The sequence below is a fragment of the Camelus bactrianus genome, unplaced genomic scaffold, assembly GCF_048773025.1.
Source record: "Camelus bactrianus isolate YW-2024 breed Bactrian camel unplaced genomic scaffold, ASM4877302v1 HiC_scaffold_45, whole genome shotgun sequence".
Classification (NCBI taxonomy): domain Eukaryota; kingdom Metazoa; phylum Chordata; class Mammalia; order Artiodactyla; family Camelidae; genus Camelus; species Camelus bactrianus.
The window spans coordinates 42,190-186,368 of NW_027413961.1; positions in this window are offsets into that span (position 1 = coordinate 42,190).

Below are 144,179 nucleotides of genomic sequence, written 5' to 3' on the forward strand. Positions count from 1 at the left end.
ATTTTAGTAATATTGATATTATGTAAAATACAATTCTGTTAAATTATTCTTGACATTATTCATTGTTACCGTGTACAAGAAAGAAATTCTGATACATTGACATTTTGTATTGTCTACTTTCTGAAGTATTTGAGTTGCTTACAGCTTAAAAATTGAGCTACTCAATGAATTGTTCATGCTTTCAAGAATTATATATATATGATGATGTCATCTGATTGGTGAATAGATTTGGTTTTAGTGTAACAATTTTATTTGTTGATACTTTTACTATCTCTCATCCTGGCTTTTTGTGGAAGTTCCAGGAAAATACTGAATAAAAGTGTTGAAAGGGAACCTCTGGGCTTTATTCCAGACTTTTATTTACTGTTTCTTATAATGCTGTGTATCATACTATGATAACTTATTTCTACCCCTATTTTCACTAGTGTTTATTCCATGAAGTAGGAGTGGAGTTTTTTAACGTCTCTCGTGATCAACTGAATAAGATGATGCAATTTCTTCTGCTGTAATATTGTTGTTTATTATATTGCTTAGTTTTATGTAAAAATTTATGACATTGTTTGGTTTAAAATGTTAAAAAATTATAAAATCTTCTGTGGAGACATTTGCTTGAGGTGCATAATCTTTTAATTGCGTGATTAAATTAAGGTAAGTAGTAGTATTTTAGGTAAATGGAGGAATCAAATTTAATAGGCTTGTTGATTGTTTTTGTGATGTTTTTGTGGGATTTGATTCCATCAGGATAGTCTTAGGTTATTCCAAGAAAATAGGATTAAGGGATGAGGGGTAGGCACAGAGTGCAATTAAAATAGTGGTAAGGGTTAGGCAAAGGGTGTTAGGGGTCAGGGCTAGGGAACAGGGGCCTGGGGAAGTATTGGATGTTTATGTCATGAGTATAGGCTGCGGTTGGGTCTATGGGCATGAGCTATGTTAGGCGTTATGGCTAGGGCTAGGATCAGAGCAAAGGTCAGGGTCTGGGTCATAGTCTAGGTCAGGGTCTATGGTTTAGGGTCTAGGGCCAGGATCACGGTCTTGGTCTAAGTAAGGGAAATGCTCAGGGTGTTAGGGTTCGGGTTAGGGTGTCAGGGTTAGGGTTCAGGTTCAGGGTTTGCGTTTGGGTTCATGCTCATATTGGGGTTTGATTTGGGGTCAGGGCTGGGGCTGGGGTTGGAAGCATGTTAGGGTTACTGTTAGGATCAGGTTAGGGTTGGGGTCAGGGTTCGGATCGGGTCATGTCCAGTTTCAGGGTCAGCTCCGGTGTTGGGTCAGGGTCAGGGTTCAGGGTTCAGGCTTAGGGTCAGGGTTCAGGATCGGGATTCAGGTTTAGGGTCAGGGTTAGGGCTAGGGCTCTGGCTCTGGCTAGGATTACAGTAAGGGTTTGGTTTCAGGTTAGGGTTTAGGGCTAGTGTTAGGGTTAGGGTAGGTTTAAGGTAGGGTTAGGGTTTATGTTAAGGGTAGGGTTAGGGTAAGGTCCTGTTCAGCATCTAGGTCTGGGTCAGGGTTGGGTCAGGGTCAGGTTCATGGGTCAGCATTAGGGTCTGGATAAAGTCAGGGGTCAGTGTTAAGGTCAGTGTTCACGGTATGGGGAGAAGATTCAGAGTCAATGTTGGTCAGGGTCATGTTCAGGTACAGGGTTTATGATCAGGATCAGGGGATAGGGGTCAGGGTTTTTGGGTCTGGGTTAGGTATACGGCCAGTGTTATGGCCAGGGCTAGGACTAAAGCCAGGGCCAGAGTCAGGGCTAGGGTCAGGGTCAGGGTTAGGGTCAGGGTCAAGTTCAGGGCTAGTGCTAGTGATAGGACTAGGGCATAGGGTACAGGTTTAGGGCTAGTGTTTAGGGTACAGGGTTTGGATTTAGGGCACAGGTACATGTTTAGGATGCGGGCTCAGGTGATGGTTAGGGTACGGGTTCGTGTTTAGTGTGAGGGAGAGGGTGAGTTTGAGGGAGAGGATGAGGGTGAGTGTCAGGATGAGAGTGACCTTCGGCATCAGGTTAGGGGTCAGGAATGAGTTTGTGGTTGGGGTTGGCTTTGTGTTTGTGGTTGGGGTTAGAGTTAGGATTGAGTTTAGGGTTAGGGTTGGGGTTAGGGTTGAGATTGGGGATGGGGTTAGGGCAAGTTTAAAGTTGGTGCTGGGACTGGGGCAGGTTCAGGGTTAGGGGGAGTGTTTTGGTTTAGGGTCAGGGTTCAAGGTTAGGATCTGGATCCCAGAATGGAACATGTGAAGAAGCGTACATTCAGCTAGCCTAATGGGCAAGGGTAAATGTAGAATCACTTGCCCTGAGTTCTCATCATGCTTCCTAGAGCCTGTTTCAAGGTAAAGGAAGTTTGTGATGGAAAATCGAGTTGGAGTGAGTGCCTCCCCGTATATATATATAGGTATGACTGTCTCCTAAACAATGAAACTCAGTGTTCGCAACAAGATGGACGGCTTCCTCACACATTGAGTTCCAAGATTTCTTTTTTAACATTTTTATTGATTTATAATCATTTTACAATGCTGTGTCAAATTCCACTGTAGAGAAAAATTTTTCAGTTATACATGAACATATATATATTCATTGTCACATTATTTTCTCTGGGAGCTACCATAAGATCTTGTATATATTTCCCTGTGCTATACAGTATAATCTTGTTTATCTATTCTACAATTTTGAATCCCAATCTATCTCGTCCCATGCCCCGCCCCCTTGGCAGCCACAAGTTTGTATTCTGTGTCTCTGAGTCTATTTCTATTTTGTATTTATGCTTTTTTTTAATTATTATTCCACATATGAGCAATCTCATATGGTATTTTTCTTCCTCTGTCTGGCTTACTTCACTTAGAATGACATTCTCCAGGAGCATCCATGTTGCTGCAAATGGTGTTATGTTGTCTGTTTTTATGGCTGAATAGTATTCCATTGTATAAATATACCAGTTTTTCTTTATCCAGTCATCTGTTGATGGACGTTTAGGCTGTTACCATGTCGTGGCTATTGTAAAGCTGCTAAGAACATTGGGGTGCATGTGTCATCCTGAAGTAGGGGTTCTTCTGGATTTAGGCCCAGGAGCAGGATTCCTGGGTCATAAGGTAAGTCTATTCCTAGTATTTTGAGGAATCTCCATAATGTTTTCCACAGTGGCTTCACCAAACTACATTCCCACCAACAGTGAAAGAGGGTTCCCTTTTCTCCACAGCCTCTCCAGCATTTGTCATTTGTGGAATTTTGAATGATGGCCATTCTGACTGGTGTGAGGTGATACCTCACTGTAGTTTTGATTTGCATTTCTCTGATAATTAGTGATATTGAGCATTTTTTCATGTGCTTTTTGATCATTTGTATGTCTTCCTTGGAGAATTGCTTGTTTATGTCTTCTGCCCATTTTTGAATTGGGTTGTTTATTTTTTTCTTATTGAGTCGTATGAGCTGCTTATATATTCTGGAGAGCAAGCCTTTGTCAGTGTCATTTGCAAAAATTTTTCCCATTCCGTAGGTTTTCTTCTTGTTTTACTTCTGGTTTCCTTTGCTGTGCAGAAGCTTGTAAGTTTCATTAGGTCCCATTTGTTTATTCTTGCTTTTATTTCTTCTAGGAGAAAATTTTTATATGTATGTCAGATAATGTTTTGCCTATGTTTTCCTCTTATTGTATCTTGGCTTATATTTAAGTCTTTAATCCATTTTGAGTTTATTTTTGTGTATGGTGTAAGGGAATGTTCTAGCTTCATTGTTTTACATGCTGCTGTCCAGTTTTCCCAACACCATTTGCTGAAGAGACTGTCTTTATTCCATTGTATATTCTTGCCTCCTTCATCAAAGTTTAGTCGACCAAAAGTTTGTGGGTTCATTTCTGTACTCTCTATTCTGGTCCATTGGTCTATATTTCTGTTTCTGTACCAATACCATGCTTTCTTAATGACTGTACCTCTATAGTATTGTCTAAAGTCTGGATGAGTGATTACTCCATCCCCTTTCTTTCTCTTCAGTAATGCTTTGATAATTCTAGGTCTTTGATGATTCCATATAATTTTTATTATGATTTTTTCTAATTCTGTGAAATATGTCCTGGGTAATTTCATAGGGATTGCATTAAATCTGTAGATTGTCTTGGGCACTGTGACCATTTTAACAATATTGATTCTTCCAATCCAAGATTATGGGATATCTTTCCAATTTTTAAAGTCTTCTTTAATATCCTTCATCAATGTTTATTTTTAGAGTTTTTTGTTGATTTATAATAATTTTACCATGTTGTGTCAATTTCCAGTGTAGAGCACAATTTTTAAGTTATACATGAACATGTATATATTCATTTTCACATTTTTCCTTTGTGAGCTACCATAAGATCTTGTATATATTTCACTGTGCTGTACAGTGGTAATCTTTGCTTATCTATTTTAGAACTTTTGAAATCCCAGTCTATCTCTTCCCTCCCCCTGCCCCCTTGGCAACCACAAGTTCCTATTTTATGTCTGTGAGTCTATTTCTGTTTTGTATCTATAATTTGTTTTCTTTTTTGTTTTGTTTTGTTTTTGTTGTTGTTGTTGTTGTTGTTGTTGTTGTTTTAGATTCCACATATGAGTGATCTCATACGGTATTTGTCTTTCTCTTTCTGGCTTACTTCACTTAGAATGACATTCTTCAGGAGCATCCATGTTGCTGCAAATGACATTATGTTGTCTGTTTTTATGGCTGAGTATTATTCCATTTTATAAATATACCACATCTTCTTTAACCAGTCATTTGTTAATGGACATTTATGCTGTAGGGTGACACCTGCACCCCAATGTTCATAGCAGCATTAGTTACAATAGTCAAGATATGGAAACATCCTTCATCTTTGATTCATAGTTTTCTGTATGTAATTCTTTCACCTCCTTGGTTAGATTTATTTCTTGGTATTTTATTACATTGAATGCTATTTTAAAGGGTATTGTTTCTTAACTTTCTTTTTCTGTTGATTAATTGTTGGTGTGAAGAAATGTAACTGATTTTTGAAAGTTAATTTTGTAACCTGCTACCTTGCTGAATTCTTCGATTAGCTCTAGTAGTATTTTTGTGGACCTTTTAGGGTTTTCTTTATATAGTAACATGTCGTTGGCATATAGCGACACTTTTACCACTTCTTTTCCAATTTGGATCCCTTTTATTTCTCTCTCTTATCTGATTCCTGTGGCTAGGACTTCCAAGAATCTGTTGAATAAGAGTGGTGATAGTGGGCATCCTTGTCTTGTCCTAGATTTTAGTGGGAAGCTTTCGAATTTTTCACCATTGAGTACTATGCTGGCTGTAGGTTTGTCATATATAGCTTTTATTATATTGAGATATGTTTTCTCTATACACACTTTGGTGACAGGTTTTATCATAAATGGGTGTTGAATTTTATAAAATGCTTTTTCTGTGTCTATTGAGATGATCATGTGTTTTTTGTCCTTTCTCTTGTTGATGTGATGTATCACATTCATTGATTTGCGTATGTTGAAACACCCTTGTGTCTGTTGGATGAACGCCACTTGGTCATGATGTATAATCTTCTCTATTTGTTGTTGGATTCTATTTGCTAATATTTTAGCGAGGATTTTGGCATCTATGTTCATCAGTGATATTGGCCTATAATTTTCTTTTTTGGTAGTGTCTTTGCCTGGTTGTGGTATCAGGGTGATGGTGGCTTTATAGAATGAATTTGGGAGTATTCCCTACTTTTCAATCTTCTGGAGGAGTTTGAGAAGGACTGGTATCAGTTCTTCTTTGTAAGTTTGGTAGAATTCCCCAGTAAAGCTGTCCAGTGTTGGACTTTTATTTATAGGGATGTTTCTTATTGCAAATTAGATTTCATTTATAGTGATCGGTTTGTTCAAGTAGTCAGTTTCTTCTTGATTCAGTCTTGGTGGACAGTATGTTTCCAGAAACTTGTGCATCTCCTCTAGGTTATCCAGTTTGGTTACATTTAGTTCTTCATAATATTCTTATATGATATTCTGTATGTCTATTTTATTTGTTGTGATTTCTCCATTTTCCTTTCTTATTTTGTTAATTTGTGCTCTCTCTTTTTTCTTCTTTGTGAGTTTGGCCAGAGGTTTGTCAATTTTATTTACTTTTTCAAAAAACGAGCTTTTGATTTGGTTGATTTTTTTCTATGGTCTTGTTAATCTCTTTTATTTATTTCCTCCGTAATCTTTATAATTTCCTTCCTTCTGCTGCCTTTTGGGGTTTTTTGGTCTTCTTTTTCTACTTCATTCGGCTGGTGGTTTAAATTGTTTACTTGAGATGTTTCTTCTTTTTTGAGGTAGGGCTGTATCAATATAAACTTCCCTCATAGCACTGCCTTTGCTGTGTCCCATAAATTTTGTGTGGCTGTGCCTTCATTGTCATTTGTCCGAAGTTATTTTTTAATTACAGCTTTCATTTCCTCATTGACCCATTGGTTTTTTTTTATAATATTTTGTTTAATCTCCAAGCTTTCCTTTTTTTCTCCTTTGTTTCTCTGTTGTTGATTTCTAGTTTCATGCCATTGTTGTCAGTAAAGATGCTTCAGATAATTTCTATCTTCTTAAAAATCTTCAGGTTTCTTTTGTGCCCAAGTACATGATCAATCCTGGAAAATGTTCCATGTGCACTTGAAAAGAATGTATATTCTATTTTGGGGGAGTGTAATGTTCTGAAAATATTCACCAAATGTAATTTTTCTATTGTATTATTTAATTTCTCTTTTGCATTATTTATTTTCTGTCTGGAAGATTGTTCTAGTGATGTTAATGCAGTGTTAAAGTCTCCAACTATGATTGTATTCCTATCAATATCCCCCTTTATCTTTAATTGTTTTATGTACTTAGGTGCTCCTACATTGGGTTCATAGATATTAATGAGTGTAATATCCTCATCTTGTATCACTCCTTTAATCATTATAAAATGTCCTTCTTTATCTTTCTTTATGGCCTTTGTTTTAAAGTCTATTTTGTCTGAAATCAGTACTGCAACACCTGCGTTTTTGGCTTTTCCATTTGCATGGAATATCCTTTTCCATCCTTTCACTCTCAATCTATATGTGTCCTTCTCCCTGAAGTGGGTCTGTTGTATGCAACATATTGAAGGTTCTTGCTTTATTATCCAGTCGGCCACTCTACGTCTGTTGACTGGAGAATTAGTCCATTAACATTTACAGTAATTAAAGATAGATGTGTGTTTATTGACATTTTGAACTTATCTTTGCAGTTGATTTGGTATTTCCTCTTTGTTCCATTCTTCTTCCTTTTGTGGTTTGGTAGTTTTCCTTTTTATTATCATAAATTTTATTTAGTTTTAGTGACTCTCTTGTAAGTTTTTGGCTTGTGGTTACCCTTCTTTGTAAGTCTATTTACCCATTACTATAACTATTTTTATTAAACTGATAGTAACATGATCTCCAATCCATCCTACAGAGAACAAAAAATTTAAAAAAGAAAAAAAAATTCTATATTTTCCTGCCTCCCTCTCCCACTCTCAATGATTTATATGTCTTCTTTTATAATTTTGTGTTTATTTTACTTGTAATTCTTGAGTTATCACCTTTCTAGTTGTGAGTTTCTCATTTCTGTAGCATCCTGCTGCATTTCTATTTAGAGTAGACCTTTCAATATTTCTTTTAGCATGGGTTTAGTGTTGCCAAACTCTTGTAGGTTTTTCTTGTCTGTGAAAATCTTTATCTCTCTTTCTATCCTAAAGGATAGCCTTGCTGGATAAAGTATCCTAGGCTGCATCTTTTTTTTTCATTCAGGACTTTGAATATATATTGCCACTTCCTTCTGGCCTTTAGTGTATAAGCAGAGAAATCAGCTTAGAGCCTTATGGAGGTTCCCTTGTATGTCACTCTTTGCTTTCCTCTTGCAGCCTTTAGGATCATTTCTTTATCCTAGACTCTGGCCATCTTGATTATGATATGTCTTGGTGTGTGTCTTTTTGGGTTCTTCCTGTTTGGGACCCTCTGAGCTTCCTGTACTTGGATATCTGATTCCTTAAGTTTGGGAAGTTTTCAGTCATGATTTCTTCAAAAACCTTTTCAATCCCCTTTGATATTTCTCCCCCTTCTGGGACCCCTATTATGCAAAGATTGGCACACTTTATTTTATCCTATAGGTCCCTTATGCTATTTTCAATTGTTTTAATTTGTTTCCCTTGTAGCTCTTCTGATTGAGTGCTTTCTATTGTCCTTCCTTCTAGGTCACTAATTCATTCCTCTGCATTATCTAGTCTGGTTTGCACAGCTATTAGATCATTCCTCATCTCAGTCAGTGAGTTTACCAATTCTACTTGGCACTTCTTTATAGCTTCAATTTCATTTTTGGCATATTTTATTTCTCTACACACTATGTCTTTTAGTTCCCTCAATACTTTGATCACTCTTTTTTTGAAATCTTGATCTAGTAGGCTAAAGATACCTATTTCATTGATCATTTTTTTTCAGGGGATTTCTCTTGATCTTTCAATTAGGGATGATTTCTCTGCTTCTTCATCATGTTCATACCTCTCTGGCACTGTGGTTTATGGAGTATCAGTTATCTATTTTGGTCCTTAAGGAGTTTATCTATCTAATGCCTATGTAAGAATAAGACTTAGAAAAAAGAAGAAAAAGAATTTTAAAAGAATTGAGAAAAAAGTTTGAAAACAGTGTATAATGAATGATAGAAGAGCAAGTTGAAGCAGAATAACAATTGGGTTGAGATGTCCTTTAAAAGCCTTTAAAAAAGGAGAAAAGTGGAAAAGATGTATATGAAACCTGTGTTTAATCAATAACAGGACATCAAAGCCAAGAGAAATAAAAATGAATTAAGAAGTAAAAATTAAAAGGGTGATAGAAAATGGAACAGGTAAAAAAGATTAAAAAAAAAAAAGGAGGTGCTCCGTGTTCTCCTGTAGACTGTGAGCTTTTGATGTGAGGTATTTCTATCTTTGTCCTGTTTTGGAAGCTCAGCTTGCTGTTTCCAGAGGCCCTCCATTGGCGCCCTCTTCTGTGCTGCTCCCAGTGCCTGTCAGCAAGCAGATCACACCTCCTCCCAACACTGAGTCAGGTGCAGCTCTCCTTTGCTGTGGGTGGGCGGGTCACTGCCTCTCCTGATGCCGCAGTCAGATTTTGCAGACTGGCCACGTAGGAGGGCAGGTCGCACTCCCTCCCAGCACTGTGATCAGGTGCTGTGTTCCTGCCCAAAAGGTGGGGGACCACCATCCCTCTCCTGGTGCCAGTTGCTCTGCTGCTCTGTGCTGCTGTGCACTCCGCCTTGGGTCAGTGCTCTGCAGGCGGGCTCAGGGAAGACCAAGGAACATCCTTGTCCCTGCCATGGGCCAGAACCCAGCTCCTTGTTTGTCTTGGCAGAGCAAGTTCTCTGAGGCACGAGGACGGAAGGATCCTATCTTTCTTAGGCTGTAGACAAGTCTCCGCCTGGCCCTTGAGGCTTCTAAGTCCTTTGGTGCTGATGCAGGTTTTGCCCCCAATCCCACTTAGGTGCTAAGCACCAGAGTATATGGCAGCTGTGCCTGAGCCCAGCCTCTCTTCCCCTGAAAACTTTCCGTGGGTTTTCAGAGATGGAAGTATGCATCCTTCCCCCCAGAGCACATCAACAGTGTTGTTTTATGGAGGACCCAGGTTGTTCTGACCCATGCACACACAGCCATGGCATGCAGCCCCCTGCAGTCCCCTGGGGCTGCCTCAGTGCAGCCAACCCCGTCCTCCACCTGCCTCGGGCAGCCTGGTCCTGGCCTTGGCTGCCAGCCCGTGTTTCAGGCTGGGTGCCATGGGGACCCTCTGTGCCCATTTAACTTAGTTCTGTCAGTCAAGGGCTGCTCTGTACAGACCCGAGCCTCAGAGATTCCCCCTCCATCCGGCTGGCCTCTCATTTGGAGAGGGGAGATCCAGCTTGCGAGCAACAGTCCTCCTTGCTGCTCCCTCCCCGTGGGGCCCGTCCTGCTCTGCTTTGCCTTTTCTTCTTTCTTTTTTCCTTTCCTCCTACCAGATTTTTGGCTTCTCTATCTTTTGAAGAGGGCAATGTTCTATCAGAGTTCCACAGGTGCTCTGGTTGGCTGAGTGGGTCTGTGGATATGAGTCTTGGTGCATTTGTGGTACAGGGTGAGATTTGAGTATCCTACTACTCCATCATCTTGGCTTCTTCAGTTCCAAGATTTTAATATGTGGAGAGGTATACATTCAACTAGCCTAAAGGGCAAAGGTACATCTACAAACAGTTACTCTCATTTCTAACCATGTTTCTTGGGGCCTGTTTCTAGGTAAAGGCAGTTTGCAATAGAAAACGGAGTTGGAGCAAGTGCCACCCCTTATATATATAGGTAGGCCTGTCTCCATAAAACAGAATCTCTCTGCACACAACAAGGTAGGTGAAGGAAGGTTTCCACACACATTCGGATCCCAGAATAGAACATGTTGAGAAACGTTCCTTGAGCTAGCCTAAATTGCAAGGGTACATCTAGAAACACTGACCCAGATTTTTCAGCATGTTTCTAGGTCTGGTTTCAAGTAAAGTTAGCTTGCATTGGAAAACTGAGTTGGAGCTAGTTCTTCCCCTTATATATATGGGTAGGCCTGTCTCCCTAACACAGAATATGTGTTCCCTACAAATTAGTGAAGGATGGAATTCACACACATCGGATCCCAGAATGGATATGTGGAGAATTTATTCTGGTAACCTAAAGGGCAAGGGCACATCTAGAAACACTTACCCATAATTCTCAGCTTTTTTCCTAGAGCCGGTTTCAAGGTAAAGGCTGTTTAAGCTGGAAGACTGAGTGAGAATGAGTGCCTCTTCTTATATAGATAGGTAGGACTGTCTTCATAACACAGAAACTGTGTGATCCCAGCAAGGTTGGTGAAGGATGGTTTCCAAGCACATATGGATCCCAGAATGAATCATGTGGAGAAGCATTCATTCAGCTAGCCTAAAGGGCATGAGTTCACCTAGAAACACCACCCAGAATTCTCAGCATGTTAACTACAGCTGGTTTCAAGGTAAAGTCATTTTTCACCAGAAAACTAGTTTGGAGTGAGTCCCTCCCCTTATATATATATAAGTATGTCTGACCCTGTAACACAGAAATTCTGTGTTCCCAACAAGGTGGGTGAAGGACGGCTTCCAACACATTTGGAACCCAGAATTTAACATGTGGAGAACTGTTCATTCAGCTAGGCTAAATGGACAGGAAACTTCTAAAAACCCTTACCCTGGTTTCTCAGGATGTTTTCTAGAGCCAATTTGAAGTTCAAGGCAGTTTATTCTGGAAAACTGAGTTTGAGTGTGTGCTTCCCCTTATATATACATGTAGGCTTCTCTCTTTAACACAGACACTATATATTACCAACATTGTAGGTGAAGTATTGCAACATTTGGAAACCTGAAGGGAACATGTGGAGAAAAGTTCTTTCAGCTAGCCTAAAGGGTAAGGGTCCATATAGAAACACTTACCATGATTACTCAGCATTTTTCCAGAGCTGGTTTCAAGGGAAAGGCAGTTTGTGCTGGAAAACCGAGTTGGAGCGACTGCCACCCCTTATGTATATAGGTAGGCCTGTCTCCCTCACCCAGAAACTCTGTGTTCAAACAGGGTAGGTAAAGGACAGTTTCCACAAACATTTGGATCCCAGAATGGAACATGTGGAGAAGCATTCAATTAGCTAGCCTAAAGGACAAGGATATATTTAAAAACAATTACTCTGAATTCTCAACATGTTTCTTAGACCTGATTTCAAGGTATAGGCACTTTGCACTGGAAAACTGTGTAAGGAAGAGTCCATCCACTTATATATATAGGTGGGCGTGGCACCTTAACACAGAAACTCTGTGTTCCCAATAAGGTAGGTGAAGGACGGCTTCCACACACATTCAAATCTCAAAATGGAACATGTGGAGAAGTGTTCATTCATCTAGCAGAAAGGGCAAGGTTACATCTAGAAACACTTACCCTGAGTTCTCACCATGTTTCCTAGAGCCGATTTCAAGTGAAAAGCAGTTTGAGCTGGAAAATCGGGTTGGAGCGAGTGCTGCCACATAGGTATGGAAGTAGCGTAGTTCCCCTAGCACAGAAACTCTGTTCCCAACAAGCTAGCCAAAGGACGGCTTCCACATACATTCAGATCCCAGAATGGAACGTGTGGTTGGGCGTTCATTCATCCAGCAGAAAGGGTAAGGATTCATCTAGAAACACTTACTCTGATTTCTCAGCATGTTTCCCAGAGCCAGTTTCAAGGGAAAGGCAGTTTGTGCTGGAAAACTGAGTTGGAGCGAGTGCATTCCCATGTGTATGGCAGTACCATAGTTAGCCAAACACAGAAAGTCTGTGTTCCCAAAAATCTAGATGACAGATGGCTTTCACACATTTGGATCCCAGAAGGAAACATGTGGAGAGGCATTCATTCACCTAGCAGAAAGTCATGGGTACATGTAGAAACAATTAATCTGATTTCTCAGCATTTTTCCTAGAGCTGGTTTCAGGGGTAAGGCAGTTTACACTGGAAAACAGAGTTGGAGTGAGCCCCTACCTATACGTATGTAAGTAGCGTACTTCTCTATACACAGAAACTCTGTGTTCTCAACAAGCTAGCTGAAGGACAGTTTACATGCACATTCTGATTCCAAAATAGAACATGTGAGAGGCGTTCACTCATCTGGCAGAAAGGAAATGGTTACATCTAGAAACACTCTCATTTCTAAGCATATTTCCCAGAGCCTCTTTCAAAGGAAAGGCAGTTTGCCCTGGAAAACCAAGTTGGAATGTGTGACTCCCCATACATTTGTAAGTTGTGAAGCTCCACTAACACAGAAAATATGTGTTCCCAACAAGCTAGGTGAAGGACGGCTTCCACACATATTCATATCCCAGAATGGAGATGTGGAGAAGCATTCTTTCATCTAGCATAAAGGGCATGGGTATATCTACGAACACTTACTCTGATTTCTCAGCATGTTTCTCACAGCCGGTCTCAAGGGAAAGGCAGTTTGCAATTCAAAACCGAGTTGGAGTGAGTGTCTCCCAATAGATATTTAAGTAGCTTAGTTCCCCTAACACAGAACACCTGTGTTTCCAACAAGCTAGTTGAAGGGCGGCTTCCACACACATTCAGATCCCAGTATGGAGCCAATGGAGAGGTGTTCTTTCATCTAGCATAAAGGGCATGGTTACATCTAGAAATACTTACACTTATTTCTCAGGATGTTTCCTACAGTCGGTTCAAAGGGAAAGGCAGTTTGCCTGGAAAACTGTCTTGGAGCAAGTGCCTCCTCATAGATAGGTAAGTAGCATAGTTCCCATAAAACAAAACATCTGTGTTCCAAAAAAGCTAATTTAGCAGGACGTCACCACAGATTCAGATCCCAGAATGGAGCATGTGGTGAGGTGTTCTTTCATCTAGTATAAAGAGCTTGGGTACATCAAGAAACAAATTCTCTGAAATTTCAGCATTTTTCCTAGAGTCAGTTTCAATGGAAAGGCAGTTTGCAATGGAAAACAGTGTTGGAGCGAGTGCCTCCCCATAGATAATTATGTAGAATACTTCCCCTAACATAGAAACCCGGAATTCCCAAAGAGCTAGATGAAGGATGACTACAACACACATTAGGATTCCAGAATGGAGCATGGGGATAGCCGTTCTCTCATCTTGCATAAGGGGCATGGGTATATCTAGAAACACTTACTCTTATTTCTCAGCATGTTTCCTAGGGCCGGTTTCAAGGGAAAGGAAGTTTGTGCAGGAAAAACTAGTTGGAGAGTGTCCCCACCCACATAAATAGGTAAGTAGCATATTTCCTTTAACACAGAACACCTGTGTGGCCAACAAACTATTGAGAGCACCTTCCACACACATTCAGATCCCAAATGGGGCATGTGGAGAGACGTTCTTTCATCTAGCATAAAGGGCATGTTGCATCTAGAAAAACTAACTGTGATTTCTCAGCATGTTTACTAGAGACAGTTTCAAGAGAAAGGCTGTTTGTGTTTTACTAGAGACAGTTTCAAGAAAAACCTAGTTGGAGCGAGTGCCTCCACATAGATATGTAAGTAGTGTTGTTCCCATAATACAGAAACCCTGTGTTCCCAACAAGTGAGGTGAAGGCCGGCTTCCACACACATTCAGTTCTGATAATGGAACAAGGAGAGAGGCATTGCTACATCTATAATCAAGGGCTGGGCATCATCTAGAAACACTGACTGTGATTTCTCAGCATGTTTCCTAGATCCAGTTTGCAAGGAAAGGCAGAGTATGCTGGAAAACTGAGTTGGAGTGACTGCTACCAGTAGAAATGTAAGTTGCATTGTTTGCCTCAAGCAGAAACTCTGTGTTTCTTATATGGTAAGTGAATGATGGCTTCTACACACATTCAACTCTAAAAATGTTACAAGGAGAGAGGCATTGCTGCATCTAGCATCAAGAGCTGGGGGATATCTAGAAACACTGACTGTGATTTCCCAGAATGTTTCCTAGAGCTGGTTTGCAAGGAAAGGCAGTTTGCTGGAAAACCATTTTGGAGAGAGTGCCTCCCCATAGATATGTAAGTAGCATAGTTCCCCTCAAGCAGAAAGTCTGGTTTCCCAACAAGGTAGGTGAAGGATGGCTTCCACACACATACAGATCTAAGAATGGAACAAGGAGAGAAGCGTTGCTGCATCTAGTATCAATGCCTGGGGGACAGTTAGAAACACTGACTGTGATTTCTATTCATGTTTTATGGAGCCAGTTTGCAAGGAAAGGCAGTCTGCACTGGAAAACCAAGTTGGAGTGAATGCCTCCCCATGGATATGTAAGTAGCATAGTACCCCTCATGCAGAAACTCTGTGTTCCAAACAAGGTAGGTGAAGGACTGCTTCCACACACATTCAGATCTGAGAATAGAACAAGGAGAGAGGCTTTGCTGCATCTATATGCATCTGTAAGCTAGATGAAAGAATGCCTTGCCACATGCTTCATTTTAGGATAATGTTTATGGAAGCCATCCTTCTGTTAGCTTGTTGGCAACATGGAGATTCTGGTTATGGGAACTATGCTACTTACATATCTATGGGCATGCACTGACCCAGCTCAGTTTTACAGCCTAAGTACCTTTCCCTTTTAACCTGTTCTAGAAAACATACTGAAAAGTCATAGTAAGTGTTTCTGCATGTACCCATGCCCTTTATGTTAAATGATTCAATGGCTCTCCCCATGCTCCATTCTGAAATCCATATGGATGTGGAAGAGCTCCTTCACCTAGCTTGTTGGGGTCTCAGAGTTTCTGTGTTAGGAGGACTAAGCTACATTCATATCAATGGTGAGGCACTGACGCCAACTGTTTTCCAGTGTAAAATTCCTTTCCTGGAAATCAGGTCTAGGAAACATGCTGAGAAATCAGAGTAATTGTTTCTACAAATACCCGTGCCCTGTATGCTAGATGTAAGAACGCACCTCCACATGCTCTGTAATGGGATCCGAATGTGTGTGGAAGCCTTAATTCACCTAGCTTTTTGAGAACAAAGATTTTCTGTGTTATGGGAAAATGCCACATAAATATCTATGGGGAAGCACTTGCTCGAACTTGGTTTTCCAGGGCAAACTTACTGTTCCTTGAGAAAGGCACTAGGAGACATGCAGAGAAATCAGTGTATATGTTTCTAGATATACCCAAGAACTGTATGCTTAATGAGTGAATGCCTCTCCGTATGTTCCTTTCTGTGATCCGAATGTGTGTAGAAGCCATCTTTCACCTGTCTTGTAGGGAACAGAGAGTTTCTGTGTTATGGGACTGCACTACTTGCATACATACGGGGAGGAACTTGCTCCAACTCAGTTTTCCTGCATAAACTGCCTTAAACTTGAAAACGGCTCTAGGAAACATGCTGAGAAATCAGAGTATGTGTTTTAGACATCACCATTACCTGTATGATAGATTAATGAACACCTCTCCACATGCTCCATTCTGGGATCTGAAAGTGTGTGGACGCCATCTTTCACTTAGCTTGTTGGGAAAACATAATTCTGGGCTACGGGATCTATGCTACTTACACACCTATGGGCATGCACTCACTTCAGCTCGGTTTTCCAGTGGAAATTGTCTTTCCCTTGAAGCCGGCTTTAGCAAACATTTTGAGAAATCAGATTAAGCGTTTCTGGATGTGCCCATGCCTTGTATGCTAGATGTAAGAACACATCTCCACATGCTCCACTTGGGATCTGAATGTGTGTGGATGCCATCCTTCACCTACATTGTTGGTAGCACAGAGTTTCTGGGCTAGGGGATCTATGCTACTTGCATACCTATGGGAATTCACTCGCTCCAACTTGGTGTTCCAGCACAAAATGCCTTTCCCTTAAAACCAACACTAGGGAACATGCTGAGAAATCATAGTAAGCATTTCTAGATGTACACATTCTCTATATGCTGGATGAATGAACACCTCTCCACATGCTCCATTCTCATATCCAAATATTTTAAGACACCTTCCTTCATTTAGCTTGTTGGGAACACAGAGATTCTGGGTTAGGGGAACTACGCTACTTACATATCATTGTGTAGGCACCCCCCAACTCTTTTTCCCAGCACAAACTGCCATTCTCTTAACCCGGCACAAGGAAACATGCTGAGACTTCAAGGTAATTGTTTCTACTTGTACTCATGCCCTGTATCCTAGATGAATGAAGGTCTCTCCACATGCTTTATTCTGGGTTCCAAGTGTGTGTGGGAGCCATCCTTCACCTAGCTTGTTGGGAACACAGAGTTTCTGTGTTAGGGGTAGTATGCTACTTACATACCTATGAAGAGGCAGTCACTGCAAGTCGGTTTTCCAGCACAAAGTGCCTTTCCCTTGAAACCAGCTCTAGGACAGATGCATAGAAATCAGGGTAAGTGTTTCTATATATGACCATGCCATGTATGCTATTTGAATGAATGCCTCCCCACATACTCCATTCTTAGATCACAATATGTTTGGGAGCAATCCTTCAACTCACTTGTTGGGAACAGAGTTTCTGTGTTAGGGTAACATCACCACTTACATATCTGTGGGCAGGCACTCGTTCAAACTCCGTTTTCCAGGGCAAACGGCCTTTTCTTTGAAATCGGCTCTAGGAAACATCTTGAGTAATCAGAGTATGTGTTTCTAGAAATAAAAATTAAATGTATGATAGATGAATGAACGCCTCTCCACATGCTCCATTCTGGGATCTGAATGTGTGTGGCAGCTGTCCTTCATCTGAATTATTGAGAACTCCAAGTTCCTGTGTTAAGGGATCTACTCTGCTTACATATCTATGGGGAGTTACTCACTCCAACTCACTGTTCCAGGGCAAACTTCCTTTCCCTTGAAACTGGCTCTTGGAAACATGCTGAGAAATCAGAGTAAGTGTTTCTAGATGTACCCATGCCCTGTATGATAGGTGAATGGATGGCTCTCACCATGCTCCATTCTGGGATCTGTATGGCTGTGGAAGACTTCCTTCACTGAGCTTGTTGGGAAAACAGAGCTTCTGTGTTAGAACTCAGCTATATTCATACCTATGGGGAGGCATTGGCTCCAACTCAGTTTTGCTGTGCAAAATGCCTTTCCTTTGAAATCGGTTTAGGAATCATGCTGATAAATCAGAGTAAGTATTTCTAGATATATTCATACTCTGAATGCTACATAAATGAACGCCTTTCCACATGCTCCATTCTGGGATCTGAATGTGTGTGGAAGCCATCCTTCATCTAGCTTGTTTGCAATACAGAGTTTCTGGCTTAGGGGAACTATGCTACTTACATACCTATGTGGAGGCACCTGCTCCAACTTGGTTTTCCAGCCCAAACTGCCTTTACTTTGAAACTGGCTCTAGGAAACATGCTGAGCAATTAGAGAAAGTGTTCCTAGATGTACCCAGGCCCTTTATGCTGGATGAATGAACGCCTCTCCACATGCTCACTTCTGAGATCTGAATGTGTGTGAAAAGCTAGCTTGTTGGGAACAGAGTTTCTGGCTTAGGGGAACTAGGCTACTTACATATCTATGGGTAAGCACTCGCTCCAACTCGGTTTTCCAGTGCAAACTACTTTTCCCTTGAAACTGGCTCTAAGAAACATGATGAGAAATCAGAGTAATTGTTTCTAGATGTACTCATGCCCTGTATGCTAGATGAATGAATGCCTTTCCACATGTTCCATTCTGGGATTCAACAGTGTGTGGTAGTAGTTCTTTACCTAGAATGTTGGAAACACATATTTTCTTGGTTAGGGGATATACACTACTTATATTCCTATGGAGAGGCACTCGCTCCACTCAGTTTTCCATCACAAACCACCTTTCCCTTGAAAACGGCTCTATGAAAGACACTGAGAAATGAGAGTAAATGTTTCTAGATATGCCCATGAGATGTATGCTAGTTGATGAACGCCTCCCCACATATTCCATTCTTAGATCCCTATGTACTTGGAAGCCATCCTCCACCTAGCTTGTTGGGAACACAGAGATTCTGTGTTAGGGGAACTACACTACTTAGATACCTATGTGGAGGCACCCACTCCAACTCGGTTTTCCAGCACAAACTGCGTTTCCCCTGAACCCAGCTCTAGGGAACAAGCTGAAAAATCAGAGTAAGTGTTTCTAGATGTACCCATGCCCTGTATGCTAGATGAATGACCGTCTCTCCATATACTCCACTCCGGGATCTGAATGTGTGTGGAAGCCATCCTTCACCTACCTTGTTGGGAATTCAGTGTTTCTGTGTTAGGAGTAATTGCCTACATATATACATACATATAAGTGAAGGCGTTTGCTCCAATCGATTTCCAGTGCAAACGGCCTTTACCATGAAACCGACCATAGGAAATATGTTGAGAAGTCAGGGTAAGTGTGTCTAGATTTACACTTGTCCTTTGTGCTACATGAATGAATGCTTCTCCACATGTTCCATTCTGGTTTTCGAATATGTGTGTAAGCCAATCTTCACCTGCCTTGTGGGGAACAGAGTTCCTGGCTTAGGGGCACGGTCCTTCCTATATATATAAGGGGTGGCACTCACTCCAAATTGGTTTTCCTGCGCAAACTTCCTTTACCTTGAAAGCGGCTCCACAATAAATCCTGAGAAATCAGCGTAAGTGTTTCTATTTGTACCATCATCCTTTGTGCTAGATGAATGAATGCTTTTCCAGATGTTTCATTCTGGGATCCAAATTTGTGTGGAAGCCTTCCTTCACATACATTGTTGGAAACACAGAGTTTTTGGGTTAGTGGCACTGGCCTAACTTTACATATAAGGGGAGGCACTTGCTCAAACTCAGTTTTACAGAGCAATCTGGCTTTATTTTGAAAAAGGCTCTAGGAAACTTTCTGAGAAATCAGGGTAAGTGTTTCTATATGTAACCTTACCCTTTGTTCTAGATGAATGAACGCTCCTCCATGTGTTTTTTTGTGGGAACAGAATGTGTCTGGAAGCCATCCTTCACCTACCTTGTTGGGAACAAGGAGATTCTGGGTTAGGGACACTGGCCTTACTATATATATAAGGGAAGTTACTCGCTCCATCACTGTTTTCCAGGGCAAACTGCCTTTACCTTGAAATCGACTCTAGGAAACCTGCTGAGAAAACAGAGCATGAGTTTCCAGATTTACCTTTGCCCTTTATGCTACATCAATGAATGCTTACCCACATGTTTGATTCTGGGATCCAAATGTTTGTGGAAGCCGTCCTTAATCTACCTTGTTGGGAACAGAGTCTGTGTTAGGGGAACTGCACTACTTATATATATATATGGGGAGGCAATCGTTCCAACTAGGTTTTACAGCACAAACTGCATTTACCATGAAATTGGCTCTAGGAAACATGCTGAGAAATCAGAATAATTGTTTGTAGATATACCCATATCCTTCATGTTAAGTGAAAGAACGCCTCTCCACATGTTCCATTCTCGGATCCAAAAGTGAGTGGAAGCCGACCTTCACTTTCCTTGTTAGGAACACTGATTATCAGGAATAGGGGCACTGGCCTACATATATATGTATGGCTTGCAGTCTCTCTGACTCAGTTTTCCAGTGCAAAATGCCTTTACTTTGAATGCGGGTCTAGGAAACTTGCTGAGAAATCAAGGTAATTGTTTCTAGATGAACCCACGTGCTTTGGGCTAGATGAATGAACGCTTCTCCACATGTTATTTTCTGGGTTCCGAATGTGTGTAGAAACAGTCCTTCATCTACTTGGTTGGGAGAACAGAGCTTCTGGGTTAGGGTCATTGGCCTACCTGTATACATAAAGGGAAGCAATTGCTCCACTCAGATTTCCAGCGTAAAATGCCTTTACTGTGAAACCTGCTCCAGGAAACATGCTGAGCAATCAGGATAAGGGTTTCTAGATGTACACTTGCCCCTTGTGCTAGCTGAATGAATGCTTCTACACATTATCCATTCTGGGATGTGAATGTGATTGGAAGCAGTCCTTCACCTAAATTTTTGTTAACACAGAGTTTCTGAGATAGGGGAACTGGCCAACTTTTATATATAAGGGAAGGCTCTCGATCCATCTCAGTTTTCCAGTGCAAACTGCTTCTACATTGAAACTGGCTCTAGGAAACTTGCTGAGAAATCAGGGAAAGTCTTGCTAGATGTACATTGCCCTTCATGTAGAATGAATGAAAGCTTCTCCATATTTTCCATTCTGGGATATGAATGTGTGTGCAAGCCCTCCTTTACTTAACTTGTTGGGAACACAAAGTTTCTGGGTTAGGGGCACTGACCTACCTATATATATAAGTGAAGGCACTCACTCCAACTCAGTTTTCCAGTGCAAACAGCCTTTATCTTGAAACCGGCTCGATGAAACATGTTGAGAAATCAGGGAAAGTATTTCCACATGCACCCTTGCCCACTCTGCTAGATGAAAGAATGCTTCTGCAGATATTCCATTCTGTGATCCTAATGTGTGCGGAAACCATGATTCACCTACCTTGATCTGAAAACCGAGATTCTGAGTTAGGGGCACTGGCTTACCTGTATACATAAGGGGAGTCACTCATTAAATTCGGTTTTCCAGCACAAACTGTGATTACTTGGAAACCATCTCCAGGAAAACGCTGAGAAATCTTGGTATGTGTGCCCAGTTATATCCTTGCCCGTTGTGTTAGATGAATGAACGTTTCTCCACATGTTCCATTCTGGGATCCGATTGTCTGTGGAAGCCGTCCTTCACCTACCTTGTTGGTAACAGAGTTTCTGAGTTAGGGGCACTGGCCTACCTGTATACATAAGAGGAGTCACTCGCTAAAACTCAGTTTTCCAGAACAAACTGTGATTACTTTGAAACCATCTCCAGGAAAACACTGAGAAATCATGGTACGTGTTTCCTTGTATATCCTTGCCCGTTGTGCTAGATGAATGAACGCTTCTCCACATGTTCCATTCTGTTATCCAAATGTGTGTGGAAGCCATCCTTCAACTACCTTGTTGGGAACATTTTCTGGGTTAGGGGCACTGGCATACCTATATATGTAAGTGGATACCCTCTCTCCAACTTGGTTTTCTTGTTCAAACTGCCTTTACCTTGTAACTGTCTTTAGGAAACATGCTGAGAAATCAGGGTAAGTGTTTTTAGATGTACACTGTCGTTTGTGCTAGATGAATGATCGTTTCTACACATGTTCCATTCTGGGATCCAATTGTTTGTGGAAGCCATCCTTCAACGACCTTGTTGCTAACACCTGATTTCTTGGTTAGTGACACTGGCCTACCTATATATATAAGGGGAGACACTCGCTCCAACTCGGTTTTTCAGCACAAACTTCCTTTCCCTTGAAACCAGCTCTTGGAAACTTGCTGAGAATTCAAATTGTTTATACTTGTACACTTCACTTTCAGTCTAGCTGTATGAAGGCTTCCCCTCATGTTCCATTTTTTGATCTGAATGTGTGTGCAAACTGTTATTCACCTACCATGTTCAGAACAAAAATTTTTTGTGTTATGTTGATAGGCCTTCCTAAATACATAATGAGAGGCACTCTCTCCAACTCGGTTTTCCAGCTCAAATCTCCTTTACCTTCAAACCATCTCTACAGAACTTGATTTTTTTTCAGGGTAGTTGTTTCTAGATGTACCATGGCTATTCTGACTAGCTGAATGAATGCTTCTCCACATGTTCCAATCTGGGATCCAAATGTGTTGGAAGTTGTCCTTCAACTACCTTGTTGGGAACACAGTGTTTCTGTGTTAGGTTGACAGGCTTACCTATATACATAAGGGAAGCAATCACTCCAACTCAATTTTCTGGCACACACTGCCTTAATTTGAAACTTTCTCTAGGAACCATGCTGAGAAATCAGAGTATGTGTTTCTAGATATAACCTTGCCATTCATGGTAGCTAAATGAATGCTTCCTGACATGTTCCATTTTGGGATCTGAATGTGTGTTGAAGCTGTCCTCCTCCTACTTTGTTGGGAACACAGTTTCTGTGTGAGGTTCACAGGCCTAACTATATATATAAGGGGAGGCACTTGCTCCAACTTGGTTTTCCAGCACAAACTGCCTTTACCTTGAAACCAGCTCAATTTTCTGGCACACACTGCCTTAATTTGAAACTTTCTCTAGGAAGCCTGCTGAGAAATCAGGGTTTATCCTTCTAGATGTATCCTTGCCCTTCAGGCTATCTGAATGAACGTTTCTCCACATGTTCCATTCTGGGGATCTAAATGTGTATGGAAGCCTCCCTTCACGTAACTTATTGGGAATACAGTTTCCGGGTTAGGTTGAGATGCCTACCTATATACATAAGGGAAGGCACACGCTCGAACTCGGTTTTCCAGCACAGACTTTCTTTACCTTGAAACTTTCTCTAGGAAACATGCTAGGAAATCAGGGTAAGTGTTTCTAGATGCACCCTTACCTTTCAGGCTAGCTGAAAGAAATCTCCACATGTTCCATTCCGGGATCAGAATGTGTGTGGAAGCCATCCTTCACCTAGCTTGTTGGGAACACATAGTTTCTGTATTAGGTTGACCAGCCTACCCATATACATAAAGGGAGGCACTTGTTCCTACTAGGTTTTCCAGAGCAAACTGCCTTTAACTTGAAACTGGCTCTAGGAAACATGCTGAGAAAACAGGGTAAGTGATGCTAGGCAGTATCTTTATCCAGCCTAATTCACATAAATATTTCCTTTCTGAAATCCATAATACCAGCAATATTTACTGTAGAGGAATTCAATAACATTATCTCGTGTATCAACTTTCTGTGAAACTATAAATACATAATTCCATGATATACCTCCCATGTAATACTTTGTTCTTTTAAAGATTTAAAAAGATTACTTCTTATAAACTTGTCAAGTTTTCTCTTGATATTTATGGCAAGAGTGACTGTGTTTCTTAATTCCTAAGACCTAACAGATTGCATGCAATGGCTATTTATAAATGTCACTGGACTATCACCTTATTCTTTGAACACCCTAGGTAACTTAGCTTGTGAATACCCTAAGGTTCTTACAAGAAAAATCACCTGTGGGCAATATGTTTACCTAGAAGCTAGTTTGTGACTGTCTGCTTTACCTTCCACTTATAGATTCACTCTCAATTAGCTGGCATAAAATTAGAGTAATTAGGCAACTTAGGACCATAAAGAAGTGGAATAAAAATATTGGTCAGGAAAAAGTTTATAAATAAATAAATCAAGAAACACGCTGTATCTGCAGCTAGTATTCCATGGGACAAAACCTTTCCAGTGTTATTATGCCCCTACTCTTCTTACTTACTTACAGAATGATGAGAATTCAAATTCTGGAAATTGGAATTCGGATTATTTTCCATTGTATCTTTAGTGCAGAGAATCCAGCATATACAGGCACTCAGAGAAGTAGAAAAATAAATTCAAAGTGATTTTTTAGACACCCAAACATATAACACAAGTGAGCTATGGTCACTTTTGTGAAGGACACATCAAGTTTATTGAAGTAAACTTAGAGGTAATGAAAGAAAGAAAGAAAGTAAGGAAGGAAGGAAGGAAGGAAGGAAGGTAGGAAGAAAGAAAGAAAGAAAGAAAGAAAGAAAGAAAGAAAGAAAGAAAGAAAGCAAGCTCTGAATTTAACGATTGTGTAAATTGGCTTGATTTATGTCCAAAATCCTTACACTCCCAAAATGCATATTTCTCGACTCTTATCTGTGGACCTATGATTTTATTGAAAACCATGGCATCTCTCCTTCTTGTTCCACTCTTCACTTCCAAACTTAGAACATTGCTCTGCATTCAGTAGTATCTTTTATCTCAATATTTATTGACAGGCAAACTATTCTCAGCCAATTCGAATCATTCTATCAACAAAATATTTCTGTGCAGGGCCGCTGATCTGCTTGGCTCCTGCATAAAACTACCAGGCCAAAAGAGCTGGAAATGTAGTGTCTTGGTGGTTGCAGGGAGCCTCACCATCCCTCTAACCGATCACCCTTCTCTCCTCCTTTTGTGACTTTTCTCCCACACTAACCAGCACAGCCGCCTCAGCTGAATTCTGTACCTTATTTGCTCAATTTCCTCCCACAGACTTGGACTTTTTTCCATATTTCTTTGTTCAAAAGCTTAAGAAAGATTTCCAGTTTCTAGTTCCACATGCAAGGAGACTGAAAGTCATTACTTCATTCTAACAATAAGTGAAAAGTTTAATCAATTGAAAAATCAGCAACTCTTCTAGGATCCATAAGAAAAGAGAGGACACATGGCAAGCTGCTACCTCCAAGTTTGGAGAGACACACAGGCAAATATAGGGAGACATGGCTTACTAGAGCAGAGACTCACCAGCAGAAACTGCCACAGGAACCAGTACTGGAGCAAGAAAACTTGAGCTGTAATGGATAGATATTAACCCAGCTATATCAGTGATCACTTTGAACATCAATATTCTAAGTGTATCTGTTCAGGGTGGGGGACATAGCTCAGTGATTCAGCACATGCTTAGCATGCATAAGGTCCCGGGTTCAATTCTCAGTCCCTGCATTTGAAAAAAAAATTTCAAATAATGACAAAATATAAATCCATCACTAGGGGGCAGTATTGTCTTGTTTTTTAATTTACAAACAACATTCTTCTCAGTCATCTCAGGAGTAAATAAAAGAAGTGTCTTAATGGGGACCCATCCCTATCTTTCACAAATTTCCCCGGCATTTTGTTTTAGATAAGACCAGAGACTGTCCCAAAGACAGTTTCTTGTCTATTTAGCACCAAGTTAGAATGAGTTTTGTGATCTTTTTATTTTCTAAAAATGCATTATTAATTTCACATTTTAAAGAAGACACTGAGCCCTAGTGGTTATTAATACAATTAAGTGTATTTTCAAAGACTCCAATTTCAAGAACTGAGCCCAAGTTAAGTTCATTCTTCTGGATCATTGTTGAATATTTCCACTCTGTAATTTTCCCAACTCTGTTGTTATGCCTTAAAGAAATGTATATCTTGTGGATGAGCCAGTGCATTTGGATTATTTTATTTTCTTTTAAAAATAATCATAATATCTGGATCACATTATGGACAAGAAGTTCGAGTTTAACTACATCAATACATTTTATGTGCTTATCTTTCTGTACATTTCTAGCAATATTTGAGCCTTCTTAAAGTTTTACAAAGTTAAACATTTTCTATAATGTATAATCCACTGATTAAAGGGATTAATTATAAAAAACATTCATGAATTTCACGGTAATTGCTTCTAATTTAAAAATACGTTCATTGTGCAAATCTCAACATCTGTAAAGTTAAAATAGAAATTTCCCTTTCCTTCTCTCCAATTTTACATGCCAGAGATAACCATGGTTAACATTTTGACATGTATATTTTCAGATTTTATTTTCCTATTCACATAGAAACATGCATGTACATATATTTTAATTTAGTTTAATCTTTACTGTGAAAAATTTCAAAGTTGTGGAAATTAGAATATTATAATGAGCCAATATACACCTTTCACCCAACTTGAACTCTTTCAGTTTTTCCTCAGTCTTGCTTCATCCACACTCCCATCCACTTTCTTCCATCCCTTACTGGGTTATTTGTTAAAAAAAAAAAACATATTTTATTAGTCAATACTTTAGTATTTATTTATCTCTAAAACATTAGACATTTAAAAACCATTACCAAACCTAAAATTTTCTAAATAAATAACTTCAATAAAATGAAGTAGTGTTCAAGTATTCCTAAGTATCTGAAAAAATATATAAACTATATACATTTATATAACAGAACTATACTAGACATAATGCTAGTTTACTGCAGAAAAATTTGAACTTTAAAAGTAAATGGTAGATGAAAGAACATTATTGGGATCCATTGGGATCTTTGAGCTTATGTTTTACACTCCTATTAACTTACAAAATTCTGAGGTCTGGCTTAAAGCTCACTTCCTCCATAAATGACTACTAATATCACCTATATTTTCATGTGTGTATTTTCCAATCCTGTATCATTAGTGAAATGCCTTTTAATGCCTTTCACCCATTTTTTGAATTGAATTGTCTTTGTTTCTTTATTTTACTGTGGAGTTTTGATATGGACTTAAGAGATGAATCCTTGGTCAGATGTGTGGTTAGCAAATATTTTCTCCCTTGCTCTAGCTTGTGTTTTTATCCTCTCAATGGGCTCTTTCATATAGCAAAAAATTTTCATTTTGATGAAGTCCAATATGCTAATAATTTTTTCCTTTATAGGTCATGCTTTTGGTCTCAAGTCTAAGAAGTTACCACTCAGCATCAGCTCCCCATGGTTTCTCCTATGCTATCATCTAAACGTTTTATAGTTTAAGTGTTATGTGAAGGTCTATGATTCATTTAGAGTTAATTTTTGCATAAGGTGTAAGACTTAGGTCAAGGTTCATTTTTGCCTATGCAAATCCAATTGTCCCAGTACCATTGGTTGAGAAGACTTTTCAAAAATTCCTTTTTGCATCTTCATCAAAAATCAGTTGCCTGTCCCTGGGTGGGGGCTATTTCTGGGTTTTCTATTCTGTTCCATTGACTTATGTGTCTATTGACTAATATAAATTTTATGTAATGGTTCTAAATATTTCCTACTATACAAACTAGTCTCCTGTCTACTGTAGTCTCCTGTTCATTGTTGTCCTCAACCAGGGACTCTTATCATTATGCTCCTGGTGTAAGTTTTTTGTTTTGGGGGTGGTGTGTTTTTTTGGTCTATAAAGAAGATATAGAGAATCTTGAATATTATTCTATTTAACGGTATTTTGTGAATTTACTTGTGAAGAATTTAGGCTCTTTATTAAGCTTTTTTTACAGGGAAAGCTCTCAGCCTCACCATTGAGTATGTTCGCTGTGGGCTTTTCATATGTAGCATTTATTATGTTGAGGTCGTTATCTTTTATTCCTAGTTTGTTAACGGTTTACATCATTAAAAGGTGTTAAATTATGTCAAATGCACTTTCTGCATAAATTGGCATGATCATGGGTTCCCTTCACCTTTATTCTGCTACTGTGGTATATTAAATTATTAATATTTGTATGTTGAACCATTCTTGCATTCTAGGAATAAGTTCCACTTGGTCACAGTGTATAATACTTAAAAATGTGCTGTTAAATTCTGTGTGCTGATATTTTCTTGAGAATTTTCATCAGGGATATTGGTCTACAATTTTTATAGTGTCCTTGTCAGGATTTGGTATCGGTGTAATGCTGACACCATAAAATGAGTCTGGAAATGTTCCCTCCACTTCAATTTTTTGGAAGAGTTTGGGGGAAAATTAGTGTTAATTCTTCTGTAAGTGTTTGGTAGACTTCACAAGTGAAGTCTTCTGGTCCTGAGCTTTTATTTGCTGGAAGTTGTTTGATGACTGATTCAATGTCCTAACTAGTTTTGGATGTTTAGATTTTCTGTTTCTTTATGGCTCAGTCTTGATAGGTTTTGTGATTCTAGGAATTTGTCCATTTCATCTGAGATATCCAATTTGTTGGTGTACAATTTTTCATAATGCTCTTATAAGACTTTTTATTTCTGTTAAATTTATTGTAATACCCCTTCTTTCATTTATGATTTTAGTTATTTGAGTCTGTCTCTTTTTTCCATAGTCAATCTAGCAAAAAGTTTGTCAATTTTGTTTATGTATTCAATAAATCAACTATTGGTTTTCTTGATTTTTCTCTGTAGATTTTCTGTTCTCATTTTGAATATCTCTGCTTGAATCTTTATTATTAACTTCCTGCCACTAGTTTTGCATTTAGTTTTTTCTTTTTTAGTTCTTTAAGTTGTAAATTATTGATTTGGGAATCTTTCTTTTTTAATATAAGCATTTGCTGGTATAAATTTCCTTCTTAGTTCTACTTTTACAGAATCCCTAAGTTTTAGATGCTAGGTTTTCATTTCCATTTGACTCAGTTTTCCTAAATTTTCTTATGATTCCTTCTCTGATCTATGGGTTGTTTAAGGGTGTTAAATCCTCACATTAGTGTATCTTCCCAGTTTTTTTTTTCTGCTATTGATATCTAGTTTCATTCCATTTTGATTTAAAAGATTATTTGTATGATTTCAATATTTATAAATTTATTGAGACACTTTTGTGGCATAACATATAGTGTAACCTGGAGAATTTTCCATATGTATTAGAGAAAAATGTGTTTTGCTGTTGTGAAGTGGAGTTTTATATATACATATCTTAGTTTCAAATGATCTATAATGTTGTTCAAGCCCCCTATTTCCTTATTGATCTGTCTTGTTGTTCTACCTGTTATTGAAAGTGTGTTATTGATGTCTCCTACTATTATTGTAGAGCTGTCTACTTCTCCCTTCAATTGTGTCAATGTTTGCTTCATATATTTAGGAGCTTTGATGTTTGTTACATATATAATTATAAACTATATTTGTATAACAACTCAATTGAAAAATAGGCAGGAGACCTGAATAGACATTTTGCCAAATAAGACATACAGATGGCCAACAAGCACATGAAAAGATGTTCAACATCACTAATAATCAGAGAAATGCAAATCAAACCCAAAATGAGGCATCACCTCACACCTGTCAAAATAGTCATCTAAAAGAACTCAAATAACAAATGTTGGCAGGAATATGGAGAAAAGGAATCCCTCATATGCTGTTGGTGAGAATGTAAATTGGTGTAGCCACTGTAGAAAACAGTTTGGATGTTCCTCAAAAAGCTAAAAATGGAACTACCATATGATCCTTGATGTATATACATATATATATATATATATATACACACACATATATACACACACACATACATGCAATGGAATACAAATCAGCCATAAAAAATGAAAATTTGCCATTTACAACAACATGCATGGACTTGCAGGGTATTACGCTTGGTGAAATAAATCAGACAGAGAAAGACAAATACTGTATGATATCACTTATATATGGAATCTAAAAAATACAACAAATTATAAACTGGTGAATATAACAAAAAAGAAACAGACTTATAGAGAACAAACTAGTGGTTACCAGGTTACATTGTTTGTCTTTGTGTTGCTTTGTTATGTGACTGCCCTAGTTTGTCATAATTCAGGATCATCAGGGTGTGCTTAAATAACACATTACTCATAACAATTGAATTATGCCACTTTTTGGAACTCTTAAGAGGTTCTTCACTTCTAACATATGAGTTTTCTCCTGCACAGTGAAAAAAAAGTGACAATAAATATACATATGTTCGTGTATAACTGAAAAATTGTGTTCTACACTGGAATTTGACACAACACTCTAAAATGACTATTACTCAATAAAAAAAATTTAAAAAGAGAAAAAGAAGAAAAAAAGAAACATTTTTAACACAAAATAAAGCACTCTAATGTAAAACAGAAAAAAAAAAAAAAAAGAGTTTTCTCCTGGATCCATCTCCCTGTAATCACTTGAAACTCTCATTTTAAAATGTTGCTTTATGGCTTGGTTTGAAATTTCTAACCCTAGTCTGTATTAACTTTTATACCTTTTCCTTTTTATAAAGTTTAATTGAAAAGAAAACTAGAAGAAAAAAAAACTCTGGCAGCTGTGATACCAAACAGAATTATATTACAATAAAATTCCTACAAAAGATGAAATGCATTTTTAAACACCTGTAAACAGAACTTACCTGTGAGGTACGGTTGCTAAGCTAATGTATGGATTTTCCTTGCTTCTGCTTTTGAAGTCAATGATGCTGAACTAGCAGAGGGTGTTGTTGATGTGTCCCTTCATGGTGTCATGCAGGTGGTTCCCCTAGGATGGGATGGAGAAGGACCAGTAATACACCAGGCAGGAGATCGTGTCTGGTGTGAAAGTGATGATCATGGCCTATGCTGGGAGGAAAACAGTAAAGGGAGCATTAATTTGCAGCCTTTATAGTTATGGTCAACAGACATTCCAGAATTTCATTTTCAGCAATTGATTTTTTTTTTTAAGATTCAGAAAACTTAAATATTTCCTGTAAACTGGATATAGATAGTGAATGTCTTAAAATATTTGAGGAACTGCTTTAAAGTAGAATAGTTACTTTGCTTTTGGTCTATAACCTAAGGGAATATCCAGAAGTCCAGTGGCAGTTCAAAAGCAAGGGCCTGATCCTTGCCTACTACATTTTTTAAATACAGAAAGAATAACTGTAGACTAGGGTGCTGTGGATAACTGAAGAGCTGCTTGGATATGTTATATATAAGTTATATTTTCAAAAATTAGAAATATCATGAAAATCAATCAACCTTGGAGATCAGTTTGGTATAATTTAATCTTTAATAATATAGATTTAGATAGTCCTTTTGTATATGTAACACTTATGAAAATAAGTCGACTTTATATAACTTCTTCATAGATAAATAATTAAAATTTTTTTAATCATTTGCTTCTTAAAAATAGAATATTAATTGCATAAAATATATTTTCATTCAAATTCATAAATTTTTCCTATACTATCTTGACTTGTTTAGATAAGTCAACCCATAGTCTGATTTATTTGAAACACTCAGTATTGCTTTTGTCTGCTGCTTTATTACAGAGCAAGAATTCTTTATTATTTTTAATAAAATATACTAGCAGGAAGCTATACTGGGATTCTTCCATTCACAGAGTCAAGCAATGATACCTGTTTTGTTAGATCAAGTGTCTAAGCCTCTCAACTTCCTAAAGATTACATGGACAAAGTTAAAAACACCATAAATGATTGACTAACAAAGTTTAGTGTGTTCCTTGATTAAAAGTATAAATATAGGTCAGTCTTAAATTCGGATGTGAAGCTCTTATGAATTACATGAATTTTCTCCAAAATCCTTTAATTTGGGTTTTAAACCCTCCAGTAAAAAAACTAGTTTGAAAGAAGAAGAAAGTCGGGAATAGATTCAATTCAAATTCTATGGGAATAAACAAAGCTAAATGTTTCAGTCATTTTTTGAAGCAGAAGTGATATGTTTTCTGCACCATATGATTTTAACATTATTCATCTGAGCATACAGTTTAGACACTGTGAGATCACAAGCCAACAAACAAGATCTCAAGCAAAGTAAGAAAAACAACTGAGGGGATTTTCTATTGCAAAATTTCCCCCAACTAGAACTGTAATAGAGGAGAGCAAGTGTGACGCCATATTGGATCTGTTCCTTCAGTTTGAAGCACTGTGCCCTGTTTTCCAGGCTTAATCTTGATGGCTCTGCACCATTTGTAAAACAACTTTGCCTTTAGCCTGAAATCTACAGGAGAGCCTATACTCGGGGCTCTGACCTTTAAGGATATTAGCACTTCTGCACTTCTGCAGAGATGGCAAGTTGCAAAATAGGGAATAACCTTTGTTTTCTTGGAGGTTTACAGGGACACCATAGCCTGACCCACATGGATGGCTGCAAGAACAAAGAATGCCTGCAGCAAGAAGTTTGCACAACCAACCACATCCCCTCCCCTTTTTAGTTTGAAAGGAGCCTGATTTCTGACTTGGGCAAGATGGTTCTCCAGGACATTAGTCCTGCATCTTCTTGGTCTGCCAGCTTTCTCAATAAAGTAACTATTCCTTGCCCCAAAACCTCATCTCCAGATTTATTTATCACTTTTGTGCAGTGAGCAGAACAAGTTTGGCCTCGGTAAGAGAACAAGCTTTGTCATTTCCTCTAATGTGAAATCTCTCTGGGTGTACATGTGCTTGCTTGGTGGTGGTGGTGGTGCTGGTAGGCAAAAATATTTCCCTTCTACTTGATTTCAATAAACGAAAATTTCCTGTTATTTAATTCAACTCTAGACTTTTACAGAATCACCTACAGATGTGCTTCTTGAAGCTACAAAAATTCCAACAAGGAAAACAATTCTATTGTTTCCTGACAAGATAGTTTTCCTCAAAACTGAGCAGCTCTGAGACACACTGCAGGAGTACAGATACATGCAGTGTGCTTCATTTCCCATGCTGTTCTGACACAATTTTCCACCTATATCAAAGTAAATTAAAATCGGCCTTCAATAGCAGATGCTCTGGCATGATACAACAATGTCAATTCCACTTATTTATTGAGCCAGAGCAGCTTTAGGATAAATGATTTTATACCAAACTCCTGCTTGATGCCCTGTCTTCTCCCTGGTGGCTAATTCCTTCTTCTTCCTTCCTAAAAGTTCTCCTGTTAGGGGAAGTTAGCCTTTACTGTGCACATTTGATTGGGAAGGCACAAATTAATTATGTGAGGGGATGACATGCATATTTAATTTTTACTTGTACATATATACAAACACACAGGACCTGTGTCTTGGAAGATGTCATTTCCTAATGTTGGCAAGAGGATGATCTATAGTTTAATCAGTGATCTAAAAGCAGTTTTCTAGGGTATAATAAAGCAATGCCTGAGTTATAAGACAGAACAACTACTGGATATGAATCAGTGGCACCAATCAGTGGGTGCATGTGTGTGCACACACACGCCTGTGCACAAGGAGCAGCCTTGGAGACACTCCATCTGTGTTGATAGAGCAAAGCCATGATGGGGAGATGAGGAAAAATTGCCTAATACAATCAAACCAGGACACCTGAGTAATAGGGAATATGAGTCAATTGAAGTTTCTGGTTAGCTGAAGGTCAAATAAAAACAATTTTAGTTTCAAATGTCGTTTGCTAAAAATTTTGTTAAAGCACAGGAGCCTGTTTTCCTGCCTTGCTTAGTGTCATATGGCATATTAAACATGACAGATTCATACTTCTCGGACTGTGGAACGGGAAAGACCTTGCTGTCATATTCTGAACATTAGTCTATGTTTTGCAGCACAGTGGATACTGAAAATGGGGCAATTTGAGTGAATGGAAATGGACATAACCTAGCAGTCATTGACTGTGTGTGATTTGCCAACTTTCTCCAAAAAGGAGGGGTAGCAAGCAAATCAGAGGAATTGGGGGTTCTTGGGGCGGGGAATGGAGTGGGCTGACAGCTGGGTGGTCCCAGGTAGCTTGTTTTACTGTGTAAAATTGTGACTATGATCCAGATAGTGACAAATTTTCAAATTCTTGTGCCTGTAGCTTTGATAACTGGCCAAGTCTGTGCTGCCAATTTTATCGATGGTGCATAATGAAGATAACTAATTTTCCCTGAGGACCTGGCTGTGTGACTTCCATTCATTAACTCATTGAATTCCATAAGCACACTTTGTGGTGCATAACAGTTTTAAAATATGCAGCAGGGAATTATTCTGTTTGCAGATGATAAAATGAAGCTCTGAACTGTTGAAGCCTGACTCAAAATCATACAGAAGTGAAGCTGCCATGATGGGAGCTGAGCTTGGGCCAAACTGCAGAACCTGAAGTGCCCAGCAAGTCCCCTCACCCAGGAACCTGGCCCACAGCTACTGCCAGGCCCTGTTCTGTTTCTATTAATGCTTATGGGAAAATGCCAGGGACTCAGGGCCAGTGTGAATTGATTAAGAAATTCAAACTGGGATAGCCTTTTGTTGGGTACTGTAATCTGGGAGTGAAACTGGCAGTGAAGTAAGGGAGGAAACAGCCCTGGTTGTAAGAATATTTCTAGGGAAGAAGGTGCCCTGATGGGCTGGCATGGGAATTGCTGTGGTTGTGAGCCCCCTGTTGCCCTGTGGGATTGTGGGTGGGGAAGGAGAGAGACTGTTCAGACTGGTCATAGTCAATACAGTTTGTAAACAGCTGAGTTCTATTCCCTCACAGCTCAGACACATGCAGGACATGAGGATGCTTAGCTAATGACCAACAGTGGGTAGCAAAGGCCAAGAGTGGGGTGGGGAGGAGAGATGGGACCACCTCCTGGAAGAACCTCTGCCACAGGGGACCAGGAAGTTAATGAATGTTTGGGGATGCACAAAGTGTTTATATGGCCTCATCAGGTATTTCCTAATTTAAACTGATAGTCTGGAATATATGGTAGAATACGGTGGAATGACTGCTCTTATTTTAGGTTCTACAAACTCTTAAATGGATAGATTTCTATCTCCATTATAGAAGCACTGCTGGGTGACCTTTATAGTCATGTGAGGATCAAAAGAGTGAGTACTTATTAATGCTATTACCATGCTTCTACTGAATTAACACTTCAGCAACAGTATAACGGCCACACTTCTTAACAACTGCCTCTGTAAGAGCTCTTGTAAGTCACAAATAATAATTATAAAGAAAATATTTTAAAAATAATAACAATTACAGTTGCAACAACCATGTTGTTTATAACGATGATAGTGTTATCATCTCCCTTTCATATTAAACAACACCCAACACTGGATTCCTTAGGAAGCAAAACTAATGCATTTTTGGACTTTTCAAGATGTTCACCCCGTGAAGCCTTTTTACTCACATTGGTCCACCACAGCCAGAATTGCTGTTCCTTGCATGGTGGGCTGCCATGCTCTGATGTCCTGGGCTTTTTCTGGCACCATGCTTCTATAATGGGCAGTCAAGTTTCCACGTATCCACTCTGATTTCCAATAAATTGTTCCCCAGAGCCAACAGAGGGGCCAGTGGAAAAGAGGCCACAAATAAGGTGGTGAATCCAAGCTTAATAACTGTTGAAGGAATGGACACACATCATGGAGTGGTGGATGGATGGAAGGACAACGTATATTCCTTTACTCCTGTAAGGAGATTGGGGCAAGTGGTGAACTAAATCCCAAAGAGAAAAGACATTCATGGTAATAATAATGTTCAACAGTGAAAGAATCCAAACAAAAGACAAATATAAAATCTCTGGGAAGAAGACTAATTACAACCTGTTTCTTTCACATATATACCCTTAGTAGGAATAACATACTTAAAAATCTTTAACCAACCATTATTATTTGCTGGTAATAAACTTGGGATTCCTGAAGTATATTATTCATTCTCAGTGTTGAAATAATACAATCTTGGAAGAGCATTTGTAATTGAGGATTGAAAGAAAAAAGAATATTGTGGAAGTATCTAACAATTTAAATTGAAATAAGAAATGTACCTTTGGGAAAGCTATGCATAGAGAACATTGGAGGAAATACACTGAAAATAGGCAAGTGAGCAAGCTCCCTTGAGTCTGGGAAGGTGAGTGCAGCACATTCAGTGTGTCTATGAAGTTATTACAAGTCACAGAAAGGTATGCAATTAAAGTGTCTTAATAAGCAAAATATCCTTCTTCAGGAATTTTTATATTGATATTTCTATGGTCTGTGTGGTCACAGGAAGTCAGAGTTATGGTGGTGGCTTAGAAGTTCTTTTCTCTCTGTATGTAATTTACATGGCTTTGCTACCGATGGGGCAGCAGAGATCTGTGGTAAGCTGTTCCATGGGGTGGGGGAGCGGTTAGAAATGGTAAGGCCAGAGATCTAAAAGACTTTTAGGCCCTCCCCTCCTACCTGGCAGATCTTTATTGTAAACTAGCACAAGTATGTAACTAAGCAGATGAGATGCAAGTTTATAGTCCCTTTAGGGTTACTGCTCAGTCAAGGGATAGGGACCACTCTGGCAAGGAAGGGCAAGACCGTGGATGGGGTGGTTGGGTAGGAGGAGCTGACATTTTCTTCTGACCTGAGAGGCAGGTGTGTGTTGCAGAAAAGTAGACAGTGCTGGAAAGATGCAACAGGTCAACAGCCCAAAAGGAGCTGTCATATTCAGGGAGATCAGAGAGGCAAGAACCAAAGTTCGTGATGTCACAGAGTCAGCAGCGTGGCAGCAGTGATGTCAGTATCTGTGTCCATAACCCACCTAACCCTACATGAACTCATTGCCTACAGAGGGCAGGTAATTAACAGAAATGTGTGGAGTGGGTGCAGCCACTGGCAAATTGGCAAGTGAATATCTTAATGAAATGCACTGCTCACAGTCACCATATTGGAAAGGGGTACCCACACTGTGAGATCCCCTTCTCATTCAAGAGAAGCCAAAAGTTAAGACATCATTAGCAATCAACCCAGTTCAAATCCCAGAAAAGATACCATTTATAATGACTACAAAGGTACAGACTATTTAGAAATAAATTAGTGAAAAATGTTAAAATGTTCTGATAAATGACTTAAAAAAAGAAAAAAACATGATGATTGGATGAACAGTAGAATGGACCACACTCTTCACTGGGCAGACTCAAGTTTGGGGGACGCAGCACATTTTTTTTTCCAAAATAAATTTAGAATCTGAAAGCAAATTTAGTTAATAATCCCAAATGGAATTAAGAAAAAAAATCTGAAAGGTGATCCTAAAGTTCTTCCAGAAATATACACAAATATGCAAGCAAAATAATGAGGAGGGATGTTTGAATTGGTAGTATTAGGGACATTCTTGAAAAGGATAAAATAGGACCAACTCTAGGAGGTATAAATCTATAGTCATTGAAACAGTATAGAAAGAGTGCAATGAGAGTATGAATGAAATAGAATACATTTCAAGAATAGACACGGATATTTATGAGAATTTACTAATATTATAAAACTGACACTTCAAAACAGTGGATTCAAGTACTGGAGTAATTAGCTAAATCATTGGAAGTCCTGGTACAGTGTCCTCACTTTTGACATTAAAAAAAAATTCCAGAGACGGAGAAGATGGCGGAGTAGAAGGACACTCGCAGGTCACCCTCTCCCACAAATACAATAAGACCCACATCTACAGACCCACTCAGCCAACCAGAGCACCTGTGGAACTCCGACAGAATATCACACTCTTCAAAAGATAAAGACGCCAAAAATCTGGTAGGAGAAAAGGAAAAAAGAAAGAACAATAGGCAAAGCAGCGCGGGATGGGTCTCGTGGGGAGGGAGAGGCAAAGGAGGACAGGCGCTCGCTCGCCGAGTCTCCCCTCTCCAACTGAGAGGCCAGCGGGACGGAGGGGGAGCCTACAAGGCTTGGATCTATACGGAGCAGCCCTTGACTGACAGAACTAAGTTAAACGGGCACAGAGGGTCACCCTGACACCCAGCCTAAGACACGGGCCAGCAGCTGCAGGCAGGGCCAGGATGCACAAGCTGGGCGGAGGACGGAAGTAGCTGCACGGAGGCAGCCCCGGGGGAACACAAGGGTCTGCGCGCCGTAGCTGTGGGTGCACAGGGCAGAACAACCTGGGCCCTCCATAAAACAGCAAGGTTGATGTGCTCTCGGGGGAAGGGTGCACACCCCTATCTCTGAAAACCCGGGGAAAGTTTTCGGGGGAAGAGAGGCGGGGCTCAGGCACAGCCGCCATATCCTCCGCTCTGAGCACCCAGGCGGGGGCGGGGGCGAAACCTGCATCCGCACCGAGGGGCTTAGCAGCCTCAAAGGACAGACTGAGACTGGCCTGCCGCCCGGGGCAGATAGGATCCTTCCATCCTGGTCCCTCAAGGAACTTGCTCCACAAAGACAAACAAGGAGCTGGGTTTTTGATCAGAGCAGGGACAAGGCTGTCCCTCGGTCTTCCCCGAGCCCACCTGCTGAGTGCCGACCAGGGCGGAGAACGCAGCTGCACAGAGAGCGGAGCTACCGGTGGCACAGGTAGAGGGAGAGCGCCCCCCACGCCTTTCGGGCAGGAACACAGCCCCTTACAGAGGTGCTGGGAGGGGGAACGAAACGCCCTCCTACCTGGCCAGTCTGCAACATCTGACTACGGCATCCAGAGGGGCAGCGACCCGCCCACCCAAAGCAGAGAGCTGCACCTGACCCAGTGTTAGGAGGAGGTGCGATCTGCTTGCCGACAGGTGCTGGGAGCAGCACAGAAGAAGGCGCCAATGGAGGGCCTCTGAAAACAGCAAGCTGAGCTTCCAAAACAGGACGAAGACAGAAAGACTTCACAGTAAAATCACACAGACTCCAGAAGAACACCGACAAACTCCCCTCTTTTTTAAAAAAAAAATCTGTTTTTACTTGTTCTATTTTCTATTACTCTCTACATTTTTACTTCTTAATTCATTTCTATTTCTCTTGGGTTTTGTTGTCCTGCTATTGATTAGACACAGGTTTCAAATACATTTATTCATCTCCTCCCCCTTTTTTTGTAAAGGTTTTAAAAGGACGTCTCAAACCGATTAATACTCTGCTTCAACTCACTCTTCTATTATTCATTATACACTGTTTTCAAACCTTCTTTCTCACTTTTTTAAAAATTCTTTCTCTCTCTCTCTTATTATTTTTTCTTTTTTCCCTAAGTTCTATTCCTAAATAGGAATTAGATAGATAAAACACTTAAGGAATAAAATAAACAACTGATACTCCATAAACCACAGTGCCAAAGAGGTATGAGCAAGATGAAGAAGCAGAGAAACCTTTCCCAATTAAAAGAACAAGAGAAATCCCCTGAAAGAAAGATCAATGAAATAGACATCGATAGCCTACTAGATCAAGATTTCAAAAAAGGAGTGATCGAATAGCTGAAGGAATTAAAAGAGATAGTGTTTAGAGATATAAAATATGTCAAAAATGAAATTGAAGCTATAAAGAAGAGCCAAGTACAATGGGTAAACTCATTGACAGTTTTGAGGAATGATCTAATAGCTGTGCAAAGCAGACTAGATAATGCAGAGGAACGAAATAGTGATCAAGAAGACAGGGCAATAGAAAGCACCCATTCAGAAGAACTACAAGATAAGCAAATAAAAAATAATGAAAATAGCATAAGGGACCTATGGGATAATATAAGGCGTCCAAATCTTCGCATAATAGGGGTCCCAGAAGGAGAAGAAAGATCAAAGGGGATTGAAAAGGTTTTTGAAGAGATCATGACTAAAAACTTCCCAAACTTAAAGAAGGAATCAGATATCCAAGCAAAGGAATTTCAGAAGGTCCCAAACAGGTAGAACCCAAATAGACCCACACCAAGACATATAATCAAGATAGCCAGAGTCAAGGATAAAGAAATGATTCTAAAGGCAGTAAGAGAAAAGCAAAGAGTAAGTTACAAGGGAACCCCCGTAAGGCTCTCAGCTGATTTCTCTACAAAAACACTACACGCAGAAGGGAGTGGCAATATATATTCAAAGCACTGAATGAAAAAAAGATGCAGCCAAGGATCCTTTATCCAGCAAGACTAACCTTGAGGATAGAAGGAGAAATAAAGGGTTTCACAGACAAAAAAAAAAAAAAAAAAAAAAAATGCAAGAGTTTAGCAACACTAAACTTATGCTAAAATAAATATTGAAAAGGCTATTCTAAATAGAAAAGAAGCAGAATGCTACAGAAATGAGAAACACACAACTGGAAAGTTGATAACTCATGAATTACAAATAAAGTAAACATGAAATTACAAAAGAAGACATACAAATCACTGAGAGTGGGAGACGGAGGCAGGGAAATATAGAAAAATTTTTTTCTTTCTTTTTAAAATTTTTTTAACAGTAGTATAGTTTTGAGTTCATGTTACTATCAGTTTAATAAAAACAGTTATATTTTTGGGTTGATAGATTTACAAAAAAGGGTAACCACAAGCCAAAAATTTACAAAGGATTCACAAAAATTAAATAAAATCCATGATAAAACAAAGGAAAATTACCTAACCACAAAAGGAAGAAGAAAGGAACATAGAAGATATACAAATTCAACTGCAAAGTTAAGTTCAAAATGGCAATAAACACACATCTATCATTAATTACTGTAAATGTTAATGGACTAAATGCTCCAGTCAAAAGACACACTGTGGCCGACTGGATAATAAAGCAAGAACCTTCAATATGCTGCATACAAGAGACCCACTTTAGGGAGAAGGACACATATAGATTGAGAGTGAAAGGATGGAAAAGGATATTCCATGCAAATGGAAAAGCCAAAAAAGCAGGTTTTGCTGTACTGATTTCAGACAAAATAGACTTTAAAACAAAGGCCATAAAGAAAGATAAAGAAGGACATTTTATAATGATTAAAGGAGTGATACAAGTTGAGGATATTACAGTCATTAATATATATGCAACCTATATAGGAGCACCTAAGTACATAGAAGAATTACTAACAGAGATAAAGGGGGATATTGATGGGAATACAATCATAGATGGAAATTTAATCACTGCATTAATATCACTAGACAGAACTTCCAGACAGAATATAAACAAGGCAACAGAGAAATTAAACACTACAATAGAAAAACTAGATTTGGTGGATATTTTCACAGCATTAAACCCCCCAAAAATAGGATATATATTTTTTTCAAGTGCACATGGAACATTTTCCAGGATCGATCATGTACTTGGGCACAAAAGAACCCTCAACAATTTTAAGAAGTTAGAAATTACCTCAAGCATCTTTACTGACCACAATGCCATGAAACTGGAAATCAACAACAGAGAAAAAAAGGAGAAAATAAGGAAAGCATGGAGATTAAACAATATGTTATTGAAAAAACAATGGATCAATGAGGAAATCAAAGCTGAAATTAAAAAATACCTTGAGACAAATGATAATGAAAGCACAACCACTCAAAACCTATGGGACACAGCACAGGCAGTGCTAAGAGGGAAGTTTATAGCGATACAGGCCTTCCTCAAAAAAGAAGAACAATCTCATATAAACAATTTAACCCACCACCTGAATGAATTAGAAAAAGAAGAACAAAAAGCCCCAAAAAGCAGCAGAAGGAAGGAAATAATAAAAATCAGAGAGGAATTAAATACAATAGAGATTAACAAGACCATAGAAAAAATCAACCAAACCAAAAGCTGGTTTTTTGAAAAAGTAAATAAAATCGACAAACCTCTGGCCAAACGTGCAAAGAAGAAAAAAGAGAGAGCACAAATTAGCAAAATAAGAAAGGAAAATGGAGAAATTACAACAAACAAAATAGAAATACAGAATATCACACGAAAATATTATGAAAAACTATATGGAAACAAACTGGATAACCTAGAGGAGACGGACAAGTTTCTGGAAACATACTGTCCACCAAAACTGAATCAAAAAGCATATGAACACTTGAACAATCCGATCACTAGAAAGGAAATAGAAATAGCAATTAAAAACCTCCCTACAAATAAAAGTCCAGGACCGGACGGCTTCACAGGGGAATTCTACCAAACATACAAAGAAGAACTCATACCAGTGCTTCTCAAACTCTTCCAGACAATTGAAAAAGAGGGAATACTCCTAAACTCATTCTATGAAGCCACCATCACCCTGATACCAAAACCAGGTAAAGACACTACAAAAAAAAAAGAAAATTATAGGCCAATATCACTGATGAACATAGACGCCAAAATCCTCACCAAAATTTTAGCAAACAGAATCCAATAACACATAAAAAGATTATACATCATGACCAAGTGGGGTTCATCCCAGGGACACAAGGCTGGTTCAACATACACAAATCAATCAATGTAATAAATCACATCAACAAGAGAAAGAACAAAAACCACATGATCATCTCAATCGATGCAGAAAAAGCATTTGATAAAATTCAACACCCATTTATGACAAAAACTCTCGCCAAAGTGGGTATAGAGGGAACATATCTCAACATAATAAAAGCTATATATGACAAACCTACAGACAGCATAGTACTCAATGGTGAAAAACTCAAAAACTTCCCACTAATATCTGGGACAAGACAAGGATGCCCACTATCACCACTCCTATTCAACATAGTCCTGGAAGTCCTAGCCAAAACAGTCAGGCAAGAGAAAAAATAAAAGGGATCCAAATTGGAAAAGAAGAGGTAAAAGTGTCATTATATGCTGATGACATGTTACTATATATAGAAAACCCTAAAAGGTCCACACAAAATCTACTAGACCTGATTGAAGAATTCAGCAAGGTAGCAGGTTACAAAATTAACGTTCAAAAATCAGTTGCATTTCTTTACACTAACAATAAATCAACAGAAGAAGAAAGTAAAGAAACAATCCCCTTTAAAATAGCACCCAAAGTAATAAAATATCTGGGAATAAATCTAACCAAGGAGGTGAAAGAATTATGCACACTAAACTGTAAACCATTGATGAAGGAAATTAAAGAAGACTTTAAAAAATGGAAAGATATCCCATGCTCTTGGATTGGAAGAATCAATATTGTTAAAATGGTCACACTGCCCAAGGCAATCTACAGATTTAATGCAATCCCTATCCAATTACCCAGGACATATTTCACAGAACTAGAAAAAATCATAATAAAATTTATATGGAACCATCAAAGACCTAGAATTGCCAAAGCATTACTTAAGAGAAAGAAAGAGGCTGGAGGAATAATTCTCCCAGACTTCAGACAATACTATAGAGCTACAGTCATCAAGACAGCATGGTATTGGTTTCAAAACAGACATATAGACCAATGGAACAGAATAGAGAGCCCAGAAATGAACCCACAAACTTTTGGTCAACTAATCTTCGACAAAGGAGGCAAGAATATACAATGGAATAAAGACAGTCTCTTCAGCAAATGGTGTTGGGAAAACTGGACAGCAGCATGTAAAGCAATGAAGCTAGAACACTCCCTTAAACCATATACAAAAATCAACTCAAAATGGATTAAAGACTTAAACATAAGACAAGATACAATAAACCTCCTAGAGGAAAACATAGGCAAAACATTATCTGACATACATCTCAGAAATTTTCTCCTAGAAGAAATAAAAGCAAGAATAAACAAATGGGACCTAATGAAACTTACAAGCTTCTGCACAGCAAAGGAAACCAGAAGTAAAACAAGAAGAAAACCGACGGAATGGGAGAAAATTTTTGCAAGTGGAACCGACAAAGGCTTGATCTCCAGAATATATAAGCAGCTCATAAGACTCAATAAGAAAACATAAACAACCCAATCCAAAAATGGGCAGAAGACCTAAACAAGCAATTCTCCAAGGAAGACATACAAATGATCAAAAAGCACATGAAAAAATGCTCAATATCACTAATTATCAGAGAATTGCAAATCAAAACTCCAATGAGGCATCACCTCACACCAGTCAGAATGGCCGTCATTCTAAAATCCACAAATGACAAATGCTGGAGAGGCTGTGGAGAAAGGGGAACTCTCCTACACTGCTGGTGGGAATGCAGTTTGGTGCAGCCACTATGGAAAACAATGTGGAGATTCCTCAAATGACTAGGAATAGACTTAACGTATGACCCAGGAATCCTACTCCTGGGCTTGTATCCAGAAGGAAATCTACTTCAGGATGACACCTGCACCCCAATGTTCATAGCAGCACTATTTACAATAGCCAAAACATGGAAACAGCCTATATGTCCATGAACAGGTGACTGGATAAAGAAGAGGTGGTATATTTATACAATGGAATACTACTCAGCCATAAAATCCGACAACAGAATGCCATTTGCAGCAACATGGATGCTCCTGGAGAATGTCATTCTAAGTGAAGTAAGCCAGAAAGAGAAAGAAAAATACCATATGAGATCGCTCATATGTGGAATCTAAAAAACAAAAACTAAAACAAACAACAAACAAAAACAAAGCGTAAATACAGGACAGAAATAGACTCACAGACAGAGAATACAGACTTGTGTTTGCCAGGGGGGTGGAGGGTGGGAAGGGATAGACTGGAATTTCAAATTTGTAGAATAGACTACACTGTATAGCACAGGGAAATATACACAAATTATTATGATAACTCACAGAGAAAAAAACTGAAATGAGTGTGTGTATGTCCAAGTATAACTGAAAAATTTTACTGAACACTTGAATTTGACACAACAATGTAAAATGATTATAAATCAATAAAAAATTAAAAAAAGAATTCCAGTTAATTTTTTTAATTAAAAATTAAAACACCAGAAAAAACCCAACATTATTTAATCTGTTCCGATATTCAAGTGAGAAGAACTTTCTAAAAAGCTTTTGGAACAAAGACCAACAACAGCAAAGGCCTAGCAACTCAGCAAGGCTGGAAACGCCCACTGTAAACAAAACTAACCCTCACCTGACCCTCTCTCACGGCCCTGTATTACTCTTTGATACTTCCTACAGTTCCTTCTTCCCTTTAAATTCCAGTTTCTTGGAGAAATACCTGCTCTGATGACTCCTCTAGTGCTCAGAACCCTGCATCCCCCACGGACCTCAGCATGACACTGAGACAGGAGCTGCACTGTTGTTGGCTGTGTGTTACAAAGCCAGTGGGCAATATCAGTCCCTGTTTATTTGATTACCAGGTAGCTTTTTCTGTGAACATTTTCCTCTATGTGGAATGTTTTTTCCCCCTTGATTTTTGTTTTACTTAAATAAATTTAAAAAGCCCAGGCAGAAAATTGTGTGTGTACATATGAACACACACAGATACACACAGATCTGTTTTTTAAAGGCTACCTAAGTATAGCCCTCCTCCTCCTTTTCCCCAGTCTTGGCAATTAAAGGTGGGCTTTAGCCCTTGCTTTTTTGCTCCGCACACCCCCTTTCTCATTATGCTCCTTTTAGTCAGTGTTCAAATCCCTCTTAAGCCAGGTTACAGCCTTCTCTGTGTTGCCTCAACTAGTTTTCTCCCAACTGCTCTGCTATTTTTCTTTCCTTTGGTGGATTTCTCTCCTCCCATTTGCCATGTACGTGGCCTGTTCCCCGGGGCTGCCTCCGTGCAGCCACTCCCGTCCTCTGCCCAGCTTGTGCAGCCTGGCCCTGCCCGCTGCTGCCGGCCCGCATCTCAGGCTGGGTTTCAGGGGGACCCTCTGTGCCCGTTTAAGTTAGTTCTATCAGTCAAGGGCTGCTCCGTATAGATCCAAGCCTTGTAGGCTCCCCCTCCATCCCGCTGACCTCTCAGTTGGAGAGGGGAGACCCAGCGAATGAGCGCCAGTCCTCCTTTGCCACACCCTCCCCTCAGGACCCGTCCCGCACTGCTTTGCCTTTTGTTCTTTCTTTTTTCCTTTCCTCCTACCAGATTTTTGTTGTCTTTATCTTTTGAAGAGTGCGATGTTCTGTCGGAGTTCCACAGGTGCTCTGATTGGGTGAGTGGGTCTGTAGATATGGGTCTTAGTGTATTTGTTGGAGAGGGTGAGCTGCAAACGCCCTTCTACTCTGCCATCTTCTCCGGTCCCTATGGATTTTTGAATGCATGTATAAAAGGAGTAGAAAGTTGCAGGAAGTTGTGGGAAAACTTAGTTCACGGCCCCAACAAGGGCCATCTCTCAAAGGGCTCTGATCAGTCAGCCCACAGTGATGGGCTAATAAGCAGAAACTATAGCACTTGGGAATTTAAGTTAAACATAAAAAGGAAGGTATTTAAGCATAATTATTAAACAGCAGGTACGTTTACACTGTTGGCTGGATCATCTTATATGGAGAGCTTTAATAAGCAGAGAGTCTCCCCTGTTTTAGAGATGGGCATGCAGGAAAATGACTTGGGTGGGTGGGCCATTCTCACCCCAAGATCACATGAATTAATACTCATGGAAGTAACACCTCTTGTATGTTATTCCAAATTGGCTGTCCTTCCATGATTATTGTCAGCTGTGTCATCAGTTCAAGGAGACAGCCACCTGGGTCACACTGGAATATTAGAAAGAAAATCTCACTTAAATTTTAGATAGGTCTAACATGAGATAATGTCATTATTTTATGGCTAAAAAAACCTAAGGTACAGAGAGTAAAGACACTCTTCATTGGGCAACTAAGAGAAAACATGAAACAGGTTAGACTGTCAGAACACAAAGATGTATTCACCACGTCTTCATTTCTATATTTTCACAGCCAATACACTGGATCTCCGGGATGAGTCAGAAATCTGCCCTTAAAGAACGTGAGGTAGAAACATGAAGAGTAGTAGTTGACAAGCTGGAAGGATACCTTCATGGTTAGGCTGTTCTCATAGTCAGTCTGGTCCTTGCAAGCTTTGCAGATAGAATAAAGAAAAGTTAAGTCTGTAAAACTGTGAATGGCTTTGAGACCCTAATCAAAGCCACGGATGCATGAATTACCATGGTAAATATGTATATATATATATACACAATTCTCACTGTTTTCATTTAAGCTGTTTTGAATTCCTTAATATAGCTACTATGTTAATTCCAAGCATACACACTGTTGTAGGAGTTTCTCCCAATATGAACACAATATCCTATAAGGCAAAAAACTAGTCAGCTGTTCCTTAAAATTTACAAGCACAACAGTATCCAGTGGACAAGAACTGTCCTCCGTCAGGTGTAAGTTGACAGAAAACTACTTTTGAACATCCTGCTAAATAATATTCTCTTGTCTCCCTGAACGGCAGGAAGGTAGGACTATTGAAGAAAACAAACAAAACATGGGTAACTTGCTAGAAGAATTTGGGGAAGATAAAAAGGGTCATCCTCTTAGTTTTGAATTTGAATTGGTCTTAGTGTTTTCAGAAGATGACTACTGAGCAGACCACTGGGAGAACGACCCAGCCACATGCAGCGTGTGGGAAGCACTTAACTTTGGCCACTAAGCCACTGGCTGGGATACAAGCCAGAGAGAAGTAACATTTATTATAGAAGCCACAGCTGATGAGAATGGGGCCACACTAACAGGAACAGCATGGGGGGAAGACACATAACACTGTGATTACTTGTCCTCTCCGTAATGCATGAGCAAATCTGCCACTGGAACAACGACCCTCTTCCACTTATTTGCAATAGACAGACTATTTACTTTCAACAACCGGGTATGTGAACTAATGTAACTGAAAATATTATTAAGCACTGACCTGTTTACACAGAGCTTGGACATTCTAATGCTTGCTTTGTCCCTTTTAATATTGCAAAGCTGGTGCCAATTCACTTCTCATATAGGCTAGAGAAAATACGTTATACTTGAAGTTTTCTAAAGACTGTAATGTACTGGAATTGAAGTGCCTAAAAGATACAGTCTCTGTTTTGACCTGGTTCTTAAACTGGCATAGAAATGACCTCAACTGCAGGAGGAGCTTACCAGAGTCAGTCATCACGATTGCCACTTTCTCATATATGGAGTTCAGGGTCACGATGATGATAAAACTGATGAAGGAAGCAGTGATGGGCATGGCCCACCTGCACAGTCAGGTACTTCTGGATTGGTTCTCTTCCATTCAGGTTCTTGGGAAGTTTTGCAGAAAATACAACGAACCCTGAGAGTCTGTAGACAATGATCCCAATAACTGAAGCAATGGTCAACAGGACCTGAGAACCCAAAAGCCCAGCAGCATGAGACTCACTAATGATCATATATTTACACAGAAAAATTGCCCCCAACCCACGCTTCAACAGACAACATGCATGTGCTGTAAACCTCACATAAACGTGAGAAGTGATGTAAATTGCACATAAATGCCATAAGAGACGTGAATACCAGGAATGTTAAGCTTTAGGGGAGGAAGAATGAAAGATGTCAAAAAGAATTAGTGCATCCACTAATGTAACATGCTGACAGCAGGAGCAGCTGTGTGCAGGGCACAGGGAGTATATGGGAACTCCACTTTCTGTGAATTTTTCTGTAAACCTAAAACTGCACTAAAGAAGGAAGCCTGTTAAAGTATATATTTAATTGGATGAAAATGGAGTAATTGGTGGCATGTTCTTTTGGAGACAAGTCTGTGATAGCAGAACTAATGAAAATATCTTCTATATCTATAGAATTACTTAGGTTATGAACTAGTTGTAACCCATGAAGGGGATATGCTTCCTTTCAAGGGAGAACCTATCACTGATTCAGGGGTCAGCAGGTGCTAGCTGTCGTCTTCATTCTGAATAGGACCAGTGAAGCTGTCGACATGCCCTGAGGGAAACACTGGAAATGACAGCAGGTCTCTGCTGATGGAAGCTTCACATGCTTTTCATACTCCTTGAGATCTTAAAATGGCAGGTATTCGTACTCTTTGCATTTTCACAAGATTCATGTCCCTGATCCATTGTAGTTCTGACTGTGTGGAACCAAGGGCAATGGGGTTGTCTGAAGCATAATTTGCAAGTGGCTGATAGGGTTTTAGTTCCTCACTAGGCAGGTTTTTTTTTCTGGCCACTGAAGAATGCACATTAAAGATCCCATTTTTAAACTGTTTTCCTTCCATCTACTTTCTTGGTCATAGTCCAGAAGCATGAACTCAGTGTCCCTGGCCGCTCCTGATGGCTGCCAAAGAGAGAAAGCTATAAAGAATGTGAATTTCAAGACTAAGTGAACCACTTCATGTTATTTACAGTAACAGTGGGAGGCTGGCTTGCACCTGCAGGGGAGAGAAGACTGACTGTTTACAAGCCCCTATTGGAGCCACACTCCTGCATCTGTATCCCAGCTCCGATGCTAGCTGTGGGGCCTTTTGCAAATTACTTAACTTCTAGGGGCTTCAATGTCCTCATCCATATAATGGGGGCTAATAATAGCAATTTATAGGATTATTGTGATGAGTCAATGATTTACTACAGGTGAAAACAATTAGAACATTAACCACATACATGTGAAATTCTCTACCTAAGTATTAGCTATGAATATGGTGACCAAAGTGTTAAAAAGGTGTTTTTCTTAGTTTTTACGCCACCAATTTATAGAGAAAGCAGTTTGTTTCCTCCTCTACTGTCTTTTCATTATCCTTTTCTTCACAGTTAAGGCTTCATGCTCGTGAAAGGAATAACTTTTTGGTGTGTGTGTGATTAAATGTGAAAATTAGTTAAGGCTGAGAAAAATGTATTATAGAAGGTATATTGAGCCTTCCTCTCTTGTACAGCACATATAGGCCATTTAAATACTATGCATTTTTAAAAAGTCTGCATAATAATTTTTAATTATTTATTAAGTAATCAAAATAGTTAAGATTCTTTAAATGCTTACTATTGCTTCAGCACACATCTATTTTTCTAAATCCTCACAATCACTGTGGGGAAGGTAGTATTATATCTCTGTTACAGATGAGGAAATAGAGCCACGTGGAGATGATGCAATTTGCCCCAAATGAAGCAACTATTAAGTGAAAGAACTGAAATACTCAAAGAGCCCAAAGACACACTAACTGTAGAGCACTGTCTCCTACATGGTCTGTGAAATCAATTGTAATTCATTTCAGAACTTTTACAAACTTGACACATTTCCATTTTTCTTCCAAGCACTTAATGGGTTCAATATTTCCTATGAAACAGGAAAGCTTTCCATTCTCCTTCCTCAAGTTTCTTCTTATTTATCATCTTTTCTGATCATAACTTTAACGTTTGCTCATTAAAGAAAATTTGAAAGTACCCAGTAGTGGACAGGACTGTTGTCCTGGATCTGTCCCCAGTCTTAGAAGAGTACCCAGAATTTGCTTTAGGATAAATAACCTCCCTTTTGTTTTTAGTCCTGTGATTTAAGCTCATTGACCCACTCTTTCTGAAGCACCAGAGGTAGATCTTAGTTGGTTTAAGACAAATAATACCCCTCATTCTATTGACCTCACACATGATTTAAGTATTGGCAAGTAACCCAGTATGAACCACTGTTATGTGAAGAGATACATGCTGGTGCCCATGTGAATGATGAGCTTCCTCTATCAAGAGAGGAAGCTGCCAAAAGAGACCTCTCTTGATTTGGATGGATGTGTGATCTGGGATGCTGAGTGCCTAGAAGCAGCATGCTGAGACACCCTTGGACACAGAATGAAGACAGGACAAAACCAGCCCTTGACATCATCTGGGCTACAGTATCTCTTTTTGACTGAAGCCAGACCTCAAACCTGAGGTTTTCATTTACAGGAACCAATAAATCCCATCCATCCCCATTTTTTGGTTGTTGTTGAAACCCATTGGAGATTGATTTTGTCACCTACAATCAAAAGATTCCAACTCTGAAAATGAATAAAAAATAAAATAAGAAAAATTCTTCTACCTGTAGACATAATGCCTTCAAAACTGTGCATTGTTTGCAAATTAAAAATCATTTTATATATTAATTTTATTCTCAAGCTTATCATAAGCATTACACTTTGACATTTCATAAAATATTTCCATGGACATACTTTTTCATGGCTGCATAATATTCTACTATGTGAAGGGTTGGAAGAATATTTTGGCTGACATTTTATATATATATAATATAAAAGTATGTCTGTGACTTACATCCATACTGACTTTTCCATGCCATTTTGAAATACTTCCTGATTAAAAGTTTTTCAAAGCTGAATTAGTGGATTAAAGCATATGAATATTTTTGACTCTTCATATGAACTGCCAGACTGCTTTCTAAGAAGGCTGGAGGAGTACACCAGAAACCAATACAGCACTGTAAATCAACCATACTTCACAAAATATATCCAACAGACTAGGCATGGGATTGGTGATCACTGGCACTTCATCCTCAAACAGATCTGTGTCACTTGAGAGGTGGAAAACTATTTCATTTTGATGTGCACTGACTGAATTACCATTGGAGTGCGACATCTATTTTTTCCTTTGTGAATGTGTGTTCATCTTCTCTGCCTTCTCCACTCCAGAGAATTTTTGGTGTTACATTTGAAATGATCTGAACTCTCTATGTATTGAAGTAATTAGCCCCTTGTCAGATTTGCAAACAAATAACATCCTCTGATGTTTTGTTTAAACTTAGGATGCTTCTGAAGCATGGAAATCTTTATATATTTTCCTCTGAAATTTATTGCACATCTAGAGGTTGTATATTCATCCATATTTATTTCTAGTGTTTTTCTAATCGTGTTACCTTTTTAAATGTTTCTGGAATTTATCACAATATATGATTCACTGTATGATTTCAATATTTACTTTTCCCCCCAAATAGCAAACAAATGTTCCATTTATTGAATAACTTTATTTACCTCCCTGATTTGTAATGCCTTCCATCTTGTATATTAAATTATTATTGACATCAGAGCCCATATCTTGATTTCCTGTCCTATTCTCTAATCTGGCTATTCTTGAGCTAGTGAAAGTCTCATTATCTTATTAATTATTATATTACTAATATGATTTTATTCACAATAAACCCCAAGTCAATTTTATAAGTTCTGATATTTTGGAGGTATGGTCTTTTAATCTAGAATCATGTGTTTAAAGCATCTTTTATGTCTTTTAGTAGTTTGTATGTATATATGTATTTATTTTGATACTTCCTGCTATCCTTTTGTTAAGCTATTCTTAGACATTTTACCTTGGTTGTTACTCTTAGAAAATTTTAGAATTCTTAATGCCTCCATCTGGCCTCTTAATCAGACACTGGAGAATCCTAAACAACTGATCTGATTTGAACAAATGAGGTGAAAAGACCTGGGGGAAGCACTGTGAGCAGAAGAGACTGTGAAACCTCCAGAGTGGCACCCTGCGTTGGCTCAGAAGTTCTCTGGAAACAGTTTTCTCTATGAGACTACATAGTTCACAGCTTAACTTACAGTTTTCTCAGCATTTAACACTAGATACTAAAAAGTCTGTGGCAGGTTCTTACCCAGAAAAAGAGCACTTGCATAAAGGGCTATATGTATACACTTTCCCCAGGTGGTAAAGGGAACATGTTCTTCTTCCTAATTAAAAAAAAAAAAATTAGTCAATCAAGGGATTACAACAATGAAATGATTTTTCTCCTAACTCTTCACTAATCCTAAGCATAATTTAAAAAAAATAATAATTTTCACACATAGCCTCCTTATTTGTAACTGCATGGGTTTATTTCCTTTTTTTTTTTCTTGTTAATTATGTCAAACACAAAACTAAATATGTACAGTGTTCATTTTAATACTATTTTTTGAAAATGCAAATGTGAACAGTAAACTATTTCCCTGCCATGGTCTGAGCTTAGGGGTCTGGGTATCTGACGAGGCCAAGCTGTAAAGCTCTATTCCTGAGCTTGCCGTAGATTTCAGAAGTGAGTGTATTGACAGCTTAGAGTCCGTGCAGGACAGAAAGATTCACAGGTGTCTGCAGCTAACTGGTCTCCACTGTGTGTTTCTTGGTTGAGCTTTATGTATTAATTAGCTACAACTATGAAGTTTTAGAATTTCCATTTGAGAGTTTATATTTAGATTTTTTTTGAGATGAAATCAGTCAGACTCAAGATTTACCTGGATTATAAAAGCAGATATATTATAATAATAGCTGTAAATAAGTACATGACCCTTCTTCTGTGCCAGGCAGTCTCCCAAGAAGATTCTGTACATTAATTCAGCCCGTACTTATCAGTCATGAGGAAGCAACTCTCTTATTCTTATTTTATAGGAAACTATGGCACAGAGAAGTTAAGTTGTCCAAGATCACTCAAGAAGCAAGCTGCTGTGTTCAACTATGAATTTAGGCAGCTTCATTCCCAAGATCTCACTACCACAATGTTGGTCTCTCTAAACAATGGAGCATGCATTCACAATTAAAGTGAAATTCTTCAATTAAAAACTAAAAAAAAAAAAATTAAACAATTTTTTAAATAAGGAAGAATGATAAAGAGAAATGAGTCTTCATCTTCAATTTTTCAACAAGCATGTTCCAATGGAAATTTAAACTTATTAGTTGGCAATTTTAAATTTAAAATTGGCAGTTTAAATGACCAAAATGACTTCTTCAGTATTTTTTGTATGCTGCCAATATGATACGTTTTTGTTTTTCAGGACTCAAAAACATTATGAACATCTAATTTTGTCTAAGTTTTAGCTTTCATCTCTGAATGTACAGTCTTTCACCAACATATGCTTTGACCCCCGTCTTCAGTTGTAAACAATGGGAACTATTCATAATGGGGATTTTTAGAAGCTTATTACATTGTAAAAACAAATGTCACCTTCTATTGGTAGTTGAATCTCATTTTTTTTCCATTTATAAAAAGAGGAGGTGGAGCTTCTCCCTCTAGACCTATTCAGTGCCAACATTGTATAAATCTGTGATTTAATTTATAAAATCAATAGTTGGAGACATTTTCAGATGCTTCTGGTAAAAGCATTTTCTTTCCAAGAGTTATTCATGCTCACAACCTACTGTCCTGCTGCTGCTGACTGCAAGTACCATAAGCTCTAAATTATCTCAGCTGATGGAAAGAAACAATAATAGAGATGACTCAAAAATCATCTTTTCATAGCTCTGGAATGTTTATACAAAGATACATAGTTGTTTATTTTTGTTTTAATTTTGCAGCAGGAGTGGCAGCAATAAATTTACATTTCAAAATATATAAAATGCCTAACCCGGTGCCCAAACATTGTTGGCACTTCAAAAAAGGTTTCCCTGCTTCCTCTACCCTTTCTCTGACTTTAGGATGAGAGCCACACTGCTTTGTGCACATCCCAACAGGAAGAGAGAACAGTGACTGGGACTTAGTTCAAGACAAAGAGGCAGCTAGTCTACAATAAAAAGGAGGCCCCAGTAATGAAGGCACATGTGAAAAAATGGGAATCAAGTATAAAAACCAATGTGTCTTTCCTTCTACATCTATGTCATAGCGGCTGATTTTTTTTTTTTGCATTTTTTAATGGTCTTATAAAAGGACACAAATCAATGCCTCTTTTCTTATACATTTATACCAGTTTTTTTTCATTTTTACTGTTATTATGAAGGAAGGACCACATTTCTCTTCTGTGTCCACCATTCCAGGCAGTGCTCCTTCACCTTGGCTGCACATTAGAATAACCAGAGGAGCTTTAAAAACTTCCCTATGCCAGAATGCACCCCAGACCACTAAGTACCATCAGAGTTTGCAGTGATGGAATCCAGGCAGCAACATTTTTTAAGGTACCCTGGTGAATCCAACATGCAGCCAAGGCTGACAAGTCCAGAAGTAAACAGACTAAAGCGCATCTAAACATCACCCGCTTTTCCTGGGTAATCTCATCTATCTCCTCATGGGGACACCGCTCATCCTATTCTGGCTGGACTTGTTCTTCCTGCTCAACCGTGTCCCACTCGTACTCAAGTTCTGCCTGGTGCCACTTCCAGAACTCCAGAAGTAAGGTGACTAACAGAGAGAGAGAACAGCAGAATGTGGACCTTCACTGATGACTGATGCTTCAGAAATCTGTACTTAATATTTATTACACTTAATACTTTGGCAAATGGTTCATAAAATCACATTTTATTTATAGGCGATACTAAAGAGAAACATGAGTTAATGTCTTTTTTTAAGAAAAAAGAAAATGTAGATAATTTATTGAACTTGGGAAAACAGACTAGCTCTCTAGCTCAGAGGAAAGGGAGTAAAGTGATGGTCAGAGGCAGGCGACTGTGTCTGATGCTAAAGTACCTGCTACCAGCATATTATGCCCACTAAAAACACAAGTATCAGGGGGAAGGGTCGGTATAGCTCAGTGGTAGAGCACGTGCTTAGCATGTACAAGGTCCTGGGCTCAAGCCCCAGTACCTCCATTAAAAAAGAATGCTAAAAAAAGTACAAGTAACTGTCATAATTTAAAACCAGTTCATGGTCCACCCTCCAAGTCTTCTCCTCACATCCCTCCGTCTCTTCTGTCCAAAGGACCTGAGGGTGGGGCGAGGGGATAAGGATGTTTTAGTAGCCCCTGCATTTCTATTTTCCACCACCCCAGTCACCCGAAATTAAAATAATATTCTTAAATATGTAAAACTGCTATTTTTCTCAATCTTCAGTAAAGTAATTTTTAGAAATCGTTATTCTGTCTTAAGTCTCATAACTTCAAATAGTAGACAAAAACAACATGAAATGTTAATTGAAAATGTGGTTTCAGGGTAAATCCCCTAAGCCCTTCTTCCAACCAGACTGTTACCACTAAACCCCACCTATAGAGAAATTCCAGAATAACCACTTTTCCCTCCACCATTATACCTGGGTCTCTACCATGCTCTGATAATAAAGAGAAAAAAGACACAGTCCCTGCTTCCAGGAGCTCCTAGGTGCACAGGAATCATTGTGAAGTGATGGCTGAGGAGGCGTGTTAAGAGGGCTTGGATAAAAGTTAGCACAAGGTGCTCGGGGCAGAGAGCCAGAACTGTAGCCAAGGCTGTCCGAGAGGAGGGGACCACTGTGGTGAGTTCTGAGATGCCCTAGGGGTGATCAGGTGAAGGTATAATGTTAAGGCCATTTCTCCCTGGGGAGCTGCACATGCAAAGGAGAGAGGCCGAAGAGAGCAAGGTCCCTTCCAGGAACCGTATATAGTCTAGAAGTGAGCACAGGGTGTGGGAGGCAGGTAAGGCAACCAGGTGGAGAGATCACAGGTGCACATCACAAAGGGCTCTTTGTGCCTCCAAGGTGTAGGAGATATGTAAGGTGGTCTAGAAAGAGACTAGATTGAGGCAGGGAGACCTACTGGTAGGTACATGGCAAGGCCTACCGAGGCACGTCCAGGAGGAGAGAGAAGAAAACATTTCAGCAGGTGGACAGATTGGCCACAGGTATGATGGAAGGGCAGGAAGAGATCAAAGATGCTGGCCAGCTTTCTGGCTTTGGTGCCATTCCCTTAAGTAAGACGGGCAGGAAGAGGGGCAAGTCATGAGAGGAGACAACTGATTCGGTTCTGACTGGGTGCCTGTGGGTTCCAGGAAAGATGTCCTGTAGGCAATTAAAAGTGTAGAAATCGGAGAAAGTTCTAGGCTGAGCCAAGTAGTTTTCCTGTTTCAAGAGGATAACGGGCGTGAGTGGACAAGCTCGCGAGAAGAGGTATGGAGGGGTAGCTCTCAACCTCTTGCTAATGGGAAGCATCTGGGAGCTTTTAAAAAACAGTGTGCCCCAGCACCGCCCCCATTGTTCTGATTTTACTGCCCTGGAGTGGGGACTTTGTGCTGTTTTTTGCCTTTTTAAATACTTCTTTCTTTTTTGTTGTTGGATGGGTAATTAGCTTTATATATTTTAATGAAGGTACTGGGAATTGAACCCAGGACCTCATGTATGCTAAGCACGTGCTCTATCATTGAGCTGTACCCTCCCCACCTTTTTTTTATTTTTAGACATTAGCTGTACTGAACAGTCAGGGTTGAGAATCAACCTGTAAAGAGCAGAAAGCCTTTGGGTAGACAGAAAGGAGAAGTTGCCTGGAGTCCTGTAGACCCCACCAGGGGCAGCCGGAGATGCAGGGAGCCTCGGACGGGCTGTGAGGAACGTGAACTCAACACTCCCCAGTGGCAAAGATGACAAACATGTTTCAAGCACCCATTTCCCAGCAGTGTTTGTTCTGACTTTGCTAGTTTTCCAGTAACATTGAGAGAGAAAATAAATAATCTGGACACAGGAATCAAATTCAAATGCTGGTTCTGACCATTCTTAGCTACGTGATTACTGACTAAGAGGTTACCCGTCTGCCACATGTAAAATGGGGGACCTAGAACCGTGCTTGTGGGCTGCTATGAGCGTAATGAAATGACATCTATAAAGGCCCTCCTGACTCTCAGAGGTAATTGCTACCATTGTCCCCATTTGGGACACCAAGAAACAGAGGCACAGAAAGCTTCAAACATTTGCCCAAGATGAGGGTTGGGGTCAGGAATCAAGCCAATGACTTCTTGGATCCAGAGCCCAGGATCTTCTTACGAACAACATGGCACCGCCCAGGCTCCCTGCTCCAAAACCCGCCTCCATTTGGCTGGGTTCCATGGCGTCTGCTCTGCACAGATGTCGTCACTGCCTGCCTGACCGCCTGGTGTCTGACCCCGGCACTCCTCCCTCCGTCCCACATACCTCCTCCTTGGGCACACCAAACCTCACGAGGTCATTGCTGTGGTTACTCGGATGTTTACACGGAAATGCAGGTGGCAACCCAGCTTTTTGCTACAGATGCTGCAGTCAGTGGAGGCAAAGAGCTCACAATTGGTGGCGGATGCCACTTCTGGTCTCCTCCTTGGCTGGAGAGCTGGATGGAATCTAGTTTCCCTCTGCAACTTTGACATCCAGCATGAGAGTTATGTAAGGCCATCTGGCCTCTCAAGATAGAAATGATGCCCTGGCTGTCGTACTTAACATTGTAATCTCCTGGCTCCACCAGGGAGCAGAGGCCATGGCCTGTTGTCCACCGAGTTCCATCTCCTTGAATGACAGCTACAATGGGATGAGTTAACACAGGATCAGGAAATCTACAATTGTGTATTATTTCCTGACACTTGCAGGTCAGCCAAATAGCCCAGATCCTCCAAGTAAACAACTTATAAGAGAAACTGAGCTGGCTCACCTGTCAGACCCCTGACAGCAGGACTGATTTTCTTCTCCTGCTCTCGGGATGATCCTCTTTCTCCTTCTGTGTGCCCTTCCCCAACTGAAGGAGACTGTTCTTGGTTTATGAGTAAGGGAGTATTTGTGGCTTTCTGACCAGAACCTTCAAAAGTAGAGCTCGTGGTGAGAATGGAAGCATGGCACCCACGTCTCATGAGCTCAGCTACCCAACAGCCTCATCTAGCAAAGACAGTGGCCAACGCCAGAGGTCCATGCTGTTGAGTGTTGGGTCTGGAGAGCAATGCCTCCACCACTGAGCAGTTGCCCCACCACTTGTGCCCTTGTCCCCATCCAGGGGGAGGTGATGCATCCATGGGATGAAAGCCTTGAGGGAACTAGATGACTGTGGACCAAGCTGTGACTGGTCAGTCCTGCTCCCCAGGTGACCCATGTTAGCCTCACGTGCAGAAAATCCCCAGAGACCCCTGCTTGAGGGAATGGGTCACCTATAAGCCAACTGTCCTCGGGCCGCCTAAGAAGCAACACAGTATACACAGTGAGCCACCCACTCACTGAAGTCCCCTAGGCTCACAGCTCCCTGATGTGACACCAGGTACCCCCAGCAAACAGAAGACCCTTACTTTATAATTGGCTTGAGAATTCTACTGCCAACACTGCCTTCCACTTTCCACTCATTTTCTTTCCACACTGTCCCCTGCTTTGCAACTGTGTAATCAGTCCTGCACTCCTTCACGAGACAGGAGGGAAGGGGGATGGGCACAGCCATTAAAAGAATGACACAGCAATTAGCACCAAGATGGTGGAAGGGTCAACTCCCAGTAGACATTGAGATTCAACACACACACACTGAAATACAGCAGGATGCTAAGTGGCGCTCCCATAGGTGCGAGGACAGGTTCAAGGCTGACCATCAAAGTCAAAGGGTGAGTAGTAGCCCAAATCCTGGGAATCCCAGCACCTTCTGCAAAGCGGTTGGAATATTCCTCCCACTTGTTAGCATATGAAGATACTGAGTGCATAAAAACTAACAACCCCACACTTCGTGGCTGCTCTCTCTGCTGAGGGAGACAGCCCACACTCTGTCTGTGGAGTGTGTATCTACTTTTACTTTAAACTGGAGCACCCAACCCCCATGCCCCATGGCCTTTCTCTTGCCTTCTGAAACAGCCCACTCTGTCTATGGAGTATGTATCTCTCTGAATAAATCTACCTTTACTGAAATGTGGCTTGCTCTTGAATTCTTTCCTGTGCAAAGCCAAGGACCCACACTTGGTGAGGTGCATCCCATGGGCCCAACCAAAACCTGGGATATGGCCATCCTCTCCCCCACATTTTCCTGTATCATACATTCCTTCCCAAATGATCTCACCTTGTACACTCCAAAATAGACAGCACTCATGTGTCCTGACCTGGATTTGCTTCTGTGTGTGTCATTTCTCATGTCCACTAGAACCTCACCTTCATGAGGGCAGGGATTTGGTTCTGTTCACAGTGGAAGCACCAGCACATCGCAGGTGCTGGAGAAGTACTAGTTGAATGAATGATCTGTGGGAAGTCCTGGGAATTTCACCTGGGACTCCTGGCCACTCAGGGGGCCCAGCTAATTCCAGCTGCTCCCTGCTATTCATGACTGATCTCCAGCTCTGCCATCACCTGAGTCGGGATGAGCTGAGATGAGCACACACCCCAGAAAGCACGGCAGCTGGCTTGTGAGGTTGCAAAACCCTCACCCCTTGACTGCAGGGATTTACTCAGGACAGACAGACTGAAGGCAGCACCACGTGCACCACCCTACCCCACAACTCACTCGAAGCACCAGGACTGCACACAAGGGAAACACTGGCCCTTTCCAACTTAAGGAGAAGGACTATGGGTGAGAAGAGGGTCTCTGTCATTTAACAGTCTCTTCAGGATCCCAGCCTGGGAAAAGCACTTTAAAGCCACTTTGGGTATCTCCTTTGTATTTCTGTAATCCCTCTAGATTTTGTCATTTTAATCTAGGCATTAGAAATACAGATGTTCTTGAAATCTGTATTGATTTTCAATGAAGAAAATCCTCTATTTCCTTCTCTGCTAAGAAAATTACTGCACTTTATGTTAAAAAGCAACTTCCTTTCATGAGTTTCTATCTTCAAACACCTAATTTCACAAGAATCTGTGATGCAGAACATGAAAGTCGTGCTGTGCTTTAGCACCTACAGGTGGGCAGGGATGAAACAAATGAGGACTGATCTCATGAGGCGGGAATGTTGGGGCTGTCTTATTCCTGATACAAACGGAAGGGTCCATATCTGTGAGGGGGAGGAAGGACCAAGGATGAGAAACCAATGTTTTCTAACCTATTTCTATTTTTCAGAGTGCCAGACAAAACAGTGTCATTGTATCAACAAAAACAAGTACGTCTGCACCCTTCTAAAAGCATGCCACAACTTTACACGTGGCACTCTGTCACTGACCTAAAGGCTGATGACAGCCAAGAAATTTGCAAGGTTCTTATTCTGTGCTCATCCCTTTTTGCCTTTGGAACCTCAGGCAACTTGCTTCCTCTCCCTGAGTGTCATTTCCCTCATCCTTCAAATAGGAGTGTAACAGCCATTCATTTGCTCAGTGTCTATCCAGCAACAGGAGACGGCTTATGAAAACAAACAAATAAAAAAAGCAAAGCAGCAATTCTGATCTGTGCTCTCTTCCTCCTCCTCCCTGAAAATGAACTTACAGGATAAAATGGCATCTTTCACTAAATCCCTAACTTAAGGAGCAGTTCTGATAAGGAAGTCACAGGACTGCAGTGTCATAGAGAAATGACCTGGTGAAACAGAATGAGTTGCCAGCAAATCCTCAAAACCCATAAGGGTGCAAACCCTGGGAGCTAAAGGCATGGGTGGGAGTTCCTTTGTTCCCCATTTCACAAAGCTGAGAACTTTGCAGGGTCCATGAAAGACACAGATAGCCCAGTAAAACCACACCATGTTTTGCAGTACACCGGGGCCACGTCGCTGCTGACCTGTACTTATTTGTGTCCCAGAGCAAGAGCCCTGGGCGGGGGTGACTGTGCTTGAGTCTGGACAAGAAATTCCTGTTCTGTCTCTTTTGCTCTCTCTCTCTTCCTGCAATAAAACAACTGGTAGGACTCCAGTGGGGAGCACTGCCCCCACATTTTCTGGCAAACCACAAACCAGGCAGCTCTAGCTGATCTGAGAGAGGACTCTTCTATGAACATATATACACCAAAGGCAGGCAGAAGGCTGCCTGCGACCTTGGGAATCCAAACCAGCTTGTCCTCTTAATCAGGATATTAGACATCTAAAGAAAGTATGCACCAGATGAAGACAATGCCCTAGACAGTGTTGGTGGTTATGTCCAGCAGTGTCTAAGGACAAGGCATGCTCTGGTAGATGGGAGCATTTTGGTTGCTTTAAGAGTTTGCTGCTGAAGGGCTGGGACATTTCATTGGGCCTTGAAACTCCAGACCTCTTTACTCACAAAGGCAGACAAGGTAGGTGAGCCAGCTCAGCCTTTATTCCAACTTCCTAACCAAAAGGCTATGAGGTTGAAAATATATTTCTCAGACTGTCCTGCAGCAAGTGTTCCAGATGTGGCTTTAAAAATGCCCATCCAAGTTTGAGACTTGCAAATATTAACTACTATATATAAAAATAGCTAAAAAAACTAAATTTCTTCTGTATAGCACAGGGAACTATATTTAATATCTTGTAATAAACTTTAATGAAAAAGAATATGAAAAGGAATTCATACATATATACGTGCATATGAATGACTGGAACATTGTGCTGTACATCAGAAATTGACACATTGTAACTGAGTATGCTTCAATTAAAAAAATATATATAATGCCCATCAGCAGCATCTGAGTGTCACTGAAAGCAGAAACCCAGATGAATTGAGACAGAGGTGGTTGGAGGAGCTACGTTATTTTGCTGGGGTGGATGCTGCCGACACGGCAGAAATCTAGAAGGAATGCTCACAACAGCAACTCACTTATCTGCAAGTTAATTAGTGTAACAGCTTCCTGAAATCCTCCCCATCCCACCTGATGAGCCAGGTGTCTGACGTTTCTCTGGAAATCACTAGGCGCAGCCTAGAACTCAGGTAAAAATTAAAAACTGCAGTCAGGCAGCGAAGAAACTGGAGGGAAGATTTGGACAGAAGTAGGTCAGAAACAACAAAGAATGGGGAGAGGAGAGAACGTGTGCCGAGGACCCTGACTTCAGCGGTGAGTTGTTGATGTTGAGGATGCTGAGTCAGTATGAGTAGATGGATTGGTGTGGGCTAAAAGGGTGACCATTGTTCAGATAAGTGTGTGACTTGGACTATATTCATTAGAAGAGGTGTTTTTGTAGTTGTTGTTGTTGTTTTTTCTCTTCAGCACTCATCATTTCTAGGGGGCAGAAAAATAATCTACCACATGAAATCTAAGTGCAAAAGAGATGCTAAAGAATGATGGTGGTATGAAAATTTTCAGTTCTGCAGTTCCAAGGTTTCTTTAATGAAGTTCACAGCAGTAGGTACTTAAAATAAAATAAGGTACTTAAAATAAAGGCATCATCATATGTACATATCCTTAAAGAAACACATATGGTGCTGTAAGTGGGCCTGAAATGTGTTCTGCATTCTACAATCCGATGAAATAAAATCAGTAGCTCAATATGCCTGTCGGCTCTATAAACATGATGTAGCTAATGATCACAGAAAGCAAGATCAGCTAGGAAATTTGAGATTTGTCTTTTCCAGTGTCAACGTTAATATTGTTTGCTTTACTTAAAAAGCATTTTCTTAATTAGGGCTGTCAGCATCCATTGGTATACAGGGTTCAGTAGATGTGTTCAGATGTTCTAGACAGTGAATCAGAGCAGACTGAGGTTTAGACAGTATTTAATGTCTCGCCCGTGTGATCTGCACCCGCATATTGATGTACTGAAAATCCTTAAAAGTGAGAACTTCATTAAAGCAATGAAAAGAGAGGGAAGTAAATAGCCACAGACTAGTGGAAGTTTTGTAACATGTAAAAATGACAAAGGGTTATTCATGAGCGTATTTTTAAAAACTCCTACACTTTAATAAGAAAAACAAACTGACAACAGGTTGCACACTGCTCCCTGTAGGAGAAGCCTTGCAGATGGACTCTTATGTGAATGGGGCTGGAGCTGTAGAAATAGTCTTGCAAGTAACTCAGTTAAAAGCAAACGTAAATGGGATATACTTCTAGAATATCTGAGTAAAAATCTTGGAAAAGTTACTCCTCTGTGAAGCAATAACAATGGCAAAAATTGTCAAAATTAACATCTGCAGAACTCTGGAAATTAAACAAAGGCTTCCAGCAATCCGGGGAGTGTTTATTTGAGAAAATAACAGCTAAATCTCCATAAAGATAGTGAGTTTTGTGGCATTATAACTTGATCTACCCCATCCCCTTATCCTCACCTAAACGGTGGCCTTTAAAAGCAACAGTCTCAAAATCAAGGGAGGGGCAGAAGTGGTTTTAAGTTACCCAAAAAACCCATCCCCAGAGTGCTGTCACTATTTGACCTATCTCAAACTCATGCTGTGCAAACAGCCTATCCCCAGAGTGTTTGTGGAAAACAATCAGCAGTGAGTATTTAACATTACAACTGCCTGAGGCAGTGGTACCAGTAGAGGCTAACTAGATGCTGACTAGGAAACTTAGAAGGCAAAATTGAGTAATGAGACTTTCTGGAGGTGGAGGTGGGGTTAAAAACTCCAAAAAATTCTGAGAATTGTAGAAGGTCATACACATGTGTGACACATGGCAAGGAAAGGTCTGAGAAAAACTTAAGCCTTCAACTCTGGCTGAACTTGAGGTTCTGCATAAGGAAGAACTAAAGGCTACAGAAGAGCTGCAGACTGCCTGCCTGTGCTGAGGGCATCCCTCAGCAAGCAGACACACTGCAACCTGGTAACAGCTCAAATGATTGGCTCCAGGCATTGAAAGAAATCACTGTCCAATCATTATTACAGTGATGACAACTAGGCTTTCTGCACACATACAGATCTATTGTCCATGCATGATAAAGAATACAGACTTAACAGAATTTTTTCAGGAAAGTGACTAAATAAATAGCTGCAGCAACAATGACAATGGAAGCAACAATAAACCCTGGAGATGAGGAAAATCTGGCTTTCAGATCTGCCACATTGTAATATTTTAAATGTCCAGTTTTCAACAGAAAATTACAAGATATACAAAGAAACAGAAAAGTTTGGCCATAACACAGGGGAAAAAGTAGTCAATAGAAACTCCCTAGGAATCCCAGCCACTGCACTTACTAGAGAAAGACATAAATAAGCATTACACATATGTTCAAAGAGCTAACAGAAACCATACCTAAAGAATTAAAGCATGTGAACATCTCATTGTATAGAGAATATCAATAGATAAAATTTATAGTAAAAACCAAGTAGAAATTCTACAGATACAAATATAATGACTAAAATGAAAAATTCACTAAAGAAGTTTCTATGTAGATATGAACTGGCTGAAGAAAAAGTCAGTTAACTTAAAACTATTGAGATTATCCAGTCTGTGGAACAGAAAGGAAAAGGAATTAAAAAAAAAAAATGAACACCGTGTCAGAGATGGGTGGGACACCATCAACAATACCAATACACACACAATTGGAGTGCCAGAAGGAAGGAGAGAAAAAAAATGGGGGGCAGAAAGAATATATAAAGAAATAATTGCTGAAAACTTCCCAAATTGGATGAAAACATTAATTTGTACATCCCAGTAGCTCAACAAACTCCACGTGGTATAAACGTAGAGACATCTAAACAAAGGCACATCAGACTCAGTGTGTCAAAAGACAAGAACAAAGAACTCTGAGAGCAGGAAGAGAAAAGTGGCTTAACATATACAAAGGCTCCTCAGTAAGGCAAACAGCTGATTTCTCATCAAAAACCATGGAGACCAGAAGGCAGTGGGATGGTATCATCAAAATGACAAAAGGAAAAGACTGTCACCATGTATTTTATATCCAGCAAAATGATTCTTCCAAAAAACTAATGGAGAAATTAAGACACTCCTATACAAACAAAATCTGAAAGTATCCATTGCTAGCAGGCCTGCCCTACAAGAAATACTAAGGATAGTCCAGCAGGTGTAAATGAAAGGACACTCACCTGAAAAATAAAGAGCACTTGTAGTGGTAACTACATGAGTAAAAAAATAAAACAGTATAAAGTATTACATGTAAGTGTTTTCTTCTATTTGATGTAAAAGACAACTGCATAAAACAATACTTATGAAACTGTGCTGATGGGCTTATAAGTGAATAAAGGTGTAATTTGTATGACAGTGACAGCATGAGGAGGGAGAGGGAAAAGATTGATATTAAAGCAAGGTTTTTGTGTATTATTGAAATTAAGTTGGCATTAATGTGAACTAGATTGCTTTAAAACATGATGTTAATTATAATCTCCAGGGCAACCACTTAAGAAAATACAAAAAAAAAAAAAAAAAAGAAGAAGAAAAAGATAAAATAAACAACAAATTAAAATGGCACACTAGAAAATACGTACTTTGCACAAAAATGTAGTAATAGAGGAATGGGGAAAAAAGACATATAGAAAACAGACAGTAGATGTAACTTCAACCTGATAAGAAATTACATTAATGTAAACGAATTAAACATTCCAATCAAAATAAAAAAGGCAGAAATAAATGGAATAGAGAATAGATGAACAACAGAGAATAATCAACAAAAAAAAAAGTTAGTTCTTTGGATAAACAAAATTGACAAATTTTTAGCTGGTATTGAAGAAGAAATGAGACAAGATTCAAATTACTAAAATGAGAAATGAAAGGAAGGATGTCACTACTGCCCTTACAAAAATAACAAGGAATATAAGGGAATACCATGAATAATTGTATGGCCAACAAATGAGATAATCTAGATGAAATGGATAAATTCCTAGAAGGACATAAATGACTGAAGCTAATTAAGGAGAATTAGAAAACTCGAATAGTCCTACAATAAGTAGTGATTGAAAAAGTAATTCACAACATTCCCACAGGGAAATGCTAGGCCCATATGGCTTTGCCAGTGAATTCTATCAACTACTTAAAGAAAAAACAAACAAACAAACAAAAAAACACAATGCTTCACAAACTCGTCTAAAAATTAAGAGTTGGGAACACTTCCCAATTCATTCAATGAGACTAGTATTACACTGATACCAAAATCAGACAAAGGCATCACAAGAAAACTACAGACTATCTCTTATGAATATAAATGCAAAAATCCTCAACAGATTACAAGCAAATCCAATCCAGTAACATATAAAACAGACCACAATCAAGTGGGATGTATCCAGGCACACAAAGCTAGTTCAATGTACAAAAGTCAATTCATGTAATGTGCCATATTAATAGAATAATGGATAAAAACTGGAATAGAAGACAATTTCCTCAACTTGACAAAGAGCATCTATGAAAAACCTAGAGCAAACATCATACTTAATGGTGAAAGACTGAATTCTTTCCTCCCAAGATAAACATTGTACTAGAGGTTTTAGTTAAAGCAACCAGACAAAGAAAATAAAGCCTCTAGGTTAGAAAGAAATAAAACTATTTATATTCCAAATGACATGATATTATATATTAAAATCATAAGGAATCCACCAAAAACCGATTAAAATAAGCCAGTCCAACCAAAGTTGTAAGAGAAAAATCAATATATAAAAATGTAATTATATTTCGTACAACAGCAGTGAATAATCTAAAAATAAAATGAAGGAAACACTTTAATTTATAATATCATCCAAAAGAATAAAATACTTAGGAATATTAAGAAAAATGTGTGGAATATTGAGAAAAATGTGAGAAACTTATATACTGAAAACTACAAAATACTATTGATAGAAGTTAAAGATGTTCTAAAATAAATGGAAAGCTCTTTTGTGTTCATGGATCAGAAGACATTACTGTCAGGATGGCAATCATCCTCAAAATGACCTATAGATTCAAAGCAACTCTGGCTTTTTTGCAGAAATGAACAAGCTGATCCTAAATTTAATATGGAAATGCAAGAAGCCCAGAATTATTTTGACTAAAACAATTTTGAAAAAGAACAAAGTTTTGAAGTTTCCAAATGCAAAACTCACTAACAAAACTGTAATCCATACAGTGTGGTACTTGCATAAAGGACAGAAAATAAATTGATAGAAAAGAACTGAGAGTCCATATACAAACTCTTACACGTAGCCAGTTAATTTTTGACAAAGGTGCCAAGACAATCCAATGGGGAAAAAATAATCTTTACACAAATGATGCTGGGAAACCTAAACATACACTTGGAAAGAAAGAAAATTGAACCTTTATCTTACACCATTTATGAAAATTAACTCAAAATAAATCACAGACCTGAAATTATAAAACTTTTAGAAAAAGAACACTGAGAAAATCTTCAAGACTTTGGATTACAAATGCTTCTAAGGTACGACACCAAAAGCACAAACAACAAAAGAAAAAAAATTCAAGTTAACTGGACTTCAGTAAAATTAAAAGCTTCTGTGCTTCAAAGACATCATCAAGAAAGTAAGAAGACAATCCACAGAATGGGCGAAAATATTTCCAATGTTTTCCCTGATAAGGGACTTTTATCCAGAATAGACAAAGAAGACTTAAAACATTACAATACAAAGACAGATACAATTAAAATGGGCAAAGAATTTGAATAGCTGTTTCTCCAAGAAGACATATGAATGGCAAATAAGCACATGAAAATATGCTCAACATCAGTAGGCATTAGGGAAACAGAAATCAAAGCACAATGAAATGCCACTTCATACCAACTAGGATGACAAATATATATATGATATATGAATATATAACTATATATCTATAAACCTGGTAATAACAAGTGTGATGAGGATGTGGAGAAACTGGACTCCTCATACATTACTACTGGAAATGTAAAATGGTACAGTCACTTTAAAAAATACTTTAGCAATTTCTAAAAGGGTTAAAAGTATAATAAATCCCAGCAATTCCATTTTTTGATATATTCTCAAGGAAACTGAAAATATGTGTTCACATAAAAACTTGTCCATGAGCATCTGTAGCAGAATTATTCCTCATCAGCTGATGGATGGATAAGCAATGTGGTGTATTTATTACAATGGCATATTATTTGAACACAAAAAGTAATGGGGTACTGATATATGCTACACCATGGATGAGACTCGAGAATGTCACACTAAATGAAAGATGACAATCAAAAAAGGCCACATACTGTACAGTTCTACTCTTATGAAATGCCCAGAAAAGGCAAATCTGTAGAGGCAGAAAGCAGAGTGGGGGCTGCCAGGGGCTAAGGGAAAGGAAGGTTAGGGATTGACTTACTAAAGGGTACTAGTCCGTTTTAGGGGTGATGAAAATGATTTAAAATTAGATGGTAGTGATGGCTGCACAACCCTGGAATATATTTAAAATTCCTAATGTACACTTTCAAAGGCTGCATTTTATGTTATGTGAATTATATCTCCAAAAATCTGTTATTTTTGAAGGACACATAAGCTTTAAACAGGCCTTTTATAAAAGAGGAAATATTTCTGGTATCCTCCACTTATGCAAATATATTTTCAAAAGCACACAAAGTTAGTCATGTTTCATAATGATACAAGTATATGTGAAAAAGAATATACAGTGTATGTTAAGGAATGATAAAAATCAGTATTTAACGAGCATTTATCCAAGATGGCAGAGTAGAAGGATGCTCGTATCTCACCCTCTCCCACAAATACACAAAAGCTCACATCTATGGACCCACCCAGCAAATCAGAGCACCTGTGGAACTCCGACAGAACATCACCCTCTTCAAAAGACAAGGCTGTCAAAAATCTGGTAGGAGAAAAGGAAAAAAGAAAGAAGAAAAAGCAAAACACTGCAGGACAGGTCCCGTGGGGATGGAGCGGCAAAGGAGGAACAGTGCTCGTTCACTGGGTCTCCCAATCTCCAACAGAGAGGCCAGTGGGATGGAGGGGGAGCCTCTGAGGCTCAGATCTGCCCCAAGTACCCCTTGACTGACAGAACCAAGTTAAACAGGCACAGAGGGTCCCTGCAAAACCCAGTCCAAGACGTGAGCCAGCAGCTGGGGGACAGGACTGTCTGCCTGAGCTGGGCGGAGGACGAGGGCGGCTGCACTGAGGAAGCCCTGGGGGATGGCAGGGTGCTGTGCACCATGGCTGGGAGGGGGTACAGAGAAGAACAACACAGGCCCCCAGAAATTATGAAACAAAAGCAAAGCAACAGGGCTGGTGTGCCCTGGGGGGAGGGGCGCCATAGCCTTTGTCTCTTCAGACCTGTGCCGCCATTACTGGTGCTTCCCATGAGAAGAAAGTTGGGGCGCAGCCGCAGCTGCCATGTCCTCCTGTGTGTAGTGACTGGACGGGGGTGGGGCTGAGAACTGAATCCACACCTGGTGGCTCCGCAAACTCCTAGGCAGGACTGAGACTTGTTTACAGCCTGAGGCAGATAGGATCTTTCTGCCCTTGCACCTCAGAGAACTCACGCCAAGAAGACAAACAATAAGATGAGATTTGGCATGAAGCAAGGGTGGGGCTGTTTCGTGGTCTTTGGAGCCCACCTTCAGAGTGCTGACCCGAGGCAGAGCAGGCAGCTGCACAGAGCAGTGGGGCGGCCAGCACTGGGAGAGGGTGGGCAGTCACCCACCATCCTGGCAGGAACACAGTACCTCACCACAGTGCTGGGAGGAGGTGTGATCCACCCACCTGCCTCCCCAAGCCCAGCATCTGACTGTGACATCGGGAGGGGGAGTGACCCACCCACCCACCTGTTAAGAGTTCAGCTCCTGACCCAGTGTTAGGAGGGGTCACGATCTGCTAGCCGACAGCCACTGGGAGCAGCCCAGATGAGGGTGCCAACAGAGGGCCTCTGGAAACAGCAAGCTGAGTTCACGCAACAGGGCAAAGACACAAAAACCTCTTGATAAAATCATTAAGAGCACTCCGTCTCCAGGAGAACTAGATAACTGATACTCCTAAAGCCACTGTGCCAGAGAGATATGAGCAAATATGAAGAAGCAGAGGAACCACTACCAATTAAAAGACCAAGAGAAATCCTCTGAAAGCACGATCAAGGAAATAGACACTGATGGCCTACTAGATCAAGGTTTCAGAAAAGGAGTGATCAAAGTACTGAAGGAACTAAAAGAAAGTGTTTAGAGATATAAAATATGTCAAAAATGAAATAGAAGCTATACTAAGTAGAACTGGTAAGCTCATTTGCTGAGATGAGAGCTGACCTAAAGTGTGTACAAGGCAAGCTAGGTAATGCAGAGGAACTAATAAATTACCTAGAAGACAGGAAAACTGAAAGCACCCAATCAGAACAGCTGAGAGGAAAGCAAATAAAAAACAATGAAAACAATATAAGGGACCTATGGGTTAATATAAAACATGCCAATCTACTCATAATAGGGGTTCCAAAAGGGGAAGAAAGAACAAAGGGGATTGAAAACGTATTTGAAGAAATCATGACTGAAAACTTCCCAAACCTAAAGGAATCAGATAGCCAAGTACAGGAGGCTCATTGGGTCCCAAACAGGAAGAACTCAAACAGACCAACACCAAGACATATCATAAGCAAGATGGCCAGAGTCAAGGATAAAGAAATGATCCTAAAGGTAGCAAGAGAAAAACAAAGAGTGAGTTATAAGGGAACCCCCATAAGGCTCTCAGCTGATTTCTCTACACAAACATTACAGGACAGAAGGGAGTAGCAAGATACATTCAAAGTCCTGAATGAAAAAAAGATGCAGCCTAGGATATTCTATCCACCAATGTTATCCTTTAGAATAGAAGGAGAGATTAAGAACGTCACAAACAAGCAAAAACTAAAATAGTTTAGCAACACTAAACCCATGCTAAAAGAAATATTGACAGGACTACTCTAAATAGAAAAGAAGCAGGATGCTACAAAAATGAGAAACTCATAACTGGAAAGGAGATAACTGCCATGAATAACAAAAAGAATAAACACAAAATTGTAAGAGAAGATATCTATATCATTAAGAGTGGGAGAGGGAAGTAAGGAAAACCACTATGGAAAACAGTATAGAGATTCTTCAAAAGACTAGGAATAGACTTACCATATGACCCAGGAATTCCACTCCTGGGTATATATCCAGAAGGAACCCTACATCAAAATGACACTTGCACCCCAATGTTCATAGCAGCAGTCTTTACAATAGCCAAGACATGGAAAAAGCCTAAATGTCCATCAACAGATGACTAAATAAAGAAGATGTGATATATTTATAGAATGGAATACTATTCAGCCATAAAACCCGACAACATAACGCCATTTGCAGCAACATGGATGTACCTGGAAAATGTCATTCTAAATTAAGTAAGCCAGAAAGAGAAAGAAAAACACCATATGAGATCGCTCATATGCAGAAACAAAACAAAACAAAACAAAAAACAAAACACACACACACAACAACAACATAAATACAAAACAGAAACAGGCTCGTAAACAGAATACAAACTTGTGGTTGCCGGGGGACAGGGGGTGGGAAGGGACAGACTGGGATTTTAAAATGCAAAATATATAAACAAGATTGTACTGTATAGCACAGGGAAAAATATACAAGATCTTGTGTTAGCTCATAGTGGAAAAAAAATGTAACAATGAATATACATAAGTGCATGTATGACTGAAAAATTGTGCTCTACACTGGAATTTGACACAACATTGTAAAATGACTATAACTCAATAAAAAAAGAAAAAGTTTAAAAAAATCAGTATTTAATGTAGTTGCTACTTCCAGAGTGGAAAGTGAGGGGATGAAACTGAACAAAGCACTTCGTGGGTAACAGTTATGTTGTTTTTTCTTAAACTAGGAGACAGATCATTATTCCTTACAGCTTAAATACAATTTCCACTCTTGTGAATCTACTCAGTATGGAGTAAAATTAACTGAAAATATTTAGGGGGTAGAGCTCAGCAGGAGAGTGCATGCTTAGTATGCACAGGGTCCTGGGTTCAATACCCAGCACTCTATTAAAAAAAAAGTTTAAATTATATACATTTTAAATACATTAATACTATTTAAAAATTAAATACACAGAGCCCAAATAGTTTTGAGCACAGGGATATTATCCCCAAGATACCCCTACCTCTGCCCTCTACATTTTGTGTAAATTAATCTGTGTCAAAGAGTAGGACATTTGTGGTGTGACTGTCATTTCCTAAAATGAACTATAATGAGAACAACTACCATGCAAGGACCTTATAAAAATACTACCTTTTCACTTTGCTACTATATTTCTGAGATGCCTTTTTCTGGTTGGAAAAATATACAAAACAATGGAGAAGCCAAAGACAAATTTAGGCAAAAGATATCAATATTCAGCCTTTGGCCCTATACTATTTTTTGATGAAGAGAGAAGAGTATTTCAAAGAGCACTTGCGGATTTCTATCTAAGAAGCCATGCTGGGCACACACCCTCAGAATCTGTTAAACAGAATAGATAATTATGCCTAAACATTAGAGCTGCTATGTAAGCTTCTGTCTGTGGAACCAGGCTGATAGGCTCAGGGCTAGAGAAATCTGCTCAGCAGCTCATCGCTGGTGCCCAGAAATGTGGATCTGGCTGTCACATCTGTACAGAGGCCAGATGAACAAGAGAAAATGCCTGGTTCGATGTTGCACCCGTCTGGATGTTGACACCACCAAAAGAAAAGGACTAATCCCACAATTCAGAGCAGTGGTGTTGAAATTCAGTGTTCTGGCACCCACGTATTTCCCTTCAGACAGTGCAGCTCGTGTTTTAATTTTGACATAAAGCACAAACTGATTCTTTATCACTTTTTTACCTTCCTAACACTGTAAGGGCTTTTTTTTTTAATAAAACAATAATAAAATATTGCTCATTTGAGTTTTTGAACATGTATTTCTCCATATATATTAAGAAGTCATTTCTAAACATAGAAAAGTACCAGTTTTACCAGTTTTCCCACTGAAACACTGCGGAAATCAGGGCTGCTCTTGGCCCACATCTGTAGGGCTGAGTGAAGCATTCCTCTAGGGGCCAGAAGTTCAAGGAAGATTCTCCCTCGAGACCTCCTTTCTTTTTCAAACAAAGTCTTCTCTTAAGATATAGGAGTGTTTCCTAAGGGTAATATTCCTGTCAGAGGCTGGGCTGTATTGTCTAAGAAATTTTTTTTTCCTATTTCACTTAGCTATTATCCTCAGAACAAAAGGGATGTATCATCCAAAGCAGAAAGTGCTCTTCAATTAGTCTTCTTTTACTAAACCAGTCAGAGATTCTGAAAATCATTTTATGTCTGGTCAACTTTTCAGCATGTTAACAAGGAATAAAGGGAAGTTACCTCCAGGTACAGTTATTTTGATTAAAATATACATACAGAAAGCAAGTCACCCCCACGACTGCTGCCAGGAGGAGCATCTGAGTGTAATAGCCCAGCCAAGCAAAGTAGATTCTGACCTTCTCTCCGTAGGATTTTCTGCAGAAAGACAGAAGGTAGTTTCAGAAGACACATAATCACTCTGTAGCTTCATCCTCATATTAACTTCTTTTTTATTTTTCTTTGGTTCCTTTGGAGGGACATAATTAGATTTATTTGCTTTTTAAATGGAGGCACTGGGGATTGAACCCTGGACTTCATGCATGCAAGGCTTGCACTCTACCACTTAGCTGTACCTTCCCTCCATCATATTAACTTCTGATTCTAAATCAAGAGGGATTTAAGTTTAAACCTCTGACTCAATTCACACTTAAAACATATGCGTTTTCATAGCAGACCCCAAATTGTACCGTGAAATAAGTATTTTATGTATCATTGAAGTACTGATCACTGGTTCACCAGCTGAAGAGAGATAAATGAGAACAGAGCAAAGGAGGGGACAAGGCCAACTCTGGAGCAGATGCAGGGGATCATCATCACTTGCTGGAAATACTGGCACATTCAACAAATCCCCCCAAAGATTGGTCTTAACAGGTGTGACAAAAGTGAACATCAGCAACTGGTTCAGTCATCTGCTTCTGCTTTATCTCGGGAACTTCCCTGGAGCAAATGCATCATAAACCACAGATAATAAGAAAATGGCTGATAATGATAACAAATAGGAGTGCAATGTCTCTCTGACAAAATGTTTATAAAACTCATTGTGGGAATGGGAGAGTGCAGGAGGGATGTGACTGAGGAAGGTACTGCCCTGTATTCTTTGTATCTAGCACGTCTTTTGTTACTAGGTTTTAAAAACGCTTCAATGTTTCTCAGTTAATCTGGAGTAGATGGAAGAGGCCGGGTAGGCAAGATTAGAAGAAAGGAGGCAGGGCATGAAGCAGTGCCAGGCTGGTCCTGAAAGGGAGACAGACACAGACAGGCAGACACAGAGGGCTTAGGGATGAGGCGGAACAATGAGGCAGGGGCTTAGGTGTGTCTTGCTGTTGCTGATACTTCCCTCAGCTGGCTCACTCCTGACTTGGCAGTGTTCAGTAAAACCTGTGGATTTCCTTAGCTCTGAGATCTCTCTGAGGCTTCCGGCTCAGTCTGGAGCTGGGCTGAGCTCCGTGGGCTTAGCCTAGGGGGTACTCAGCTCTGAGAATAGCCTGGAGTCCTGGGAAAATTCATGCAGGAACCCCCTTGGGCTGGACCAGCGCTCACAGGGCTGCTGTGAGACCAGCTCCATCGTCAGAGACCTGGGTGTGGACCATTCAAAGGGGAAAAGGCCTGACCCTGATGCCGAATCAGATAGGAGGGACAAAACATGTTCATTCTCATGTGACCGGTCTTTGTGGCCTGACTTATGGATGGCAGGCTCAGGATGGTGTCTGGCAGAGAAAACCCTGGCAATGGGTTTGAGATGACTTGGGCTCTTTCTTGTTAAGCTTTCTGTAATACATTCTTATCAACTATCCGCCATGGAAATGTCACATTCAAAACTGAAAGAATGTTAGAAGTTGCCTGCTCCAACTGGCCAGTGGTAAACACACCCTGCTTCAGATAGAGAGCTGGTCAGGCAGCCTCAGCCTGGATATTTAGAGTGGCGGGGAGTTCATTACTTCCGAAGGTTACATGTAGGCAAGGTCAGAAATAATTTTTGAACCTTAAACAGATGTCTGCCTCCTAGTCCTTGCTGAAAGGCTAGAAATAATGAGGATCCCTTCAAATGTAGTTTTGTCTACTTGTTATCTCTCTCTGTCTAAAACACCCCAATACTTAACATCAATTTTTCAAAATTCAGCTTTGATTTCTTTTTATCAAAGTTATACCATATATTCGTTAAAGAGTAAAACAGTTCTAGAACACTGATTGTATAAAGGAGCAGTTCCCAACAACTGCCCCCATTTCCTGCCCAGAAGCAACAACGTTCAGCTCCTACTGCAGACTCTTGGAATATTTATCCCCCCTATCTCTGACTAATATCCTTGTAACACAGCCTACTGACTTTTTCAGCTTTATGTATCACCTATTTGACTTTCTATTTTGGAAAATGAGGATTAAGCTCTCTTTCAAACCCTATCTCATCTACACCCCCAAACCTTCATTCTTCCAACCTTTTGACACGATTACATTATAATTTTAATCAGCTCAATATCCTTGCTATACATTATTAGGACTCCGTACAGACTGTTCACAGCTGTAGCAAGTTATCTGCTAGGCTTACTTTTTTCTTCCCTACATTGTTTTTCCTGGAGTTAATAATTGTCTTGGTGGTTCATAGCTTCGATTTATGTGCACTTAACAATTCAACCACAGACCTTCTCCTAATGAATAACTTTCTCAATACTTTCCAATACATTGTCTACAAATTTCATCTCCTTGAATAAATCTCTTCAGACCTCCTTCAACCAGGATTAACGACATGCTAGTCTTGTCACAGAGCTCAAGGAGCCACTAGTGGGAAGCAACAATGGGTACACGTGGACCAGGAGCAGGGAAAAGATCAGCATATTTTCCTTAGCAAAACCTACTTAAAATATTGAGAAAATTGTTTTCTTTACAAACACAAATACACACACAAACCCCAAAAGCCCATAAAGAATGATAAAAGAGCCATCAAACCCATTGCCCTGCCATTAAATACTGTATAACATAAAACAAAAATAACAGAAGGAAAACATCATATAAATATGAATCTCAAGGGGGATGGGGTACACTCAGTGTCAGAGTGTGTGCTCAGCATGCATGAGGTCCTGGATTCAATCTCCAGTACCTCCATTAGAAAAAAAAAATATTTAAAAAGAAAAGAAAAAATATCAACTTCAAATATTTACATATGTACAAACATACTCTTTTAAAACTGTGTTCTACAGGATAACCCGTGTTAATGACAAAGTGCCTCTTCATGACTCTGATGATGCTGATAAAAGAGGGAGGAAATTAGAGTATGACCACATGAAATAAAATCCCTTATGAAATAATGAACCTTGGTGACAATCATTACTGGCTGCTGTCATCACAAAAGAGAGACAACCTGACATTATGTACCTTATGACAGGAGTACAAAACTCAACGTAATGAGTATTCTTGCACAAAGTTCAACCTAAATCATATCAAGCTTTTAGGGGAGGATCAAATCACTTAGCTAAAGCAAATACATAGGATGGAGAAACAAGTCTAACACCACAGGGGAGAATGAAATCAGCCAAACAGAAAATAGAGAAACCCCTCAGCAATTTCAAGGAAAACGAGAAACAAGAAAATTATAGATTAGAATCCACTTGAGAGATATGTTAGCTGCAATGTCTGAACCTAGTCTGGATCCTGATTTCAACCCCAAAACTACTTGAAAGTGTATTTTTGTGACAATCAGGGAATTATTTTGTAACCCTAAAAAAAAAGGAATATTCCAATCGTATTTAAAAGAGATCTTGTCATTTCACTAATGAGTGGTTAAGCTATGTAGGATTGTCTTCAAAATGATCCCGTAGTGGTGGAGGGGAGGAGGCGGAGATAAAAGATTCAACAACAGTGACTCTGAAATTATAATTCTGGAGCTGGATGACCGATGCAGGCAGGCTGGCTGTGCTGTTCTCTCTACTTCTGTACATGTTTGAAACTTTCCATAAAATGTGAAACAAACAAAAAAACTTCAGTGTTTTAAAACCCTCATTTTGAAGGTTAAGAGGTTTGCCCAAGTAGGTGGGCACCTGCATGGGGCACTGAGATTAGAAAGAACAGGGACCTGGCTCCAGGCCTAACTGGGGCTACCCTGACCCTCCTCTTCTCATCATCCACAGCCAGCCCATAACTGCATCCTGTCAGGTCCACTCCCCAAACGCATTCTCCCTGGCTCCCACCATCTCTCATCTGGCCCAGTCCAAGAGCCTCCTGCCTGGTATCCCTGCTTCCTGGGCCCCTGCATCCCATTCTCCACATTATCTTTGCAAAATGTGACTGAGAGAAAATTACTTTAGTGCTTAAACTATCATGACTGCTTCTCACTGCACTTAGAGTCTACACTCCTTTCTGTTCTCCTGCTGCCCTTCTAAACCTCGAGTCTCATCACTCTCTCCAGTGCTGGCTACAGTATCTCCTCAAACCTGCTGAGCACATTTGTGTCTTGGGGCAAGTGGACAAGCTGCCTGTATTCCTGGGGTGACTTATCCCAGATCCTCAAAGTCCAGCCTCCTTATCACCATCTCAGCTCACATGTAACCTACTCAAAGATAGCTTTCTTGACTCAGTTTCCCCCAAGTCTCCCATCTCAACACTGTGTTATTTACTTCATTTCAATCTGACATTGTTTCCTTATTCGCCCGATTATTTTTGTTTGCTCGGTTGTCCTTGGCTTCCTTCCCCCCAGTAGCCTCACCCAAACAGCAAAAGCTTCTGAGGAGCAACCAGCACTAGTGCTCTGAGAAGACACATGCTGAGCGCGACATTACAGTCACGTGGTGTAGTGAAACAGTGTCGAACAGCAGATACAGCAAAGCAGTGAGAATTTCTCTCTTATTTTATAATTTAAGTGAAATCTAACATTTACTCCTGTTTAATGAAGAATTTGGTAGGTCTTTGGTCCCAGTTCCTGGAAGGCACCTCTAAAGCCTTGACATATCCCAAGATAGTAGTGTCTTTGTTATTCATGGTGGACACCTAGATGGCTTGTGCTAATGAGATGACTCAGGATGGGGACTGGCCAGCCAGAGACACCAACCATGTGATTAGAGGAGTAGGGCTATGAGCTGTGTGACAGGTGAGTGATCACCAGGAGAGGAATTGGCTCAAGGTTTAGGGCTAAGGAAAGGTTTGAGTTACAGTTAGGGTTTGGGTTAGCCATGTCAGTAGTGACTCAATCATGCCTTTGTAATAAAGCCTCCAGTAAAAACTTGGGGCAACAAAGCTTAGAGCTCCTGTGAGCTTCCTGGTTGGTAACATTCTTGGAGGACTGTCACACTCAGATGCCATGAGGGCAACCCTGAGCCCTTCCCACTGAAGTGCTCTCCACAGCAGCTCACCTGACGAGATCCAAGGACTGCTTCTTGTCTATGCTTCGAGGAGGAGCCCATTCCCTATACAGAAGGCCCTGTTCACTGGAGCAGCTGAGGTCTTCTGACGGAGGCTGAAGTTGTACTGGGAAGCAGAAGCAAACAGGTGAGTGTCACAATCACCATGTGTTCACATGTTCTGTTGATAAAATATGGTGCTAACACTTCATGGTTATTTGTAAATAAGTGGCCCTCACTTGCCAGAAGGGATGGAAGTACCATATAATTTTTCATAATTCTCACCCAGGGCTAATACTAACCCCTTGAGGGTCACTTTCAAATGTGGGTGGAAAGGAACGCTTGGATGTTACAATCCTGGGACAAACACGGGTACCTGGTGAGAGCCTTGCAGATGCTTAATGTCCTACAAGCAGGCCAGTCTTACACAGCAAAAATAAACTAGGCCACCCAAGTGCCCAAACTGCTGCAGTGGAGGGACACCTGATGGTCCAGCCCCCTCCTTGGACACCCAGAGGAACCTGGACTCTGGCTGGTTAGGGGCAGGGTCAATTCTAAAGCCCAGGCTTTTTTGTCCCCACAATGCAGTAGTTATTCGGTGACAGCACATGGAATATAAACAACAAAGAAACGACATGTTGTTATATATTTAGCTTACTCAAGAAACAAAGTTTAAATCCAGCATTCTCCTTCCCACCTGACCTAATTTCCTTCCTCCTGTACTAGAACCAGATTATTACCTGCCCAGACTTAACATGGTCCTGACTCCAATTACCTCCCTCCCAAACACCACATGAGATGATTCCTCAGCCTGGATGTGGGACCAGCAATTACAAGAGGCATTAGTGGAAAAGAACTGGTTGTGCACAGATGCCAACTAAACACTGTATAATCCTGGTGTCTCACATTAGTAATCATGACAGCTGTTTGCAAGTGCCCCCAAAGTTCATTTCAGGCTCTCACTGCTAATTTTGCTGAGGCATAAATGTAAAACATGTGGACTGCTGGGCTTGACTGCTGGGCTGGACTGCTATGCTGAGTCTATAAGCCAGGAAGCTCAGTGTCTGCTCCCTGCACCCAGCTCCCTATTCTGTTGATGCATGTGCATCAAGCAGCTGTTTAGTGTCTGTTTTAATATCTTAGACAGTGCATTTCAGTATTGTCTTCATCCACAAATACGTGTACCACACAGTAGTAATTATCAATCTAAGTCTTTGCTTTCTTTGGTCTCAGAGAGTCAGATAACTGGATAGTGAATATAACAAAATCATAGAGCACTATAATATAGTATTTCCTTTATTCAATGACAGGATTTATTTAAAAAGCTTAGATATAACATCCTTGAATTTATGTCATCATTAAGTGTCTGAAGCAGTCACATTTTAAAAACTTCATTTCATGAGAGATGTTATCAGCTAGAGAAGTGCTCCTGAATTTGAGGGGATGCTGTCATCTCAGACGAAGTCACTAAAAATTGTCAACACTCTGCAGTATTGCCAGCATGACAAGAACCCAGACAGATTAACTTTGGAAAGCCCTGTGGCATTCTAGTGCACAGCCAGAAAATCGCATGTCAGAGTGAAAAAGCCTGAATTACAGAAAATGATAAATGAAATGGTCTAACATGTATTTCTCTTACAAAGAACTAATACTTCTTTGGTTGATAATAACATCTGTCGGTAATTATGAAAATAGCTGACAGATGCACTGTACTTACTATTAGCCAGGGCTGTTCTAACTTTGACACAGATTCACTAATCCCCATAGCAACTCTACGAGGTGGGTAGTATTATTATCCCCATTTTATTGATGAGGAACTTGATAAACACAGAGGCTAAATGACTTTTACAAAGTCGACAGCGAGAAACCAGCAGAGGTGTTCTAGCTTGAGTCTACACTCATGGCCACTTCTCTTTGTTTTTTGTTTTTTTTTTTTTTGGTGGCGGGGAGATAATAAGGTAATTCTGGTGGGGGGTGGGGAGGTAATTAGGGTTATTTGTCTATTTTAGAGGAGGTGCTTGGGGCTGAACCCAGGACCTTGTGCGTGCTAACCATGCACCCAATCACTTGAGCTGTACCCTCCCCTCTCGAGTCTGTGCTCTTAGCTGCTAATCCGCATGGCCCCACACGGTAACTCTGGGGGAACTACAATTCATTCATTCACTCACTCATTTAAACTCGGCCTTCCCGGTGCCTGGGATTGAGCAGTGAAGAAGACAACATGGGTCCTGCCCTAAATGAGCATGTAGCCTCCTGACATATTATCTTCATTTTACCCAGGAAGAAACAAGGTCAAGAAGATTAGCCCTTTCCTGTTAACACCAGAGGAGACATGAGGTGCTTTATTTCATTTTTGCCATTTGACTTACACCATGAGGAGGGAAAGCTGCCTTGAAGATCCTGGAGCTCACAAGCCTGTTAATCCCGAATTTTTTAATGTTGTCCCTTACTTGATACTTGGTCTGAGAAAGGATGAAGTAAACCTAAAAAAATTCTGAGAGTGTGTTGTTTATACAGGGTAACTAACCAGCCACTGTTTACTATCCTACCAGGAATCTGTAGGCATATTTATTTTCTTTCTCTTTTTTCCTTTTTATGGGCAGCTTTTAAAAACCAAACCAAACCAACCAAACCAAATCACTGATAATTCAACAGCAGGTTCTAAATCACACCCAAGACAGCAGCTAAACTCGGTTTAGACTTACAATGTGGCTTCTGGTGTCTGGATTGAAGAATGCATCTCTATCCTGAATATAAAAGTAATTCACGCAGCTCTTCTCAAACAGGGCAGTAAAAATTGTTGCTCCGGCTTGATGATACCTTCATCCACTTGGAGGACTTTCATAAAACAGCTGAAATTATTGAAGGCTGAGGACCGGGTTTTCAGATCATTGGACATCAGAGGAAATTTGATGTGCATTATCTCAGCGTATATACACAGCACTTCCCACGGGGTGTGTACTTTTACAAATACAAGCTTGTCATCCAAAACTTATATTGGGAGAATGAAAACAGAAACCAGGAAACTATTTTCACATTTTTAGTACACAGGTTTTTCTTACGTTGCTGGTAGTTAAAGCACATGTGAAAACACACACACATATGACATTGGTAAAAGCGAAGATATAATAAAAATAGACTTGCAAACCATCATACATTTTTGCCTTAAAGATAATTTCTTTGTTGAAATTACTGAAAAAAGTAATTAAAATCCTTACATTTCATTCATAAAATTACCAATGTTTTAGTTGAAGAAAAGTAAACTTGTTAATTTTTAGTCCAAATTAGTAACTAAAAATAAAAACAACTAAATATTCATTGCAGTGGTATTGTAATGAAAAGTTTTTTAATTTCTCAAACCTAGAAGAGGACTATTTACATATCTGTTCAATATAGTGTTAAACAGCCATTAAAAAGGATTTAATAGAATTATATTTATTGATATGGAATATATAATAAAAGGGAAAAGCAAAAAATTGTGAAATAATAATTTTTCTTTTTGGAAGGGAAAAATAACTATATTTGAGCAAAAAAAATGTTTAGAAGGATTTCAAGATTATTTATGGATATTTATGGATTAAGGTATAGACGATTTTTAATTCCACTATTCTTATATTTTCAATTCTTTTGGGTAAGTTTTTATAATAAAAAATCTTTAAAAAGTTCTTGCATAAACACATTAATAGATATATTTATGACTACATTCTTTGGCTATTAAAAAAGATTTCCTAGCTTTGGATCTGAAACATACATTCCGCAATGCAGATTCTGCCTGACTCCCCTCACAGCCCAGAGAACGTGTGGCTGGGGTGACATATTTCAGATGCCATTCTAGCATTCTGGGTAACATGCAGGCTCCCAGCCAATGGCTGCAAAGGGACTGACACTGATCTGGTTGCTTCCAGCTGCAGACCATCACAGATGTGGTTAGATTCATAGGCTCATGTTTTTCTCTGTCAAAAGAAATCAGAAAATGTAAGGCTTTTACTTTCACCAAGGGAACAAGAATTTGATTGTTTTTATGCAAAAAAATAACAACAAACTAATTTGAACCTGATGAAAACACATTTGCTCAAAACAGCACTGCAGCAATGAAGGGGCTCTGGCTGGCAGAGGCTTGTTGGATTCCTGTGAGTGCTGGACTCCTCACATGAAATTCCCTTGGCACTCCAGAAGGCCTGTGGTTGTCCCCATGGGTATGTGGCCATTTGTGGTGCACAAAAGTCTCTGGCTTTGCCACAATTTCAAAGCCTTTTTTGGCTTATGAAAGGCTTTGCACTCAAATGGAGTTTTTTTGAGTCCCACTCACTGATGTCATTTACCAGAGTTATAGTCAAGATCTGACATTCTAGACTTTTAAAATCTTGCAGACATTCAAATGGTTCAGGTTTGGATGTGTATCCACCTCTGTAGGCCTGGGACAAATTCGATAAAACCACCCAGACAAGTTCAGCAAAACGCAAAGAAATTTTTCTCTCTGCAAGACTGAAATGTCTGTGAAGCTATAAAAACTTCTACATCTACAAAAATAGAGAACAAACTCATCAATAACTTATCTATCAATAATGCATGGCCATTTAAAAAAGTACTGTATTTACTGCTATTAAATTCTATCTGGCTTTTGCCAAATTGTGTCCTAAACTGTAAGGAAAGTATATAAAGGAAGAGACTTTTTGACATTTTACGAGAAAAAGGAACCCTCCTACACAGTTGGTGGGAATGTAAATTGGTGCAGACACTATGGGGGACAGTAGAGTTTCCTTAAAAAACTAAAAATAGACTTCCTTGTGATCCAGCAAACCCACTTATGGGCATATGTCTTGAGAAAAATATAATTCAAGAAGACACATGCATCCCAATGTTCACAGCAACAGTATTTACAATAGCCAAGACACTGAAACAACCCAAATGCTCACTGACAGATGACAGGATAAAGAAGGTGTGGTATATTATATACATATATGTATACACACACATATATACCCACTCACACACACACACAATGGAATACTGCTCAGCCATTAAAAAATAAAATAATGCCATTTGTAATAGCATGGATGGACCTACATGGTATTATGCTAAGTGAAATAAGTCAGAGAAAGAAAAACAAATATTCTATCTATTAACTTATATGTATATCTAAAAAATAAATCAAATTAATGACTATAACAAAACAGAAATAGACTCACAGGTACACAGAACAGACTGGTGGTTACCAATGGGGAGAAGGAGGAGAGGGGAGGCAGGATGGGGGTAGAGGATTGAGAGGTCAAAAGTACTACATATAAAATGGATAGGTTACAGGGATATATCATACAGCACAGGGAAATATACCTATTATTTTATGGTGACTTTAAACAGAATATAACCTATAAAAATGTTGAGCCTCTGTGTTTTACACCTGAAACTAATATGATGTAAATCTACTCAATTACAAAATATTTAATCAAAGTTTTATTTTCATATTATTTGCAATAAGTTAGAAGCCATCACTGTCCAATAGAAACATAATGCAAGTCACAATTTTCCAGTAATCCCATTTAGAAAATGAAAAATAAGTGAAATTAATTCCTGTGATAATTATATTTATCCCAAAATATCCAATATGCTATCATTTCAAAAGTGTGATTAACACTTTTAAAACTTATTAATAAATATTTTACATTATTTTTGTTGTACTAAGTATTGAAAATCTATTATGTATTTTCCACTTATAGAACATCTCAATTCACAATAGCCACATGTGGCTGGTGGCTACCATACTAGACAGAGCAGCTTACACCATTCACACTTCTGATAAATTACCTGCCCTCTTGCAGAAAAGGCTTTAAATATTCCCTATATCAAACAAAACAACCTTGATGTGTGGGGAGTATCTTCATTATAGAGTGAAAAAGGTAAGAGAGCCATGGTTACATGTAAGTTAATGTAGCAATACCTTCTTAATTCATTCAGGACTTTACAATCTTTCTTCATATGATAAGGATTCACTGTCACTGGGCAATGTTTTTCAGTATTACCGTCTTTGGAATTGAGAGGCTTCTGATAACCCTGCTTTGTGCATCTGTACATGAAAGAAAATAACAAAACAAAGAAAAAGACCTTATTAAAAATAATTTAGGGGGGAGGGTATAGCTCAAGTGAAAGAGCATATTCTTAGCATGCACAAGGGCCTGGGTTCAATCCCAGTACTCCTTCTAAAAATAAAATAAATAAATAAAAACCTAATTACCACCCCCTGCTAAAAATTAATTAATTACTTTAATTAAAATTTAAAAAAAGATAATTTAGTGCAGGCTTATCAGGCTACAAGAGCTACAATGAATACCACCCCCATTAATTTAGAAGAAGTCTCACAGTATTTCCCCACATAAAGGCTAAAATATAATTCAGAACACTTTCTGATGGTCAGCATGATTTTAACAAAAAAGTAGATAATTACCTCCCTGGTGTCAAAGCTCTGTCAGGGATGTGCACAGAAAATTTAGTAAAAATGGTTTTGCAACTACGTTTGAAAGAAATGCTGAGAAATGATCTTTTCTGTTGGAAATTAGCCTGCTTTTACATTCTGCAGTAGGCATACGTGTTTACAAACCAGGCAGGAACTGGACCATATTTTACACATACTTTAGAAACTGATTTAAATTTTGCTCTCTACCTGCAAGGCTATTTTTTAGGTAAAAACATAAGCTGGCCACTATACTAAATTTTGTTTCCCTGTTTGCTTAATCCTCACAACAACTCTGTAAGCTGCTATTATTACCCCCATATAACAGACAAAGAGCTTGAGGAAGAAAATAATTTGGGTAAATTGGTAAATGGTGGAGCTGGGTAAGACTGCAGCCAGTCTGGCACTCAAGTCCATTCTCACCGATGTCTGATACTGCTACCTACATTCAGCAATGACCATTGATTTCATATTTAAGTGTGTCATTTCTAAAACTGCAAAGCTTTATTAGTACTGCTGTGTAAATTATTCTTTTGAGATGTGATTGCCAAAAATAAATAAACAAATAAAATCAGGGTGCCACTGGGGGGAGGGCGAACTGCATATGGATGGACACAAGGGAACTTTTTGAGGACACAGTTGCACAACTCTAGAAATAACTAAAATGGCTGACTTGTACAATTATAATGTGTGAATATTATGGCCTGTAAATTATATCTTAATACAGCCTTTAAATTAAGAAACTGGGATACCAAATTAAGCCTAAAACACATATACATATCACACAAAGAACAACAGGCAAATATCATTATTTACTGCACCATTTTCTTTCATGCAGCTTCCTTTCCTCACCCGTTCCTGAAAGGATGATTCATTTCTAAAATAGTCTTTATTTATTCAGCAAAAAAATTTTGACTGACAACTGTGTACCCAGGACTAGTCTAGGCAGTAGGAATAGATCAATAAACAAAAGTCCTGTCCTCACGGAGCTTGGAGTCTAGCTTGGGTGGGAGTGGAGATGACAATTCACACAACAGAGCAGCAGAGGAGGTGGCATGTTAGGAAAGAGGGACCATGGAAAATAGAAAAAAGGGCAAGGTAAAGAGGGTTGAGAGTATGGGATGAGGGTGATGTTGTATTAAATACCAGAGCAGGCCACACTGAGGACTGAGGTTAGAACTAGGACTAGGAGTTAAGAAGGCCCAGGTGGATGGAATAACCATCACCAAGGCCAGCATGCACCTCGCATGTTCCAGGATGGGGGCAGGGCTGGTGCTGTGTGAAGGGTCAGTGCAGATCCTGTAGGGACTTGCAGGACGTTGTAGGACTGTGGCTTTTACCCAGAGTGAAATGGGGAGGCACTGCAGAAGGACGACACAATCTAACTTAGGTTTTCAAAGGCTCACTTGACTGCCAGGTGAGAATAGTCGATACAGGTCAGAGATGAAAGGAGGGAAGCCACTGAGTAGGGCTGTGTAGGAGGAGAGGACAGTGGCTTAGGGCAGGGAAGCAGCAGTGGAGGCAGGAGCCATGGTGAGAAGTGACTGGGTTCTGGATATGTTTTAAAGGCAGGGTTAAACCAGTTTTGTTGACAGAATGCATGTGGTATGTCAGTGAGAGTCAGAATAACTCCAAGTTTTTTGACCCAAGCAGCTGGAAAGATTAAGGTTCCACTAACTGAATGGGGGAGAATGCAGAAAGAACCAGTTTGGGGGATAGAAGGACCAAGAGCTGTTTTTACACATGTTGGTTTTAAGATATCAGAGATCCAACTGAAGATGTCAAATCAGCAGAAGATATAAGAGTACAGATTTGGAGAGAAAAAGTCTAGCCGGAGACAGAAATGTGGGAATCATGTGTTACACAGGTGGTACAGGAAGTCATGAAACCCAGGTACTCAAACATTAAGGTAATCTGGCACTAACCATAGAAGTTATCCTTGCTTGTGTCCCCAGGCCCAGAATCAACACTAATTGAGAGACACCTGATCCCTTGAGGGCCTACCTACTAGGTGTGTATATCAGTCCTGTTTCCCAACCACTCGAGTTTTTAAAGGGAACTTACAAATGAATGAGTGCAAGACACTGCCTCCAGTGGGTGGGTCTTGAGCTGAAGTGGGAGAATTGGGTTGTGCACGCTACTCCCTATGGCCGTGTGCGTCTGTGTGCGTGCGTGTGCATGTGTGTGTGGGCAGGGGGATGATTTACACCTGGATGAAGAAAAAGAGCTGGTAAGTCTAGAAGCTGAAAGATGAAAGAATATCCAGATCTGGTCGAGGGAACAGGGGAAACATTGTGTACAGTAAGACACATCCCCATAATGCCATTTCCCACCATCCTTTCATCAGGAACACATTTGGAAAGGGGGGGATTATGTAAATACGTGTGATGTACACAGACTTTCTGACCATTTAACACTGAATATCTACATATGTAACAAGTTAATGATATTTATATCTGTTTCAAGTTTAATAACTTAAGTTCACATCAGAGGGAAAATAAAATATTGAGGTCTGGTAGAACTATCATAGACGGCTCAGAATGGAAGCAAAAGCAGCTCTGCCCACAAAGAATGTCATTAATGTCAAGAATGTTTATATTTGCTTAAGAAATTGAGAGTTACATCTTCCTGCTTTAAAGAATTAACTTAAGACAGATAAAATACAACAAGCAAAATCTGTACTGGTGCTTTCTTAAAGCTATTTTTAGTTTCTGCTTTTTCTGATATGCTCCAGAAACTCTGCAAAGAAAAGCTTCTACTCAAAGGCTTAAAGGAATAAAGAAGAAATAAAACTGCATTCTTTTAAGCGTTCTCTGTACTGAGAGTCACTTGCAAATGCAGCACCCTGCCACAGGTCTACATTTTTAACAATAAAGACCTTTGTACAATTTTTCAATTGCTATGTGACTTTGTGTCAGTCTCTCACTCAGAAGCAGAATGGAGTACCAGAAAATGACACGTCATGTCTAAAACTGCAGATGTGGAAGATGAACCTACACCAGGAAACAGCCAACTGGGAGCATAATGTTTACCTTTTAAGTTACCGTAAGTGCAGTTACACCTGCTCCCTGCTTCCCCTGTGAAGAGTTAGTCTTATGCAGAAAAGCTCTCATTCTGAGAACTGTCTTCTTTAAAATATTTGGAGATTCTTTTTTAATATTTTATTTATTTATTATGGTATTATTTAATTATTTTTATTTTGGCAGTGCATAGGTAATTAAGTTTATTTATTTTTGGAGGAGGTACTGGGGATTAAACCCATGACCTTGTGCATGCTAAGCATGAGCTCTACCACTTGAACTACACCCTCCCCAGGAGATTCTTTTTTAAGGTTCTTTTACTTTTAAACCTTTCCCAACTCTACATCCCATAACCAGTATTAAAATTATCCAATAGACTATTGTTACAGAACATACTCTACAAGAGCTGAGGTTTCCCAGGGTTTGGATCCCAGAACTCTGCTACCAGATAATCCTAAAGCCTTCCCTCCAATTCCCAGCTGTGGGCAAGGTCGGCTTCTCAGATCAGGTAACTTTCTAACTCTGCCTAAGAACACTCTACTGCTAGTAATGGAACTCTCAGACAGAAAGCAAATAAAGCTCCTGATGAGGGCTGCCTCCTTCAATCAAGATGCCATCACCAAGCAAATATTTAAACCTACTGCAAAACTTCGGAAGACATCTTAGAAATAACAAAGTTTCTTTAGATGCATACTATTTGCTCTGGAATAGTGATTTCCAATGGAGGGAACAAAGGACCACACGACCCAAGCAAATTTTTTTTTTTAAACTGCACATAACCATCCCTCTTCATGTGAGGATTCAGGCAAGCCTTTCTTACAGGTCTAGGTGTAACAGAATGACAGCACCTCTAGGGGTGGGGTGAAAGGCAGCTAGGAAGACTTTTAGTGAAAGGGGGTGATGTAATAGGCCCCATCTACCACTTACCTCCCACCACAGGACAATAATCTCAGATCCAGAGCAAACACTTTAGGAAACAGAGGTTTGTTTTGTTTTGTTTTGTTTTTTTGTTTGTTTGTTTTATGGTTTTCTGGTGGAAATAATGCCCTGAGTCATGTGAAGTTGTGGCTGCAAAATTGAACAGGGGACCAAATATTTTCACATTCAGAACACAAATACTCAGCCTCCAGGTGGCCACCATCTCTGCTTTCCACTTTGCCTGTTCACCCCAAAACCTGCATGTCTCCCCTACTTGCAATGACACCCACCACTTCTCACAAATTCCTACCAAGTTCACACAGCTGGTGGTGTCAAAGTCACCATTTGTACTGCTCTGAAGTCCCTCCATTACTTTATAACCCTTCTAGTTTCTCTGTTGTCTTCCTAGCTACACTTGCATTCAGAAGCTGGTTACCACACTAACATTGCCTCTGTAATGAGTCCGGGATATAGGAAGTAGAGATTCAACTGTAACCAGTCTCAGAATACTTGTCATGCCTCTCTAGTTTCCCAACAAAATACCCTAGCATCCTTCATCTCACACAAAGAACCACCGCATTACTTAGAGGTTGTAAAAGTAGAGGGCTTTCCCCACTGAAAACACTGTGGTTTGTAGCAGAGTTGTGCTTTCAGTTTTCGCAACTAGTTACAGGCAAAAAGACATGGTCTGCAAATTTTCTTCAAGTGTTTGGAATTTAAACTTTTATTAGATACAAGGCTGATGGACTAACGGTAATCTATAAACATATGATCATATTACCAAATAATGTTCATGTCTGCCTTACAGACATGTAAGGAGTTGAATTATACCTGCAGTCTGTAGGCCTTTAGAATTGGATGTGAAGCATCCTGTGAGATAAAAATAAAACCTCCTATCCAGTCACAGAACACCTTACAGACAACATCACATTAATGCCACTGAATACATTAGTATTGTCCATGGATGGTTAAGTTACATCTCCAATTTCTCAGAGCTGGAAAGGAGATGTCTAGAAAAGCTGGAAAAGCCCAATTACCAAAACAGCTCAAAAGTTAAAGCAGACTCCTGCACATCCCAGAGCGTAGGGCGGAGGGGGCATAGCCCACCACCCTGTCCTCCCCCAGGACGTGGAAAGTGGGGAAGCAGGCAGGAGTGGGTGGCTGGGACTCGGAGGTGGAGAGGTGATGAAAACAAGAGTGGAACTGCTCTGGTCCTAGAGCAACAGAGCTGTAAAAAGATCGGCTTCAGTTCAACCCGCTCCCTCTCCCACTTTCCCTCCCACCTACGTGACAAACAGCACAGTCAGGCACTTTCTGTCCCTGACGGTGATTACTAGCAGGAAAGGGAACAGAGTAAACACATGTCCTATAAAAGATCAGTCTCATTTTAAAGACTATTTTATAAACAATGAATAGCACTGTCAGAGTGGGGCAATTTTGAGGTTCTCAAATAGGGAGGAGGAGGTTGAGGATCCATTTTCAACACTTTCATATCTTTTACCACTCATAATTCTGAACTTTCTTTTGCCACTTTTCGTAGCATTGCCATCACAGGCAGGTAAGTGGGCAGCAATATGACTTGGCCATTTGGCTGATGGGGCTAAATTTCCCAGCACTGGAATGAAAAGGCACTGGAAGAGGATCAGCTGGAAGATGTGAACGGTGGTCCTGGCCTGTGCCCAACACTAACCAGGTGACCCTGGGTTAGGCTCTTACACTCTCTGGGCTTCCGGCTGTGTACTTATATAATAAGGTTTTGTCATTCCACAAATATATCCAATATGAAATGTAATGTGAAAGTCAAACATAATGACATCTCACCTGCTTGCCTTAGGGAACTGTACAAGCACTGAACACTATGTGTATGTAAACACAAAGTTAAGAAAACTGTTGAGGTAGAGCGGTAAACTGAACATGGAGATAAATTTTTATGGATTTTCTTGGCTTTCTTTTTTAATTGCAACACTGAATTAATAGTTATTAGTTATACTCCACACCACCACCCCTGTGAATAAATAAAGTAGGTAAGCACTGCCTGGATGCCTGCTATTGCCCAATGCAAAGCAGGGTGAGGGGTATAAAGGAGGCTGAACAAGGGAGTCTTCTCCAGTTACCAGCTAAGCGAGGAGGCACATTGGCAACCACCCGGGAATGGTACCAAGTCAGTACTCAAAGCCAAGATTACACTTTAATGATCATAAACAGTGCAGAAATACAAAGAGGAGCTAGAAGTATTTGGAGTAAATAGGGAAGACTCTATGAAGGGGATTGGGCTCCAAGTAGTTCTCAGGGCAATTCTAAGCTGTTGTAACTGAGGACTGTAAAGGAAAAGGCTGGAGACTCCTGGCTTTTGATAAGGCACAGGTTACCCTATGAGGCTAAGGAAAATAATGATTGGAACACATAATATAAGGCCAAAATGATGGAGGACCGAGACCACTTGGCTGAGAGATCTGGTTGCAGTAAGTCTTTTACTTGACTCTAGATGTTGGAGGGTCAAAACTGTAGGTGGACTGAAAGGTGGAGAGAGAATATCCAAGAGTTCAACAGAAGGAAACATTCTAGTATCAGGGATGAAAGCTCTTCATCAGAGTATCAGCAATCAGAATAGACACTTGAAACCAAAAACATACAGTTCCAGAAGCTGACAAAATGTGGAGGGTGGTGAGAGAAAGATTAAATCAAAGACCATTCCAAACCTTTGTGTATTCAGGACTGGAAGAATGATTATCCCACTGAATAAGTGGAGACGCTGCAAGAAAGATTATGAAACCAGCTTTAGACATATTGAATCTGACATATGAGCTAAGAGTAGGTGTTCTCTAAGAAGCTCAAATTTCAAAACTGAAGCACAGATCTAGAGTACAGGTTTAAGATTTAGATGGACAAGACACGATAAATCTAAAAGAAAGCATAGGCAAAACATTCTCTGACATAAATCTTAGCAACATCCTCTTAGGGCAATCTACCCAGGCAATGAAAATAAGAGCAAAAGTAAACAAATGGGACATAATTAAACTCATAAGTTTCTGCACAGCAAAGGCAACCATAAGTAAAACAAAACAACAACCTACGAATGGGAGAAAATATTTGCAAATTATACGACTAACAAAGGCTTAATTTCCAGACTATATAAACAGCTCATAAAACTTAATAACAAAAAAATGATCAACTCAATCCAAAAATGGGTAGAAGACCTAAACAAGCATTTCTCCAATATAGACACACAAATGGCTAATAGGCACATGAAAAATTGCTCAGTATCACTAATTAACAGAGAAATGCAAATCAAAACTACAATGATGTATCAGCTCACACTGGTTAGAATGGCCATCACTCAGAAGTTCATGAATCATAAATGCTAGAGGCTGTGGAGAAAAGGAAGCCCTATTACACTGATGGTGGGAATGCAGTTTGGTGTAGTCATTATGGAATTCATGGAAATCCCTCAAAAAACTAAAAGTAAACATACCCTATGATCCAGCAATTCCACTTCTGGGTATATAACTGGAGGGAACTCCAAAGTGAAAAGATACCTGCACCTCAGTATTCGTAGCACCACTGTATACAGTAGCCAAGACACGGAGGCAACCTAAATGTAGCAACTGATGACTGTATAAAGAAGATGTGGCATATTTATGCAATGGAATACTACTCTACCATGAATAGGACAAAATAACACCTTTTGCAGCAATATGGACGGACCTAGAGATCGTCAATCTAAGTGAAGGGAGACAGAAACAGAAAAATATCAAATGATGTATCACTCATAAGCGCAACCTAAAAAAAGAAAAAAAAAAGACTCTGTGAACTCATCTGAAAAACAGAAACAGACTTGCAGACTTAGTAAACAATCTTAAGGTTACCAAGGAAAGGGGATGGGAAGGGATAAATTTGGGCATTTGAGATTTACAAATGTTAGCCACTATATATAAAAATAGATTTTAAATAAATTTTCTTCTGTATAGCACAGAAACCAATGTTCATTATCCAGCAATAACCTATAATGAAAAAGCCGATACAGCCACCAACTGAGGAAGCAAGAGAAGAAAGGAGAGTTAGTTATGCTGAGCTAGAGCCCACTTCTAAAATCCTTGTAGCCACTGAGGCTGCCCCGAGTACACTGAGCCCTCCTCCCAGAAACAGGCTGACATGACATGCATCCTGCGAACCTGGGGCAGCAAAGGCCATTCCCAGGACTGGCCCTGGGGGAGATGGGAGCAAGTCCACCTGCTCCCCCTGGGGCAGCACCCCTCCCCGCAGCCCCCGCCTCCTGACTGCACCACGCCTGCCTCTCAGAAACCCACTGACTTGAAAACAAGTGATCTGAGAACCTGGGGCAGCGGCCGGGAGACGGGCAGCTACCTGGCAAGCTTGTCGGTTTTCCCTCATCTCCCCTGCGGCCTGTCCCGGGCTCGGCCTCTGCTGCCCCATGCATGGTCCCCAGGTCAGCCTGCTCCCTGGTGGAGGGTGCGGTGTGGTCGAAGACAGCGGCGGGTTATGGGATCTGCCCATGGGAGCCAGTGGATTTGCTTCAAATTCCCCAGCGCATGGCCTGGGCTTGGCCTCTGCTGCCCTAGTTTCATGGAAGTCAGATTACAGCTCAGCCTGCTCCAGGAAGGCAGGCACTGTGCTGTCAGGGGATGGCGGCGGCTGCGATTGCGGGATTGGGGCTGCCTTGTGAGAGCGCGGGTGTTTGCTACCATTTCCTGCTGTTGCTGCAGCCACCCTGGCACACTGACCACACCGTGCCCGCCTCCCAGCAGACTGACCTGTAAACTGAGTCCCATGAACTGGGGCTTTAGAGGCCGCCCCCAAGGTCAGACAGCGGGGGGATAGAAGCAAATCCATGGGCTCTCATGGGACAGCCCCCATCCCATCCGAGGCCCCGCGGCCACACCGCACCCGCCTCCCAGGAGCAGGCCATGGTCTGAGGCCAGTTGGAGATGCTCCGGGGCCGTCCGGCACCCTCCCACCTCCTGGGGCTGTACCTGCTCTCCTAAACCGGGGTATAAGTGGCGGCAAAAACGCGGGGTTCAGGAACTACTAATGGAGGGGGCACCACGAACCCTGGCGGCGGCCGGGACCCTCCTCAGGGTCCTAACGGGATGCGCGGCCTGGACCTCACCTCCTAACCCCTCCCTGTGCGCCTCCCCAGCTGCACATCCCAGGTGTCACCCGCCAATTCCCCGAGCAGCGCATCCCCACCAGCGCCCCCTTACCTGCCTGGCAGCGGCAGCAGAGCCAAGGGAAAGCAGCGGCCCAGACCCCAGTCTGTGTTCCTCTTCCAGTAGCTGGTCCAGGAGCAACCGGCTCCCACCAGCTTCCAGGCGCTCTGGGCAGGTTATGGTGTCCGCGCCTCTGTGCGTCTTCGCGTGCGCGCCCCTCCTTCTCCCGCCCGCAGCGCAAACTGTTCGGGTGGGGCTCCTGCTGTACCGGACCTGGCCACTGGGGCCGGGAAAAGCCAGGTGGGGGCCCTCCTGCTCGTCCCGCCAGGTCTCTATCCCCAAAGCCCCCATCTAGCCACCACCTGGGTCCTGGCACTGAACCAGAACAACGACCGCCCTGGGCCAGGCCACACCCCACCAGCCCCACTTCCCCTGCTCACCTTCCCCTCCATATTACTACCCTCCCACCACTGGCCAGGCCCAGTCTCCACCAGACCTTGAAGACAGAGCTCCTCCTCACACCGAGGTCCCTGCCTCGACACTCCATCCTGTTAGGTCCTAACCTATGACCCCTACACCCACAAGATTACCCCTCATGCCTCACCGCAGGACCCCCAACATCCTGAGATTCTCCCCCTCAGCTCTCAGCCAGGTCAGTTCCACTCTGAGTGAGCCCCTCACCCCTCAACCTGTACCCCTCACCACAGAATCTCCTTCACTCTGAGTGCACACCTACCCTGAGCTGATTCCCTCACCCCTCACCCTGTGGTTGGGGTGGGGATATCTGGGCTCCAGTAATGATGACTACTGTCACCAGTGGGGGATCCAGCCTAGTGTGCACCTTCATATTTAATGTCTGAATCTGCAGGGCAAGGCAGGCTGGGCTGAAGATGCTTCCAATTCCCACGCTGGCTCCCTGATCCCCATGCCCTGTGCCTCAACTGACCCGACGGGTCAGGGTGATCCCAGGCTGCCCGCCACTGGTCTGTGGGCCTTGGGTGGTTGATGGTCCTTATGGTGATCTGGACCCCTAGGGCGGAGGCACAGGCATGCAGACCTTTGAGGTGGGGGAGTTCAGAGGGTGCACTTGAGCCCAGGGGTAGACAGCAGATGGTGGGCTGTGTGCATGGGGCTGTGTGCATGGCCTGGGCTTAGCCCAGGTGGGTGCAGGGACCTTGTTCATTCACACCAGGCCAGAGGGAAGAGGGACGGGAGCTTTGAAAATGTCAACTTTAGGAAGCCAAGGCTGGAGAGCAATGTAGGCAGGTGCATTGGCCAGGCCACCTTGGAGCCCGCCTCGATGCTGGTCCCTTGCATCAGGGGAGACTGGCAGTTGACTGGCCAATGAGACATCCCCTGCTGTGTTATAGTTTACAGGCAATTGAAGGGACTTTGACAGGTAATTTTAATCCAATAATCATTAATTTCTCTGTGGGAGATCAGGTCCAAAGTCATGGTGAATCTGGTAGGGCTTCTGCCTGAACTCCAGCCTGGGACAGTGGAGGACCCACCCAGGAATCATCCTCTTAGCCTCTCACCAAAAGGCACTGTAATAGAAAAGAACAAATCTGACTCCATATTAGATTTGTTCCTTTTCCTTTAACCCTGTGCCCTGTTTCTAGGCTTAGTCTTGCTAGCTCTGCACCTTTTGTAAAACAATGTTGCCTTTAGCCTGAAATAAATAGGAGAGCCTATTCTCAAAACTCTGACCTTTAAGGATATTAACACTTTTGCACTCCTATAAAGGTAACAAGTTGCAGAATAGAAAAAGTTTGTTTTGTTGCAGGTTTTACAGGAACACCATGATCTGACCCACGTGGACAGCTGCAAAGGATTCCAAGAACAAAGAAATTCTACACCAAGAAGTTTGCAACAACCAACCACAGCCCCTCCCCTTTTTAGTAGAAAAGGAGCCTGAAGTCTGATTTGGGGATGATGGTTCTCCAAGATATTAGTCTGCCATTATCTTGGTCTGCAGCTGTCTACGTGAATCAGGTCATAGTGCCTCTGTAAAACCACTAACAAAACAAAAGTTATTTTCTATTCTGCAACTTGTTGTCTTTATATAAGTGCAAAAGTGTTAATATCCTTAAAGATCAGAGCCTTGAAAATAGGCTTTCCTGTATATTTCAGGCTAAAGGCAACATTCTTTTACAAAAGATGCAGAGCTAGTAAGACTAAGCCTAGAAAAGAGGGCACAGGGTTAAAGCCAAAAGAACAGATATTATATGGAGTCAGATTTTTTTCTTTTCTATTATAGTATATTCTATATTTATGTTTTAAGTTTATAAGAATACAGTTTAGCCTTTTCCCATTTTAAACTGTGCAATTTTAAGGAGCATTAAGTGCTTTCACAATGCTGTGAGACCAACACCACTTGTTTCAGACTATTTCCTTCCTCAAAGTAAAAGCTTGTATCCAAAGCGCACCCCTCATCTTCCCTCACCCAGCCCATGACAAGCCCTCATCCCCTTTCTCTCTGTGTCTTTACCTATCCTGGAGGTTCCCTATCAATGAAATCATATAAAAGGTGGCTTTTTTTTTGTCTGCCCACATATCTTAAGCAGGGACGGGTGAATTATTTTGTTTGTTTGTTTTTATGTGAATTAGCATTTTGTATTTTGAGAGGAAAATCCAGATGAATTAAAGATGAGACATACCAAATGAAGCCCTTTTAGTAACTCTGTGCATAATCTCGGGGTAGGCACTGCTGTTCTAAGTGTGAAACCAAAGCCAGAAGGAAGATGCTTAGCTCTTCCTGTGGGAAAATAAGACCAAACAAAACCAGAAAACAAAGGCCAATAAAGACAGCTAGAAAGACAAACCACAACCTGGAAAAAGCGTTCCTCATGACCCAAGGTCAGAGAAAAGCTTCACATCCCTGTGGTCCAAAAACCTCTTGAAGCCCAGAGTTCTGAAAAGGAATAAAACACACACAGGCAGTTCCAATGAGAGGCCGTGCAGGTGGTCAGTGTGTGCTAGCATGCTCGACCTCTCAGGTGAGGACACAGGCAGACGGACAGACTGCAGAGACAGCATTGGCCCCCTTCACACTGGCAGGTCTTTAGCCTGGTGACAACCAGCCCTGGTGACAATGTGAGCAGGCAGAGGCCCCAGCGGGTCCCCTGGAGGGAAGAGCAAATGGATGCTCCTCTCTGGGGGAACAGGTTGCAGGACACATCAAAGTGCCACAGGTGCATCCCTTCCCCAGTAGTGCTGATCCTTAGAGAAGATCCCACCAAATTTCTTGCACAATTTTCAAAGATAATTTTTCTTCAGTAACATGAATTCAAAATAATCAATATGTCATAAAGGCATTTTCATAAGTGACCTTCCCTGGGCCCTAACAATACACACACATAAATACACACATATACACATAAATATATACACACATATACACATAAATATATACACACATACATCCAGGAAAAGAGACAGACAGGCTGAAACACAGAGAAGCAGAGGGAGATAGAGAAACAGAGAGAGAGACAAGACAGAGAGGCACTGAGTGATAGACAGAGAAAATAAACACTGGAGCTGGGAATGAATGGAACTCACGCACATTCATTTTCACAAGTCAGTCTACATGTCAGAACCCGGTCCCAGTGTCCATCCACCCTCCAGAGGAGGGTGTGCAGATCACACAAGGACGTGTCACCAGAAGGCAAAAAAAAAATAGAGCCATTGTGGGGCAGCCCACCCCAGAGGTCGAGATGCGACACTGGGCCTGTAGGTCAACATCACAGAATGACCTAGGAATTTGTAGGCCAGAGAGGATGATGTCAGAGTTGTATTTAATTTCAATCCCCCGACTGGGACCTGGGAAGCAGCAGCAAGGAGGGTGACTTTCTCCAGAACCCAGGGAAGACCCTGGTCTGTGTGGCATGTGCTCTGTGCTCAGCCAGCCCTCTGTGGGGTCCTTCCCTTGCTGAGTCTGTACACGAGCTCCCTGTGATGCCAGCACGTGGGGGTGAAAGATGTAGTAGGTGTTTCTTGGTCCAGATACAGGATGGCTTCTCTAAAGCAGGGGCCAGAATGATCCCCACTATGCTGATGGAGGATTGGGGAGACCCTGAGAGGCATGTGGCTTGTCCAGGGTGACAGCACTGCTGAGTTGGGGGAGCTGATTGTGAACCCAGCTCTGTCCTTAGAGCTGTGGCCCTGGCTGCATCCAGGCCTCCCCAGGGTTTTGGGGGGGCTGAGATGATGTCACTGTCTGTGAACATGGCATGGGGTGGGAAATGAGAGATCAGCAGCCCAGAAAGGCCCTTGGGGAGCATTGTGTAAGGAGGAAGCTTGGATAAGAGGACCCCAGGAAGTGACCTCACTTCCCTGGTAATAGAGCCCAATAGAACTTGGAATCAAGGTCACCAGGCACACACTCAGTAGAAAAGCCCCTACTCAGCTCACTTGGTTGGAGACAGAGGCATGTTCTGCTGTATCCCAACATCATGAGGCCGCGGCCTCAGGAAAGCCCTCAGTGAGGGACTGTACCAACAGTGTCGACACTGGGTCAGCTCTCACCCCAGGCGCCTCTGGCCTTTTGGCCAGAGAGACCCAAAGGTAACACAGGGAGGCCCAGGGCAGGCCCGCCCAGGCCGGGCCACCACTCACGTCCCACCCAGGTAGCCCCACGGCCCCATCCCGGCTGTGGAGGTGGAGCAGTCATGTTGGGGATGGGTTTCTGCGTCAAGCAAGAGCAGGTCAGAGGCCTGGGGGACCGGTCACAACCACAGCCCAGATCAAAGCTGGCTGGCTGGGATGTGGAGAGCCGGGGAAGGGTCCTGCTGCCCGAGGTGGAGCCCATGCTCTCTGGGTATGTCTTTTCCCTCCCGGGTGACTGTCTGAACTGAAGAAGGTCCCAGTCTGGTCTGGTAGCAGAGGGTCGAAAGGACAGAAGCAGGAGTGTTCCTGGCTGGGCAGGGCTCTGAGACTTCCAGGCCGGGTCAGCTGCTGGTCACTGTCATTGCAGAGCCAGACACCACATATTGAACTGGAGCCGATGAATAAGAACACCCATGCCACCTCCCCAACTGAGGGCCAGTGCAGGCCCCAGGTGAGTCTGGATATGGAGGGGTCCCCACCACGAAGGCCCAGAAATGAATGGGGCAGGCCTCCGACACAGACATCACCCAGGGTTCTCCCCAGGGTGTTGCCCGGGTCTGACAGGTAGCTCAGCACACCCGGCTCTGACCTGGAGCACCGTGCCCAACTCGCTGCAAGTCAGGTGGAGGACCAGGAGCCCCCGAAGCAGAGCCCGAAGGTCAGAAATGCAGGGCTGGTGCATGTGTGTAGGTGAGGGAGGGGCGAGGGCTGGGCCACACAGGGAGGTGTCCCCATAGGCTACTGTTGGGGGCAGAGCAAAGAATGGCCTAAGACCACCTGTCTGGAAGAATTCAGTCACAGAACACATCGTGTGAGCACTTTCTGGGTGGGAGCTGTCTGGAAAGCTCTGGGAAGGTTTCTGTCCTTGAAGAGGCACATGGAAAGGGAGGCACGTGGGTAAATGTTTCCTATCTCACAGCAGGAGCACTTCCACAAGACTTAAAACTCTCTCCACATCCAACAGTTACAGAGTAGGCAGGGGCAGGGGAAGGTGTCAGAGACCCAAAAAAGACGATCTGGATCCAGCAGGAGACCGCGAGCTCCCTCCTGCAGCTCCTGCAGCTCCTCCTGAACCTTCATCTGCACCTGGACTGCTGGGCAACGGAGAACCAGTTCAGGCATCACCACCACCTCGGGCAGAGCCCCTCTGCTCCCACCTAAACCTTATTCTATAAAATCTTCTTCAAAATCCCAACATCAGTCCCCTCCCCCTCCCAAATTTGACGTCCCTTCCGCTGGAGATGTTTTTGTTTGGTTTTCCTTTACTTTTCTTTGTTTGTTTCACATTTTCTTTTTCTATTTAAAGTTTCCTGTAATAAAATATAGACTTTTTCCCTTTTAAATTGTACATTTCAGGAGCATTAGGTGCATTCACATAATGTGCGACCATCACTACCATCTACTTTCACACTATTTGCTTCCCCAAAGTAAAACCCTGGATCCAGAGTGTGCACTCTCATTTCTCTCTCCCCCAGCCCCTGACAACCCCAAGTCCTCTTTCTCTCTGGGTGTCTTTATCTCTCCTGGGTGTTTTTGTCAATGAAACTCTGAAAGGTGGCATTTTGTGCCTGCCTACATGTATTAAGCTGGGGCTGGTGATTTATTTGTTTGTTTTCACTTGAAATAGAATTTTTATTATTTGAAAGGGAAATCCAGATGTACAAAATGAAGCCCTTTTAGTAACTCTGTGCATAATCTCAGGGTAGACACTGCTGTTCCCCCTGTGACACCACAGCCAGAAGATAGAAAGGAGATTTTTAGCTCTTCCTGTGGCAAAAACAAAACTAAACAAATCAAAAAACAAGCAAAAGCCCAGAAAAACAGCTGGAAATACAAACCACAACCTGGAAAAAGCGTTCCTCCTAACCCAAATTTGGAGAATGTTTTCATATCCCTGTAGCCTAAAACCCTCTCGAAACCCAGTGTTCTAAACAGAAACAGAACAAACATGGGCAGTTCCAATGAGAGGTAGTGCAGGTGGCCAGTGAGTGTTAGAGATGCTTGATCTCTCAGGTGAAGACACAGGCAGATGGATACACTATTGAAACAACACTTGTCACCATCACACTGGCAGGTCTTTAATCAGGTGACAACAAGCCCTGGTGACAATGTGAGCAGGCAGAATCTCCAGCAGATACCCTGGAGGGATGAATGGATGTACGCTCCTCTCCGGGAGAATAGGGTGCAGCACTCATCAAAGGGCCACAGGTGCATCCCTTCCCCAGGATCCTTAGAGTTCATCCCACTAAAGTCCTTGTGCACCTATTCAAAGATGTCTTTTCAAGGGTGTTCATCACAGCACTGGTCGACACAGTTGAAATTAAAGCAACACTAAGGTGAATGGAGAGGGGATGGGGCCCATTTGTTCTGGTTAACGTAGATGAGTGAATGCTGTGCAGTTGGAAAAGTGGGTGACTGGTCTCTACCCAATGTCAAGGGAGGCCTCAGGGTGGAAGTATGCAGACCCACCGTCTGCATCCAGGGTCCCAAAGCACGACCACATATGTGTGAAATCAACATAGAAGGAAAGAATTTGATCGTGAGTGTGTGAGAGACAGAGATGGAGAGAGACAGACTGAGAGACACAGAGACTGAGAGACACAGAGACTGAGAGATAAGCACCAAATCATTCATGACAGTCACCTCTATGGGTGGGATTTTCAAATCTCTTCTCTTCTATTTTAGGTAATATTTCAATTTTTTGTAATGTGTCTGTATTGCTCTACTGATTATAAAAGAATTAAAATCCTATGGTAATGTAACCCATTCATTACTCATCTATGGAGTAATTAAAGTACATTAATCCTATATTTAAAAGAATTTAAAGCCTTCTCAAGACTCAGTTCCATGTCAGCTCCGTGGCAGTAGAGGTTCTCCAGGAGGTCGTGTCTGTTCTGAAGCTGCATCCAATAGAGGTGAGGAAGAAGTACCAGACTTGGACACTGAAGACTACAATAGATAAGAGATTCTGTTGAAAGAAACTAAGACCTACATTCACAGAAAATAATCCCATATTCATGGAGCAGAAGGCTTAATTCTACTAAGATGAAAATAGTCCACGAATAGATCTAAGGATTCAAAGAATGCCTACCCAAATCCCAGGTGGTGTTTTGCAGGAATTGACAATCAATCTAAAATTCACGTGGAAAATCCAGAGGCTCAGAATACATGAGTGAATCTTGAAAAAGAAGAACTAAGTTTAAGGAATGGAAAGTCAGATGAAACCCATGGTTAATACAGAAGCACTTTAAGCTGAAGATACCTGAGATTCAATAGATGTAGAAGAAAACCTGTCATGGAAGCCAATTCTCTCCTCTCCATTTGCCCTATTAAGTTAGGTTGATAAAAATAAGCCTTTAATTTCACCATTTAACGTGGTAGTTACTTTTCTGGTTGGCTCCTGCATGTGTATAAATAAACCGTTTCTCTCGTTCATCTCCTCTTTACTTCTGTGGGCTCTTTGGGAGGGAATCTGGATGATGGGGACCTGCTCTTTTCTCACCTTCTTTAGTGACATCTTTTGTCCATGGTGAAGTGCTTAAAAAAAAGAAAAGGCTCATTGGTTTTGGGTCAGATTTGGAAAATGTATATCTTTGGAGACCCCCTGGAGGAACAAGGAGGTTCAATACTGCTGGGAGAATTTACTGGTTGTCTTGGCCAAATGACCAACAAGAGGTTATTTGCAAGGTTTTCTTTTTAAAATTATATACCCTAAAACAAATACCCTATCTAAACCTCTTGGATGATCAAGTAGAAAGAAAAAATGAGAATCATGTCTGGCCTAAGAACACTTCCTCAACAAAACGGAAGGACAGAATCAGATTCAGAGCAAAAAATAAAATCCATTTATACCATCAACCCTCCCACTCTTTTGTACACTGTCCTCATGTAATCTGCCAGATGGCGCCCTGGAGAAGGCCCTTTGCCCAGAACTCATGCTCATTTTCAGAGCTCGGCCAAGCGGGAGGTTGGTCCCCAGGGCCTGAGAGGGGCTATTTGTGAAACCTTCTCTGCTGAGAACCACCGGGCTGAAGGGAACTGTGTGCTCTGAGGGAGAGAGAGCACACCTCTGTGGGGGCATCCCTGAGATCATCCCAAAGGCACAGAGCTCTAACTCTGGACACGGGAATTTTTGTTTGGCATCTTAGTTGGAAATCTCCTGGATAGAAAGAAGCAGATTCAAGATGTTGCAATTGGATGGGCAGGTCGGCCTCTCAAATTTGTCGATGAGAAGGACACGCAATTCTCTGCAGAAGTAGGATCACCCATCCCTGCTCTGCTGACTTCATCTACAGAGAAACAGAGACGCGGCTCAAGGGGGAATACAACACCCACCAACTCTTCTTACCTACATCAACGTCCGCACTTTATTCTCCTGTCAGGTCCCTGCACAAAAACTGTGACTCAGCCCCAAATATCATGTACCCATCACACTGAACCACTCTGTGTCTGTGTCCAACTCGAGTATTAAGGCCTGTGACCGTTATTGTCAAGTCATGTCCCCCTTTCAGCCTGTCTCCCGCCATCATCCCAGCCCAACCTCGGTGTCTTTCTCCAGGTGAGCAGCACTCTTCCCACTGGCTTCTCATCAGCTTACCTTGCCCTGTTTCCATTGTTTATTCCCCATACGTTACCCAAAATGGTCGTATTAAATTATGAATCAGATCAAATTGTTCCCCTGTGCAAAATACTCTCGTGATTTTCCATTTTATTCAGAAGAATATCCAGAGTCCCTACCAAGGCCCTGTGTGATCCGGTCCCTCACCCGCCTCTGCAGCCTCAGTTCTCACCGTTCTGCTCCTGCCCATCTTCACCGCCCAGTTGGTCCCCACCAGGACAGCTGTGTTTGTAACTCCAAGTCTTGTACTTACACTTCTCCTGTCCTGGGAAGCTTTTCTTGTCTGTTAACTACGTGGCTTATACTTTTACTTCATTCTGGACTTTTTCAAGTTATTTTACCCTCAGAGAGGACTTATCTGAACACAATATTTAAAATAGCATGCACTTATTTCCTATTCAATCATTTTCTCCTCTAATATGCTTTATGTTCCTTTGTGGCAATTATTACCACCAGGTAGTACGTAATATATTTATTTACTTACTGGTTTATTGTCTATCTTTCTTAATAGACCTATATTCATGGAACCACAAATAACTGTTTTAACCAGTAAATTTCAAACCGCCTTTAAATGAATTATTTTATAAGATGAGAATTTCAGAGACTTCCAAGGGTTGCTTAGGGGAAAAAACAAAGGATTCAGGTTGAACTATGTTATTAAGGACTTGGGATTTAGTTATTTATTTTATACATATTAGTGTGTATCTGTTAATCCCAAACTCCTTATCTAGAAAAAGACCGAGTTTGTTACATTTATTAATTTTTTTTTCTTTTTAAAGTTGGATTCTTTGACATCTCTTTTCTTCTTTGTTCTTTTTCTTTTTAAAACAGAGTTTCTCTTATTTTTTTTTTTAATTGAGGTACTGGGAATTGAACCCAGCACATACTCTACCCCTTGAACTATACCCTCCCCTCCTAAGACAATTATTTTTATACTTTGACAATACCATACTGAATTAAGATTTTTTATTCCATTTTCCCTTCAGAGAGTTTATAACTGAGGGAGAGAGAGTCAGAGGAATCCCTGGGCCATCCCTTCCTTCTCAGCAGCTCACTACACAGCAGAGGAGCTTGGCTGTCTCCAGGCCCAGCTCACCTTTCTGCTCTGAGGGCCGACTCAGGCCACTTCTCTAAACAGCGGTGTGTTAGAAGCAGCAGAAAGCCAACTAGCGAGTAACAATGACAAAATTGACCCACCTGCAGTTGGACACCATCTTCTCTAAAACGAACCTCTTACATCTCTTCTTCCTATTAGTGGATGGCTTTCAAAAATATTCCCAAGGAGATGAATCTCACTCTATTTTTCTGGATTTCTTGGGCCTCCTAAGACTTCAACTGCAGGCTTGATTTTCTGCAGAACGTCTGCAGGGAAGCCAGGCAGAACACGTGAACAGACCCTGCAGGCCACAGCTGAGGCCTCCGGTCAAAACATCCTTGTTGTGCAGAGCCTACGTTCATGGGACCACTTTCATGACTACTGTAATTAGTTCTTATCCAAGTGTCCCACCGAAAATGTTTCTAGATGGAAGGTGGTCTGGCGCAGGTGAGCAGTGGGGAAGTGGGATGCAGATGGCAGACAGACTGGAAGAAGAGACGGGAAATATTTCTTCAGGCTTCAGTTTGGAAGATTTCTGATTTTCATATGAACATTAAAATGGGTTCAGGCTGAAGCACCGTTTGCTCTAAGACTGGTGATGTACACATATCCCTACAATTTCTAAAAAACATGTGTAAGCTGGACGTGACAGCCTAGGGGACAGACAGCTTAGACTGACACCTATGTTCCAGGATGCCTATGATCTCGGGCTCACAAAGAGGAAAAAAATACACATAATTTGCCTGTGTAGTTGTATGTGAAATTATTTTGACCCTTGCCAGATGGTGTAAGATCAGAAATCAAGTAGTCTTTCTTACATTGCAAAGACAACAATTCTTGATGAGTCAGCAGACTGTTTCCGATGACCCGGGGTCTGTGCCAGACATTAGCTGTCTAGACAAATACCACACAGCCCCCATCCCTCAAGGAGATCACAGTGTGTCATGGAAGAGACAAATTTAAATAGGTTTTCAAAACAATGTGGTAAGAGTCACTTGACATCATGTATACTGTATGTTCAGAGGGGCTCTTGCACTGCCTGGGGCAGGGTTCTAGAAGGTAGGGAAGGTGTCAGAGAGGAAATGCTTCCTGCACTGACATATGAAGGATTCCACGAAATCTCTAGACCAGGAGAGTGCGTGCTGGGCACGGGATTCTCGGCAGCTTGCGTGTCTCGTGCAGACGCCTGGTCGTGTCTAAGAGCACTTTGCACTTAGGGAAGGAAGGTCAGTGAGGCTAGAGGCTGTGGGGAACTAACAGAAACTGAGGCTGAATAAAAGCAGCAACTAAGTGATGATAAGATGTAACGTTAAATCAGGGAGCGTGGACTTCCTCTCATATGCAGCGGGGAACTCTTTGGGGTTTTAAGGAGGAGAATGACACAGATTAGTCATTAAAAGTGAGCAAAGTGGATTGTTCACTCTAAAGAACAGCACTGGGGAGACTAGCAAGGGGTGTGAATTAATGCAGTGGGGAGTGAGGAGCAGGGACTTTGTTGGGGGACATTAAGGAATAGAATTGTAGTACTGACAGGGGGGTGAGGGAGTGGAAAAATAAAGGAAAACTCCCAGATGTATGGCACGGAAAACAGAAGGGATACTGATGCCATTGTTTGAAGAAGTTAACCTAGTTCTGAGCGAGTGGAAATCCAAACATACAGAGGTTGAGATTTTTATGGGCTAATCAAGTGGGAATGTCTACTTGTCAATTATAAGTATATTTCTGGGACTGAAATGGGATGTCCATGCTGGAAAAGATTTGACAGTTAATCAGTGGACAGAGAGCAGTTGAAGCCACGGGAATAAATGCCACCTACTGACAGTTTATCAAAGAAAAGGGAAGGAGGGCACTTCTAGTTCAGAAAATATGGCAGACCAGAAACTTGAAGACCCACTCACTGGAGACACATAAAAACGTAGGACACAATGCCGCCAAACTTTTCTTTCTTTTTGTCTTTTTTACAGGCACCTTTATTGTGGTATGATTTCTGTACAGTAAATTACACATATTTCACATGTACTATTTGATGAATTTGATAGAAGTCTACATCCAGAAAACCATCACCACAATCAAGATAGCTAACATTTCCATCACTCCCCTAGATGGGCATTTTTGAATTCCCATATTTATCCTTTCCCATCCCCTTCTCTCCCTGGTAACCGTAAGTTTGTTTCTCTATGTCTGTGTGTCTGTTTCTCTTTTGTAATTTAAGTTCATTTGTGTCGTTTTTTAGATTCCACATATAAGTGATATCATATGGCATTTTTCTCATTTTCTGGCTTATGTCACTTAGAATGACTATCTCTACGTACATCCATGTTGCTGCAAATGGCATTATTTTGTTCTTTTTAATGGCTGAGTAGTATTCCTTTGTATAAACATACTACTACTTCTTTATCCAGTCACCTGTCGATGGACATTTGGGTTGTTTCCATGTCCTGGCTATTATAAATAGTGCTACTGTGAGCATTGAGGTGCATGTGATTTTTGAATTAGAGTTTTCTCCTGACACATGCCTGGGAGTGGGAAGGCTGGATCATGAGTTTAGTCCATTTTCAGTTTTTAAAGAAACCTCCACACTGTCTTCTATAGTGACAATGCAGCCCGTTTTATTAAAGCAGAGCCATTCTTAGAAGGTAACTGGTATTTCTAGGGGCCAGACTTGAAGTGCAGTGTTTGTGGCCTTTTCAAGAATCAGAGGGCAGTCTGGCAGGGCTGGAGGAGAGAGACCTGGAGAGTGTGGTATAGGCAGCATTCAGAGCACATGGGTACCTGACAGGCTGGGATAAGGAGCCTGGACTTCCAGTCATCCATTCATAACCATGGGGCACTGGTTCTAGGGCTCCCCCCTGACATCAACATCCATGGATGCTGACGCCTCTTGTATAAAAAGGCATAGGACTTGCATGGAACTTATGTGCACTCTCCCATGTACTTTATATATATATATTTATAATATATAATATAAATATATATATATAAAAAAACATTTTTTATTGAGTTATAGTCATTTTACAATGTTGCATCAAATTCCAGCTTAGAGCACAATTTTTCAGTTATACATGAATATACATGTATATTCGTTGTCACATTCTCTTTTGCTGTGTCCTCCTGTGTACTTTAAATCATCTCTAGATTACTCATGGTATCTAATACAACATGAATGCTATGTAAGTAGTTGCCAGTGTATGGCAAATTCATGTGTTGCTTTTTGAAACTTTTTGTCCTTTCCCGAACATTTTCAATACACAGTTAGTTGAATCTGATGGATAGGGAGCCCCTAGATATGGAGAACCCCCAAGCTCTTCCTTTCCACCTCCTAAATTTCCACTGCAAGCACTGAAGGGGTCAAAACATAGAAGAGAACCATCTACCTGCTGGAAATGCTGAGGAATTCCTTCAGCGTATGTAGCGCAGGAGAGAAGGCTTAGGGCCAACTAGTGGGAAAGGGGAGCCTGCCTGGAGATGAAGGAGGAAGGACCACAGTGGAAGCCAGCTCGTACCCTTACTGGAGCTATCTGATAGCAGTGAGTGATGCCGAGGAACTGGGGACATGTCATGTGGGGGGCAATCCTGGCCGCCAGGTGTAGGGTTCACACAGCTGGGACCCAGTTTGCAAGATCAAAATAACAAGGGGGGACAGGCTCTGTCTCAGCCCCGGGATCCTGACAACGGCCACAGGGCTGTGATCCCAGCTAATGCGGCTCCCCTAGTAAGCAAGAAAAAGGAAACTCTGAGCCAATATTGCAGATTCCACTGCAGCCACACGGATAACTAGATCTCTAAGCTGACAAAATTAACCACCACAAACAGGAATGTTTCCTTTCCTCTTCCTTTGGACCTTTGGACAGGGAGCCACAAATCTCTGACGGGAACCATATTTAATCCGATAGAGAGCTCACTTTTTCAGGAATAAGCATGGAGGAAAAGAGTGGGATGATGGATTAAAGCAGAAGTCAAAGTGGAAGCCCATCTGAGAAATGGTAAAAACATGCATCTCAATGAATCCGAGTTATGGCAAAAAGAAGGAGGAAGGTTATGGAAATCTCTATTCACAAGACAAGTCTAGCCTGTCATAAAAAGACAGCACTTTAAATCAAGAAACCTTTTTTCTTTTTTCTTTTGGTGATGAAAAACAATGCCATATTTTAAAACAAGGCTTGGGCCATCAACAACAAGATGAGAGTTGTTGAGGAGGAGAACATAAAGCTGCAGATAGACATGTAAGGGTTCCAAGTCCACTGCTCAAAAAAAGTTAGCCAATCATGTGTCCAGTTGATTTTAAAAACCCCGATAAGTAAATAACTCAAAAGTGGGGAAGACATGGGATTAAATAGTGGTAGTGAGCAATGAAATCCAAGAAGTTTATACCTATATTTTCATTGTTAATGTAACAAACTGAGAGCAACTGTCTAAAAAGGAGTAACTGGAGGACACAATTATACACACACAAACACACACACATACATACAATCTGGAAGAGCAGGGAGGTAAAAGTTGCTAAATTTATCATTATTGAGGAACAGGATCTAATAGATTATTTCATTTTTGAGACTGTTATAGGAATACTGGTCCAATTACATATAAAGTTATGAACTTAGAGATGATTTATAAAAATTTAGAGAGAATTTTCATTAAAAGGCAATATAGCTTCCAAATCATTAAAGAGAAAATTAACAATAAAAAATTAATCAATCCAGCTAATATGGGGTAACAGAGACCATATTTACCATCCTAAAATAAACCACAAAATGGATACAATATATGAAGTAATGATTTTTAAGACAGGTGAAAATGATCATCCACTAGGACCCTGTCCTGCTACCTCCATACCAAGGCTGCTAGAGCTCCTACTGCCATCACCAAGAATGTCCACCAGCAAGTGACATTTCCTCCCTCTGCTCTTACTGCAGAGGCAGTCCTGAAAAGTCCTTTTCCAGGTTTTGGCCGGCAGCTCCCAGAAGTGCTCTCGTGGGCCTTGGTCCCTTTAGCCACCATCAAAGGGATGAAGGATGAGCAGTAAGCCTCCTTACTCATCCAAGACCTAGGAACCTATCTGATTTCTGAGCAGCCCTTCACTCTTGTCTGCTGTCTGGTACTCTCTGCCAAGCTTCCTGAGTCCCTTAATTGGGCAGCCTGCACACTGGCCACAGCCCATCAGAATCTGTTCCCCCGCCAAGAGGCCACGCGTGATCGTGAGCAGGGCTCCAGGCCTCTGGAACAGTGTGGCTTGGACTGCGTCCGGGCCCTGGGCGCATGAGCTCCATGCCTTGGTTAAGTCAGTTAACATCTCTAAGCTAAGTTTCCTCATCAGTAAAATGAAGACATATCAATATGGAAAAAAAGTCAGAATCTGGGGGGGGGGAATAAATTTCTGGTGATTGAAGATTATTTTAATTTTGAATTATACAGCGAAGGACATCATACAATTTTTACTACTTCAGAATTCTAAAGGACAGCTTCTACTGTTAAAACAAATGTATGCACGTACACACAAACACACGTGCAGACACACTGGCTCTGCTCCACATGTATCCCCACATGCACACACACATGGACTCATGTACCACACACACACATACCATACACACAAACACACACGTCCTCAGGTGAACACACACACATAACATACACACAACCACACACATCCCCAGGCGCACGTGCATGCACACACACACACACAGTCACAGTCATGTACCACACATTTCCCCAAGTGCGTGTGTGCACACACACATGTCATACACACTTTGGCGTTATTCTAAATCAATTTACAATTTAGGGTCTCAGTGTCCATTGTTTTATCCGCTCAGAAGATCCTGACTTTGGAGCGTGAAACAGCAGCCCCTCCTCTCTGGAGACGGTCTTTGCCACTTACAGTATCAATAGGGCCAACATAACTGCTCTGGACCTTTGGAAGTGCAGGGCCGGAGCATACCTGGGAGCTCACATCCTATATATCTAAACATTTTAAGTGCAGCAGGTTCTAAATTCCTGCCTTTACAAATATACATTCATTATAAGGGGGAAGGCCAGGTTCAAATTTAGAATTCCCAGACTCAGGGGAGTCCTGCAAAGAAAGTGAGTGTGTGGGGAGAGCTGATTCCCAGTCTCTGATCACTAGCCTGACCCTTTTCTTCCCAATGCTGGGTCCATCCCTTGCCACAAGCGGTCTTAGATGTGCACAGGGGGACACTCAGATTTCACATCTAGACTCTGCCTATACCTTCCATGCAAACAGCTGCCCTTTGGCCTCTCTGCGAGTTCTGGGAATCTGAACTCAGGGGAGAACCGGTGCAGGCACTAGAAATGGGTCAGGGGCTGCTGAGGCAGGGCATTTGGGGTCCTGGGTTTCCAGAACATGGGATGGAGCCAATGACCGTGTACTCTTGGCCCTGCTGACTCCCCCCATGGAGGGCGTGGCTAGAGGAAGTGTCAGGGCCAGGGGGACCCTCTGCAGTGCAGGACCAAGGCCAGCGGGCCCCCTTGCCGGTGTCTAAGGCCAGAAGCCCTAAGGAAAAGCCTGTGGAGGCTGTAAGGTATCGTCATTCCCATTAATTAAAAAAACAAAAGCTTACCATAGGCGCGGGTGGGAAGGGTTATGTTAGAACAAGGGAAGGCACTTGCCAAGGTCTGGCCATAGGGGGCTGGTGGGTTTGCCAGGTTGATGAGGAACCGAGAGGCCGTTAGCCTCCTCTGGGTCTAAACACTGCCTGAATTCCTCCAGGTGGCACTGAAATGCAGTGAGACATGGAACCCTCTCAAGTTGTTAAAATCTTCATGGTGAGCCATGCAACTCTCTCCTCATTCTTGGCTATGAAAGCACGATGAACACAGGCGGGAAACTCATCAGCCTGTTGGTTGGTTCACTGTCCGTCTGGTGCCCCCTCTTGTAGGAGGCTTTATCACATCACCCAGGGCTGACCCATCTCAGGATCACAGCTGATTTTCCACAGGTGGCACCACTTGCTGGTGACATGAAGGAACCATGTTAGCTACCTCCCAAACTCTGAGGCTTCTCCTGGGAGGAGCCTGCAGACACCCAGTCCAGCCTCTGCATCATGATGCTCCTTTGTGCTACTCGCGGCTTGCTGCCCTAGCCTCTAGCTCTGGCCAGAACCTCACTGGACTGTTGATACTTGTCACCCATGTACCACGTCTAAGCTTGGGGTCCAGATGTGACCATGGTTCTTATTTTCTTCCCATCGATGGATTGTTCGATCTTCGTGTAATCGTGTTGGCAGGAAGGCGAGTACCGCCCTCTTGAAGCCTCCCCGAGCCGCCTCTGTCTATAACTGTCCTAGCGCCCCAGGGGATCGGGTCTGAAGCCTGGCACTCAGACACGAGGATGACAGCTGGAGAGACAGGAATCCACTCCTGCTGTGGCTTCTGCTGAGGCTCGATGTGGCCATACAAATGGATCCCACAGGCCCTGAATTCACTTGACTCGCTGCAGGGATGCTCCCACACTGCCCCATTCCCCCCCAGAGACAGAAGGCTTTCTGCTTGTTCCCGAAGGCCCCACCCCCGAGGGGGCACTGGGTCCAGTGGAGCATCCAGCCTGGTTCCCCGCCAGCCCTTAGGGCTTTGGTGGGGCCTGGAACATCAACTACCCTCCCCTTAGGGGCCCGTTTGTCCTTTCCAGCCAACAGACCTAGGTCTTAAGCACTTTAACTCACCTGAGGGTGTTTTCCTCACTTCAGGGGCAGTGAGGACGGGGCTTCTTCACACTCCAAGTGCCCCAGGTCTGGATGCAGAGAGTCTGGCTCTCCCCCTACTCCTGCAGTTCCCGGCCACACCTGCTGCTGGTCACAGTCTGTGCTGTGTTCTCTTCCAGGACAAGGGGTGCACTCTGACCCCCACCCCGCCCCCACCAGCGGTGGCAGAGGCGGCGGACAGGCAGGTGCGCTGGGGCCTGAGACCGTGCCCGCAGATCAGTGCCCCAGAGGCCGCTGGTGACTAGAGGGGCCACGGGGCAGAAGGCAGCATGGGATGGGAGGAGGAGGAAGGTTCAGGATAAGGAGATGAAAGAGGAAACGGATAGCACTGTGAGGACCTCGGCCATGAAAGGGAAGAGAAATCACAGTGACAGCTGGAGCGGTGTCGGCGTTAAAAGCTGAGGGGTTTTTATTTAATTTGATTAATTACCATTATATATAGTGACAGATTTCTTATTTCATTAAAGATTATGTGCCATGTCATATAACAGGATATAGTATGTTATTGTTTATTAAATAATACATAATAGTAGATATACTAGCATATTATGTTCTGTTTATTTATTAGCAGATAGTATATAATACATATGTACTTGTTTATATACATAATATATAACTCATGCATCTATATAATATATAACACATAACACATAATTTAAGATTATGATTAATATATTTAATAACAAGATTACATAACAATAATGATGTAATATTACCCATTGTATGTCATGGCTCATGACACATTCACATCTTAGGTGCCTGTCAGAGGCATTTATGTATTAAATTTAATATTATAAGAAACCGTTTTGAACGTATCACCCAGCATCAGAACAGGACTATTGACAGTGACATACTGTGTCCTCTTTCCCTATCCTGCCCTTGGCCTCTTCTCACAGGAAGTAACCAGCATCCTGAATCCTGGCTTACCCTTCTCTTGTGTTATTTTCACACACACAACATTTAAGATCACTTGAAACAAATGAACTCCAGGTACATACAACGAAATGGATGAATCATACACTCTATGTTGAATTGAAAAAATAAGCCCTTGAAGGTAGTCGATAGTGTGCTATGCTTTTAACTGTGTATATATATGTCAACTAAATTCACTAAATTAAGAACAACTACAGCTAGAGCCCAGGTGGAAGAGAGACAGATAAAAGGTGAGGTGAGCAGACTTGCTGCAGGTGAGCGAGTTCCTTTCCAGTAACATGTCATTCTCTCTGAAGCAGGAGGCAAGGCCATCTGCTGGGAGTCAGGGAAGAGACAGAGGGAAGGTTAGAGGTGTGCGGAGAGCAGAGAATGTTGACACCACTGAGTGATAAGTGGGGAAATGTGCTCACTAGAGAAACCCTGGAGGATTGCCTGGCAGTGGCAACATGGTGGGCATTGATTTGTAGTCTTAGAAATCTGTGCTGGGAGAGCCTGCAGCCTGTAGGCTCAGAACAAATAGAGCTGGGTGAACCGAGATGGAAGTCGTCCTGGTGAGGAACTAAAAAGATCAAGGGTCAAGGGAGTTTTGCTTGTCATAAAGAGAGTGCTGACTGTGGATGCAGAGCTGGAAGGTGGGGAAGTGGTAGTAAGAGGAACGTGGACAGGCAGGAAAGCAGAGGAGTCAGCGCTTGATGCCCCAGTGAGGGTGAAGGAGGACCAGGGAGGCTGGTGGAGAAGCAGCTGTATGTCTAGATGTGTGCACTTAAAGGAGAGAGGCTGGAGCTGGGGTGGAGACACGCCCGGGTATGAGCCCGGGGTAGGGTGAATGGGGGGTGGCTGGCTCAGGCTGACGGAGAAGAACCTAAAATGGCCATACTGGGTGGTGGAGGGAGAATCAACTTTGACGTCTTGATGGTAGGAGGTGAGGCAATACAGAGCTGGTGGTCCAGGTGCTCCTGACTGAGGCAGATGAGCAGGGAGGCCAGGGTGGCAGGCACTGCTAGGAAAGGATCTGGGCTTTCCAGGTGCTCCCAAGAGAGGAGGAGGAATGATCTGAAGGTGGAAAGTGAGCACAAGGAGGTCAACTCAGGCTCCTGATCAAACGGGGTGTGTGTGAGTTGCCAAAGAGTCAACTCCAGAGATGGTTTCCCAGGAAGCAGGGACCACGGGTGAAGTGAGGGGACACTCAGAGAAGAGAGGGAGAAGAGTTTTCTGGGTGTAGGGGGAAGAGAGGCCCCAGGACAAAGGAGCACAGGGGCACAGTGATGAGGATGGCCTGGCTGTATTGTGACACTGCAGAGATGGCTGGATATTTGTCCTGAGGGCTTAGGTTGGGGGGACTACTGGCCTCATGAGGACTCCCCTCTTAGCAGCCTGGACAGAGGCTCCCGCTTCTGTGAGCTGTGTGACCACCACTGTTCCCGGAGGGGCTGTGCCTACATCTTCTCCTATCAGACTTTCCTGCCCAGCCCCCGACCGCCAGTGAGGGAGCCTGGGCCTCGCAGCTGTTTCCCGTGGAGGGACACAGGTTCCTTGGAGAAGCAGGCTGATCTTACTTTTCTCCGTAACCCAGGGCCTAGCAAAGCACCAGCCCATGAGTGGGCCATGCATGGGCTTGGATACTTACTAAACTAACTCAAAGCAGTAGAATATCAGAGCTGGAGGAAGTGACAACTGAGCTCACAGAGTTCACTACCCACACCCCCATTCTACAAATGAGGAAACAGACCAAACGTTGAAGCAGCCTTGGCCAATGTCACGCTGCTCTTAAATGCTGGCCTTTGTCGGGCATGCCAAGTGATGAGCTGCAGTGAAGGGGCTGAGAGGGGGCTCTTGGGCCAGACAGCATGGGTTCAAGTCCCAGCCCTGCCATTTACTAGCCGTGTGATTAATGAATGTCCTTACCTGTAAAGTGGAACTCATACTGGTGCCAACTCATTGGGTTATCGTGAACAGAGTTCCTGGAACAGCAGGACAGAGTTCTGTAAGAGTTTGTTCTTGCTTTGATTGCTATTATTATCACCAAATGAACCCTGAAATGAAGAAAAAAGGCAGCAAGAATTTTTATTTTAAAGGATTTTAAAATCCTCTGATGAATGTTTCATTTCATCTATTCATGTTTGCATTTGACCCTTATTAACAACTACACAATTGATAACTTTTGAGGCAATCTTGTTTCATGTCTTTAATTCTCACTAACGACACAGGCTATTCAACAGGCAGCAGTTTCTTTTCCAAGAAGAGGGACAAAAAGTTAAAAATGGCTCAGTGCCTCTCGGTCCCCAGTGAGTTGACTGTGACCTGTCAACCCAGCTTTGGGGAAGTGCCCACTCCCCCTGGGCTAGATGCGCTTCCCCGGCAGCCACCAGGGGACGCCGTATCCAGCCTCTTGGTTCTTATCTTTGCTTCAGATCCCTCAAGGTCTGCCCATGCCAAAGGGCCCCTTCTGCCCTGCCAACCTCGCCTGCTGGACTCCAGGACACATCCTGGGTCTCAATCGTCCTCTGTTCCTATGCTGCCCCACTACTCTTCTCTTTGTCCTTCAAGTGAGGGTTCCTGGTTGGCTCGCTAACCAGCTGGGTTCTCCCAGTCCTCCACCTCGGGTAACTTCAACGTCCTGCATGGTGCCTAGCAAACCCGTGTGGAGGCAGGAAGAATACAGAACAACAGGTGTTCAGAGGGGCTGCCTTTCCCACTGCAGGGGCCCTGGAGAGCTTTCTCCCGGCTGGTTATTCACAGGGGCTGAAGCTGTGGAATCTCGATCTCACCAATTTAAAGGGCATCATCATTAATTACAAAAGCAATCATTTCTTCAGTAGCAAAAGGAGAAAAGACTTTGTGATCCCCACCTCCAACTTTTTTCCTCCACCTTCATGTTTCTCATCTCTAGGCAAGGGTAGAAAGCAACTCACAGTATATTATTTTTCAATGTTTTTTTCCCACTCTGAAGACTGCTTTCCCAGAACTGATGAAGGCTACAATGGTTTAGCTTTCCTGGGCTAAGGATTCAGAGGTGTGGGGTGGGGAGGGAGGAGGGGAGATAACTCAGCAATATTGAACCTATCAGAGACATTAAAAGGTTCTGTTGTAAACAGAAAGGAAGCAGGATGCTATAGAAACAGGAAAACCATAGTTGGAAATGCAATTATGAGTTACAAGAGAATAAACATGAAGATGTAAAAAAGAAAAGGACATCAAAATAGAAAAAGTTGGGAATGGGAGAGGGGAGAAAGAAAATGTAGATTTTTTTCTTTCTTTTTTTTCTTCATTATTCTTAGGATGTATTGGAGCCTACGTGTTTATCAGTCTAAAGGAAATAGGTATAGTATTGGGTTGATATAGTTGAAAAATAAGGTAACCACAAATCAAAAGCATACAATAGAGTCACAAATAAACCAAAAAGAAACAAACTCAAAATGGCTTAAAAACTTAAACATTAGACAAGACACTATAAACCTCTCACAAGAAAACATAAGCAAAACATTATTTGACATACATCTCAGCAATGTTTTCCTAGGGCAATCTAAGCAACCCAAGCAACATAAATAAAAGCCAAAATAAATGAATGAGACCTAATTAAACTTTTAAACTTTTGCACAGCAATAGAAACCATAAGCAAAACTAAAAGACAACCTATGGAATGGGATAAAATATTTGCAAAAGATGAGACTGACCATGGCTTAATTTCTAGACTATATAAATAGTTCATACAACTTAATAAGAAAAAAATAAACAACCAAATCCAAAAATGGGCAGAACAACTAAACAAGCAATTCTCCAATGAAGACACACAAATGGCCAATAGGCATATAAATAAATGCTCAATATTGCTCAATTATCAGAGAAATGCAGCTCAAAACTACAATAAGTTATCATCTCACACCAGTCAGAATGGCCATCATTCAAAAGTCCACAAACCATAAATGCCTGAGAGGCTGTGGAGAAAAAGAAACCCTCCAACATTGTTGGTGGGAATGTAATTTGGTGCAGCCACTGTGGAAAACAGTATGGAGATTCCTCAAAAGGCCAAAAAAAAAAAAAAAAAAAAGACTTATCACTTGATCCAGCAATACCACTCCTGGGCATATATCCAGAGGGAACCTTAATTCCAAAATATACATGCACCCCAATGTTCACAGCAGCACTGTTTACAATGGCCAAGACATAGAAACAACCTAAACGTCCACTGACAGATGACTGGATAAAGATGTGGTATTTAGATATAACAGAATATTACTCAGTCATAACAAAGAAGGAAATAATGCCATTAACAGCAACATGGATGGACCTGGAGATTATCACATTAAGTGAAATAAGTCAAAGACAAGTATCATATGATATCATTTATATGTGGAATTTTAAAAAATGATACATATGAACTTATTTATAAAACAAAAACAGACTAACAGACTTATAAATCAAACAGGAGTTTGGGATTAACAGATACAAATTACTGTATGTAAAACAGACAAACGACAGGGATTCACTGTAGAACACAGGGAACAATATTCAGTATCTTGCAACCTATAATGGGAAAGAACCTGAAAAAGAATAGACTATGTATATGTACAACTGAATCACTATGCTGTATACCTGAAACTAACAAAACAGCTGTATATCTGAAACTAACAAAACATTGTGAATCAACCATATTTCAATAAAAAAAATGATAAGCTCTAAATACCTTTATTCAATGAAAATATTCAACACTTCCCTCTTACAAAACTTAAAATGGGAAGCTTGAGCAGGACCAAATTATACTGGATGGGCAGTTACATATCTTCTCCAGCACGTGGCCCATGCTACACACACATCGTGTTTTCCTACAGGTAAGAACAGCTCTGGCTACACAGGGAGCGAGTCCTGCTGGGAAAAGGCCTCTGTGGCAGTGGCCTCCTTGTCACCGCTCCAACTCTCCAGGAGGCCAGGGTTTTCAGAGGTAAGGGGACATAGAGCTCATACACTTCAAATAGATTTCCCGAGAAAAACTATGGAAAGGCCAAATTCACCTGCAGTGTGGGAAACATGAGCAGGGCCCCTAAGCAGACTGACAAGCCCAAATTAAGATGGCCCGATTTTCAGATCGGAACCAGAACAACGACCACCTGGCCCCAGTGAAATGACCACCACCTCACCTGCAATGAACTGGTCGTACTCAATGTCAGGGATGTTTCTGTTGAGACATGGGCGATCAAAGAAGTCGGACCAGAGAATCTGGACCTGGTTGATGTAGGGGCTCTGCCAGTGGTAGAGGTGGCCCCAAGGTTATACCACCAGTACCGACTCCTCCAATTTCAGCAGGGTCTTCAGGAGGAAGGTAATGTAGATGCAGATATTCCTATGGAGGCTGAAGCCCTCTGGAGTGTTGACATCACACAAAAGGTAACTGGAAGGGAGCAAAGGAGAGCGGGTCTTCAGGGACAGGCCTCTGCACAGGAATCCCGGCTTAGATAGAACAGATAGAACAGGAAACCCTGCACAGCCCATGGCCTAGACTCCAGGCACATTCAGGAGCTTCTGGTTTGTAAAGTGGAGGCACTGCCCACCCATCTCCATGTGGCCAATTACTTCAAGTCCGGGAGCAGTTGCGGAAGACATCTTGGCATCCGTCTAACACCGCTAAGCACCTGACTAGCACCTGAGCACAGTTCTCCAGGGGCTCTCAAACTTCTTGTTCTACAGAACCCTATACACTCTAAACAATTACTGAGAACTCCAGAAGGCTGATATGTATGTGAGTTAAATCTATCAATAGGTTCTGTGTTATAAGTTAAATAAGAACTTAGAAAAAGTGTATGAATTCACTTAAAAATATTAACAATCTACAGTATGTCACCATTAATACTCTTAAACAAAATATGTCTATTTTTCAAAACAAAAATCATTAGTGAGAAGAATAGCAGTGATTTTAATTTCTGTAAATCTCTTTTGGACTGGTGAGAGCTGAATTCTATCTGCCACTGCATTCCCTGTTTTGTGATATCACAGGCCAGGTTTTCCCTGGAAAACCCCACAGGAACTCGGGAGAGCAAGAGTGTGCAAAAGGCAGGTGACATCCCGGTGTTTCTATGAAAATGGTCTTGCACCTCAGTGGCCTTGGATACACTTTGATAACTGCTGCCCTATCCTAGGCGAGACTCATCTACACAAGAGCCAGGCAAGGGTCCTGGATTCTGTAATGAGTTACCGCCGCCACACCCCTCCCTTCTCTATGTGTTTCTCACAAACTCCATTACTGCAGATGAGGATGTAATCATCAGCTGAGGCCTCTAATCCCAGAAGACTGCTAACTTCGAGAGGGAGGGTCCCATCTACCATCCCTACACCCTGCACAGTCTATTTTGAGTCAAGCCCTACATAACTGCTAATCGGCACTGACCCTTGTGTCTTATTCCTGAGGTTGACTGAAGGAACCAACATCTGGATGGAACTGAAATTTCCCTGCAGATAAACAAGGCTGATAAACCACCCCATTCCAACATCTGATTCTGGGGCTCTTCAAAACCCGGGTAAGGCCCCGCTTCATCTAAGATGGGTCCTCCGCCTGCCCTTCCCGGGGGATTCTGGGAGGCCGCGGCCACCAAGGGCGACCCAGACTCGCGGCCCCAGCCCTAGGGCCTGAGGGGGAGGAAAGCTTGAGTCTGTGCCCAAGCTCTGCCCTGCCCCACCCCAACACTCTTCCCGGCACCACAGCCCTCCCTGGCCACCACCCCAACCCCGATCCCACCCCGGTTCATGTCCAACGGCCCCGCCGACAGCGCGGACGTACGTTTACCATTTGTGGCACGCCGCCCCAGACAGGATGTTCTGACCAAGCCAGAACTAGTCGCCCGGCCGAGCAAGCCGCCATCCACCGCAGCAAGCACCGCCATGGTCCCTGGAAGCTACACACTTCCGGAGCCCGCTGCTCACCCCAGAAGCGCACGCCGGCCCGCGCGGAGGGCGGCGACTGTAACCATGGCAATGCCGCGGGGCCCTCCCCTAGCAATTGCGTCTGCGTCCTCCCGAGACTAGATGTGCGAGGGCAGAAATTGCGGAGCCAATGGGAGCCAGGGCGCGGCAAAGACGGGGGTGGGGGGAGGCTTAATGGGCTGCTGGGCTGGGCCGGGGAGTGCGGGGCCGCACAGAAGTCCTGACCTGCAGGTGGCGCCGGCCGGAGGCTGGGGCGGTGCTGCCACCAGTGGGCGGGGCGGCGGGGCAGCGGGGCGGGGGCACCCTCACCTGTCCGTGTGTGGGGATCAGCCTGGACTCCGCGGCCTCCTCTTGCACCGGACGTGTACCCAGGCTGTCGGTGTTCAAGATAGAGGACAGAGCCCAGGCACGCACGGCTGGCCAGGTAGGGCACCTGAAGTGCAGATCCGCCAGGCCTGCTGCCGGCCTTGTGTTTGCTCTGTTGGGCAGTTTCCAAGAAGACAGTGTCTGTCCCAAGAGGGGAGGTAGGGCAGGGGTGCCAGATGCCGGGTTAGGTGCGGTCTTACAGGAGAGCCATGGTGAGAGGGCGCAGAGCGGCCCCTGTTTTGGCGGGGCTAAGAGTTTGGGGTATAGGGTGGGGGTGGTGTGTTCCTTGCTCTGTGGTCTCCCCAAGAACCCACACTCCAGAGCAAGGGGCTCTGCTCCCCCCACCCCTCACTGCACTCCCTGCCTTCCCCAGCACCACCTGGGGTGTGGTCATGTCGGGGCAGGGAAGGCCCAGGGAAGGGGCTCATTCAAGGGCAGGGGCCACTCTGCAGGGATGCTGGACCTGACAGCGATGCGGTGCTTCGAAACTCCCCTGGGCTGGGTTTCTAATCAGTGGGGTGGAAGGACCTCTCCTTCCTCGGGTGCGGGGGGGGAACTAGATCCTTCATGAATGTCAGCCCTGAAAATGGTGGCTGCGCTACATCCATTCCTGGAAAGAAATATCAGGCCTCTCCAGCCCAGGTGACTCAGAAAGTCATTCAGCAATGTCCGGGGTCCCCAGTTTAGGCTTTGAATTAGAGCTGAGTGGCTCAGGAAGCCAGATCCCTGTACGTGGCTCCAGGAGTAGGCTTTCTGCTGGGGGACAGGATCCTCACAAACACCTGCGACTTTGTGGGACACTCCCCTCTGACCAGCTGGGAGTCAGGGGGCAGTTGTGGGAAATCGTGTTTCCATGAGCAGAGGGCCACCAAATGATGGGGGCACAGAAGACAGTGAGAATGAATCCCGCAGACTTTCTGGAATCAAATAACTGGCAAATGTGAAAAAGTGCATAATTTGTTTTATTGAGCAGGCTGCTTATGTACTTTTGGAGGGCCAGGTTCAAAGACTCTACATCCCTCCAGGACAATAGCCTCAAGGGAAGAACAGACAGAGCAGGAGGAGATGTGGGGTTTCTCCCAGGAATGAGGTAGAACAGGGATTTCTGCAGATTTGCAAGGAGACCCCGACCACTGATCACGGGGTTACAACCCCACGTGACCCCTGTCGTGTTACGCTTGGGCTCTGGGTCTGGCCTGATCATGTATTCTTCCAGCTGAGTTCCAGATACTCAGAAGTTAGATTTAGAGAGGCAGCATTTGGAACCCGGTGTGGAGACGGAAGGTCCTTTATCCTGAGTCCCCTCAGCCTAATCACTGTAGCTGAGATCCAACACCACCCAGGCCCCCAGGGTGGCTGTGGAGGGATAGAAATCCTGGCAGGTGACCCAGGGGTCCCATTGCTGTGCCCCTCCCTTGTCTTTTTTCCCTTTCACCCCCGAAGGTGTGATTGTCTCATGTCATGGTGACAAGCAATCTCTCTTCTCTGTAAGGTGGAGTCCCCACCCACTCTCAGCCTTCTCCCTTCATGGATGCTGAAGGACCAGGCTCACTTGAAGTTCTGAGTTTGAGCAGTAAGGTGGAAACAAAGAAACCAATGGAAACAAAGAAACAAGTCATTGTGGCAAAGCTCCCCACCACAGAGAAGCTGCCCTGAGTGGAAGGGAGGGTGTGGGCATGCCCATTTGTTTCGTGTCTCCCAGTGCTCTTCGCTTTCTTATTGCAGACCTGCATGGTTACAACAAAATGATCTGCAAAACTGAAAATATTTACTCTCCGGCTTTTACAGAAAAGGCTGACCAGCCTCTGGTTCCCGTACCGGTCAAGTGATTGGAGTACCTTTCCAGTTTGGAAACATCTGGGCAGGCCCAGGTTTGCAAAATTCTTTAAGAGTAGTTATGGAGTTTTGCTTCTAAACATTTTTATGGCTGTATACTGAACTGAGGTTGTGCTGTGTAATTCTGAGCCAGGATTTTCTCAAACTGTTTCTCATTTCTTATACCAGACACCCCTAAATTCCAAGGGGAATGGGATGTTAAGGAAGCCATGGAGTTTAGGGAAAAGATGCAGATTTCATTTCCATTTAAGCATCGATGTATCTCCATCCTAGGCAGTATCGGTTCTGTGGTATTGATACGGGAACTAAATAGCAACCAAATTTATAGAAAATATTGGGTCATTGGGTACACAAGTTCTTCTTTTCAACATTTTTGTAATGTTTGCAGTTTAAGATGACCATTCCTGAGAATCAGGCAGCCTCTTAGAATGAAATAGCATTTTCCCTGAACCATACTCAATTTTTATTTCATAGACAGCAGGAAGGACAATCACACATCCAACAATTGGGGACCTCAAAGATAAAATGTAACTTTCTGAGAGCACACTCCCCCCCGTCTCCCTCTGCTCTTTTCACTGTCCCATTGTCCCTGAAGTCTCTTTCGCATCTTCTGCTCATGACTCCAGTAACTTTTCCTCCTCGTTCCTCAGCTGGTAAGTTTACTTTTCTACTTTGACCAAGCTAACTGAAGCCAACAGAGAGAAATTTCACCAGCAATTCCTAGCACATCCGCTCGCCTTCTGATGTCTGTGACCTCACTCTCGCTTCCCCATTTCTTATTACAGGTGACATCGAAAGCCAGATCATCCAAAAGTCGCCAGAGGGCCCATCCATCCAATCTTCTACGGGCTGTCTCTCCCACATCCATCCTTTCTGTCACTACCTCATCTATTTTGTTCTCCTGCTAGTTGGCTCCCATCAGTATATAAAAGTCCATCCTCTTAAAAGGAACAAACAGCACTCATTGACCCTAATTCGCCCCCCCAATTGCCACCCCATGTCTTTGCAGCAAATCTTTAATGAGTAGTTTAAACTCACTGTCAACATATTCACTTGAGCCATCCCCTTTTGCACCCACTCTGGCTTTTCCCCTGACACCTCGCTCTATGGAAACTGCTCTGTCAAGGCCATCAGTGACCCCACGTTGCTAAATATAGTGGTCAGTTTTCAGTCTTCATTATGCGTGGCCCTCTGGCAGCATTTGGCCCAGCTCTTCCATCCCTCCTCCCCCGTGTTCCTGCTTCACTTGGCCTCCAGCCTTTCGCTCTGCTTTCGATCCACTGGCTGGTCTTTTGCCAACGTCTCCTCTTTTTTCCAAACATTTACTGCGAATGTGCCCCGGAGTTGGGTCCTGGGTCTCTCCTCTATCTATCTGCTATAGTTCTGGTGGAAGCATCCAGACTTCGAAATTGACATGCCATCAATTTCTCGATTTGTCCAAACTCCCTGATTCGCCCTTTCCATTTGGAACTCTCTCCCTGATACTCATATTCTTTTTCTTTCATTCATCTTGCTTTCACATTCATTCATATGTTCTACTGTGTAAATTACTTTTCCAAATTTTGAATCAGTCCATACATATCAAGTAAAATGCTCAGATCTTTATTATTCCCACTAAGATGCTTATTCTACCTTAGAACCTTTCTGCATTTCTGTATTTATGTCAATAAAGTGAATAGTACTTCTACAAGCCTCATAGTTAAACAGTGTGTTTGTTTGGGGCTATTATGTAACATGAAATAATGATACATCAACATAGTTCATCTTCATTTAATTTTATGTAACACCAAGGTAAGGTATTTGCATGAAGACTGGTTTTATTGAAATTTTACCTACGTTATGGACAGTCAGTTTATGTAAAACCCTCATTTCTCCCCTTTTCTGATATATTTTCCATTTGGCTATTATAACATATACCTTGGCATGAAATAAAATTCCAAATTCATTCACATAATAAAATCAATACATTTAAATTATATTTTTTAATGTTAATAAGAAAGAAAAAAACCCCAAACTCCTCTACTTATTAGGCATTTCTGTGGCAATATCTAATAGACTCCTTAACCATGACATTGAAGAACGGAGCGGATTCCAGCCCCTTTCCCCCTGCTCAGCCCCATCTTGTCCCATCCCCTGTGGATGGAGAGGAAATCCATCCCATTTTCCAGGTCCAGATGTTGGAACCATGTTCTTTCTCTCTCTTTCTCTTACACACACACACACACACACACAGCAAATCCAGCTTGTTAGAAAATTCTGGGTACTCTGTCTTCATTAATCACTTATTCCCTGTTCCCCACCCTCCTAGAAGCCACCTTCAGCCCCTTCTTGGACACCAAATAGCCTCCTTCTTCCATCTTTGCTTTTCTACAACCTCATCCACACAGAGTCAGAGGGAGCCTATAAAAGCATACATTGAGGGGGTGGGTGTAGCTCAGTGATAGAGCGCATGCTTAGCATGCATGAGATCCTGGGTTCAAACCACAGCACCTTCACTAAAATAAATTAACCTCCCCCCCAAAATAAAACCAAAACAAAAGCATAAATTGGACATCACCCATCCCATCAAAACTCACTAAAAGGGTCACCATTCCATTAGGAACCAAAGTCGTCCCAAAGCCTTCCAGGACCGGGCATGCTCTGCCTCTCCGCCCACACTCTCCCCATCACTCTGGGGGCCTCTGGCTCCGGCTCTTCCTTCTTCCTCCAGATGTATTCTGCTTCAAGTTCATTACTCCATGAGGTATGCCAGGATTGCCTTATTCCCTCCTGCCTGCCTCCCACCCCACCACCATCACCTGAGTTTGCTCATATCACTCTTATTTTCCCCAAGCTCTTGCTACCCCCAACATGCTGCCTGTTTCCTCTGCTAAAACTCTGAGCCCCCAGTGATGGGAGTCGTGTCAATTTTGTTGACTAATAAAGCCCAAGACCCTTGGGAACGGGTATAGTTACTAGATTCCCATGTGTAGTAGGAGCTTATACAGATTTGCTGAATGAATGCAGAGGTCCTGCTCCAATCCGATGGAGCACTTCTGTGTCCTGCTCAAAGAATAACTCTCCTTTCCTCCTGAGAGTGGGTGACCACTTCCTTGGTGATCAAAGGCAAGATCTATTTTCTTTATGCTGTTAACCTTAGGCGGGGAGACTGGGGGATCTTCATTTATATTTTAAAATTTGATTCACTCTGCAATTTGTCTCCTGTCTATGTATCCTTTTGAGAAACCGTTTATGAGTGATCATTCTTCCATCAGATTGAACAGGATCCAGGGGGAAGTACCAAGCCTGTCCCGTCGGCCATTCTGTGTGTCATGTCCTGTGACCCAGTGGATGCTCAGCACGTAAGTGAACCGACAGGAGTGAGTGAAGAGATGGGAGCATCTCCTTATTGTGGTGGCTGCACTCTGTCCGATGCCTTGAGATTTGGGGAACAGTTTACAAGTGCGGAGATGTGAGGGCAGGTCCTCTGTGCTCTTCCTGAGTGCCCTGGCCTTACCCATTCCCCCAGCCCCCTCTGGGCAGCCAAGCTCAGGAGCTGGGCCACCGGCGATTGTGCTGATCAATAATCTGCCTTCACCCCAAGTCTAGTGGTAGGAGCGGCCAGCACACCTGGTTGTAGACTCTGGAGTCAGGTCCTTGGAGGAATTCCTCACTGAACGATGTTTTGGACCTTTTATTTTTCTCTGTGGCCTCCAGCTGAAGAAACAGATTGCCTTAGATACATGAAAGGTGAGGACACCTACTATCCCCATAGAGCCCAGTTGGGGCTGGGAGTCTGCTGTTTGTACAGCCGGTGGGCTCGTGTTGCTTTGGGCATCCCTGTGCCTGAATTCCTGCAGTAAACTCTGTGGTAAGGACGGGGGTGCCTGGCAGGGAGGGAAGCGTGTCGGGAGACTGCACAGATGGGGAGACGTTAACCTGGGGTAAGCGGGAGCCGGCTGATGCATGGTATCTCGGTGCAGGGAACTCTCCACACTCAGAGAGGTTCCCACTCCCGCAGGGTACCTTTGATCAGGGTGCTGGGCTCTCAGCACAGCAGGGTCCCTTTGAGGATCATGGTGCCTTCAGGAAGTGGGAAGTGAGGGGTCCAGTGGCACTTAAATTAACTGTGTACCCGAAGCCAACCCCCATCTCTTTCAGCCTGTTTCCTAATCTGCAGAACTGGAATGACGTTAACCATCCCGCAGGTTCGTTGATGGGCTGGGACAAACTAGACAACCAGGAGCTGGAATTCCTCTGTCCCCTCATTGTTTTCCTTCCTTCCCACTATTTGCTCTCACAAGCTCAGTCTCTCTGTCTCTCTCTCATTCACTTGTAACTTTCTCTCCTGCTCTGGTTTCATTTGATTCCCACCCTCCTCCCAATCCCCAGATGAGTGAAATTAATTTCTGTGTGTCAGTTCCAAATTCCCGAGAAAGATGCTCTGTCCCTCTGGATTGGTTGTCCAACCCATCAGTTGCAGCCAGAGGGGTGAGTCCCTCCGTGACCAGTGGAGGGGCTCTGCCAAGCCCCCCAGCCACCACTGTGGGAGCACATAGCTCTCCGAGGGGAGGTACTGGCTGTGACTTGGTGTCACTAAGTGTGAATTTATGTCTCCTCTTGCCCCACCTTCATCCTCCTAAACAAAGATGAAAATTAAACACTCCCGGGATTTGTGTCATGGAACCCTCAGGGTGGGGTCTAAGAGGGCTGGATTCCCTGCTGAGTGTAAGGGGCTACAGTGACTCCCCAACGAGAGCCTGTAAAGGAAACAGCACCGGCCCCACCGGACACTTAGGGTGCTGAGTCTGAGTGACATTGAGACAGGCTTCTTACCACAGCTCAGGGGTCTGGTCCGACCCGTTAGTTTTTGAAACCAACCAGCTTTGGATTCCTCAATCCTTCCCTGAGGTTTTACCTGAACCACGAGCTTCTGCATCTCTGAAGACAGATGATGAGGAACCTTCACATAAGGCATTTGCACAGCCCTGTGCGGGAATTTGTGCTGCACGGTCTGCCGGCGAGCTGACCGAAGTTGGTATTTTACTGATCTTAGAAATAGTCCGGTTTCCTGTTGCACTGTTTCACTGAACAAGCAACAGAAGCCACCTCTGGCTGATAAAAGCAAAAAAGGGACTTAATGAAAAGATACTGGGAGGGTGCATGATGTGGCCCAGACCAGAGCCGACCCGGGGGCCGTAGGAGATGTTGGGGAGCCCCAGGCACCAGGCTGTGCAGGGTGCTACCGGGCCCCCTGCTACCCCAGCAAGGACCCCCCCCTCCTCCTGACACTCCACCTCACTGCAGGTTCATGTCCCCCCAGGGCCAGGTCACACTGAAGCCACCAGCACACACCTCAATGGGGGAGTTGGCCCCGTCTCAGCTTTGAGAGTGCCTGGTGTGGGGAGAGGCCCAGTTAGAGGAAGGCGGTTCCCCTACTGTTTGGAGTTAAGGTGCAAGTCATTGCCCATCACTCAGGAGAGCCATGCTGGTCTGAACTCATTGTGGTGACTAGGCCGTCTGAGTTCACTTATTAATTTTTATGTTGGAAGGCCCAAGAAGGAGAAAAAGTGGAGGTTCTAGTACTTATTTTATATTTCCCATGTACCAGGTGCGGTAAGCAAGCCACTTCAGACAAGGCCCAGGGCAACCACGTTAATAGGCCACGGAGAAAGTCTTGCAGTCAGGCCTCTGCAGCCCCGAAACCCGTGTCCTCATCAGCTCCGTAGTTACCAGTGGAAGTTGTAGGGATTTATGGGACTGTGTTCTCCTGTAGGGGCTGGGATGTGTATGTTTAAATCCACATCTTCAGAAACTCGGCTAGAACCACAGCCACTGATTGTCTGCACGGAGGCAGAGGAGGGGAGGCTTCCAGCCTCTGGTCCAGCTTTTGAGGAACTCAGAAGTTGCTCCTTCTGTCCTGAAAACAACACCAGGGCTGAGGGAGCTGAAAACCCACTGCTCTTCTTAGATCCACAAGAAAACTGAGGGGGAAAGCTGCTCCCAACCCAGAGAGGCAGCCGGGCAGGCTTGGAGAGTCACAGCTCCCAGGGAAGAACCCGCTTTTGTAAGAACCCCGGGGGCAGGCAGATTTAACAGGTCCCTGAGGCCAGCTGGAGTCTCATCTTGGGGAAGTCTGAGCGTGACAACTTCAGGGGGCCAGTCAGAGGGATCCCCTGCTCTTTTTCATGCATTTTGCTTCCAGGACCGTACCCTGTTCTCAGAGTGAAAATCATAGGAAAACTCCTCATGCTTCCTGCCAGGAAAGGATAAAATTGCTCTATTGAAATACACCCAGAACATTCTCTTCCAGTTTGGGGGGTTGGGTTTTTTTTTTTAATCAGAAATTATTTTACCAGAGCCTAACCAACCTGGGGGAATGGAAATCCCTTCTGTGTCACCCAAATTGGGGTGGGGGAAAGAGACACACTTGTGGAGGTCACAGCTCAGGGCACAGGCTCAATGAGAACTAATCACAGGAGTATAGATGTCCTGCTCTGTTCTGCGACCCCAACACTTTACCTCCATGTCAGTAGGGCCTCAGTGTAATAACAGGAATAAAATTAAAAGAAGTAAATGTCTCAGGAGTGTCTAGGGAAAACCCAAAGACAGCGGGGGGATGAAAACAAGGACACACAGGCAGCTTTAGCCCCTCACACCAATAGCTGTAGCAAACTACACACAGCCCAGCCCCAGTAGATAAACAGAAAACCTCACAGAAAAAACTATTTATTTTGGTTCTCTTACCCAGTGCATTCCATGGTGCATCCTCATTTAGAATTGGAAGCAAGTCCATCTCAGAAGGGACATACCTGAAGAGAAATGGCTTTCCAGACTCTGAAGGGCAGAGAAAGCACCAGCCTGGGTTAGAGAAAGGTGAGGGGTGGGGTAGGGGTTGGGCTGCCTTCTTCCCCAAATAAGGAACCTTCCTGAGGCCAGCACAGTGGGAGGGAGGGCCATGGGGTGGAAGCAGCCAGACTTCTTCCTGAGAACTAATAGGATGCCTCCAAGGGACAATTCAGGTGCCCATTCAGATGTCTTGATGGTGGGAGCCAGTCGGTCTGCCTCAGAGCCCAGGATTTAGGTGGGCGCACAGCAGGCAGGTCTTAATTGGCCGGATCCATTTCACTTCTCCGAAGCCCTGTGTAAAACATGAAGCGTGGATGGCCTGGTGAGCACAGCTCTGCCCTCAAGACCGGTTTCTACTCCTCTCTTCCCAGAGAGCAGCATCTCTGAGTCCATCCTGGGTGACCTCACAGAGATCACCCTAGTGGCCCAGGCTAGTGACCGGGAACATGTACCTTCCTGCAGCCAACCCCAGACGTCCACTGATGCATTATATACTGGCAAATATGTGAGTTCCTGTGCATTGGTCTAACAGCAGAGACTCTGCCACAGGCCCAAGAGTTGGTGTGTGGGACAAGCAGGGGTGCATGAGTGTACGCAGTGCAAAGGTGTAAGTGGTGGCAGGGGTGCAGTGGCTGTGGAGGGTGAAGGCAGTTCAGGGGATGTGGGTGTGCGGGCAGTGCAGAAGTGCAGAGAGTGGCAGGGGTGCAGAGGTACAGGGAGTGTAGTGGTGCAGGGAGCTGCTCAGGCAAGTGCACATCCTCGCAGTCAGCCTGACCCCGGGAGGCTAGTGCAATGTATTGGGGCGGCGGAGGCGGGGGCGTGTGGGAGGCTGCCCGGGCAAGCCGGTCGATTTCTTCTCTTCCCTGCAGCCTGGCCTGGGGTGGCCTTTGCCGCTGGAGATTCGCCAGATGTTGGACTCCAGGTAAGCTTGCTCCTGGGAGGTGGGGCGGTTAGGTCAGCAGGCGGCGGCAGCGGCAGGGGGGCGGAGCGGGGCTGCCCCTGGCGAACTGGTGGAATAGCTGCCTTCTCCCGGCTGCCGGGCCTGGGAGCGGCCTCTGCTGCCCCAGGTCGCCGTACACACCTGTCCCACTCAGCTTGCTGAGTGGGGAGTGGAGGCGGTGCCGTTAATGTGCGGGGCCCACGGGGGTAGGGGGGCTGCCGTACGGAAGAGGGTCAATTCGCTCCGCTCTCCCCCGCGGCGGAGCCTGGGGGCGGCCTCCGCTGTCCTAGAGGCGGGACGCCGGTCTCCAGGTGAGCTTGCTCCTGGGAGGCGGGGGCGGCGGCGGCAGGGGTAGGGGATCCATTCCAGGGAGCTGCTCCATTTCTTCTCTCCCCCGCGGCCTGGCCTGGGGGGGACCTCTGCCGCCGGAGATTTCACTGAGGTCCGACTCCAGGTGAGCTTGCTCCTGGGAGATGGGTGCGGTGCGGTCAGGGAGCTGGTAAGTTGGTGGCTGCGGGGATAGGGAGGCTGCCCCGGTGTAGCTTGTGTATTAGCTCCATGTCTGCACCGCATGGCCTGCAGGCAGCCTCTGCTGCCCCAGGTTCCGGGACACCCCTGTCCCACTTAGCTAACTGGGGGCGGGAGGCAGGGTAGTCAGGGTGCAGGGGTGGCGGGGGTCGGGGGCCTGCAGCGGGGAAGCGTGCCCATTTGCTCCCATCTTCCCCGCGGCTTGTACTGGGGGCGGTCTCTGTTGCCCTTGGTTACGGGACACGTGTATCCTAGTCGGCCTGACCCCGGGAGGCGGGCGTGGTACGTTGGGGTTGGTGGCAGCAGCGGCAGGTTTTCCCATGAAGCCGGTCCATTTGCTCCCATTTCCCCTCATGGTTTGCTCTGGGGGCGGTCACTGTTGCCCCAAGTTCGCCGGACGTCCATCTCCAGGTCAGCCTGCTCCCTAGAGGCGGCCGCCGTGAGGTCAGGGGGCAGGAGCGGTGGCTGATGCGGGGGGATGGGGATGCCTTGGGGAGTTAGTGGATTGGCTCCCGTCTCCCCAATGGCCTGGCGTGGGAGCGGCCTCTCCTGCCCCAGATCACCAGACACACCTGTCCCATTCAGCTTGCTGGGGGACGGGCTCCCTGGGCGGTGGGTTTAAGGTGCTGGGTTGGAACGGCGGGGGTAGAGGACTTGTAGCGCGGAGCCTGTAAATTTGCTTTCCTGTTCCCCATGGCCAATCCTGGGGGTGTTCTCTCCTGGCCAAGAAGCCGGATGCCCGTCTACAGGTCAGCTTGCTCCTGGGAGGTGGGCGCGATGCGGTTGAGGGGCAGGGGCAGCTGTGACGGCATGCTGCCCCACCTAATGAGGCCACTTATCCTCTCCCTTGACCTGGCCTGGGGACAGCCTCTCCCGCCCAAGATTCTCCTGACAACCCACACCCGGTCAGGTTGCTCCTGGGAGGTGAGCACGGTGAGATAAGGGGGTGGAGAGGAGAGGGATTCTGCCCCTGGCAAGCTGGAGGATAAGCTCCCATCTCTCTGGAGGCCTGATGTAGGGGTGGCCTCTGTTGCCTCTCGTTCCCAGGTCACCCTTCTCAGGGTCATATTGCCCTGGGGGTACATTAGGGTGCGGGGGCGGCTGGGTGGTGGCGAGTGTATGGAACCTGCCACTTGCGAGCTGGTGGTTTAGCTCATATCTTCCCCGCAGCTTGGCCTGGGGTCAGCCTCTGTTGCCCCAGGTCGCAAAGCACAGTTTCCCTGAAAGCTTAACCACCGGAGGTGGACAGGATGTACTGAGGGGGCGGAGGCAGCCACCAAGGCAGCGACAGAGGGGTCTGTCCCTGGCCAGCTGGTCAATTTTTTCCCATCTCAACCTTTGCTGTCCAGTTTCACAGGACGCCCTTCTCCAGTTTATCCTTCTCCTGGGAGGTGGGCGCATTGCATACAGACCAAGGTCTGGGCTCTCCCCTGGGGAGGGGAAGAACTCTCTTGTTCTCCTTTGTCTTTATTCTTCAGCGAAGGAATCAGTGAAACCAATTCTTAATCCTGAAAATTGTAGCCTGTGTTACGGAAAAGCTGCTGGACAGTGTGGTTTCTGGGTGGGTTTTCACATCAGATGATGCCCCAGGCAGGCAGGAAAGCTATTAATCAGAGCTTCTTCGTCTGGAGTTGGGGGATGGCCCCGCCATCCTCACCATGCTTTTTAAAAATGTGTTACTCCCCTCTATTTCCTAGGTGACATTTTAGGTTATTTTGTCACAGATTACTGGTACACTCATCCCAGGTCTCAAACATCTTTTAAACTTGGGTGAAGTGATAAGTAGGGGAAGAAGATGATTTACTGAAAGATAACAATACTTAAATATGCATTAAAGCTAAATTCTGTCAATCTTTCTCAAATGATTTTTCTCTGATTCTAAATCCATGACCTAGTGAATGCTGTACTCCTGTGTAAATCATTGATCTTCACATCACATTTGTTGAGTGGTCAACGAGATTTGTTAATTAGATTATTCCTGAAAGGAAAAGCTCAGGCTTTTAAGAATTCCTTGTCTGATGTTACCCAGGCAGTCACAGTAGAAGACAGAGCTGATATAAAAATCCCTCAGCTGCCTGAACTGCAAAGCTTCTGGGATTACTGATCTCTGAAATGCAGGTGACCCTTGATGATAATCTGGCGGGTGGTTTACATGATCAGATTCTTCCAGTCCTGTAAATGGGTTCCGTGGCCCCAGCCCCGGGAGAGCTGGTCATAAGGGCCATATGGTGAGGGGGGGATGGGAAGGCAAGGTGTAAGAGCTGGAATCACTGTGATTCCACACTCGCTAAACACAGACTCCAGAGCCTAATTGTTGTCATGTTCTGTTCTGGATTTGAGAGTGTGTTCAGACATGATTCTTGCCCTTCAGGAGTCACTGCCTGTGTGGAAGTAACATTTACATAAATCTGGGAAGGATGGCAATTAAGTAGATGGGCTGTTAAGGTTCTCAGTGTGCCCAGGCTCGCTCATCCAGGCACTCATGGGACTAACGAGAGTCATGTTATTCACTCATTCACTGATTTATTACCCTTGAATTGATCATTTGTCCCACAGTAACTGAAACAAGGGATCAGGAACCTGAGATTTGTCCCCTCTCCTATCACTGGTTGTATCTGTCAGTCGGGCGCCCTGCATATGCATTGTGAAATGGTGGTATTTCTTGCCCAATGGGACAGCACTGTCAGTTCTGAGAATCAGGGGAGACACATGGTTAGGAAAACACCCTGACACACATGGCACCCCCCCACCCCGTAAGACAGCATTGTCGATGCTCAGGTGACCCGATGAAGACCGCGGTGCTAAACCTGAGCATGTTTAGTGATCCTGGTGGCTATGAAAATACAGACTACCGGTCCCTACTTCTGGAGACTCTGAGGGTGTGCACCCCAGAATTCTGCATTTTAAGAAGCACTTTAACTAATTCTGATGAAGATGATCTGAGTGTCCCACTGAGAAACACTGGTGTGCGATGCACCAATATTGTGGATTCTCAGGGAGTGATGTCTTTTCAGGATGGTCCAAGGGCTCTCACTTGAGACTTTTGCCTTGGGTTTAATTGTATGTGTTCAGAAGTGATGTCTCTCACTTCCAGTGCTTGTCAGCATGCTCTGTGCAGGGACTTGCACTCAGTAGATGGCAAAAACTATGATTCTTCAGGTCACTGAGCTAGAGTGTGAGTGCTCTTTTATTTTGGTTTTCTTTATAGCAATGCAGAGTCTCCCGAGAAGAGATTCAGAGTGAACAGCTTGGTGTCAGACTTTGGAAGACCGCTGGTGCCCAAGGTGTTCTCTGGCAGGTCAATGACGAATCTAGGTCCCTCTTTCACTGATACGTCAATGAAGTGGACCGCTTGGACAAGGCCAAAGCTGGTATCCCAACCATAGCCCTTGACAGTGATGTTCGGCTCCAGGAAGCCATCAGATGCAGCAGGTGAGCAGAGGAGGAGCCGAACGGGCTCATGAAATGTGACATCCCCAACTTCATCAACATGGACCAGAACTCTTCCTTTGGGGATGATGATCTCCTGATTTTGTAACCACCGATACGTCTAGAAAAAAAGCCAGTTGCCCAGACCTCACACAAAGACTTGAATTGAGAAATGTGCTTTGTCAAGTGTCTTTCTGAAGATGTGAAGTCTGTCTTTGTATGGAAGGAAGTCCCCTTTCTCAAAATCAAGTGTTTGTGTCTGAAAGAGAGGAATGGAGACAGACAGAAAGACGGAGAGACAGAAGGCAGACCCCTCAGAAGAGAGCTAGTTAAGGTGAGTTTTTGTGCCTTTAAAAATCATTTGGGATTTTAGGTGGAACAAAGTATTTACACTGTCTCATTCTCCTCGTTGGAAATCTTGGCCCCGTACTCAGTGTCAGTGTCCTTGAATGGGGGTTGGCACGGTGCGTTTTTTCTGGTGCTGCCACTTCCATGCTCTGCCTTTAGCACATTGCTTTGCCTCTCAGGGCTGCCACATTTTTAACTGTAAGGTGAGGAGTCTGGAGTAGATGATCCATCCCAGCTCTGCTGTTTTGCAAATTTCTGATTTCATATTTGGATGAGGCTGGGATACACCCAGAGCAGTATAAACCAGGCCCTACCTCCTGTCTCTTGCTGGAGCATCCCTCAGGTCTGTGCCTTCTACTCAACACTTTATTGAGCCCAGCTTTTGTCAGGAGCCCATGTGCCTACCGGGATGGCAGGAGACTTGTCTCTCGTGGTCACGGTGGCCAACATTTCTATTTGTTGTGCTGAAATAGCTCTTCTGAAATCCTCTGACCACCCATGCTCAAACCTGAGGACAGCCCTGCCCTTCCTTTCCTAGGAGGAGGATCAATCCATGGTGCATTTTATGACAATCCTGTCCCCAGGAATGCACGGAAGGTTATCAGCTGAGTGAGGGGAGGTGCCTCTGTGTCTCTGTGTCCCTGTATCTCTGTCTGCTCACACTGCCCTTCCACCGGCTACTGAACAAGAAAAGTGCTATTCACCATGCTGTGTGTTTTGCAGATATGTAGGTGATGGTCATGTGGCTCGTGTGTGGGCTTTGAGCTGGGATGGTGAAGGGCTTATAAATACCTCATCAACATGTATTTGAGGTGGCCTGGTGCCACACTGACTTGATTCATGAAGTCATCAAGCCTGCACACTGGTTTGGAAACAACTTGGTTTTGATCAGTCACACTGCATGCATGACTCGCTGCTAATCTCTGGGTGGTTTTTTTCATTTTAGATTTATTCACCCTTTGTCTTGCTTAAGCTGAAAAATACATTTATTTCACCAGAATATTCTCTGATTCTCTGTTTTCACATGTCAAGTTTTTAATTCTTTAAAAATTTTTCTCTGTTTATGATGCCTCTCAATTTCTATCATCTCTAGGTTCCCAGTGGCCTGAGCCATGCACCATATTTGATGTAGGAACTGTTCCACCAAAAGAAATCCCTTCACCATAATATCTTTTGAGGAAAATATTATTCTTTAAGATTCTAACAATAAATTGTAGAACAAAGCATGGAACATTTCTTGTTGTTAATACATGTTCATGCAAAAAGAAACGATATTTTCATTAAAGAATGTTGATGTTAATAACTTTTACTAATGTGAATATTATGATTCATAATTTAAGTAACCAAATAAAACCACAGTTATTTAATATTAAGATTGAAATCTATTTACATGGTCTTTCAATTAGAAGTAGCTTTATTAGAAGACTGAATAGTATTTAAAAGATGGAAAAATACCCATGATGACACCATCCTTTTTATTAACTAAATATCAAAACTGTACAGGGTTAAGATTTGACCCCCTGCAACCTGCCAAGTTAGCATGAGGTAGTGTGTGGATGCTGCCAGAAGACAGGACACTCCCCCAGGATCAGAGACAAAGCACTTCCTGCCAGCACAGCAGGCAGCCTGTGGTTCATGTTCATGTTTGTTCCTGAGTTCCTTTCCTGTTGCTGTTGTAACAAAGGACCACAGACTCATTGGCTTAAAGTAACACACATCCATTATCTCACTTTTCTAGGGTGCAGAAGTGCAAAGTCAATGTCAGGGGGCTAAAACCAACGTGTGGCCAAGGTTACGTTCCACACCGAGGCTCTAGGGAGGGATTCGTCTTCCTACCTTTCCCAGCTTGCAGAGGTGCTCACACTCCTTGGCCCAGGGCCCTGTGTCACTGTGACCTCTGCTGCCACATCACATCTCTGTCTCTGACCAATCTGCCTCTCTCCTCTAAGGACCTCCGTGATGACGTTTGTTTCCCACAGTGATCTGCCATCCCAAGGTCCTTGACAGTCACACCTGCAGAGTCCCTTTTGCCTTGCACAGTAACATATTCCCAGGTTCTTGGGATCAGGCCGTGGACATATTGGGGGCCATTATTCTACCACATTCTTCCCTTTGGCCCCACAGTTTCTTGTTCATCCCACATGCAAAATGCATCCACCTCAACCCAACACCCTCCAGAGTCTCATTTACTACACAATCAACTCAAATTCCTACATGTAGTCTAACTATTATCTGCTCAAAACCCTAAATATTTTCATCCTCATCACCTAAGTGAGGCATGAGTGAGACGCTTGATGTCATCTTCCCTGCTCAAAATCCAGCAATGGCTTCTCATTTCACTCAATGAAGAAGTGAGAGTCTTTACGGTGAACTTACAGCTTTCCTCCCCCTCCCCAAGCTGAGCTCATCTCCTAATTTCTCCCTGGCTCATTCTGCTCCAGCCACACTGTCCTCCCTGCTGGTCCTTGGGGACATCAGACATGCACCCACAGGGCTGTTCCCCTGGCCGTTCTCTATCCAACTCATATGCTGAAGTCCTAACCCCCAGGACTACAGAACATGACCTCATTTGGAAATAGGGTTTTTGCAGATGTAATTGGTTAAGAAGGGGTCATTAGGGTGGGCCATAATCCAGTATGACTTGTGTCCTGATAAAAAGGGGCAATGTGGACACAGAGACACTTGTACATGGGAGATGACGTGATGAGATGTGGAGTGAAGACGGTCATCTCCAAGCCAAGGAGAAAGGCCTGGTCCAGCGTCTCCCTCCCAGCCCTCAGAAGGAACCTTCCCGGCTGACACCCTGCCTGCAGACTCCCCGCCCCCAGGGCTATGAGACAGTGAGCCTCCATGGTTCACGTCACCCAGTGTGCGGTGCTGTGTTAGAGGAAGCCCAGCAACTAGTACCCCCTTCTCAAGGTCCTTAGTGAGGCCAGCTCTGGCCATCTCATTTTAAACTGGAAACTGCCTTCCCCTTGTCTCTGCTCCAGAACCCCCTCTCCCTGATCATATTATTTCCATCACCTTCTAGAATACCATATTATTCACATGACTGTTAAGACTGTAGTTTATGTTCTGCTCCTCTTCAGTCCTACAAGGACAAGGACACTTATTTGTTCACTGAGGGACCTCAGGTGGCTTGACCAGGAACCGTGGCACAGCAGTCAATACAAATTGGCCAGATGCAGGGAGGGATCGTTATTTACATTCACAGCTGAGTGAAGGAAGGTTCTTGGGGATTGAGTGTTTCGCTCAGGCACAGAGCTTGTAAGTTTCATGCCAAGGTGGGTTTCAAGTAACGATGAACCTGAGGGAGGCTTGAGTGATTCCCTTTCCATTGATTAGTATTTCTCAGGTGTCTCTTTTTCTGGCTCTAACTTTTGACCTCTTTCTGTTATTCTTCTAAGCTTTCAACCAGTTTTAAGTTTTAATTTTGCTTTGTTTCAGGTAAACAAATGAAATCTGTAAACCTTTTAACTCATTATTTATTTCATCTAAATAAATTGTGATTAGTGATGATGTTTTATTTCTGGCATCTTGTTTTGTGATTTCTATTTGCTTTGCTCTGCTTTTCTCCTGCCTGTTATATACTTCACAGTCACGGTTAAGAGCATGGCGTCTAGAGACAGGATATCCGGGCTTGGTTCCCTCCCTTGCTAACCATGTAACCAGGATATGTAAGCCATTTGAGACTCACTTTCTTCATATACAAAAAGTGGTACTATCCACCTCAAAGACTGTGAGCATTAAGTGATAAAATAGTTGAAGAACTTAGAATAGTGACCGGCCTATTTTGCATTCTTCATTTTGACTTCTTTATTTTATTCTCTTTTTAAACAATTACTTTAGAGATTAATTTTGAATTTTAATGAACACCCTAGATATTGAAGATTAAAATGTTACTTAACCCATACATTGAATTTTATATACCAAATGATATCTGTATTTTGTCTCCATAAGTTCTGTTTAGTTCTTTGAAAAATTGATCTGTTTTCTTTTTCATGATGTCCTGATTTTTCATTATGTTATATGTGATTCATTTTATCCTTTAATGATCAAGTCATACTTATTTTATGCTCTCTATTAGATTGTTTCATAATTTTAGGCTCTGGAATATTAATCATCCTGTGTTTTACGGTTAGCTCTTTCTTCCCTGTGGCACTTATTTCTTTCTGTTTTTAGTTGTGTGTCTGTGTGTGTGCAGAGTTGTGGGATCTTCTCTATAGTGAGTACAATTTTTTTCCTATGATTGTCCCTTACATCCTGGTTTTTAAATTTTCCCTAGAGAACAATTTTGTGTTGCTTATCCTAAGGCTCCAGGCGATATGATCAACCTTGAATAATTATATTTTTTGCTTTGAGAATTCCTGAATTAAAAGTGGAGTATAAATTTGGAGTCCACATTCATATAAAGCAGGGGCGTGGAGATTAGATTTTTTTAAGGGAGACTTCGTTTTTTCCTAGAGAACTGGTTCTTTAACCCCTTTCCTTTGTGCACACGTGGAGAACTTTCAGTCTCCCTTTCAGTGAAGAGGCAAGTCTTCCAATACTTCTCATGCAGAGGTTTCTATAAATGAAGACTCTTCTACATCGGGTATGGGCCCTTTTTCCTAAATGGACATTATATCCCTATTTATGTGCAAATTAAAACCCCTTCCCTCCAGGGTGCTGTAGCATCAGCTCACAAGATGACCATTCTGGCCTTAAGTGTCCTCTTTGTTTTGTTACCTGGGAACTTCTCTCTCCATAGTTAGCTCTGTGTTACTTTTGTTGTTGTATTTTAACCGGCATTACTGAAAGTTTTACTTAAAAGGGATCCTAATTAACTCTGTTTACCTGTTTCCAGAGCTGAAAGCTTCAGTTCTAGAGTTATCTGATTTTTCTTAAAAATACTTTCCAGTATATTTCTCTGGTGAAAGTCTTGACCCTGTTATCTACTCTCCCATCATTTCCTTATTTTCTTGAATCTATTGAAAGTATTTTATAGCCTTTATTGGTAACATTGATGCCTACATCACCTGGGGATTTGCATCTATTGTCTAATGTTTCTTATTCTCATATTATCCGTCATATAGTCTTGACATGCTGCATGTCTAGAAACTTTATTACATGGCAGACATTGCAAATGAAAAATCCATATCTTATCTTCTGTGAGAGGTTTTCTACCTTCCCGTTAGGCAGACAGGGTGAGGGACTGATCATCTCACTCCAATCAGGCGCTGAGGTGTGTCAGGACTGAAGTGCCTTTTTTTTCTTAAAACAGCTTTGAGGTATACTTGGCAAAATAATTTTCAAACATTTAAAGTGTACAACATAATACGTTTTGACATAAGTATATCCCCAAGAAACCATGACCACACTCAAGAAAGTGAACATACACGTCACCCACAAACTTTTCTCCTGCCTTTTGTTGTCCCTCCCTCCCTCCCCATATCTTCCCCTGGAAACCATTGATCTGCTTTCTATCAAACATATTGGTTTGCATTTTCAAGATCCTTGTATGAATGGATTCATGCAGTATCTACTCCATGTTGTCTGACTTCTTTCATTCAGTGTAATTACTTTGAGGGTCATCTGTGTCGCTGTATTAATAGCTTATTTTTCTTATAGCAGAGTATTGTTTAGTGCTGAGTTTTTCCTGAATAGTTTATTGTGAGCAGTGTTTGGATAGACCATCATTTGTTTCTCCATTTACTTCTTGATGGCTGCATGGGTTATTTACAGCTTGAGCTATTATAAATAAAATTGCAGTGAATATTTGGTTACAAGTCTTTGTATGGACATATGCTTTTCTTTTCTAAAGCACCAGATGAGGAATGTCTGGGTTATATGGTAGATAGGTGTTTACCTTTCTTAAAGAATCTGTTAAACAGTTTTCCAAAATGGTTGTACTATTGTAAATTCCTTGTGGTGTGTATCAGCTCTGGTTGCTCTACTTCCTTGCCAACAATTTGTAAGGTCGGTCTTTCTAATCATATACATTCTAGTATATATGTGTTCTAGTATCTCACTGTGGTTTTCAAAAGCATTTCTCTAATGACTTATGGCATCTTTAATCAGCATCTTTTCATATGCTTATTATCCATCTGGATATCTTTGGTGAATTGTGTTTTCTGGCCTCATTCATTCATTCAGGTGTTTGCATTATTATTGAGTTTTAAAACCTTTTTATTCTGGATCAGACACAAAGAGAGACCTTTACCAGATATATGATCTGCAAATAGCTTCTGTCTATGGCTTGTCTTTTCATTTGCTTCACAGTGTTTAGAAGAGCTTTGAAGAGTCTTCATTTTGGTAAAGTTCACACTATCAGTTTTTTTTTTTAAATAGATTATACTTTTGGTGTCATAGCAAAGAAATATTTGCCAAACCCAAGGTCATAAAGCTTGAGCCTATGCTTTGTCTCCTGGCTGTTTTATAGTTTTAGATTTCCTATTAATATCTATGATCCAGTTTGAGTTAATTTTTGTATATTTTGTGAGGTGTGGATCAAAGTTTTTTTTTTTTTTTTTTTTTTTTGCATATCACTATCTAATTGTTCCAGCACTACTTGTTGAAAAGATCTTTTCTCCACTGCATCCTTTTTGAGAATCAATTGTCTATATAAGTGTTGGTTTAATTCTGAACATCATATTCTGTTCCATTTTTCTATTTTCCTGTTTTACACCAACACCATACTTTCTGATTATTGTAGCTTTATAAAAAAAAAGTCTGAAAATCAGATAGTGCATGCCTTCCAACTTTGTTTTTCTTGTTCAAAATTGTTTTAAATATTTGGGATCCTTTGCATTTTTATATGAATTTTAGAATCAGTTTTTAAATTCCTTACATCCTGTTCTGCCAAAATTCCACTCATGTCTTTGGCCATCTCCAAAGCCACATTTTCTGAAGAAGTCTCTCCAGATATCAGGTGAAAGAAATTTCTCTTTCGTCTGTGCTCCATTCACATTTCATAATATTTGATTACATTTATTCATATTTGGCTGTATGTACTTCTCTGATCTTTCCTGCCATATAGTAAACCTCTCAAGATTAGGAATCTTGATTTGGTTCCTTCTGTCTGCTGAGAAAACTAGTTCTATGCTTTGCAGGAGTGAGCCCTGCAGTAAGAGGTATCTGCAGCACAAATCTAGCTCATTGGTTGCATATTGTCATGGAATCCTGTAGATTTAGAATTGTTTATTGATTGTTGTCTCCAAAACGGCTCAGTCTTTTTTATTTCTATTGCTACTGCTGCAGTTTCAAAGAACAATGGGCTAATTATTTTCCAAATATAAAAAAATACTTTAATTGAGTTGTGATGCAAATTATGTGCTGCTGTGTCTTAACAACCTGCTTAGTGTTCACAGGCTCCTTCACTCGTGGAAATTTTGGGAGAATGTCATATCCTTAGAGATAACAATGCTGTCTTTGGCGACCTAAGCAGCAGTATCTGAACTCACTCCTGCTGTATTTCCAGTGTCCCCTCTAGCCCTCCTCCAGCCCTCCATGGGGGGCCCTGCAGTTCTGCCCTCGAAAAGCCTGTTGCTTCTCAGGAAGACTTCCCTATGTAACATAATCATGCCCTTCTTGTGGGGACATTCAGTCCAGAGACCTGACAGCAGGGGAAAATGTTTAGTCTGTTTTTGGTAGAACCTAAACTCTTACATACTTATTAGAAGCAAATCCAACGAGGAAATTGTGTTGGCATCTAACAAATCAGCATAAATATCTGATGAGGAAGATCAGCTTCCCCATCCCACTCATGTGTCATGTTGATGTGACACTCACCTTGGCTAACATTTTCTCCTGTAAGGAACCTAAGCTTCAAGACGTTATGAATGGCTATTTGTTTTTCTTTCTTAGTCTTTCCACATTCACTGTGTCTGGTGAGATTCTGTGAATCCTGCTTATTTTCAGCCCAGCACTAATCTTTTTTAAAGGATCATGTGTTTAAAAGTCTAGTGGACAATTTGTTAGAAGATAGAAATCCTTAGATTTTGGTCCTAGAGTTGAATCTTGGTTAGTGGTGAATGAAAATTCCCGTTAAAAGTTTAAATTCAGTGTTATCAAGTTTTAATATTAGTTAAATATTAGTCAATTTCATTAAACACTATAGCATTTATTTACTTTTAAGCCTGTTTCTGGGGCAATTTTGTAATGATTCCCTCCCTTTATTGATTCCCTCTTTATCAGAACCTTTGAGAGGCCCCTGTCATCACTGTCAGTATCATCATCATCATCATGGAACTGATTCCTCTGGAAGATTCTAGGAAAATAAAGAGATGGGTGGGTTTATGTGTAGGTCAGTGTGTGCATATACAATAAGAACAGTTGTCTAACATTAGATCCAAGATATCCATTTTATTTAGAGAAGAATGTGGTCATGAAATCCTGATGTGGTGAATGAAGGAAGCAGTGGGAACAGGATAGTCAATGGAAAGGAGGAGGAAGTGAGCAAAGAGGGGAGGATAGATCCTTGGTTAGGTGATCAGCACACTGGTGTGAATGAGGGGAGTGTGGTGGCAGAATCATGTTCCTCCCCTGCCACAGGGTAGCCACCTGTGACATGTTACTGTACATGGCAAAAGGGATGACAGATATTTTAGGAGAAAAATCTTAGAGGATTTCTGTCTTCTAAATTGTCCATTTGCAATTTAAACCCATGATACATTATTAAAGATTAGTGGAGGGCCACAAATACAAAGGATTCATATAATCTCACCACACATACTGAATGTAGAAAGACTAAGGAAGAAAAACAAAAGGTCATTCATAACTGCCTTGAACCTTAAATTGCTCATGAGGGGAAATGTTACAAAAGGTGAGTGTCACAGCCACATTCATAATGCCTGAGTGGGATGGGACAAGGGGATCCTGAGATGAGACAATAGGGTGAGTAGCCTGGATAGTCCAGCTGGGCCCAATGTAATCACAGGGGTCCTTAAAATGGAGGACATAGCCCAGCTGAGTTTAAAATCAGAGGGAGGTGTAGCCATGGAGCAGTTTTCAGAAAGGATGCTGGTCATGAAAATGGAGGAAGTCGTGGGGCACAAGCTAAGGAAGGTGCGTGACCTCTGGAAACTGGGAAAAAACAAAAACAAAAACAAGGAAACATTCTCTTGTAGATCCTCTAGAAGGAAGGAACCCTGCTGGTACCTTGAATTTAGCCCAATGAGAACTGTGTTGGATCTCTGACCTTCACAGCCATAAGGTGATAAATCTGTGCTGGTTTAAGCTATTAAGCTTATGGAAATTTGTTACAGTGGTAATAGAAAAATAACATAGTGAGCCGTAGTGTAAGGGATTAAAGGTCTAGGATGAGGTTTGGAGAGGATTCTGACATTTTCATATTAAAAACAACCAGGTGAAGTGGGAAGTTGTTTTAAGGAAGGCCTACATGGCAGGGCTGTTAAGCAGACTGGAGTGAGGACAGCATTGGAGTAGAGGAATCAATTAAATCTCTACCAGAAAAATAAGGAATAAAATCTAACAGGGCTTCACTGTTAGTGGATGTACGAATGGAAATGGGCAGACAGAAGTAAACATTACTTAGCAATCAGCTACAGGTTTGATGACTGCAAGTTGTGGAGAGTTAGCCGATGTGTGGACTGAATGTTTTCATCCCCTCAAAATCCATATGTTGAAACCCCATCTCCCAGGGTGATGGTATTGGGAGGCGGGGCCTTTGGGAGGTGATTAGTAAGATAAAATGAGTTCCTGAAATTAGAGCCCTCATGAATGGGATTTGTGCCCTTATAAAGGGCCCCAGAGTGCTTGCTTCTCTCTGCTCTCTGGACCATGAAGATAGTGGGAAGACAGCCATCTTCAAGCCATGAAGGCTATCCTCTCCCAGATACATTGACCTCAGCCTCCAAAACTTAAAGAATATGCTGGTTGTTTAAGCCACCCGACCCATGGTAATTTGTTACAGCATCCCAGACTGATGAAGACAGTGGAGAATGCCTCTGAGTTTGACACTGATTGCCTGGAGAATGCTGAAACCCAGGGAAGTGGGCAGCACAGACGTTTACTCATTTAATCCTGCCAACACAGTAGGGGATACAGTCTACATATTCCTCGCTACTTAAAAGGTAAGGAAAAAGAGGCACAAACAACAACAACAACAACAACAACAACAACAACAACAACAACAACAACAACAAAAATTTGTCCAAGATTCACACAGAACCCCCTGGAAGCAAAGTGAGAATTTATACTCAGGCAGGCTGACCCCAGAGCCTCTGCTCATAACTACTAAGTCAGATCACCTTGCTTATGTGGATCAGTTTTTATTTTTCAACTGTGATATGAGGGTACTGTGCCCAGTAACTTATAATTTCAAAATACCTCACTGTAAGGGAATCATTAGTCACAGGCATTACAAACCACAGAAAGCTAGATATACAAAAATAACTCATTAGGGCAAGATAACCAATAATGCTTTTAAACATTATACCTGTTTAGCCTTTGCAATAAAATATTTATTTATATTTCTCTCTGGCTACAGAATAACTTCATAATCCTGCATATGGCTGGTGGCTCCCATGGTGGACAGCACGGGCCTAGAGAACTTAAATGACTTGCCCAGCCTCGCCCAGGAAGCTTGTGGTGGGATCAGAGCTATAGTCTGGGACTTTTCCTTCCTATCCAACAAGTCCCCCGTGGAAGCTTAGAAGCTTCTCCTTTGGTGCCCAGCTGTCTAACCGTAATTATGACATCTTGTCAGGTGTCCCAGCCTGCCC